Source organism: Oryza glaberrima, chromosome 1 (assembly GCF_000147395.1).
Source record: "Oryza glaberrima chromosome 1, OglaRS2, whole genome shotgun sequence".
Taxonomy (NCBI): Eukaryota; Viridiplantae; Streptophyta; class Magnoliopsida; order Poales; family Poaceae; genus Oryza; species Oryza glaberrima.
The window spans coordinates 23,276,341-23,397,076 of NC_068326.1; the positions used below are offsets into that span (position 1 = coordinate 23,276,341).

The 120,736-nt window shown below is 44.9% G+C and overlaps 10 protein-coding genes and 1 long non-coding RNA gene across 27 annotated transcripts; 5 read left to right on the plus strand and 6 right to left on the minus strand.

Moving 5' to 3' along the window:
- Positions 1-953: 953 nt before the first annotated feature.
- On the minus strand, positions 954-2,822 carry LOC127767274 (uncharacterized). Its single transcript, XM_052292555.1, has one exon. It carries the CDS (start codon positions 2,820-2,822, stop codon positions 954-956), a length of 1,869 nt encoding a protein of 622 aa, XP_052148515.1.
- Positions 2,823-4,061: 1,239 nt separating this feature from the next.
- Positions 4,062-6,558, minus strand: LOC127753901 (uncharacterized). Its single transcript, XM_052279353.1, has 5 exons — positions 6,161-6,558; positions 5,641-6,051; positions 5,401-5,490; positions 4,503-4,570; positions 4,062-4,394 (listed from the first exon to the last, which is right to left on the minus strand). Exons 1-5 carry the CDS (start codon positions 6,461-6,463, stop codon positions 4,253-4,255), a joined length of 1,014 nt encoding a protein of 337 aa, XP_052135313.1. The 5' UTR covers positions 6,464-6,558; the 3' UTR covers positions 4,062-4,252.
- A 9,503-nt stretch (positions 6,559-16,061) lies between these two features.
- Positions 16,062-20,552, plus strand: LOC127760818 (polygalacturonase At1g48100-like). 2 transcript variants are annotated; one of them, XM_052285114.1, is made up of 7 exons: positions 16,062-16,621; positions 17,761-17,892; positions 18,325-18,501; positions 18,590-18,634; positions 18,720-18,927; positions 19,241-19,431; positions 19,634-20,552. In XM_052285114.1, exons 1-7 carry the CDS (start codon positions 16,154-16,156, stop codon positions 20,027-20,029), a joined length of 1,617 nt encoding a protein of 538 aa, XP_052141074.1. In that variant the 5' UTR covers positions 16,062-16,153; the 3' UTR covers positions 20,030-20,552. The 2 variants fall into 2 exon arrangements, with proteins under 2 accessions (XP_052141074.1, XP_052141076.1); XM_052285116.1 differs by having other exon boundaries at positions 18,593-18,634.
- A 1,682-nt stretch (positions 20,553-22,234) lies between these two features.
- On the minus strand, positions 22,235-98,105 carry LOC127770427 (peptide deformylase 1B, chloroplastic). 2 transcript variants are annotated; one of them, XM_052296158.1, is made up of 7 exons: positions 97,853-98,105; positions 97,606-97,744; positions 96,949-97,141; positions 96,044-96,154; positions 95,614-95,676; positions 95,135-95,243; positions 22,235-22,372 (listed from the first exon to the last, which is right to left on the minus strand). In XM_052296158.1, exons 1-6 carry the CDS (start codon positions 98,055-98,057, stop codon positions 95,145-95,147), a joined length of 810 nt encoding a protein of 269 aa, XP_052152118.1. In that variant the 5' UTR covers positions 98,058-98,105; the 3' UTR covers positions 22,235-22,372; positions 95,135-95,144. The 2 variants fall into 2 exon arrangements, with proteins under 2 accessions (XP_052152118.1, XP_052152111.1); XM_052296151.1 differs by lacking the exon at positions 22,235-22,372 and adding an exon at positions 94,630-95,030.
- LOC127781802 (uncharacterized) lies at positions 31,195-32,367 on the minus strand. The gene is made up of 4 exons (XM_052308888.1): positions 32,356-32,367; positions 31,955-32,203; positions 31,792-31,864; positions 31,195-31,700 (listed from the first exon to the last, which is right to left on the minus strand). The coding sequence occupies exons 1-4, from the start codon at positions 32,365-32,367 to the stop codon at positions 31,195-31,197; spliced, it is 840 nt and encodes a 279-aa protein (XP_052164848.1).
- On the minus strand, positions 32,714-34,456 carry LOC127781887 (uncharacterized). Its single transcript, XM_052308987.1, has 3 exons — positions 33,850-34,456; positions 32,964-33,474; positions 32,714-32,890 (listed from the first exon to the last, which is right to left on the minus strand). Exons 2-3 carry the CDS (start codon positions 33,465-33,467, stop codon positions 32,714-32,716), a joined length of 681 nt encoding a protein of 226 aa, XP_052164947.1. The 5' UTR covers positions 33,468-33,474; positions 33,850-34,456.
- Positions 40,542-52,148, plus strand: LOC127781982 (uncharacterized). The gene is made up of 2 exons (XM_052309089.1): positions 40,542-40,781; positions 51,582-52,148. The coding sequence occupies exons 1-2, from the start codon at positions 40,542-40,544 to the stop codon at positions 52,146-52,148; spliced, it is 807 nt and encodes a 268-aa protein (XP_052165049.1).
- On the plus strand, positions 52,242-58,029 carry LOC127770452 (uncharacterized). 15 transcript variants are annotated; one of them, XR_008016981.1, is made up of 10 exons: positions 52,242-52,844; positions 52,914-53,193; positions 53,375-55,505; positions 55,607-55,755; positions 55,933-56,081; positions 56,193-56,247; positions 56,577-56,644; positions 56,735-56,837; positions 56,903-57,231; positions 57,801-58,029. It is a non-coding gene; the product is annotated as an uncharacterized LOC127770452 (long non-coding RNA). The 15 variants fall into 15 exon arrangements; XR_008016982.1 differs by having other exon boundaries at positions 57,142-57,231; XR_008016980.1 differs by having other exon boundaries at positions 56,735-57,231.
- On the minus strand, positions 66,154-71,477 carry LOC127770442 (putative F-box protein At2g02030). The gene is made up of 6 exons (XM_052296169.1): positions 71,212-71,477; positions 69,475-70,720; positions 68,663-68,743; positions 68,410-68,481; positions 67,555-67,679; positions 66,154-67,475 (listed from the first exon to the last, which is right to left on the minus strand). Exons 2-6 carry the CDS (start codon positions 70,705-70,707, stop codon positions 67,412-67,414), a joined length of 1,575 nt encoding a protein of 524 aa, XP_052152129.1. The 5' UTR covers positions 70,708-70,720; positions 71,212-71,477; the 3' UTR covers positions 66,154-67,411.
- A 3,469-nt stretch (positions 98,106-101,574) lies between the features above and the next one.
- On the plus strand, positions 101,575-102,681 carry LOC127753892 (MYB-like transcription factor EOBI). Its single transcript, XM_052279342.1, has 2 exons — positions 101,575-101,786; positions 101,902-102,681. The coding sequence occupies exons 1-2, from the start codon at positions 101,648-101,650 to the stop codon at positions 102,450-102,452; spliced, it is 690 nt and encodes a 229-aa protein (XP_052135302.1). The 5' UTR covers positions 101,575-101,647; the 3' UTR covers positions 102,453-102,681.
- A 4,701-nt stretch (positions 102,682-107,382) lies between these two features.
- On the plus strand, positions 107,383-109,314 carry LOC127769307 (anthocyanin 3'-O-beta-glucosyltransferase-like). The gene has a single exon (XM_052294850.1). It carries the CDS (start codon positions 107,468-107,470, stop codon positions 108,941-108,943), a length of 1,476 nt encoding a protein of 491 aa, XP_052150810.1. The 5' UTR covers positions 107,383-107,467; the 3' UTR covers positions 108,944-109,314.
- The last annotated feature ends 11,422 nt before the right edge of the window (positions 109,315-120,736 follow it).

A 120,736-nucleotide genomic window follows, 5' to 3' on the forward strand; every position in this document is an offset into this window, starting at 1 on the left:
CGACACACAAAGAGTAGGGAGTAAAAATAGACATTATATGCCACGGTCTAAAGAATAGGGACGTAAAATAGACTTATTTTAGCTATATATATGTCAGCCCAAAGAGGGGGAGGGAAAATAGACTAATTTTATTTCATCCCAAAAAGGAGGGAGGGAAAATAGACTTACTTAAAAAAAGGCACGATGGACCACCCGTGCCTTTGGGCCGGCATGGCATGGCCCGACTACTGGTGGGCTATGCCTGGGCCAGAGGTGCAGCCCATGGGCCGGCATGCCCCGGCAGGCCGGCACTTCCCTGCCGGGCCGTGCCGGCCCGATGGCTGGTGGGCCATGTCTAGCCGTGCCTGGGCTGGGCCGTGCCGGGCGGGCTTTATGGCCATCTATATTCACAAGTAGCTCTCCTGCAAAACACACTAAAAGGGGTCCTGCCATATCCCTGCAATTGGGGTCCATTTCCCGACAATAGTATTTCTTGAAACTTTCACTTGTTTATGGCAAACGTAAAACTGAACGTTTATCAATGGCATTTTTTGGAATTACTCTAATATAGTAACAATAGATAGACATGGATTACATCACTGTTAGGTCTTATTCGGTTCGTAGGAGATTAAGGAGGAACAATTCTGCAAAAAAATAGGTATGAAATAAATCCTTTGTAATTCTTTTTTTTTTGGATTAACCGAATTTGTACTCCAGGGTGTAGTTTCGTCACTAGCATGTCTTGTGTATGTATGCAGTGCATATATACAGGTAGCTGCAAGCTTTGCAACTATAAAGACGGTCTTCTGCAGTACAGAATGTGTAGTACTGCTCGCTAACACGTGGATCACATATACCCTCGAGCTCATATGCCTGCACATCCAGTGCAGCGGAGGATCTCAATTGCTGCAACTAGTCACGCAGATTTCAGTGCATAAAATAGCTGGAAAGTTTCCAAGTTATTCAAACGGACATCAAAGAGGAGATTGCAGCCGAGCCCAACGGCTTGCACTCTCCTTGACCATAAGAACGCCAGCAGCGGGCTCCAATCCGGCATATCGTGCCTCGATAACCTTAGGGAGCTTGCCGGCCAGCAGCTTCGCCCTCGCCGCCCCACGTTGCAGCTTCCCCGACGTAGTCTTTGGCACCCCGCCGCTCTCCGCTAGCACGACACGCGCAACTGTTACGCCTACTTCTCTCCACACGGCTTGCCTTATGCCGTGGCAGATGCCAGCCATATCCCCACCGCCTCCCCCGTTTTGCAGCTCCGCCACGACCACCACCGGCGAAGGTGACGCAGGTAGCGTGGTAAACGAGGCGATGCAGCCGCCTCTCAGGCGGCCCGGCGAGCTTTCGAAGGCGGCCGTCTCGATGTAGTGCGCGGGAACGCGGCGCTGGCTGTCGGCTACAACAATGGCATCTGTTGTCCGGCCGAGAACGTAGAGATACCGCTCCGTTCCATGGACTACGCCGAGGTCGCTGGTGCGCACGAAGCACGGCCCGGCTCTCCCCTGCAGCCTCGCGCCGAACACCTCGCGGCTCGCCGGCGAGTCGACGAGGTAGCCCGACCCGTTGCTTGGCGAGGACAGCCATATCTCCCCCTCGACGCCGTCCTCCACCGGCTTCCCCGTCTCTGCATCAACAACAACAATCTCGAGATCCGGCGCCTCGGTCAAAAGTGACGGCTGCGGCAGCCTGGCCGACGGCAGAAGTTTCTTGTACGACGGGAGTGTCACCTCCGTGCCGCGCCACGCAGTTGACACGAATGTGCAGTTCTCTGCCAGCCCATACGATGGCGAGATGGACGACGCCCGTAGGCCGGCAGGGCCGAACTCTTCGAGGAACTCGTCAACGGACGACTTGTAGATTGGCTCGTTTACGAGGATGAGGTTCCGCAAGGTCTGGAGTTGGAGTGGCCGCGTCCCGTGCTCCGAGCGGCCGCGCCTGAGCACCAGAGGCAACGCGAACGACGGGACCGGCGTGCAGGTGGCCTTGAACTCGGAGATGAGCTCGAGCCAGAGGCGGGGCCGCCGGACGAAGGCCGAGGCGGAGGTGAGCACGCACGTGGCGCCGGAGACAACGGTGAGGAGGAGGAACATGAGGCCGCAGTCGTGGTACTGCGGCAGCCACGACACGACGACGCTGCCGGGGCGGAGGTCGTAGGCCTTCCTCGCCGCGCGCGCGTTGTGCGCCGCGGCGCCCGCCGTGATCACGACGGGCTTCGGGTCACCCGTCGCGCCCGACGTGTACTGCACCAAGTACGTCTCCCTCGGCCCACAGCCCTCGTATACCCCATCGCCGGCGGCCGCCACAGTCGAAGCCGCCGCGGGCCATCTCTCCAAGCGATCAACCGACACCCAATTCAGGCTCGCCAACGCCGAGACCGACGACCTCGTCACGGCACCAACATAGCCCGCGTCCGCGACGGCCGCGCGCGGCCTCGCCTGCGACACGGCGCGCAGGAGGTGCCGGTGAGCCGGGCCCTCGGCCGGTGTGCCGATCACTGACGGATCGGGCGGTATGACAGGCACCGCGACTAGCCCTGCTCGCTGGCACGCGAACATCAGCTTGACTAGCCGGATTCCCGGCGAGGCGAGCACCAGGACGGTGTCACCTCTCCTGAGAACCTCGAGTAGGCCGGCGGCCATGCGTTGCACGGCGGAGTCCAGCTCGGAGTACGTCAACGTCTCGCGCGGCGACACGCCGCTGCCGCCGGCGGCCTGGTCGTCGGCCCAGATGAACGCGGGCTTGGAGCCTAGGCCGGGATGCTTGGCCCATACAGGGATGTACTGATCGACCACCGGCCGGTCGGGGTAATACGGGTCGTAGTTCTCAGTGCACATGGCTTGTGTGTGTGTCTTGTACTGCCTACTGGTTTATGCTCGTTTTGGTCGTGATACGAGGATATTACCAAGTCGGTGTTTATATAGCAGTTGTTTGTGGCGGCTGCAGATGAATTTATCGTGTATATTCCATTCTCCTTAGGCTTAGTTATCATGTGGGGTGAAGGGATGAAATTGACATGGGCCAAGATGAGGCAAAAGGCTGTGGTTTCTTCTCCTTGGGACTAACGAATTTAACGGTGGATATTGTGGAGAATATCCAGGCGATACCCTGATACTCATACTCTAGGTTTGCATGATTGAGACTTCAGCAAAATATTGCGTTCGGTGATGCTAACATTTTATTGAACCATAGAAGGTAATGGAGTTGCTAGAAATATGGCGTCATATGCTATAGTTGATTTTTTTTAGCCACTTACACAGTAGTTACACCTCATTTACACCCCACTTATATATGTAATTAGTATGTAAATTTTTAATTTTCATATGTAATTTTAATACTTACATATGTAATTTTGATACTTACATTGTAAATACACTAAAATTACATATGTAATTTAGAGACTTACAATGTAAATACATGCCGACTATTTTTTGATGAAAAATATGGCGCCATAAATATAGCTACACCAAAAAAAACATCTTTTCATGAAAAATCAACCATCAGTCGTTCAGTACAAAGCTGCCTCAAAATTCTGGAAAAGCAGAACTCGAATTCCCCTTTTTATTGCTGGTTTGTGTTGTGTGGGATTTGCCAACTTTCTCCAGCTAGCCTGCTGTAGTGCTAATTTGAGCGAAACCGCAGAAATGACGTGGCATATAGTATTCAGAATATCCTGGAGCAGAATAAACGAACTTGTCGTTCGACAGATTAGTTAATCCTCTATGCTTGAACGGGTAATACTAATGAACTTTTGGTGGTTAGCGTTCGAAAGATACTCCTAGTTAGTTACCGGTGATGTCGAGGAAAGGGGCTAATTGGATGACCAAAAAGCCCAAAAGCACCAGAATATTATTTGAGCAGAGCATCTGCATTTACATGTGCAAGAAGACATTGGACGACTCTGGCAGGTATAACCTCTTATCCTGAGGAAGATTTTCATGCTTACATGCTGTTCTTCAGGTCGTCAGTAGATTGAGTAAAACAAAACAAAAAAAATCTTAGCTTCGAAAGAAAAAGATCAGCTCAAGCACAGTATTAATTCTAGCATTGTAACTCAACTTTCGGAACAAAGCAGTTCAAAACAAATCGATTCATTTATGAGGTACGGTGACTCATTCTCACATTACAGTTTATCTAAACAGCTCAAACCTATTCAGAGTCCCCAAATTCTCAATCCAGGCACAAGCGTTTTACATATTTGTCTTCTCAAACTAAAACAAACCAATACAAAGTTCAGGAGCGTGGAACTCCAATTCTTCAGAGCAAATCAGGCGGTCTCCTTGGGGGATTCAGCGTTGACGTACGCGAGGAACTCCTTGAGGTGCTGGTTGTAGACGCAGGGCCTCTCTATGTGAACCAGGTGCCCTGCCTTGCTGATGCTCTGCAGCATTGCCTTCTCTCCGAGCTGCCTGCATATGCTCGGAAAAAAAATGCAATCAAGTTAGTATCTTCAGTTCATGTGGTTCAATTCGTGCACGGTGGAGCTGAATTCTGAAAAGTTCTTTAGAGTGACGTACTCTTTCATCGTCATGGCGAGCTCAATGTTGAAAATGTTGTCGTTCTCCCCCCATAGCAGGAGTATTTTCTGCCGATGCAAGTGCAAAACTCTTGTCAGAGATAGGGATAAGTTTGATATCATATGAGCATGTGGCTTCAAGCAGTTGTTCAACATATATCGCTGTTCGTGATGCTACTAACTGAAATTTCCATATGAAGTATGTCCATTAATTGTCATGTCGTTTTCAGCAAATCAAGTTGAATACTACCCATAGATTCAGACTTGAATGTGTTGCAGTACTATCATTTAGGAAGCATGAGACTGGTTATGTTCCATTTCGATCTAGGCTAAAAATGAATCAGGAAACCGCTTTTAATTTCACGTTTTAGGCTAAAGAACATCCAAACATAAGCCATGTCCAGGGCCCAGAGGTTGCAGGCACCCGATGACCCGAAGGCAGCATGCTGAGCATTCAACGCGCCATTGTTTTACTGTTTGCAAAGTTCAATTCTACGGTAAGGAAATTATGTCTCCTATCCTGCTTTATTCTTGCCAACCATAATAATGCTGAAATAAGTGTGACATACTTTTACGAAAAGATGTGACACAATATAATATATTATCTGAAGTTTTAAATTTTCTGACTAATAATTTTGCCTGCATGTGCAAGTGCATCAAACAAGCACCCTTGATGAGTACTTCAAATCCAGTTCCATCTCTTTTTAAGTGTCGATCCACATAACAGGATCACGTATTCACGTTGCTTTGCAATCTGTATTTCGATTTGTCATGAATGACCCCATCTTCTGTACTATACTATAGGGTGTTGCATGCTATTGAATTCTCGACAGCATATTAGCGTGCACAGTGCGCAGCAATAAATCAGGTAGGTCAACTGGGGCGGTGGCCAAACGTACCTGCGGCAGAACGGGCACGGTGGCGTCTTTGTTGCTGACCACCAAACCTTCCAGCAGCTCGGCTCTTTCCTTTCGGTTGGTGAACATCACCTGCGTGCACAAATTTCAGATCATGCATTTCAATGAAGTGCCACTACCTCTACCAGTGGTGTTATACTGATATGATTGAGCATACACAAGTACACAACAAACACGAACAGATTAGGCAGGCTAAACAATGGTATAATTAATTAGTGGTACCTCGAGGTAGTCTCTGTGAATGCGGTCAGGGAACCAGAGCTTCCTGTGGGTGGCAATGGAGAGCAGCGCCTTGAGTCCCTTGACGGTCTCCGGCAGCAGCAGCTCGGCCGACGACTTGACGCCGATCCTCTCCAGCGAGGCCTCGCTGATGGAGTCGGTCATGGCGATGACGGAGCCGGACACGACGAGGGAGGTGACCAGGTCCGGGTGCGACTCCGCCATCTTGAACGACACCATCCCGCCGTAGCTGAACCCCACCACCGTGCACCGCTCCACCCCGAGCTTCCGCAGCGCCGCCGCGAGGCACTCCGCCTGGAACCCCGGCGACCGGTCCGTCGACGGCGACGTCGACCCGCCGAAGTAGAGCAGGTCCGGCACGTACACGTCGTAGTGCTTCGCCAGCACACCAGCCTATATATAATGCACGCGCGAAACATACGTGATCAGATAGATCTTCAGATCGTCATCGAGCACCGCATGCCAAGACGTGACGTGACGTGACATGCGCGTGCGTACAAACCTGGAACTGCCACGTGACGACGCCCTCGGCGGCGAAGCCGTGCACGAGCACGACGGCGGGCCTCTCCTTGCCGTTGCCGGCGGGCTTCGCCGCCGCCTTCTGCTGTTTGCCGCTGTCAGCTGCTGCTGCGCCTTCGGGCGCGACGTCCCGCACGGTGCCCCTGTCCTTGGGGACCTTGCCCTCGGGCATCCAGAAGCTGATCACCGTGCCGGCGCCGTCGACGTCGACGGTGTGCTGCCGGAGCCCTGCCCTCCTCAGGAGGAAGTACACCAGCGGCTTCGGCGCTTCCACCAAGTTCACCATGGATCCTGCCTTACTCTGCTCTCCTTGCAATGCACAGAGTACTGGAGGACTAGATGGTGGTAGTAGCAACCTTTGTGTGTGTGTGTGTGTGTGTGTGTGTGTTTTTCTCTGATCTACGCAGTGGTCATCTTATATAGGGAATGGAATGGGATTAGGGACCCGCATAGCTGGTCCATTGCTGCGACGTCAGGGAATGGTGTGTTACACTGTTACTAGGAGGAAGATATCCTTTTCTTTTTGTTCTGTTGAAAAGCATTCAATTGTTTTCTGTTGGTAGTTGTGAGTAGTTAAGTTCTGTAGCTTCCACCATTGCCGGGAGAAGAGAAGCACCAGCTTCTTTTTGTGTGTGCACTGTTCAGTACGCAACGTGACAACAAATGAAATTGTAGGAGTAGTAACTAACACTACTATGCAGAGTATACTGCGTCGATGCAGGGAGCAGGGTATGGGCCATGGCAGTATCTCGATCCTAACCAACGGATACATCAGTAATGTGTGACATTTTCACCTTTCTTACTATATCTGAAGTAGGACTCTTGACCATTTTATTTATTGTACAAAGTGCAAGTGAGCTCTCTTGCATGTGTGCTAATCCTGCATGATACCTAAAACTCCATCGCTTGCACTATGTTCCTTCTTATCCATTGTACTTTGATTGGTACCCTTATACCTTAAACTTCATTGTGCACTTTAATACATAGGGTCTATTTAGATCTCACCCTAAAATTTTACACCCTGTCACATCGAACGTTTGAACGCCTGCATGAAATATTAAATATAGGCTAAAAAATAACTAATCGCATAGATTGCAACTAATATACGAGACGAATCTTTTAAACCTAATTGCTCCATGATTTGATAATGTTGTGCTACAGTAAATATTTGCTAATGACGGATTAATTAGGCTTAATAAATTCGTCTCGCAGTTTACTGATGGATTCTGTAATTAGTTTTTTTATTAGTGCCGGAACACCCCATGCAATACCCTATATAATATCATATGTGACACGCTAAAACTTTACACCCCTAGATCTAGACACCCACATAGTACTCAGATGGTTATTTGATAGCTACAACTCGATCCATCGGCTAGCACTCGGCGTAGATGGTCTTTTGTAAAATAATAAATTACATCTACAGTGCATTAAGTTAGCAGGTGGTTGCAATTTGATGTAAGAACTTGAGAAATAAGCATCCTTGTACAACAACTAAGCAAACATGTGCAATTTAGTGTAAGAATTTTATAAATGAGTGTACGAGTGCAACAACTTGCAAGATATGTGCGATTTTTTACAATAAGCTGACGAGTGATGTGGCAACTTAATTATTCCAAGCATTTTTTATACAGATTCAATTTTTAAATACTTATTTTGCAAATATACTAATGCGGATTTGTGTAAGCATATTTAAATTTTCATTCTAATAATTGAAAGTCAATTAAACTTTATCATGTAGAAAATATTATATTTCGGTTGAGATTTAAGAAGGTGAAAACAAAATCCAAACCAATGGCGCAAATTAGATGTGCAACGCAATTCTTAAAGATTAAATTCAAGATTATAACACTACAAGATAATTGAGCTATTGCCACCAAATTATTACAATAAAAAATAATACGTAGCAATATATTATACTATTGCAATGATAATTTTTCTGTGGCAAATAATTATTTTTTATTGCAACGATCTACAATCGTTGTTTTATTTAGTACTTTTGTTGCAATAGAAAATGAGATATCGCCACAAAAAATCGTACTGTTGCAAAAAACATGTTCTATCGCCACAATTTTAATTTTTGTGGCAATTTATATAGTACATGGTAATTTTCACTATTTTTTTTTGTTGCCACGATCAACAAATTCGTTGCAATAAAAAAATTATCGTCTCATAATTTAACTTAATTTTTTCATATGGACACGGATTGAGACAAATTTTATATGGAAATTATAGCTCTCGACGAGATCTACAATTTTGTAGGTGATAACTTTTTCATTTGAAATCTTTTAGATATTCAAATCTATGATTCAAATCTCAGTTAGCTAGGTTCAAATGGAACGATATGCATTTTCCAACAGAATTGATGCGTAGGTGAGTTGGTAAAGGAGAGCACGCGTGAAGGATAGGTCTTGGGTTCGAATCCTAGCCAAGACACAAAATCAAAAAATTAAGTAGATAAATAGATAGGATGATAGATTAATATTTGAACTTTTAATTTGGTATGTAACACTAATGCCACATATAGAGTGGTGGCAATAATTTTTATTACAACTATGTAAAGTGTTGCAATATGACTTTTTGCCACATCCATTCCGTGGCAACATATAAATTTATTACCACAAAATGAAAATCATTGCAATAACCTATTACCATGCTGTCTATTACCATGGCTAGCAACGATTTTACAATTGTGGCAACATGTATGTATTGCCACAATTTTAGTATTGATGCCACGATTTTTTTCGTGGCAACAAATAATTTTTCTAGTAGTGTAAGGTAATATCCATAGGATTGCTATATGATGGCATATTGATATTGTGAAAAAAAAACTCTCCTAGCACCCGTTAACCAAAACAGGAAATACTTAAATAAGTTGTTGCACCAGAATATTAAATTATTAAGTTCTTCTACTAGAATGCTTACACTCGGGCGTTTAATTCTCAAGTTTTTTACTATATTGCACCCACTTGCCAAATTGTTGTACCGTCAATACAATATGAGATAATCCAAGAAATGCCGTTGACAAACGTCCAAATCCCAGAAATGCCATCGATAAGTGCGAGTTCCAAGAAATGCCATCGTATAAACGACTTTATCCCAAAAATACATCGCTGTTAGGGTTCAGTTTATTCCACGCCGTTAAATACACTGTTCATCCTATAGCACTTAACGGCACGGAATAGACGGAACCTTAACGGCGGAGGTATTTTTTTTTGGACAAAATCGTTTGTACGATGACATTTCTTGAAACTTACACTTATCGATGGCATTTCTTGGATTTGGATGCTTGTCAATGCATTTCTTGGATTATATCATACAATATACACTTTGTGAATTATTCTAAGGCTCTACTAATTCAGAGTTGGGTACCAACATCAACATCTCAGAATGCAAAGCAGTACTATCTAATTAAGCTATTTTCAGAAGGTAAAAAAAAAGGGAAAGGTAGTACTACATGGTACCATGCGAATTAAAATCTTGCACAATGTGCAGAAAGCGAAAGGAAACAGAGAAACAATAAATATCATCCGAGGTCGTAGTCGTGAGATTCACGGCAACATTCCAGGGTAGATCTTCACCGATGGACAGGTGAACCAACCAACCTAGCTATCCCGATCATGCGTGCATGATGAAGTCATTAGCTTCGTCTGATCTGAACGTGCGCGCGAATTCTGTGGGGGCTGCTACCGTTTAAAAAGGATCTTGCTAGTACTATCAACGACACACCTAATTAAAAGGCTAAAATGCATGCTCAAATAGTACTAGCAAACATTGCGACACACGGATCAGTTAGCATAACGGTATTGGGCAGCCTGAATTCTCCATCTGATCGCAACATCTGGGCCGCTATTAATTAATTTTCAGATCGGTACACATGAGTATGGAGTGGTAGTAGTATATAATGGACCTGGCCTTTGGTGCTCGAGTTAGATGAGCTGCTCTTACCTAATACCTACACATGAACAACCACAGGACTTGGCCGCCCAGCAAGTGCTTGATTGCTGTTGCGTGCACTTTGCATGGAGACGCGTATTATTGTTTTTAGCCAGGGACAAATCGATCGAAGATGGCTTTCATTCCTTCCTTCCTGCAGCTTGTCACCGAGACAGGAAGAGAATTCATCTCAGGAAAAGAAAAACGAGAGACAGGAAAGAGTTAATTCAGGCAGCCAGCGTCGTTGCAGAGCATTAGATAACGAAGTGGACCAGTCAAGAGGACTACAAATGGACCTATCATTCATTACAGCTACTGGCAAGATTTGAAGCTACTTCACCTACCATCTTGGCCCGTTCCGGTGCCTTTCAGCTGTCAGCCCATGCTATGAATTCGGCCCATGGTTGGCTCCTGGCTGAACTCTTCGTGACTTCATTTTTGGGCTTCTGGTCCGATCAGCCCAGCCGGCCATGCCTGTCTGTCATGACTCATGAGGTCAGTCTCAGAATCAAGTTGTACATTCTTTTTCGCTTTGATGACACGATGTTTCAGGCATCCGTTCCTACCCATCATTCCTCCGCAGCCAACGCCACGGAGAACCAAACAAAAAAGCTTCGTTTCTTTACGCAGGAGGGAACCTTATATATTCAGGTGCAGGTACTCCAGCAGTCCAGCTATATAGCTGTAGCAAATAGATGAGTTGCACCTAAAATATACGCACAGGACTGCAGCACAGTATAGGTCTGAGATAATCTAATTAGGTAGTACCGGGCAATCGATCAACTGCTACAACTCATCTCAGGCTAAAGGCTAAAGCCATGCATCCCTTGGCATATCTTTTCCTCTCTGTGTTTTTTTTCCCCCTGACACATTGTGTTAGTTCGAGTCCAACACCAAATCCAGAGTACAGATGTGCATGTACGGAAGTGAGAATCATCGTCCTCGATGTGCAGTCAAGAAGGCACAACGAGGACCAAAACCGGAGAGAGAGGCTGGTATGGCGGTATATGTGCAGATTGCGGCCGCCGGAAGAAACCAATGTGCCGGCGGCGGCGAGAGCGAGGATATGTGGGATTCTGGGATTGGAATTGCAGGAGGCGGATTCGAACCAGACGGGCGCGGCAGAGGGCAGAGCAGCAGGGCGAGCAGCAGCTCACGGCGCGGGCAGACGTAGCGCGGCAGCGGCGCGAGGTGGTTCACGAGCTTCCCTAAGCGCGCGCGATATGGCGGAAGAGGACACCGGGCCTGACGCTTGTTTGGGCCCAGCCGGCAGCCGGCCGGCCTCTTTCTTTATCCCTCCTCCATATGCTGATGAACCCTCATAATTTTGTATATATTTCGAAAAGTTTAGAGTGGCGCCTATTTTATCCGCTTGAAGTATTGCTCGAGTCTATGAATAAAAACCTTCGTTTCTTCGTGTTCCCACTACCTTCACTCTCTCATTTCTCGTGTGCACATTTCCTGAACTGTTAAATGGTAATATTTTTATAAAAAAATTATATATGAAAGTTACTTTAAAAAATCATATCAATTCATTTTTAAAAAAATAGGCAATACTTAATTAATCATGTGTTAATCTGCTGCTTTGTTTTCCGTGCATGGGATTAGTTCCTAACTGACACTAAAGAACACAACCTTAACTACCACTTGAGTCTACACCCTCTGCCTAAAAGAAGACTTAATTTTGATTTTAGCTAGAATCAAATATTTTTATATTTCACTAAAGTATGTTCCCAAAATTGATTCCTACCACTTTCAAATCAACAAATATGCATTTCTCAAACATCTAGAAAATTTATGCATTAAATCATGTACCAAAATATTTAAGAGTGGTGGGCATCGACTTGAAGCATATTATAGCATGAGTTGCCTAAATGCAAAATTCTCTCCACTGTGAATGGTCGTCACATTAGCGTATAAGTTACATCATCTGTGCTTTGGACTTCAGGTGATACATTAAACTAACATTAGAGATTCAGTTGTGTATTTTACAACTTTATGAATATAGATGACACACCGGTCCAAGCTTAAGGACTAACCATGTATTTTACTCTATTTTTGGAGTATTTTTCTTTCTTTGTTTGGAAGTACTTCCAAACTTTTACATGTTTTATAAATTTTATATTAAAAATACTAGTCAAATGTGTGGATTGACCATTTCAATATAAAACTAACTTATTTTTAAACCCCATATCCAAATAATTTATACTTTGGATAAGAGGGAGCAATATATGTTGAACTTTGTGTAAAGAATTGAAAATGGAATAGCTAGCTAGGGGTGGGCAGAAAAAGACCGAACTGAAAAGACCGAGACCGAGAAATTTGGTCATCAATTCGGTCCTAGGTAGTGAAAGACCGAATTTTGTTCGGTCAATTCGGTTAGTCTCCTCGGGTAACCGAATAGACCGAAAAGACCGAATTATCAAAAAATGTCTAAATACAATTTACAATCCACTATGTTTAATAGGATTAAACTCTAATTTTCACATCCCTACTTCTTCTAGGCATGCAACCTAATAAGAGTCTTTACTCATAAATGCTTACGAATTTTTTTTTGTGATTTTTTGTTGAAAATTTCCATTATTTCTTTGCATATATGAAAATATTGTTGAGTTTCGGTCAGGACCGAGACCGAGACCGAATTTGTCGGTCTTGACATTTTTTCACTGAAATTTGGTTTTTCACTTTTCAAAGATCGAAAAGACCGAAAGACCGAATACCGAGACCGAAATTTTCGGTTAGACCGAATACCCACCCCTATAGCTAGCCACACCTATCTAGCTAAGCTAAAGCTCTAGATCCAATTATGTTGCATGCCTTGTATCGCTGTCACAAGGAATACGACGGCACACGCGTGTGCAAATGGACAAAGCAGAGAGGTTGTCATCTTATGATCTCTGCATTAGTTCACATGTAACTAAGAGTCACATGCCAAAGCTAGCGTTTCTCTTACTCGAAAAGAAAGATGGTTTTCCATGGCCCCCAAGGCACTCCCTGATCATTCCCCGGAAAAAAAAGGCACTCACTGATCATAATTTACAACCCTAGCTATCTATGGCCCCTCGAGCAGTATATGTCGATCTACCCAACCTAAAAGATCGACAGACAGACAGTACGTACGTTCGCACGTAGGAGCGCCCGTGGCCGCGCGCATGCACCTGCATTTTGCATGCGTACAAATACACTATCTCGCCTAGCTGTACGTATCTCAAGACTGTCAGGCCTCGTGACAAAGTGTACATGTACTTGTTACTTACAAGATGAGTCGTCGCGGTATTCTTCTACGTTTCCTCCTGCAACTTGTGGGATTTATGTCGTTTACTTTAGCTGAAAGCATGCAAACAAGTTGTTGCCTTCGTAAAATAACCAGGTAGCCCTGTCAGTGGGGATCCACCGATATACGTGAGCAAGCAGCAGCAGCAGCAGCTGGTACATTTATATTGCCGAGTCAAGATCTCCAAATTGAACGACCTTGCAGAGGCCGCCGCGACAAATCTGCATCTTGCTTGTGAGTGCTACTGTACTACTGCCGAGTGGCACCGTGTACAATATACCTTCTTACACGCATACATCGCATTGAATAGGTTAGCACGTTATGCCTGTACAGATAGGATCATACGAGCATATATCAGGTAGCACGGCCGATCGACTGCTGTGGCCAGGCCAGGACACCTGCCCATGAAGCATACACATGTCGAACAAATGCGAGTTAATATTTGTAGCAATTTATAGTTATATATACAGCACATGGACCATCTGCAGTTCTGCACCTTGCCAATAATTAATACTCCACCGAGTATAGCACGCACGCACACGCATAAATTCCTGCAATGTATTAATTTACCATGTTCTGTGTAACAAATGCACAGCTACTTAGCTAGGTGTGTCGATCGATGGAGCTATAGTATATAGTATCTCGCATTCTCGCTTAAGCCATGGAAGAGGGAGGACAAATCTCTAGCTAGCCAGAAAATGGAGATGTGGAGCGCATGCAGTGTGAGACTGAGAAGGGCGAATGGCGATGCCTGCATAATTGGACGATCGAGGAGTGGAGTACGGGAGGGAGGAGCGGGGCAGGCGAGGGAGCGAGCAGCTAAGCTAAGCTAGCTACGACGTTAGTAAGCTCGTGGCTGCGTTGCGTTGCCGCTCGCGCGCGGCCGTTGGCCCGCGGGGGGCGCGGGTGCGGACAAGCCAAGGGGCAGGGCGTACGCTTCCGCCCGTGACCGTCGCCATGTGACCAGGGCGAACGCATGTGCGTGCATGCACCGGTTGCTCGGCGTCACGCCACGCACCCGCCCCGCCCGCCCCGCTCGTCTCCTAGCTAGGCGCCGCTGCCGCTCACACACACTCTCACTCTGGGAGACTGGGGCTCTGGGTGTGTGTGTGTGTGACTCTGAACTTCTGAAGAGGCCGGTGGTTGCTCGCGTCGCGCGCTGTACTGGCAAAAAAAACGGCCGCGCGAGAGAGATGTGGGCGTGCACGCTGGCAGGCTGCATGCGCGCGGTCATTCCTGGCCACACGTACATTAAAAATTCCCCGTTTGCTAGCTCCGTCATTTCGGGCCGGCGCAAATCTGGCTCGGTCATTCCCAGCCACAAGTTCACCCTTCTCTACCCGTCACGTGCGTGTCCTCTTAGTCTAATCTAATTTGAAAGACACGCTAATGGCGCCGAACTGCCGATGGTACCAGCTAAGCATGATTAGTGCCACGATTTCGCGTAAATATACTATGTCTTATGCCAGTCAGGTGCATCGGTGTAAGCTTACAAATGTGGCGAGATTTCAAGGGTTGCCATTTGCCACACATCGGTAGACGATGCGCGCGAGCTCAAAACCGTTATTAGTTCGCAACCCTTGCATAGAACAGCACTAGTACTCTTTGACGTGTCGACCACTTGGCTTAACACTAGAGATGCTTCCGGAACGGCGCAGCAAGTCATGCGGGCATGCGGCTAGCTGCATGGACCCCAGACCGGTCGTTCACGTGCGTGCCTTTGGTTTTTGCAACCGAAAGTGAGCTCACGCACACATAACTGCATGTACAGCGACGGGATAGCAGCAGAAATGTTTCCTTGAAATGAAATCAGTAACAAAGAATGCAGGACTTACCTGTGACTGGAGTTAAGGGCACATGCCAAGATAATTAGATGCGCTCATGTAGCATATACCGAAGTGATGATGCCTGTACACAGTTTAGATAGACAGTGTATTAACTACAAGTACTTTTGTTAATACTGCTTCTTCGTGATGTAAAATCCACAGAATGTGCGGTTTCAAATAATGCGCTTTATGCACATGTGCAAGTGGATACAAATGAGTTACATCTGTACATCCGTAAGATGGTATAAAATCCATATCGAGAATCTTTGAATTAGCTGCTAAATTGGGCAAAATTCCGCTTGCATTACAATTGTACGTATACGAGATCTTTTGGACCACTTGAAAGCAATACATATTTTTATTAGATAATTAATGCAAGGGAAATATAGATGATGGTCCATATAAATTGAATTATTTCGTTTTAACTAATAAATCCAAGAGGCAGGAATTCTATTCCCGATGCCTGAAGCAATGCATATATCCCCTTTGAAATACAACAGTTTTTCCAAAACAAAACTCATTCTCATTCCTGATTTACAAGTGCCTAGACACAGGCAAGATTGATGCTACAGTATAAATACGGGTTATGTCAATTACTGAGGAGGGCATTCCAGGTCTATTCCACCGACAAGTTTTTAACATGATCAAGAAAAAACAGAGTACAAATGATCATGGAGATGAACAAATGCAGCAAGAAGACTGAGTGTATCTGTGTATGTTTCCCTTGCATGCATGTGACTTAGGAGGGGCCCTTTTCTCCATCCTTTTCATTTCATTTTCACCTAAATCCCTCAAGGAGCAAACATGGCCAGCTCTGATGCTTGTTATTTAAACCCCCTATCTTTCCCTCCTCACAAGCCACACACTCTATGCTCTCTATCTGCTTCCTAAGCACATACAAGCACTACTCTCCATACAGCAAGCAGATACAAACAGAAGGATGAAGCTCAGAGTAAAAGGCCTCGGCCTCCTTCTTCTCCTTGTCTTGCTTGCTCTTTGCTCCACCATCGACGTCTGCGATGCAAGAAGAGGCAAGCATTGGCGACCTAGGAGCTCACCGAGCTCTTCTCTGCTAAGGAAAAAGGGCAAAGGAAAGAAGGGCAGCTCCAACCGGCAGCATGGAAGCAACCGGCCGAGCCCAAAGCCGCCGCTCAGCCCGCCACCGAGTCCTGGTAATGGCAAAGGATACCAGAGCCCATACCAGCCAAGCCCAAGTCCAAGCCCGAATGCACCTGTAAGCCCAAGCCCTGTCAATGGGAGTGGACATGCAAGTCCTAAGTCTCCAACTCCAAACTGTGGAAAAGGTAATCAGCCATCATCGCGGCCAACACCAACATCACCACAGGGCGCAGTGTTTAACGTGGTTGATTTTGGAGCCAAAGGCGATGGCGTCTCCGATGATACTAAGGTCAGCATTCCCCTCTAAAATGCTCTGTTTCAACTTGCAAACTATCCATGCTATCTAAAATTGTCAAGCATCATGCATTTTTCTCCAAGCCAGGAGTTTCTCGATGGCAATTCTTTGTTTGAATTGTTTATCATTTCTTCAATACGTTAGCAAGGGCTCCATGCTGATCATTCCCATAAAACTCGTCGTAAAGACTTTCTGAGATTAGAATTCAGCATTCATGTGGTATTTGGGGGAAAAGGGATGCCGGTTCAGAGTAGTTTTATCTTCAAAATTTTGGACAAAAGCATGCGCGCATAGATGGAATGATCTACCAGAACCATCACAGCATGTGGCGATGTACATATCACATGATTTCCAGGGCAGAGCCCAGGGAAATTGTCACTAGTGCCGTACTTTCTCTTAAGTCAGTTTATGCATGACCGCATCTCTGGCAATTGATTTGTTCGCTATTTTGGATTATTCTCTGCATGTGTTGCCAGCAACTTGTTTTGTTAGCAAATTTGGATTGTTCATTTTTTCTGATATGATCAATTGCATCTCATGCAAGTTTAGCTGGTCACTGTTGCTGTTCTTTTATTTTTATTTGAGGAGTCATAGAAGACAATAAAGAAGGCACCAAATAAGTCAAGGGTTCTAAAGGAAAACCATTTATAAGGATTTTTGTTTGTGTCGACTGCCGAGAAAAGCACATCAAGCAAACTACTGTAATCTTGACATTCTTGTCCTTTTCTGTAGAAGAGCAAAGTGCTTCTCCCATGAACCAGGAAACCCTTTCTTATGAAGGTTTTGGAAAACTAATTCCTCTGTTTCTTTGGAAAAAGGCAATAGAATTGGTTTTTTTATGCAGAAACAATACTTAAAATTTGCATCATAATAATCCTCAAACAATGTGCATCGGTTTATTTTCAGCAAAAGACTTCAGCTCTCTCTTATCCTTTCCATTTTTTGCTTGGCTGCATGCTACTTCTCATGCCAGCATGGCAACAAAGACCATAGAATTTTCGTTAGGGATCTGAGGTATATATGGGTGTGTTTTGTTTCTGGGTTCATATTTAGCATACTACAGTCTAGAGGACACAGGACAGTGGCTTCTAATATCAAAGTTTGAGCAAAATGTGTCTTGCACCCACATGCAGGCCTTTGAAGCAGCATGGGCTGCAGCGTGCAAGCAGGGAGCATCTACAGTTGTCGTACCATCAGAACTTGAGTTTCTTGTTGGGCCAATCTCATTCTCTGGGCCTTACTGCAAACCAAATATTCTGTTCCAGGTAACTATACTCTAGCCGAAAATTTCATTCTACCCAAATATGTTTTCCCCTGATTATTATATAGCTTCTTTTTAGTAAAAATGAAAACCCTAAATCAGCATTAACACCACATAACTCTTGCTTCAAAAAGGATAATACTAGATTTATACAGACTCTGAATGCCCACTTCATTATACATATGCCCTCCTGAGTACTTGTATTTGGGAATAAACTAGACATTCATGATAGGAATAAAAAACTCCACTAATTATACTTTGCAGATAAGCCTGAGAATCTTGTTTTGATGAGCATTTGTCATTTTGTTTATAAAAGAAACGAAGGAAATTTCCAACTAATTTTATCAGTGGACAAGTTCAACAATCCACAAACTTGACAGAGTTAATTAGTGGAACACAAAACATAATGATGTTAAGTGACGTGTTTATTTTGTAGCTGGATGGAACAATTGTAGCCCCAACCAGTGCTAAAGCTTGGGGTTCTGGTTTGCTTCAATGGATTGAGTTTACCAAACTAAATGGAGTATCAATTCAAGGCAATGGCATCATAAATGGTAGAGGACAACAATGGTGGACCTATTCAGACACAGATGACGACAAAGATGATGACACAGTAAGATCTCACCATCCATCTAGCATATCATCATATACAAACAATTCAAAAGATGGTTCATTTAGTCACTTACCTTGGATACTTCCAGCAGTACGATGTGGAGTTTGAAAGGATGCCACAAGTTAAACCTACAGTAAGAAGATCACTATATCAAATCACATTTGTAATTGTCTGGTTGCACACGAAAACCAAGTCATAAGAACTTTACTCTGATGCAGGCATTGAGATTCTATGGTAGTTTCAACGTTGTAGTAGCTGGTATCACTATTGTCAACAGCTCGCAGTGCCATCTCAAGTTTGACAGCTGTCAAGGAGTGATGGTCCATGACGTAACAATATCCTCCCCAGAAAACAGCCTCAACACTGATGGAATACACCTGCAGAACTCTAAAGATGTCAGCATTCATCATACCAACCTGGCTTGTGGTACTACCTCCATAACTAAACTGAAGAAGAACTTAGAGCCTATATGAATCTAAAGTACATCAAAATGCTTAGCGATTTTCTTTTATTAAAATCCTCCATACATGAAACAAGGGCAAGAGACATGCGTATGCTCAATAAGGCCTAGAAACAACTGAAATCCTGTCTCCCTGTCCTGTAAATTCTGCAGTGTATAGGACAGGAGGGTACCAGGAAAAATTTCAAGAGTACTGAACTATGAAGCTATCTTTTGCAGTTACTCAACAAAAGCAGAAAAACATAGTTAACATGTATTTTTTGGTCATATATGATGCAGGTGATGACTGCGTCTCCATTCAAACAGGATGCAGCAATATAAATATACACAATGTGAATTGTGGACCTGGCCATGGAATCAGCATTGGAGGCCTAGGCCGGGACAACACAAAAGCATGTGTCTCCAATGTTACTGTAAGAGATGTCAACATGTTCAGAACCATGACTGGTGTCAGAATCAAGACCTGGCAGGTAAGCACATCCCTTTATAGGTACAAACAAATCCTACTTAATAGGAAAGTCATTACATTGTCACAAAAGAAAAGGATAAATATATCAGCTTCATAAACTTGGACAATCAGATGTGCTAAGAAATATATATGAGAAAAAAAATGATGATCCTAAGTGAAGACCTAATACTTACTGAGCTAAACAAATTAAACTCTCCTTGCAGGGTGGCTTAGGCTTGGTTCAAGATGTACGGTTCTCGAACATCCAAGTCTCAGAAGTCCAAACACCAATCATCATAGACCAGTTTTACTGTGACAAAAGAACATGCTCAAATCAAACATCAGCAGTGGCAATATCAGGCGTTCAGTATGAGAACATCAGAGGAACATTTACTATCAAGCCTGTTCATTTTGCATGCAGTGACAGCTCACCTTGTTCAGGGATAACTCTTACTGGAGTACAACTCAGGCCTGTCCAAATACCCCACTACCGCCTAAACGACCCTTTCTGCTGGCAAGCTTTTGGGGAGCTCTACACTCCAACAGTCCCTCCAATTGCTTGCTTGCACCTTGGAAAACCTGCTGGGAACAACTTACAGTCATACCACGACTTATGTTGATACACAAAAGTACCTTCATCCATTGTTTGGTGCTTATCCATGAGTGGTCGTGAAACTTCCGACCCCTTTGCACCATTGCTTGGCGGTGTGCATATATACAGTTATTCTGATGCCATTGTTACTATAGCACGTGTCACCCTTCAATTAAAGAAAAGATAGATACTTCCATATGAAAAATGGTCATGGAGCACAAATATGTATTTGAGTTGAAAAGTATTGAACATATTCTAATTTTTCGCAATACCTCAATTCAGTGTTAGAAGCAGTATGGCACAGAAGTTTGTACACCGACACACCATATGAAGTTAACATAATGGTCACGGATCACTTGATCTAGCAAATGTAAATGAACTAGCCAAATGATTGAAAAGGATAATGTTCAAAATATAATCATAAATGATTGAACTGATGCTCAGACATATATTGGTAGCATATTGAAGAGGTTTAGATTACATACATACTATTGATCGGTAATAATTCAAAATATGATCACAAATAACGAGCTGATGTTCTGACACAGACTGGTAACAGATAGAAAAGGTTTAGATTACATGTAGGCTATTGATCAATAATAGCTAGTTAAAATAGTACTGATATGTACTATAGCAACAGAACTGTTGTTCAATTAACTGGAAAACAGCTAAAGAAAATGAGAATTTCTAACACTTTAAAAAGGTTTGAAACTGCAAACAGCTACACTGTTCAATGCAAGGGGAAAATTATGGACTAGAAGAACAAATAATGCTGTTTAAGGAAACTTGAAAAATAATAAGAAAATTGAATGGGCATAATACAGATGGCATATTCTACAAAGCCATAGAGAGCCCATCGAAACAAAAGGAAAGAAGTCTTCTGTGTTATGCATCACTAAAATATTTATTCATCATATTTTGATAGGTATGTGTTCTAGTGGCACTGATGACCTTAAGTTAGCTAAAAAAATTGATAAGGGGCATTTGGGAAATGTATATCAGAAAATGAAAAGAAACAAAAGGAAGTATTTGCAAACTAAAATTAACTCACTAAAACATCTATTTTGGCCATGTTTGTCTGAGGTAATAGTTACATTGTTCACAATTACAGTCACCTGTTGATCAGAAAATGGGAGAGAGAGATAGAGAGAGAGAGAGAGAGAGAGAGAAGTATTTGCAAACTAAAATTAACTCACTGAAACATCTATTTTAGCCTGCTTGTCTGTACGGTTGTTCACAATTACAGTCACTTGTTAACCATATCTTTTTAACTTTAATCTTTGCTGTTTAGAATATGTAAAATGGTCATATGAAGCCATTTTATTATGCAATTTACATCATACACTGAAAGCTAATAGAAGGCAGTACACTGTGAATTGTTTGATCAACATGAGAATGGACCACACCCATCAATCCTTGTTTTGAAATGCTAGCAATCCTAGATTTCAAGGAACATTGTCATTGCAAGCAACTGACTATCAAACAGAAAATATTCCCTCCTGATGTTGATTAAACAGATCAGAGAGAAGTTTGCACTTATTTGCACACAAGAACTTCATTGTAATTTGTCAAATACTCTCTCCGTCCCCAAATATAATGGATTCTAGATTGTATTGGAGAAACTAAGGATGGACGAGAAAGAGGAGAAAGAGTATGATGCTCCTCGTTAATTGAGGGGTATATGTAGGGAGTGAAAAAGGGTAGTTGGGGGTAAGATGGGGAAAATTTTGAATGAGAGGTGGTTGGAGGGAAAAGTAGTACTCTAGGATACCTTATATCCGAGGACAAATTTTGAATGCTTGGATCCCTTGTATCTGGGGATGGGAGGAAGTAAATATCATGATGCATCAATAGAAGTGAATGGAAAAAATATAGTCAAGTGTCTCATGTCCTACCAAAGATATACTAGCATATGATGCGTATATAATATTAATAAATGTTCTGGTCAATGAGAAAAATGCATATGCGAGTTTTTGTTACCAACCATCCACCTATCTCATTGTAAAATACATATCTGTGTCACTGCCATAGTGTTATTTGCTTTGCTCAATTAGGATTTTTTTCCCTAAATATAGTTTGAGAGAAGAGGCCATTACATGAACAATTTTATGAAAAATGATAAAGTACAGTATCTTCTAAAAAATCATATATATGCAAACACTAATATTGTTCACATATTCCTTCTTAGGAAATACAGCTCATTTATCACTAGCATAATTTCTTGTTGTAATATCACTGGTGTTGCACAAAACTAGATACAGCAAGACTGGCAAAAAGTAGAATGACAGAAGAATATGTGATACTGGCAACTGTTCTAATACACAATCTTCAATGTGAAGCTCAGCAGGATGTTTTGAAAAACTGCCAGAACCTGTTCAAGAAGTACCAGAGATAGAATTTTCAGCATTGCCTATTACAAGATGGGAAGTCAATCAAATTGAAAGGTATTAAGATGAAACAGAGTAACAAACCTACCGAAAGCTACTCATCTTGAGAAACTAATGAGATCCTTTCTTCCTTTGTAGTTCTCAATACTTTCAGGGCTTACTAGTCCTGTACTTTCCTCATATTTCTTCTCTAGGTCCTATTGTAAAAGTGGAGTTTTGACTTCACGTGAGCAAAACAAGTTTGTCGTAAAATGTGTTGTAAAAAATATATATACAGGCACGCCAGCCTACATAAATACTTATGCACATTTATTAGTTGAAGCCACATGAGAGGTGCCTTACCTGGGAGGATGTTGAAATATAAAATTTTGAGTTAAAAGGCAAAAGATATAGCAAACTCTTGATGCACTAAAAACTCAATATTTGTAACTCTGGTAGAAAAAGTGAAGAATACATTCAAAACAAAGGAATAATATGTTATTAAACAGTTCTAGCATTAACAACTGCTATCAGATAGAATTTCGATGCAATCTCATTATTTTGCACTATAATGATGTTTTTACAAACCTTCAGTCCCTCACGCACGCTCTCAAGAACATCAAGAGACATCCTGTCAAAGAAAAGAATCCCCTGCACATCCACAATTAAATGGTTAGAATAATATGTTGAACCGTTGTTAGGTTGCTTGAGGGAAAAACAGCAAGGGTATATATGCTTCAATATGTCTTAAATAATTGGAGAAATTGATCTCTAGATTATGGTGTTGAATAGTATATGCTTTATATGCACCCATCCCACATTGAAAATTGAGTTATCCCTAATTTGGATTCTTTATCAAAAGTAACCTGGACAGGTAAGTATAAGCATGAACATGATTTGGTGGACCCTTGCATATGTTCGCTACAGAAGGAAACTGAAGCGAAAGAGTAGCTGCTGGCAAACCTTTACAGACAGTCTTGACAATTTATTTAACTTTTACCATGGTTAAGCACGTACCTGTAAATGATCAAATTCATGTTGGAAAACTCTTGCAGACAGACCTGACAATTTAACTTTAATCTTTGCCCCTGTAACATCCTGAGCATCAATTTTGACATTGTCTGGTCTCTGCATGAATAAAGTGATCATAATTCATAAGTCATTCACCCAAAGGACACACGGCTGCAGTATGATGGAAATTTTGTTCGTCTATTTCACATCTATATGTTGCTAAACTTTTGGGTATTTCAATCTCAAAATTATATAGTGCTTTTGTGTTAAATCTAGTTAATATGTGCATATTAGTAGTAGGCTTAAAACCAGTAACCAACTCTTGAATTCTCATATTGTTACAAGGTCAGAATTTGAAGGTTGGTTCATTTGTTATAACCATGTTAATATGTTATCACTGCTTTAACCATGTTAATATGTTACCGAGTCCTTTTACCAAATATGAAGACTGTGGAGGGCTGAAAAATAAAGTCAGGTGCATCGACTAGATGCACCTAATAAGTGTAGCCCCCGACTATGTGGTTAGCTGAACAAACTAAGCATATAGTCAAGGAATAAATAATCCAACCAACCGAGTGGTTTTGATAATTGTAATCAACCAAGTGACTTGATATCAATACATAGCATATGCGGTGTGAATCCCCGAATAACATGATCTAAGTGATATACCGACTGCTTTGTAAAAATTGATGCGAGCAACCTAAAGTTGACTACATCATTGAAAATACACATAGCAAAACAGCTATAAAAAAGCTTGAATGCTGTGAATAAAGAAATTTACAAAGTATTGGGCATACACCATACGCACACTGCTTTAACAGATGTGCTTAAGTCCCTAAATGATACATGGTTTCACCACACCCGGAAATATACGGCATATGTGGTGTAAAATCTGAGTAAATAAACTCATAAAGGATTTACCAACCGCCTGGAAAATGACCAAGATATATAATCAGCCTAAGCCATAATATTGGTCAACAAAAATGCACACTTACATGGCAAAAAGCAACGATGTTGTATCCAATCATTTGCTTTATAAACCCAAACATCGCCTTGACTATATAAAAAAAGTCAGCGGGGCAGCTACGAAAAACTTCACTGTCGGGCACCTTTTAAAATGCATTGTACCAACTCCTAAAAAGTTGAGTAACTGCGGTATAAAAGGATTTTAAGGTATTGGGCACTTGATCACGCGTACTTTGGCCTAAGCAAAAAGTGCCTAAGTCCCTAAAAGAACGTAACAGGCCACACCTGAAAATATGGGCTGCAGACATATTAGGCCTAGGCCAAAAAATATGCCTTCGACACCCTTTAAAGGATGACGCATGTAACATGCTCCCGAGTAATAAATCTTCCGGGTAATATAGATCAAGTGTAGCTCATATGAATAGCTTCTGATCTGAGTGATTATCCCTTATGGGATACTCCAAAATAGATATACAAATTGAATCCCGACTGGCGCAAGTATTCGGTTGATAGCCCTTACGGGGAATAATGATTGGTCCAGTCTTCGAGCATAGAAAATAATCTCAGGACTACGAGTGCATGTTGCCTGCATCTAGAACAAAATCCAACTTGAAGGTATGATCCTTGTGCTTGAGCTTGTAAGCCCCTGAGCATATAGCTTATCCTTTTGGAGTAGTTGAAATTGTCCATCGGTGATAGCTGATGCAATCGGCATGGAAGCGAAGAAACCAGTCGGCAGCAGTCAGATCAACTAGCAGTGAAGATGAAGGCACCCAGCAATAGCGACAGAGTTTTGTAGCCTTGGTGATGAAATAATCAGTCGGAGACAGACAAGACAGCTGTTGAAGAAGATGAAAACGCCTATTAGCGGCGACATAATAAGCCAGCCGTGAAGGTGAGAATATCAGTCGGTAGCGATGAAAATAAGCCAACGATGAAGACGTAGACGTGCATCAACGATGATGGCGAAATCCTCCAATCATGAAAATGCAGGAAATAGTCGACGTCGACAAATGCAACCGATGGTAATGACGATTGGCAGCAATAGAGATGATCAAATACGATGTCGGTAATCCAGTCAATAGCGGTGTAGCAGCCGATGATAATGACGAAGACGTTCATCAGCGTTTGCATAGTAGGTCAACCGTGAAGACGAAATAACAAGTCGGCGATGAAAGTCGGTGATGACAAAAGCAACTGAAGGCGAAGACGTAGTCACCCCTTAGCAACGGCGGAGACGTCAGGGCCGATGAAGTAGAGGTGTTGGTGATGATGTCAGTGACAATAATCCTTCAAATTGTTGAGAAGATGGCGAAGCTCGAATAGTTTTCTTGACGTGAGCGTGTGTATGACAAAGATTGATGCAACGCCCCTTGATTTATGAAGATGGTAGTAGAACTTGGTGCTATAGCTGTTGCAGATGCTTCACTTAGAGGAAAGTATATGCTGTTGTTCAACTTATTGAATCTGATCTGAGTTGATTGGTTGATGACTCCAAACTCCCAGACATGTAAATTAAATCCCAAACTTGAGAAATTTGGAGTAGATTGTGGCGGCATGAAGAAGCCAAAATTGCCAGTGTAATAATTGGAGTCGCTGAAATTAAATGTCGGCTCTGAAGCGAAGACGAAGATAATAACTCCCCGAGTTGACTCATTGATTGGTTGATTGCTTCATCTTGACATAAAGCTTGTCGAATTTTGAGAGTCTTGTATTTGTGTAGCCCCCGACTCTTTGGTTATTTGAGAAACAACTGAACATAGAGTCAAGAACTGTAGCTTGTAGTCGAGTAGCCATCTCTTGAGTGAATATATGCGTTGAGGATGTCTGAGTAAAAATCTTGAAAATTGGAGAACCACTTGTTGTAGTAGAATAGCATGGCGTCGATTCTGGAATTGAATGCCGAGATGTCGAGGCTCATGTAGACGTCGTGGTTGGTGAAGTAGCAAAACTTGCAAAGTAGCGGCAATTGAGTTTGCCGGTGCAGAAGACAATGTAGATGAAGTCGCTCCACCATGGCTACAAAGTTGCATAGTCGTGATGAAGTGAATACAAGTCAGTGGCAACAGAAGCAAACCGGTAGCGAAGACGTGTAGTTGTGAAGATAAAAACACCAGTCGGCGGCGGCATAACCAGTCAGCGACAGAAGAAGTAAAATGATGACGAAAACGATGACATCCTTGAGCGGCGACATAGTGGGTCAGCCGTGAAAGTGAAGACACCACGGGCGTCGGAGAAGGCAAACCAGCAATGACGATGACGCTAGTCAATAATGATGAAGACGCGCAGCCGTGGAGGCAAACAAACCCATTGGCGTCAGACAAGGCGTCCAGCAATGAAAACGATGACGTACATCAGTAGTGGTAGCGGCATCAACCAATCGTAGATGCGAGGGCACTAGTCAGCAGCAGACGAGACGACTAGCGATGAAGACGATAAGGCCAATCAACAGTGGCAGAATCATGCAGCCATGGATGTGAAGAAACCAGTCGGCGGCAGACGTAGACAGCTTGCGTTGAAGATGATGATGCCTATTAGCGGTGGCGGCGATATGGCCAGCCGTGAAGACGATAGCACTAGTTGGCGTCATGCGAGGCGGCCGGTCGGTGAAGACATAGACGCCCAACAACGGCGGCATAATAGGCCAGCCGTGCAGGCGGAGGCACCAGTCGGCGGCGGCAAAGGCAAGCTAGTCGGTGGAGACGTAGACGCCCATCAACTGCGGCATAATAGGCCAGCCGTGCAGGCGAAGACACCAGTCGGCGGCGGACGAGGCGGCCGGTCGGTGATGACGTAGATGCCCAACAACGGCAGCATAATAGGCCAGCCGGCGGTGAAGACGTAGACGCCCAACAGCGGCGGCATAATAGGCCAGCCGTGCAGGCGAAGACACCAGGCGGCAGCAGCGAAGGCAAGCCGGTCGGTGAAGACAAAGACGCCCTACAACGGCGGTATAATAGGCCGGCCGTGCAGGCGGAGACACCAGTCGGCAGCGACGAAGGCAAGCCGGTCGGTGAAGACGAAGATGCCCAACAACAGCGGCAGAATAGGCCAGCTGTGCAGGCGGAAACACCAGTCGACGGCGTTGAAGGCAAGCCGGTCGGTGAAGACGTAGACGCCCATCAATGGCAGCATCATAGGCTAGCCGTGCAGGCGGAGACACCAGTCGGCGGTGACGGAGGCAAGCCGGTGGTGATGTTCTAACTGATCCATTCCTAAAGCGTGTAGGAGATAAGCTATGAATCCCTATTATGCATATCTGGATCTGAATCCTGCAGAACAAACATATAGGATGAGTAGTATCTGATGTAAATATAATACTCGAGAAAAATTCAAGTATTTTAAAATGTTTATAAATATGTATTTCTCCTCTTGTCAATCTTGATTTCCCCAAGTAGATGACTCCTTACGTTTAAACACTCTGCCTGACTAGTCATAGCCCCCAAGCACCGGGAGTCGGCCTAGGCACTTCCCAGACATGCATATGAGTGACATGAGTTCGTCATTAATGGAACAAAGTTTCACGGATCAGAATTTACTACTCAGGTACTTTTGCAATTGTTAAGAGCAAAAAATAAATTTATCTTATGTCAATGCTTTTGATTTCTTCCGAGTAATACTTAGCACCTTGCATTACTCGGTCCATCCAACGAGCCCCCGGGTGCTAGGAATCGGCCCAAAGGCAAATATCCATTGACAAACCAAACGGAAAGCATAGGAAGATAGAACTCCATAACTCGATAGGCACTTTTGTACTCAGATTATATCGCAAGCAATCAAGATAAATATTATAAAATTTGTTGAAAAAATGTGATATAACATCTGTAGCCCCGACTCGCTACTCAATAGAGAACCAATTGATGTAGTGAGGCAGAGGAAAAGGAAAATATCATATAAAGAAAATTAATGATGACTTAGCTTTTCCATATTCCCTCGATGACAACAGAAGTAGCCGATGTGGGAACGAAGTAGTCCATCAACGGTGATGAAAACACCAACCGTGTAAGCAGCTGAGGCGATCAACGGTATAGGTAAATAAATGTCCATCAACGGTGGTGTGACCACCAACCGTGGAGACGAAAACACCGGTCAGCGGTGGCGAAGGTGAACCGGCGGTGAAAATGTGAACGCCATAAACGGTGGTGTGACCAACCAACCGTATAGGCGAGGACACCAGTCGGCGGCGACAGAGGCAGGCCGGCGGTGAAGTCGTGGACGCCCAACAATGGCGGCATAGTAGGCCAGCCGTGCAGGCGGAAATACGAGTCCGCGGCAGCGAAGGCCAGCCGATCGGTGAAGATGTGAACGCCCATGAACGGTGGTGTGACTAACCAACCGTATAGGCGAGGACACCAGTCGGCGGCGATGGAGGCAGACCGGCGGTGAAGTCATAGACGCCCAACAACGGCGGCATAATAGGCTAGCCGTGTAGGCGAAGACACTAGTCGACGGCGACAGAGGCAGGCCAGCGGCAAGGAGTAATCGATGCATGTTGTCTGCTATTTCATCGATTTGCAAAAGAAGTCGGCGTCGGCCAGCTTGCTAGGGGTGATTAATTAAAAAAATTTAACCATCACCAAATATGTGTATCTGGCCCTTTAGCCGATGGCTAGCTTGATGGTCCTTCAGCACGACGCCGTCATCGGAGGTAGCCGGCGGATCTCATCAATAGAAGATCACGCGGACACGACATGAAGGTGAGCCGGCGACGACGGTTGATGTCACGTCCTGATAAATTCATCCCAAAATAAAAATCATTCTCTAAAAGAAATAATAGAATTAATTAAAATGCGAAAAGAAATTGGCAAACACTAAAATACGTACAAGAAAAATTCGAATGTGGCCCGGAGAATTTTTGTTAAATTCTCCTTGGTCTAAAGGAGCCCTCAAATTTTACATGAATTTTTAGAGCACCGAAAATATTTATTAAGCAACAACAACAATTAACAAAGTTTACTTAAAAAGAAAAACTAAAAATAATCCCTCCTTCCTCCTTTGGGCCGAGCCTAGCCCAAAGTCTCCCTCTCCTCCCTCTCTTTCCCTCCTCTCCCGGGCCTCTCCTCCTCCTCCCGGACCACCTCTTCCCTTCCCTCCCGCCTAGGCCGCCTCTCGGCCGAAGCCTCCCCGCCCCCTCCCACCTGGGCCGCCTCCTGGCCCAATGCCGAGCTGCGCTGCCCAGCCGCTTCCCTCCCGCGTGCGCACGTGCGTTACACGCACGCTGACTGCGCACCCGCGTGGGGCCCACGCGCCGGTCATCGTCTCCTTCCTTCAGCCGCCCAGCTCCTCTCTCTCTCCCGAAAAACCCTAGTGCCGTTCCTCCCTCAAATTCGCCCCATTCAAGCCGGCTCTTTCCAAATTAATTAGGGCTCCTTTGGATGCAGGGGGAGAGAACCCCAGGGAAAAATTCCCGTACAGGGATTTTCCATGCACCAACTGAATCCCTCCCAATCTCCAGGGAAGCGCTTCCTGGTAGGGGAGATTTCCCTGCCACCATTTGGAAGCAGTTCTCGGGAGTAGGGGATGGTTAGGGTTTTGTAGTTTTGAACGTGCTTTACCAAAGAATGGCTAGTAGAAGCGAACGCAACAAGATGAAAATGTCTATAACAATTGAATAAACATCACTGAGCATCAATAATAGGATAATTCAGAACAAAATGCAAAAAAAAAAATTCTAAAAAATCATACAAACTCCACAGGGGAACAATAAATTCTAGGTAAAATAGAGTACGATATAGCTACATGTATCAGCTTAATTCATGAGATGATCAAACTGAGGTAGCATCTATAGCATCTAGCCATGTATTTTTATGAGCATCCAACAAATATCACTCTCAGCAAATACAAGTTGTAATTCATGCAATTATCATTTGCAGGTATCTTGGAAGTGTTTTCTTCCTGCATTCATGAGCATCAACTATCTCCATGGCAGCTCTGATTTGAGAACAAAGCTGAATATCAAGGGTGAGGTCTGTTATCTACAACCAAGAAGAAAAAACATAAGTAAAGGCACAATCTGTAGTGTTGGTAGAAAAAAAGTATTCAAATCTATAACTCTGTGTGGGACAACCCTTGCTTTTGTTGGTCCAGAGATTCAAATTTTAAAGCTACTCCCATTGTCTTGCAATTCTATCAAGATCTGTAACACCCATATATCAATTTCAATTCACATCCATAATTCTAAGTTTAATCACATGTTCTTTGTCAGTGGCAACTAGATCGTTACCCTTTCACTACATTACAGCAACAACACATATTGTCAAGAAAGTTTGTCATGCTATGGTGCATACAAGTCAAGAAAAATGTACTATAATGATGGGTAGGTCAATCCATATGCTTGAACCCAACATAATCATAGCTAGTCAGTTTTGCATAATCAAACAGCATAATTTGTATGGGCTATGGCAGAGGAAAACTGAAAAACTCTTCCTTAATTTTCATGGAATGCATTTTGCTCTGCTTTCTCCTTGGCTCTCTTGCTTCTGTTGTACAAATGCAAAGTAAATCCATGAGACAACTAGTCTGTATAAATGTGTGGCAGCAAGAACACAATAAAAAACAAAACTATAGATTTGCAATTGCTGTCTACATTAGCCAATTGCTATATTGTAATTTCATCATCAGTTGCATTTTATTAGTCAATAATAAGAAAAAAAAATAGTAGTAACATCAGCTGGTCTAATGGACGAACGATACAGTGTTCAGCTTTGAAGGGTTGATGTCAGTCTAATAATGAATTTCATGAAGAATATCAGAATGTTTAGCAACGGGGATTTACATTGCAACGGGCCAAAGCAATCAAGTATACATGAAGCACAGCTTTCAAATTAAATTGCAGAGCCATCAGACATACCTATGCAGCAATTTGGCTCCTTAGCCATATCAGGCGAACAATAGGACTGGTTGTATTCATGAAGATTTCCCTATTCAGTGGGCACCAAAAGAGTCCTAAAGCCTTTGCTTTTTCTTCATCTGTCAACTCCTGAATCATTTCCACAGCAGCGATACACTTGGGAATAGAACAATCATTCTCCTCCTTTGATGCTTGCACTAGTTTCTCCACCACAACTATTTGTGTCTGATCCTTTTTGAATTCCAAATAGTTCTCGAGAACCAATGCTACTTGATTTTTCTTACGCTTCTTCCCAGGAGCACCTTCTTCTCCTGATTTGTTAGGAGTTGAGCTCTCTTGTGCCTTTTCCATACTTGTGCTTGAAGCCTCTGGCCCATCTAGAGTTGAAAATGGGTTTGGCTGCCCATCCAGACTTGAAGCCTCTTGTGCTTTCTCCATGTTTTGATTGCTTGAAGGTGCCGCCTCTTCAGTGGACGTGAAACACAAATCTCCAGTTGCTATGCTTCCTATCCAAATAAAAAGTCAGGGAAGTTATAACAGCATAGATATAAATAAAATAAATGATTAACAAGAAATGAAATTGTAAAGTTCAATCACCTTCGTACAGAGATGCCAAAGAATTGAAAAGTGGGAACGGTTTGGTGCGAAACTTCCTAACCTTTGGGTGAGCCTATTGAATACAAAACAAAAACATAGTTAGTATGAAAAATGTAATTTTATTCTACAATATTAGTTGAAGTGAGTGGGAAAAAAATCTTACAAGAAGTAACCTATCCCAAACTAGTTTTTCAGCAACAATCATCCCGAGAGAATCATTCCAACCCAAACCACTCTCTTTTTGTGCATTTTTTATAATTTTGTAATTCCCTTTCAGCTCCTTTTCTTTCTCCTGGATTTGTCGTTTGCTGAAATAAGCATACGGGAACATTTCATTGAACTTGTTGACGATACTTCTCCATCCGTCAGGTATCCGTCCAGCACACGCACATTGTTTTATATGTGTGATTGACTAACTACTATGGGCAGCCCACATCTGCATGGCTATTTGATCCCTAAGATTGTTTCCATCAATTGACTCATTATCATTGGGATATATCTCTTCATCCGGAAGATCAACATAAAGCTCTTCTGGAATATTATTTGGTTGTCGATCCAGCCAACCCTCCTGACCATTTAGCCCTCTAATAATGTTATGAAATATAACTGCAGCAGCTGGAATCTTAACTTGATTTTCTATAGTATGATGTGTGCCGACTTTTAGAATTGGAAATCTCTTCTTAAGAACCCCAATTGCCCTTTCAATATGGTTGCGAAGGATTGCATGGCGATGGTTGAATAATTCCTTGTAATTTGCGTAGACAATTCTTCGAGATGAGCGTCGCCTCCTAAATTCACTGAGGTGGTATCGAACTCCTCGATATGGGGCAATACAAGACCGAGTATTGGCATATCCACCATCCACAAGATAGAACTTGCCCTTAGGAACATGAAAGCCCTTAGCAAGAGCGGACTGAAACACTCATGCATCAGATGCAGATCCTTCCCATCCGCATGAGATATACGTAAAGTTCAGGTCAAAGTCACAGGTCAACATCACATTTTGTGATAAGGTGCCCTTCCTATTTCTGTAAGGGGGGGCTAGATCCTCTGCTATAGTGATAGGGACATGCGTACCATCGATTGCGCCAATGCAATTCTGCACATAAACAAGGGAAATTTAAGATAGGGAAAGATGGGACAAATCTAAGTTTCTAATGTGTAAGGCTGACCTGAAAATAGGGCCAGAATCTAGGATCTGACGCAATCTTCATGGGAGTCTCCATTGAATTCAGAAGCTTGACAAATCGGTTAGTTAGGGCATGGACTATATCGAAAACTTCATTTACTTTCCTACTTATTGTTTCACCACTATGTTGAAATTCATTCTGTAGATCTTCATTGCTAGCATTGTGAGAAATCATGTACATGAATATTCCTAGCTGTTCCTCAACGTTAACACCCCTCGTATCACATAGAAGTCGCTCTCTACTAAGATAATTTGCTGTAGCTCTAAATATTTCTGGTTCCATACGAAACTCAACCCGAGACCAATGCTCATGTCCTTCTAGAATTTCCCTAACTTTTGCAGCACCAGAAAGGGATGAGGTGTGTAGTGGTCTTTTTTCAGCCTGGAGGGCTGCAAGTATAGCAGGGACCAATACAAAAAATAGTTCATCATCCTCTTCTTCTTCCTCTAGTAAAAACTTCCTTATTTGCTCGTTTGCAGAGCCCATCACTTTTCTGTTAGAAAATCAGACTAAAATTACAAAAAAAAAATAAAATTCACTTGTACAAAACTAGAGCAAATCATTTTAATCCTAGCAAGCAAATAGATGCACGGCTAAATCATATAGAAACATAAATTTATCTGACCACAAATATTCCGGATCTGACCACATTTCCATTTAAAAACAAAGTAGTGAAAGTCTTCAAAATTATCCCACCGATTAAGTTCTGTTGAGTTGTCACCATTCCATGAATGGAATAGCCATGCAGGTAGGTGAGTCACTAGTCAAAATCTCCCCTAAATAAATCTAACCATGTCAAGCCATTGCTCCCAGAAACAAAGCATAGGAGGGCACAAAGTCAATCAGTAATAAAGCCCAACAGACTCACCTTGTTTATCCTAGCAAGAGTTGCAGGAGGTGGGCAGCTTACTGTTCCGGCAGGAAATGGTGCCTTGTCGTTGGTTCTCCTCTTCTGGGTGGTGTTGCGCCTTGTATGCATGATGGAGATGACCGATCTATCCAAGCTACGCTCCTCAGCAGCTGCAATGGTGAGGGTTAGGATACAATAGGATACAATACTACAATGTATTAGAAAGACAGCAGAACATATTACACTCCTCGCAAACCAAATCAAGAAACTGAAGTAAAACGAACCCCCAAGAATCAAACAGCAACTACAAGAAATGATGTGGTGGGCATGCACAAAACCTGATAAATGAATTTGTTTGATTTTTTAAGCAACTCTATATCGAATTTTTTTATGCAAAACTGTGGCAAATAAAACCGTGGCCCTTATCACAACCAACACCGCAAGTGGTCGATCCAAGAGAGGCTCGCACTAATAATCAAAATGCAGGAGCCGCAAAGACGTGCTCATGTGCCATTGGCTAGCTGCAGTGAGTAGCCGACCGGACAGCATTCCCTGGCCAAGAGAATGTCAAGAACAGCCAAGAGGAGGATGAGCATTCCCCGGCCATTCCTGCACTGGACAGTGATTTGTGTTGTATAGTGGAGAGTACATAAAATTAATCAGGACGATGAATCAGGCTTCGTTTTGGCGCCAAAAAGTGATGCTAGCTCCAGAATTCTTTCGCTCTACTGTACTACTATCTAACTGCATGCATCAATGCCTATCCCAGATTCCCAATCTAGTCTTGTTGATGCAAAAGTTGACCTAGCTAGCAATATTCTCTGATTCTCTCATCAAAGGGAAAACAATGAATAATGACTACCGAAGCAAGAATTCATCGCGTGCGAACAGATCGGACTTGACATGGACAGAAAATTAAGAAACAAACCAAATCAAGAAACAAACCGCCGGTGCGTCGCGCCGCCTTGTGCGCCTCAACGCCTCCTCGCCGGTGCGTCGCGCCGCCTCTCCCCCCTGTCCCCCGTATGCTCGGAGTTGTGCACCCACGTTGCCAGCGCGCTGCCACGTCACCGCCCACGCTTCGGTGCCTGCGATGCGAGTGCTGAGACTGGAGAGGAGGTGAAAACCCTAGAGGAGGAGAACGGGAACCCTAGGAGGAGGAGAGGAGGGAAAGAGGAGAATGGCTTACCCTTCTCGCCGGAGGAGGAGTCCCGGCGGTGGCGCATCTCGCCGGAGGAGGAGGGCCCAGCGGTGGCGCGTCTCGCCAAAGGAGGAGGCACGGCGGAGCCCCGCTCTTGCGCGAGAGAGAAACAGCGGAGCGGCGGATTGGGAGAGGAAAAAATCCTGACCTCGAGAGGTCGGGTCCTTTCCCTAGGGTTTCCCCGTGGATTGGGCCGGGAAATCCCTGCCTCGTGGGCTTTCAAATGGACCGCAAATAAAACTCGTGGTAATTTCCCTCGCAGGGCTTTCTCCCAGGGAATGGGCCGGGGATCCCGGTGGTATCCCAGGCTGCCAAAGGAGGCCTTAGGGGGAATTAATCCCCTTTCTCTCCTCTCTCTTTCCCCCTAATTTCCCCCTTGATTCATGCCCTCAGTCGCCCGGAACGCCCGCGTCAATCCCGGCCGCTTTCCATGGCCGCCGGCCGACTTTTCCGCCGCCATTCCCACCTCTCCCGTGCCCGGCTCCCTCCCCCATCCTATAAAATGGAACCCCCCCCTCGCTCCGTTCTATCGTTTTAGCCCCCTCCCGCGCTCTCCCGTGGCCTCACCACCTCTTCCCGCCTCTCCCCGCCGTCCACCTCTCTCTCCCGTGCCACCGGCCACCTCCAGCCGCCTCTGCCGCCTCGCCCGTGTGCTGGCCGGCCGTGCCGTCGCCACCCGCAGCGTCCCAGCTGCCTCGTCTCCCCCGGGCTGTCCTCCGTTTAGCGCGGAAAGCACCAAAGGCGCGTTCCCGCCGGTGTCCAGTGGCGTTGCCGCCACCGCACCATCTCCAGCCGGCTGCTGTTCATCGCCGGTACGCCGATCGACGTCACTGTCTCCTTCGTCGACGTCGCAGTGTCGCCCTCCGCCCCGGCCTACCCTCGAGCCGGAACGCCGTCGTCCACGCCGCCCCTCCTCCGGTCACGTCGGCACCCACTCCGGCAGCCCCTTCCGCTGTGCCAGTGCGCCAGCCGACGTTGCCGTCTCCACCTTCGGCATTGCAGCGGCAAGGTCGTCCTCGGCCTCGCCTCCCCTCCATCCGAACTCCGCCGGTCTTCATCGTCGTCCTCCCGTCGTTCCCGGTAATCATGGTGTTCGTCCCTCCATCAAGCCGTGTTGTTCGTCGGCCGCCTTTCGTCAAGGTTGCTGCAGCCCCGTCGTCGTCTTCGTCCTCGGCTCCGCATCATCAAGCGTTGCACCGGCCGCGTCTCGCCTTCGTCCAAGGATCGCCGCCGAAGTCGTTCCCTCGCCGTTCGCCTCCGTCGTCCCCAAGCCGTCTCCGCCGCTCCCGTTCGTCGTCGTTGTTCCCACGCCTCGTTGCGTGGTGGTAAGGGTCTCTCTTCTTGCTACCCCGTCCTCGTCCTTTCGGTGTCGCCCCGTGCCCGTTCTGCGGTTGTCGACCCCGGTACCCGTGTACCGGTGTCGGTAGTCGATCGTGTGTGTGTGTGGTGACATGTTAGTGTGCCCGCTCGGTAGCCGCGTGGTTTCCACGTGTGCAGCCCGCGTGGTGTCTAGTGGAGTCCGTTTGTCGGCCACTTGCCTCGGTTGACACACAGGGTCCGCTTCCGTCGACCCGTGGACCGTCTCTATGTACTCGGTCTACCGTGGTCCCTTAGGTTGACATGTGGGGTCCGCATGTCAACAGCGCAGCCTTGCTGTCTTTTTCAGGCTTGCGCTTACACATGTTTTATAGTTGCAAAACCTAATTATAATAATCCGCAAATCTCCATGTAACAACATTAAACTTCGGATGATCATATCTTGATCATATAAACCCCGAATCAACCCGTTCAAGTCTCCGAATGTTTGTTATAACCTAAAGAACCATGTGCTTTCTTTTATGTATTGTTATTGCTTCTTTATAGGCTTGTAGCTTTGCTTGTATGCTTCGCATAGCTTCTGTCGTTCCAGAGGTCCCCGAAGCATGGTTCGCGGTCGTCGTCGAAGGTTCGGAAGGCCGTTCTCTCTGAGCAAGGCAAGTCACATCATCCTTGAGCATATTGCATCCCAGTTTATAAAATTATTTTGATTAAAATTAATGCATTATCGCTTTATTTAAATTCCCGTGTTATCACTGTTTTATTTAGCCATGCCTATTTACCTTTTGTTATGACCTTATTATTATTGCTATTGTTATTACTACCTTGTTCACCCTAGGAAAATAAAACCCCAACTAGTGGATACTCTATTCATGGTTCCACTAGTATGAATTTAGGTAGATGCTTCGCTGATTAATTAGGCAACACTAGGTGGTTTTATAACTTTAAACTTTGGGAGTTCTCATATCATTTGGACACTGTGGAATGGTTGGCTTGTGATGGAATTGAACACACACCTCCCCCCCTCTATTTAAAACTCCCAAAATGGTTTTAGGCTGGGCTCGAGGTGCATGGTTCTGCTAGTAGCACCTCGGCCACTGTAAGGACCGGTCTTCGGGCCTCTGTTGCAAAGCACTACCATACTAACCACATGTCTAATAGGCAAGGCTTAACTCGGTGCTCAGTCTAGTCCTGGCAAGAGTACACGGATGGAGATGGACGAAGTCGGAGCTTGATGGACATCTCTAGGGCAAATGAAGGCTACACGAGCTACGGCTCGGTAGTCGAGATGTCATGGCACAGGGCCGGTGTCCTGCTGCTAGGGGCTCAATCTTACCTACCTGTCTTGGGATTCCGGCCGTAGGCGAGGTTGGGTCGGTGCTTTTGTCACGGCTAGGATGGGTAAAGGGGTTATGTCACATCCTTTACGACGGGTTCCACGGCCGTGGAATGCAGAGTAAAGATGTGTCTTGTGGGTAAAGATGTACACCTCTGATCAGAGTAAATCTATTCGAATAGCCGCGCCCTCGGATATGGACAAGCCTAGCAATGTACCCAAGTTAGTGGTTTAATTCTTAAAATTTGCTTAACAACTAAAATATGGAATGGTTGGCCTGGGTTGGTTTGGGACGAGCTGGGACCCAGGTTGGGTTGCCAGTTCGGTCTGAATCATCGTAGGCCTTGGGTTAAGGCAGGTTCGTGAGGGTTCACAGCCTTGATTAATAACACTGTGTAGCTCTAGGATCGTCTTTATAAAATGGCTTTGGGCAACTAAGTGACTTTTAAATGCTGTTTACTGCAAAACTTAACCCCTATTATTACCCCTTGTACCCCCTAGCATTAATCATGCATCTCCCGGTGTGACTTGCTGAGTACTGTGGTTGTACTCATTCTTGCTCAACCTTTCCTCAGTAAGAGAAGCTTTGGAGAAGAAGTCCTAGGTGGAGCCCTGGCTTATACCCCAGTTTAGCGCCTGTGAAGATTGAGCCATAGGCCCGCTAGTCCGGTGCTGTTTATTTCTGTTTGTCAGGCCTTAAGTGCCTTTGTAATAATGTAAATATTATCGATATAATAAAGATGTGCCTTTTGTATCATGTTTGTTTGGTGTACCCCGGCTTTTCCTGGGACGGGGATTAATACACTAGCGTTCTGGAAAAGGTATTTTTCCGGGCGCGACAAGCTGGTATCAGAGCCATCTCGACTGTAGGATAAGCCAAGTGGATAGAACCTAAGGACATATTTTATAAATGGAACTATTTGTGAAATTGTTTTTTCCTCCTCTCCATTATGCTTTTTGCAAAATGTTTATTCTCTTCTTCCTTCTTTAAATTTCAACTAGTACTAGATGGTCAGTTTTGCGAAGAACAAGAGGTCATCAATTGTCTGCCGAAGCTCCGGAAGACTACAGGATCCGCTAGCGAAGTGGAGGAAGTAGTGAAGCTAGCTGTTAAGCAGCAGTGAAGATCTTGGAGAACCCGTCGCAGAACCTAAGCCGCCCTCTAGGGTAGTGTTGTTGGTCGTGTGTTTCCTTGCTTGTGTGTGTAGCGCGTGGTTTGCATCAGTGGGGTGTGATGTAACCATGTTAGGTTGTTTTCTTAATCAACTTGCAGAATAAGTGAAACAAACAACACATCGACAAGAAGAGTTAGTTCCTTTAAGGTCATGTCCCTAGTTCTGGTCTATTCTTTCCTTGTATGCTTCCTCTCTCAACCTCTACCTTGTGACAGATGGATAACACTGGTAACAAAGGCTATGGGAATGATGGATCCGATGACTCAAGAACCCAAGCCAATGGAAATGAGAAAAGCATCAACGAAACCTCACTAGAGCTAATCCAAATTGTAGTTAACCAAACCAACATGTTGGCAACAACATTTCAACTATTACAGAATCAGAACAACCCAGCATGGGCAGCCAACGTTCAAGTACCTACAGTCCAGCAATAGTGCAAGTTATCAGAATTTCTCAAAACTGAGCCTCCAACCTTTGCCATTGCCGTCGATCCTATGGAAGCCAGTGATTGGTTGCGCACAGTCGAGAAGAAGCTGGGGTTGATTCAGTACACAGACCAGGAGCGGGTTGTCTTCGCAACTCATCAGTTGGTTGGACCAGCTTCAGAATGGTGGGATAGCTATGAAGCATCATGGCCAGAAGGACATACCATCAGCTGGGACGAGTTTTCAGCTGTATTCAAGAGATCACATGTTCCCGCAGGAATGATCACACTAAGAAAACGAGAGTTTCGCTACCTGAAGCAAGAAGATTTGACCGTCACAGAGTACCTGCACGAGTTCCATCGTTTGGCTCACTATGCACTAGAAGATGTGGAAACCGATGAAGACAAACAAGAAAAGTTTCTTCAGGGGTTAAAAGATGAGATTGCAGTGCAACTACTCCTAGAGGATTATGAAGATTTTGAGAAACTTATGGACAAAGCCATACAACTCGAAAGTGAGCATAATCGGATGAAGAACTGCAAGAGAAGGAGACCTATTAGGGGCGCTTTTGCTTTCAATAATCGGCACTCAGTTAACACCGTTATCTTGCCTGCACAGAATAGGATTAGTCTTTATATTCAATTTTAAAAAGATGAGGTCAAATGAGCAAGTTTAAAAAAGTAAGATCAAATTAATAGACTACTCTGATTAGCTACAGATACATTCAACATTAAAAATTCAACAGAAGAACCAAATGAACTCACCGCCGAGATCTCCCTCGTAGCCGTCGTCACCCTCGGAGGATAGGATCGGCTCTATGGATATGGATACGATCGGCTCAGAACGTCTGCTTGACTTTTTGTTTGCTATTTTTTTTTTATTTCGGCTCACAAGAAGCTTGGCTCGGACGGTTGTTTCTGTACCAGTTACATGGATAAATGGCTCTGATGATATTATATCAGTATCAGACCATATTAAAAACCGGTATTAATGTACTCTAAATACATCATTGCTGGTTTTTTTAAACGGAATTGCTAAACTTCAGTCGACAGAAAACCTACCTCCAAATCTTGCAAATTTTGGTTCACTGGATGTGCTTTGCGATTTGTGCTTAAGCTGCTTCTTCTCCAACTCCGACGAACTCCTCTTCTTCTCCGGCGCCGGCGACAACCCAAACCCGGCGAAGGGCCGACGAATTAGGGTCCCGGGGTGGGAGGGGGAGGGGGAAGAAGGGGGAGTTTGCCGGGCTTAGAGGGATGGCCGAGGAAGGCGGTAGCCTGGCGGTGGGCGGCGGATCGGACGGGTGGCGAGGTGTCGGCAGTGGCGCCGGAGCCGCGGGGCTGGAGGACGGCGGTGGGCCGGCGTTGGGCCAGCGTTGGTGGCGGGGGCATCTTGCCGCCGACGGCTCGAGGAGGAAGAAGGGGGGAGGGGGAGGGGAGGAGGCTGGCCGGGGGAGCGTCGCCGGCACCGTTGACGCCCTTCGGCCAGCCGGCAAGGCGAGCGGCAGCGCAATGGGGCGGTGGCGGCGGGGGATCGGGCGGTGGCGAGATGGAACGCGCGATGGTAGCGGCGGCAGCGGAATGCGCGAATAGGTGGGGAATGGGAGGAAAAAAATTAGGGTTAAAGCTGTGCACGAATCCTAAAGCGTATCCAACGGTCCAAAATTTCAACGATGGGAGGTGGGATTTTCTGTCAACGGATATATAGACAGTCCCTTTTTTAAACAACCGACACTAATGTCCTTACATTAGCGCCAGGTTTTTTTTCTCTCATGATTGTCGAAACATGAATTCGGCAATAATAAAAAGGGGTAGCGCACGAGACCTAAAAGTGGATGGATGCGGAGACAAAGATTTAGACAGGTTCAGGCCCTTTCGATGAGAGGTAATACCCTACTCTTGTTTGGGGATTTGAATACGCCGAGTGTAGTATTGATCTGACGATCAGGTGTGTCATGCCCCTAGAGGGCCTCCTGCCCACCTTATATAGGATGAGGGGTAGGATTACAAGATAGAAACCTTAACCAATACGGTATCGGTTTCCTAAATCTACTTTACAATCTTATCAAACCAGGACTTTAGGCCGTTCCATAATATACAGGGAAACGTAATACCCAAGTCATGATCCGTTACATATTTCATAGATATAAATTATCCCCTATAATCAGTCGGATAACCACGCTGTGTGGGTATGGGGTACCCATAATCTCCACCGGTAGCCCCTGAGACCTTCGCAGTCGAAAAGATAATCTTCTCTCAAACCAGATTACTCCAAAGCCGAGTGCTTCAATCATCTTCGCCATTGTCTCCCGAGTACTTTTACCAAATCTGAAGACTGTGGAGGGCTGAAAAATAATTAAATGTAAACTTAGGTGCATCGACTAGATGCACCTAATAGGTGTAGCCCCCGACTATGGGGTTAATTGAATAAACCAAGCATATAGTCAGGGAACAAATAATCCGACCAACTGAGTAGTTTTTGATAATTATAGTCAACCAAGTGACTTGATACCAATATATAGCATATGCGGTGTGAATCCCCAAATAATATGATCCAGGTGACTGCTTTGCAAAATATGATGCGTACAACCTAAAGTTGACAACATCTTTGAAAATTCACATAGCAAAACAGCTATAAAGAAGAGCTTGATGTTGTGAATAAAGAAATTTCCAAAGTATTGGGCATACACCATGCGCACACTGCTTTAACAAATGTGCTTAAGTCCCTAAAGACACATGGTTTCACCACACCTAGAAATATATGGCATATGTGGTGTAACATCCGAGTAAATAAACTCATAAGGATTTACCAACCGTCTGGAAAATGACCAAAATATATAATCAGCCTAAGCCATAATATTGGTCAATAAAAATGCACACTTACGTGACAAAAGGCAATGATATTGTATCCAATTAATTGCTTGATAAACCCAAACAGCGGCATGACTATATAAAAAAGTCAGCAGGGCAGCTATATAAAGCTTTACTATTTGACACCTTTTAAGATGCATTGTACCAACTCCTAAAAAGTTGAGTAACTGCAGTATAAAAGGATTTTAAGATATTAGGCACTTGATCACGCGCACTTTGGCCTAAGCAAAAAGTGCCTAAGTCCCTAAAAGAACGTGACAGGCCACACCTGAAAATATGGCCTGTAGACATATTAGGCCTAGGCCAAAAAATATGCCTTCGACACCTTTTAAAGGATGACGCATCTAACATGCTCCCGAGTAATAAATCTTCCGGGTGATATAGACTAAGTGTAGCTCATATGAATAGCTTCTGATCTGAGTGATTATCCCTTATGGGATACTCCCAAATAGAATCCTGACTGGCGCAAGTATTCGGTTGATAGCCCTTACGGGGAATAATGAATAGTCCAGTCATTGAGCATAAGAAATCGACTCATGACCATAAATTCAAGTTGAATGTATCCGGAACAAGTCCAAATTGAAGATATAAACCTCGCGCTTGAGTTGATGAGCCCCTATGCATGTAGCTTATCCTTCTGTCGTAGTCACAATTGTCCATTGATGGTAGCTGACGCAGTCGGCATGGAGATGAAATGACCAACATGAAGATGATATTGCTCATCAGAGGTGACGGAAGATGTCAGTGGTAGTAAAAACAGTGACACCAATAAAAGGTGATGAAGTCGCATAGCCGTGGAGACGAAGAAACTAGTCGACAGCAGTCAGGTCAGCTAGCAGTAAAGATGAAGGCGCCCAACAACAACGACAGAGCAGTCGGTTGCGACGAAAGCAAGCCGACGACGAAGACGTAGACGCGCATCAATGGTGATGGTGAAATCCACCAATCATGAAGATGAAGAAAATAGTCGGCGACGGCAAACGCATCCGACGGTAATGATGATTAGCGGCAACAGAGATAGCCAGCTATGATGACGAAATTGCCCATCAATGGCAACAGTGTAGGCTATGTTGAAGAGGCTTGACAGGATGTTGATGAAGATGACGATGTCAGCGATCCAGTCAATAGCGGTGTAGCAGCCGATGATAACGATGAAGACGCTCATCAGTGTTTGCGTAGTAGGTCAACCGTGAATGTGAAATAATAAGTCGGTGAAGACATAATTATCCATTAGCAACAACGGAGATGTCAGGGCCGATGAAGTAGAGGTGCTGGTGATGATGTTAGTGACAATAATCCATCAAACTGTTGAGAAGATATCAAAGCTTGAGTAGTTTCCTTGATGCGAGCGTGTGCATAAAGAAGACTGATGCAACGCTTCTTGATTTACGAAGATGACTGCAGAACTTAGTGTTATAGCTGTTGTAGATGCTTCACTTGGAGGAAAGTAGATGTTGTTGTCCAACTCGTTGAATCTGAGTTAATTGGTTGATAACTCCAAACTCCCGAACATGTAGATTAAATCTCAAACTTGATATTTTGGAGTAGATTGTGACGGCACGGAGAAGCCAAAATTGCCGGTGTAATAATTGGAGTCGCTGAAATTAAATGTTGGTTCTGAAGCGAAGACGAAGATAATAACTCCTAGAGTTGACTCATTGATTGATTGATTGCTTCATCTTGACATAAAGCCTGTCGAATTTTGAGAGTCTTGTATTTGTGTAGCCCCCGACTCTTTGGTTAGTTGAGAAACTACTGAAGATAGAGTCGAGAACTGTAGCTTCTTGTTGTCGAGTACTCATTGCTTGAGTAAAGATAAATATTGAAGATGTCCGAATAGAAATTTTGAAAATTATAGAACCACTTGCTGTAGTATAATAACACGCATCATATTTGGTAACGCATGCCGAGATGTCGAAGCTCCTGTAGACGTCGTGATTGGTGAAGTAGCAAATCTTGCGAAGTAGAGGCAATAGAGTTTGCCAATGCTGAAGATAATGACGGTGAAGTCGCTCCACCATGGTGACAAAGTTGCATAGTCGTGATGATGTGAACATGAGTCAGCAGCAACAGAAGAAAACCAGTGGCGAAGCCGCGTAGTTGTGAAGATAAAAACACTAGTCGGCGGTGGCTTAACCAGTCAGCGACGGAAGAAGTAGAATGATGACGAAAACGAAGACGTCCTTGAATGACGGCAAAATAGGCTAGCCGTGAAAATGAATCCACCATGAGCGGCAGCGAAGGCAAACCGGCGATGACGGTGATGCCGGTCAATGATGACGAAGACGCGCAGCCGTGGAGGCAAACAAACCGGTCGGCGTCAGACAAGGCGACCAGCAATGAAGGCGATGACATCCATAAGTAGTGGTAGCAGCATAAACCAGCCGTAGAGGCGAGGACACCAGTCAACAGCAGGCGAGACGACCGGTGGTGAAGACGATAAGGCCAATCAGCACTAGAAGAATCATGCAGCCATGGAAGTGAAGAAACCAGTCGGCAGCAGACGTAGACAGCTTGCGTTGAAGATGATGATGCCTATTAGCGGTGGCGGCGACGTGGCCAGTCGTGAAAACGATATCACCAGTTGGCGTCATACAAGGCGGCCGGTCGGTGTAGACGCCCAACAACGGCGGCATAATAGGCCAGCCGTGCAGGCGGAAACACAAGTCAGCAACGGACGAGGAGGCCGGTCAGTGAAGACGTAGACGCCCAACATCGGCGGCATAATAGGCCAGCCGTGCAGGCAGAAACACTAGTCGGCGGCAGACAAGGCGACCGGTCGGTGAAGACGTAGACACCCAACATCGACGGCATAATAGGCCAGCCGTGCAGGCGAAAACACAAGTCGGCGGTGGCGAAGACAAGCCGGTGGTGAAGATGTAAACACCCAACATCGACGGCATAATAGGCCAGCCGTGCAGGCGGAAACACCAGTCGGCGGCGGCGAAGGCAAGCCGGTGGTGAAGACGTAAACGCTCAACAACGGTGGTGTGACCAACCAACTGTGTAGGTGAAAACACCAGTCGGCGGCGACGGAGGCGAGCTGGCGGTAAAGACATAGACGCCCATCAACGGCGGCATAATAGGCCAGCCGTGCAGGCGGAAATACCAGTCGGCGGCGTTGAAGGCAAGCCGGTCGGTGAAGACGTAGACGCCCATCAACGACAGCATCATAGGCCAGCCGTGCAGGCGAAAACACCAGTCGACGGCGACGGAGGCAAGCCGGTGGTGATGTTCTGACTGATCCATTCCTGAAGCGTGTAGGAGATAAGCTATGAATCCCTATTATGCATATCTGGATCTGGATCCTGCAGAACAAACATATAGGATGAGTAGTATCTGATGTAAATATAATACTCGAGGAAAATTCAAGTATTTTAAAATGTTTATAAATATGTATTTCTCCTCTTGTCAATTTTGATTTCCCCGGGTAGATGACTCCGTACGTTTAAACACTCTGTCCGACTAGTCATAGCCCCCAAGCATCGGGAGTCGGCCTAAGCACTTCCCAAACATGCATGTGAGTGGCATGAGTTCGTCATTAATGGAACAAAGTTTCACGAATCAGAATTTACTACTCGGGTACTTTTGCAATTGTAAAGAGCAGAAAATAAATTTATCTTATCTCTATGCTTTTGATTTATAACGAATAATACTTAGCACCTTGCGTTACTCAGTCCATCCAATGAGCCCTCGGGTGCTAGGAATCGGCCCAAAGGCAACTATCCATTGACAAACCAAACGGAAAGTATAGGAAGATAGAACTCCATAACTCGATAGGCACTTTTGTACTCAGATTATGTCGCAAGCAATCAAGATAAAATTATAAAAAATGTTTAAAAAATATGATATAACATCTGCAGCCCCCGACTCACTAGTCAACGGCGAACCAGTTGATGTAGTGAGGCAGAGGAAAAGAAAAATATCATAGAAAATTAATGATGATTTAGCTTTGCAATATTCCCCTTGATGACGGCAGAGGTGGCCGATGTGGAAACGAGGTCGTCCATCAATGGCGACAAAAACACCTGCCATCGAGGCAACTGAGGCGCCTGGCGGTGAAGATGAGGACGCCCATCAACGGTGGGGTGACCAACCAACCGTATAGGCGAGGACACCAGTCGGCGACGACGGAGGCAGGCCAGCGGTGAAGTCGTAGATGCCCAACAACGATGGTGTGACCAACCAACCGTACAGGTGAGGACATCAGTCGGCGGCGACGGAGGCAGGCTGGCGGTGAAGTCGTAGACGCCCAACAACGATGGTGTGACCAACCAACCGTATAGGCGAGGACACCAGTCAGCGACGACGGAGGCAGGCCGGTCAGTGAAGATGTAGATACCCATCAACGGCGGTAGAGTCCACCAACCGCATAAGCGAAAACACTGGTCTGTGACGGTGAAGGCGGTCGGCTCAGGAAAACACTGATCCGTGAATATTCAGTGAACAGAACCGCAACAATGCAAGGCTTGATTCCCTGGGACGTAGGACATGTGCAAGCAGCATAGATCTGCAATCCTCTTGATAGGAAGGTTGTGTATGTGCGCGTAGCAATTTCCACGTGAAGAAAAATCACATGAACAGGAGCCCTTTGATGACTTCTGCCTGACTGCCCTACTTTTGCTCCTGGGAACGCGTGCGCGATTAGATGGCCTCCTGTTGCTTTTTCTGCAACGTGCGCTGCTGCTGGATGGTTGGGACTGCTAGCTGCCGCTCCTTCTCCTCGGTGCTTGGTTGCACACGCGTGGACGGCGTCGAGTCGGAGTCGATATGCCTAAGCGACCTCGCGTTGTACTGCGGCAAGTTAATCTCGGCAAATTGATATCTTCGACTAGACAACCGTGACGAACACGCCGGCGACCGGGATTAGTAGATCGGATCTCTCGAAGTGAGAGGTTTGTTGGGAGGTGAATATGAATCCGGCCACGTTCGAGATTGGTTACATCGCACTCGTCGACGGGAAACTCGGCGCCACTCCTACCTGGTGCGTCAACTGTTAAAACATGAATTCGGCAATAATAAAAGGGGTAGTGCACGAGACCTAAAAGTAGATGGATGCGGAGACAAAGATTTAGACAGGTTCAGTCCCTCTCGATAAGAGGTAATACCCTACTCCTGTTTGGGGATTTCAATCCGCCGAGTGTAGTATTGATCTGACGATCAGATGTGTCATGCCCCTAAAGGGCCTCCTGTCCACCTTATATAAGATAAGGGGCAGGATTGCAAAATAGAAACCTTAACCAATACGGTATCGGTTTCCTAAATCTACTTTACAATCTTATCAAACCAGGACTTTAGGCCGTCCCATAATATACAGCGAAACGTAATACCCAAGTCATGATCAGTTACATATTTCATAGATATAAGTTATCCCCTATAACCAGTCGGATAACCACGCCGTGTGGATACGGGGTACCCATAATCTCCACAATGATTCACACGGGTTGAGGGGATGGGAAAACCCTATCAGTGCCCGGTTTTCGCTAACAGGTACAGATGAGGCGGCACAAATAGGTTGTTCTATACTAGTGTTTGAAAAATAAAAGGTTGGCTCGCATGTAAAAACTAAAACTAGTTATTCATATATTTCAAGATAAATGCACTAAATGCATAGGTAAAAGATAGAGAGAGAAGAAATATAGAAACAATCTTATAGCTCATCTATTATACATGTTATTTTTAATATGAGCTCGGCTATTAAACTTACTCTAAGTAGAGCTCTACTGAAAGGAGAGGAGTGTCTGGTTTTCGGTTTACCTTGGTTTCGTTGACGTTTCTCATAGGCTAGCTCGGTATCTCATGTAGCTAGCTATACATGCTAGCTTGAATCTAGTACTTCCTCCGTATTTTAATATATGACGTCGTTAACTTTTTAATCAACATTTGATCACTTGTCTTATTCAAAATTTTTATGCAAATATAAAAATACTTATATCATACTTAAAGAACATTTGATGATAAATCAAGTCACAATAAAATAAATTATAATTACATAAATTTTTTAAATAAGACGAAAGGTCAAACGTTTGTTAAAAAGTCAACGGCGTCATACATTAAAATACGGAGGGAGTAGTTCCCTTTGGTGTGTTTAGTTCATACCAAAATTGAAACGATGTGACGGAAAAGTTAGAAGTTTATGTGTGTAAGAAAGTTTTGATGTGATAGAAAAATGGAAAGTTTGAAGAAAAAGTTTAGAAGTAAACAAAGGCTAACTTCGGCTAACTTCAGAAAAAGACAATTGGAACTCTATACAGTATGGCTACAAACCAAATGAAGATGTCGCAATCGGGATTTAATCAGCACATTTTATTACAACTCTTTTATACTTAAACTCCGAAGCCTCAATGCTCTATTATGATATCTATATCTTAACTCTTAATCTCTATCTCTTCTCTACTGCTTATAAAAAATAAAAATAAGAGATATTTCCTTCGTCCGTCGAAGCAAACAAAAAATAGCGAATTTTTTTTTAAAAAAAAGTCCGACTCCTAGATACGGTTCCCTCTCAGAAACGAAAAAAAATCAGACTCTAGATTCGATTTCCCTTAAAAACGAAAAATAAAATACACCACTCCTCTCGGTTTGAGTTCGAGATCTCAGGCACCACTCCTCTCGGTTTCAATCTATACCGTGATATCCTATACATCTTGGTGAAAAAAATTGATGTGCCAGATTGAAGATCTATTTGCAAAAACGAAAGCTATCGGTCGAGAGCATTCCATTTTTATATGATTTTAATTTTTGGGTTTGTACTTTTGCATTTGAGTCCCTGTAATTTTTATATTTACATTTGAGCCCCTATAATCTTGCAATAAGATACTTGAAGTCATTTTTGTTAAAAAAAATAATAAGAGGCAGAGAACAAGGGTAGAAAGGTGCATAAAAAGAAAAAGAAAAACCGCAAAAAAAAGAAGAAAAACAACAACAATAAAAGTCTGTTTCCCCTAAGTGGCGAAAAAAACCGTAGATCCGATTCCCATAAAAGGCAAAAAAAAAAGTGGTGAAAAAAAACGCTAGATCCGATTCCTTTAAAAACGGAAAAAAAAAAGTCTGATTCCTATGAAGGCGAAAAAAATCCGAAAAAAACATCTAAAATGGTTCATCCGATTCCCTAAGAAAGTGGGGAAAAAATGGTTCGTAAAAAATAAAAAGTTGGTTCGTATAAAATAAAAAATACGCACGAGAAAAAAAGGAAAGGGAAAATCAAATTCTGATTTCTAATCAGTATGTATCCCTTCTCTATCTCTAATCTAATCTAACTATTTTAAAAGAGAAAATGCACGAGAAAAATAAAAATGGTTTAAAAAATGTGTTAGAAAAAAGTCAGAAAAAAAGGCAAAAAACACGCTAAAAAGGTTTTCCATCTTCCATAAAAAAAATAAAAAAACGCGCGAGAAAAATAATTTCCATCCTTTATAAATTTTTTTAAAAAAAATACATGTGAGGAAAAAACTGTAAGAAAAAACGAGCCATTTCTAAAAAAAAATAATTTGAAAAAACCGTGCAAGAAAAAAACACCGTCTATTAAAAAACAAATCGCTCTGAAAAAAATTGTCAGAAAAAACGCTAAATTGATGGACGCTTAAGTCGGATAGGATCCATCGATTTTTTGCCATCTACTATACCGTTTTTATTTTGTCATATATTCTCCTGTATTGAAAAAAAGCAAAAAAAAAAAGAACATTCGAAAAAAACAAGCAAAAAACCGCGTGAGAAAATGATTGTTAGAAAAAACAGGCAAAAAAACACACGAGAAAAGAAAAGCAAAAAAGGGAGAAAGATATGGTTTTTGCCATCAGTAAAAAAGAAAAAAAAAGACATGATAGGAAAAAAAGTTAGAAAGAAATGCGCCATTTCTGATAAATGGTTTGAGAAAATCGCACAAGAAAAAAAAACACCGTTTATAAAAAAAATAAGCCACTCATTAGAATACAAACATTGTCATTGACATGATTATATATGAAAAGCATATATTATCATTAGAATTTATTCATCCATTGCAATGCACGGGCATTTTTCTAGTAACTAACTAATTAAAAGATTCCTAATTTTCCGTACGTCACAAGAGGAGGGTGCGCCTTCGTAGCCTCGTCCGTTGCCCTCCATCGCTCCCTTGTATCCTCAGAATCGGAACAGGAAACACTTCCCACAGTCGGCACAAACAAATCGGATGCACACACCACAAGGAAAAAAATCCCACAGCTGTTCCAAAATTTCATTCCCAATTTAAAAATAAAATTATACCTGAAAGGAGAACTTGTGAATTTAAATCAGACTCTAATTCACCTAAATAGAATCAGAAAAGAGATACATGGAGAACTCTAATCTAACGCGGATTCGATTTGCACTCAATAACAGTTGAAACCAACCCCATAAATACTTCCACGGGATTGTAAAAAATCAATCGGGTCAACCTGATTTCACAGGGCGGCTTTGACTTGCGGCTGCGAGCTCCAAGCGGCAGGGCACACTTCGGCGAGCGGCGGCAGTGCACGGCTTCGACAAGGAGGAGCACTTCAATCCTCAAAAAACTACAATGCTCTGGGCTCCTGGTGGTTGCGGCCCTCGCAACGCTGGATCCACCGCCCATCAACCACATCGCAGCCCTTGATCCTACCCACCACCACCCACCAGCTCGTCGTCGCCCTCAAGCCTCCTCACCGCCGGATCGGCCACCCACCAACCTCGCCGCCGCCCACGCGCCTTGGCTGTCGCAGCTGCCGTGGGGCCGTCACCGCCATGGCCACCTTAGCCATCATCGCCGCGGCCGCCGTCTCTGTGGCCGTCTTGGCCATCGCTGCCACAGCCACCGCCCACCGTTGCCATGGCCGAGAAGGTGTAGGGAGCGAAGAGAGGAAATGAAGGACGGAAAAGGAGCGATCTGTGCCAGCCACCGTGATGGGGAAGGATTGGGGCCGGCCCACCGCGTAAAGGAGAAGGAGAGGCATCAGCGCAGCGCTAGGGGGAGAGGAGCGCAGTAGAGACCTTCGCCTCAGGGGAGGGAGAGCAGCAAGCGTGCCGGGAGTCCGGGAGGAGTTCAATCGCCTGCTGCTGCTGCCGCCGCCGAGGCGTGGAGGTCGCTCAAATTCAAAACCATTAAAAGCGGCGGGCTGGGCGGCCGCTCGGCGTGTCCACATCAGCAATTTGCTACAGTACTACAATGCTCGGGTATATTTTTGCTAAAAAGCCCTCCGATTTTCTGTAATTATTTAAATGCCTATCACGATAAGTTGTTAGAGAGGAGAATCCGCGAATAAGAACCTATATGTAAAAGTGGAACACGTAGGGCCCTTTTTCGCAAAATGGCGCCCACTCCCTACCGAGAAAATTACATATCTACCATCTCATAAGAATAGCTTTGCTAGAATATCATTATGAAAACGGGCTTCGCTGGAATACCTTCCTCAACCAGAGTGTCTTTGCCAGAATGCCTTCCCGGACAGAAATGCCCCTGGTTCTTCTTCTTCCTCCATCCCGCGCGTGAAGAGCTCGCCGGCGACCATGGCCAGCTCCACCGCCGTGCCACCGATGCCGCCTTGCCGACGGTGGAGTGGTGCGCCCGTGCAGCTGAGGTCATCGCGGAAGGACTCCGGCGGCGATGGCGCGGATCCGGCCAACGCGCATGCGCGGGGAGCCGATGGCGCCGCTCCTGGCCGCCGCCGCCTCCTTGTCGCCACCGCGCAGCCCTTCGTCGGAGCTCGCGCCCGCCGCCACCGACCAGCCCTCCACCGGAGCCCGCGCTCGTCGCCGTCGACCGCACCTGCCGCTACCGCGCAGCCCTCCGCCGGAGCCCGTGCCCACGCCCATCGTCGGCACTGGCGGGGATGGCAGGGAGGGCAGCGCCCCAATCGCAGTCGGCAAGGCGGCATCGGTGGCGCGGCGGTGGAGCTGGCCATGGCCGCCGGCGAGTTCTTCACGCACGGGATGGAGGAAGAAGAAGAGCCAGGGGCATTTCTGTCCGGGATGGTATTTTGGCAAAGACACTCTGGTTGAGGATGGTATTCTAGCGAAGCCCGTTTTCATAATGGTATTCTAGCGAAGTCATTCTTATAGGATGGTAGATATGCAATTTTCTCCTACCTATCCGTTGCCGCCCGCCCCCTCTCCCTCCCTCTCCAGCGCCGCCACCGAGCGGCTCGCGCCGCCGCCTCCGCCACCCCTCGCGCCGCCATCTCCGCCATCGTCGTCGCCGTCGCCTCGCCTCGTCTCGGCCGCCTCCGCCACCCCTCGCGCCGCCACCTCCACCATCGTCGTCGTCGTCATCGTCGTCGCCACCCCTCTCCCACTGCCGTCTCCGCCATCGTTGTCGCCGTCGCTTCGCGCCGCCACGGCCGCCGCCGCCTCCGACTTCCCCGTCGCCTCGCGTCGTCGTCGCCGCCGCCCGCCCCCGCCACCATCTCCGGCCCCCCAAACCCTAGCCGCCGCCGCCCGCTCGTTCCGACGGGGATTCGGAGGGGGTCGAGGGGAGGCAGATTTGAGGAGGGAGAGGCGGCAGCAGCAATAAAGAGGGGAGAAGCGCTGCCGCAGCCCGCATCCCCTCCTCTCGCCCCTCCCTCTCCCACCGGGCGATTCGCAAGCCGCCGCTGCCACCGCTCTCGACCGCTGCCACCGCCGTTGCATAGGATCCACGAACCGCCGGCGGGGGCGACCTCGACCTCGACCTCAGCCTTGGCTGCTTCAATGGTTGCAGTGAGCTTTCTTCTCATCCCCTCATGTGTGCTTCTGTTTTTGCAATGTCTCTCATTCATGATCCAACAGTGGGGATAGGTGGAGGCGTGGCGCTCCGTCCTGGAAGGGTGGAGGCGGGAGATGCTCTGACCATCGGCGGCTGGCATCAGCATCAGATCCAGGCTGCGTGGCGCAGATCGAACGTAGAGGCGTGATCTAATGACGGTGGTGGAGTTGCAACCAAGGTCGATGGGGACGGCGAGGGCATCGTGGATGAAGAGGCAGAGGTCGGAGCGGCGGACCATGGTGCGGCATAGTGGTAGCGATGACAGCTAGGCTGCAGTGACCCGCCAAGGAGGTGGAGAGCGCGGTGAGAAGCGGACGATGCGGTGCCGCTCATCCTATTTTGTCCTTCGATTTTTGTGTGGGGATCGATTTCGTTGGTTTTGTTGGGCGTATAAGTTTTTCATCGTTCTTGGGCCCATTGCCTTTTGCCTTTCGTCCTGTTTGTTTCGTTTACTCTTTACTTTTCATTCTTCTTAATTGTGCAGGTTAGGTGTGCATAACTCGGTGAAAATGCTCAAAGGAGGATGGCCACTTAGCTCCTGCGAGCCATAGCCTTCATGGCCAATGCTGGGAACGTCAACGAGGTGCAGCAGCAAAGAGCATCAAGCACCAGGCAGTGGTGGACGCAAGGCAAGAGCGGTGTCTGTTGCCGCGTTCCACATCGCCATGCTCAGGTCAATGTACGGGCTGCTCCTAGATGAGATGGTTGGATATTGTGCTGAGGCATGCTACTGGGAGCATCAGTTGGAGGATTACATCAAGCTCATTGTCTCCAGTAAGCTCGAGGGGAAGAATATCTTCAACGCTGTGAAGATTAATCGTAAGTACTCACCCTTCGTTCCTCCCTGGTGGGTGCTAAGTTAGTTACCCATGCCACTTCAAAGTAAAATGATCTGTCTGTAAGTTAGCTCAGGTCGATTTAGGGCCAATGGTCCCGTCGAATAAATATAAGAAGTTTAGTATGCCCAATGTTGGCAAGGCTCATAGTATCTTCAATTTGAAGTAGTACAGGTAGGAAATTCTGACTGAAATATCAATTTTAAGAAAACAGAAATATTGCTGCATCAATTAAAATAATGCTCTACGTATATTCTCATCGGCAAAAATGCATTTTTTTTCTCCAGCATTCATTTTAATTACAGATCGTAGAACTTACTCTGCCATCAAGCACCTACAGTGATTACTATCAATGTTTCTGCTGAAGCCCCTCTATACTGTTGGAGCTGACAAGCATAAACAGGCAACTAAGAAGGAAAACGAATGAGGTGCATTGCTGTTTTAGGCTACTCCCTGCCTTTTTGTAACTTTGATTGCCAAACTACTCAATTCAATTGCTGTTTTAAAACTAAAGTAATATATAATGCAAATACACTACAATTTGTTGGCTGTTGCCAACTTGCAGGCGATGACAGCCAAACTGGAGATTACATATGATCTACTATGCAACTCTGTGGTCCATACTAATTCCATTTCGCATTGCTATATATGTTCTTTAGAAAAAAAAATGATATATATACTTACTGAAGGTTAATTGGGTTTGTTGCCAGTTGGGTCAGAACACTCCCTCTGCCTTTTTTTTTTATATGAACTAACAAATGTCATATATAAAGAAATAGGGGGTATATCAGAACAGAGGGAGAGTGCATTGACAATTGGTTATTTCATGAGGAGGTTAAGTGTAGCAGCATTAGTTAGTATTGTATCCGTTGAAGTGGAGGAAATAAGAGTATAATCTGCTTTGTGCCAAATTGCAGAGTAAATGTTCTTCAAGATGTGGATTTCTTTAGGTGTTGTTTAGATGTTCTCCTTGATCTAATGATTTATGGGCTGACACTTTATATTTTCATTCATGTAGTTTGGCAGATGGTGCTGCCACCCAAATTCATTAGCTTTTACCTATTGATTTATGTCTAATGGCAACCTGCTGGAAGGAGGATTAATAGGCATAAAGGATGTGCGATATGTAGTATATGTAGAACTGTTTCGCAAAAAGTTTCTGATCATTTTCAGATTAATGTTGAATATGGTTATAATCAGTTATGGTAATACTGATCAATGTGCCATTTGTGTTGCTTTGTTTTGGGGCACTGGAAATGCAAAACAAATGTTCATGATAATTCTATATGTTGATTAATCCTAATTCTTAAATAGGAAGAATCTGGTCTGACATAAGAATCACGTAAATTTTGCTTCGACATAAGAATTCTTCCATGTATATACAAGATGCCCAAAAATAAGATTTGTTATCGACCGTTAACCATCTTATGAGGATGCTTGATTTTTTAGAAATTTGTAACGTACTATTCTGTTTACAGTTTGTACGGTGAAATAACTACAGAAGTCATGAATGCCACTGCAGTACGTCGCTTTTATGTTTATAATAGTTAACATTCAGTTTTGCCTCTGTGTTGGTTTTTATTTTTGATTGTCGGAATAATATATTCAGAGCTGCCTTATACTGTTGCAGCAGAGTCAAGGTAATATCATAGTTAAAATTACATGATCATTTCAGATGATAATGAAGGCACAACACTCCATAGATAAAATGTTGGACTCAAACAATGTATAGTCCATATAAGTTTTCCATAGATCAAGCTCCCCACCTACAACTACAAGGTCCTCATCCCTTCCCTACGTTTCTCTTGTTTTGGGATTGTAGTAGGTTCTTCTGATAACAAATTCTATATTGTGATTGTTGTTGGTGTGAACAAATGCAGATGTACCATGGAGGGAAAATCTGCTTCACCGTGCACTTGAAACCTCTGTGTGTGAAGAACTACCCAAGGTTCAAGTCACGCAAATGCTGTGCCACAGGCTTGTATTGTGGCTAGCGACGGAGGTGCTGATTCTGCTATATTAGGGCATGGTAAATTGCTTTTTTTGGTTTGCTAATTTCAAATGGGAATTCTCTTAGTAGAGTTTCAGTTTAGCCAATCAAATTTGGAGATTGATTTCATCAAATTTCTTGCTTGGCATATTTCTTATTCTCGAAAAATAATTTTGATGTGTCATTTAACCATGTTTATTTATTTGGGTTTGCAAGAAGTAACGGAGGTGAATGTTAGTGCACCTACTGGTGGTGGTCTTCAGCTTGAACTGGTGCATAGTAGCTGGTTTCCAAACTCTAACCCAATCTCAAGGTGCCCTACAACTCGCCAACTTCGCAAGCTTATCATCAAGTAGCACTAGCAGGTTTGTCCTTCCATGATACGCAAATGGTTACCCATGGACCTTTTGCTTCCCAAGTTTGGTTGCACATGGATGGAATAATCAAAATAGATGTTTTTAATGTTGTATGTGCAGATGGTCTAGCAACAAATCTGTCCCCAGTAGTTCACATATTTCATCTCCATTCTGGGTAATAATTGCTTTCAATCTGCTTTATTCCTCCTGTGAAGTATTTACTGTCAGCAGCACACCATATTTTTTTTTGTTGTCAACTAATAATAATCTTGTGTCACAAGCAACATAACCTGTTATAAAGTTTCTGGTTAAAAATATCCTATGACCAGTATAAACCAAATGCTATTATTCCTAATATATGCTACTCTAAAGATTTTTCTCCATGAATATTCCGGTCTCTCACATGCACATTGTAGCGCTGAATTGCTTAACAACTTTGCAAATGAAATATTCCTGGTTGGTTCATTAAGTTATAAATAAACTTTTCGAATACTCAAATAACAGGTACTCAACGGTTTTGAGATGGACAATGCTTCATCCAGATATAATAATCTGGAAATTTGGAAATTTGGGTTGGGATTTCATTAAGGAGACTTTTTTTAAAGTGGTTTTCACATGTATAATATGCCCTGACCTCTTCTCTTTTTTTTTTTTTACCTCAGGTTTGTCAGTTGGATTGCCTCTGAAACTTTTGAATGGTCATGAACTGGAAATAATCATTGATAATAATGCTTATTTGAAAATAGTTGATGCGTTTGTGATCAGGTGATAATGATAAGCTCTTTATTTTTATGTCCATTGCATCTTCATTTAAAGTGTACCAAAAACAGGAAACACATCCGAAGGGGACAGTAATTATGTCTATTGGAAAATCAGCCTTCTGATGTTTGGAGCTTGTTTCTTACGACTTTCTCTTTCAGCAAGCCTCTTTTTTATTAGATTCCCTAGACTATCTTTATAAGAAATGGTAAGGAGGCGCTGCTATTGATTTGTAATATTTTGTGTCAGTTGTGCAATGTCTGACCAGATCATTATCATACACATTAATTTTTATGGTCATTAACTGCAGAATCTGAAGAAAGCAGAAACCAACATTTTTGTTCTCCATGGTTTGATCTATGATCACAAGGAGACAAGATATTATTTTCAAGAGGATTGGGTAAGTGTCGTAATTGTTAGTTCAGCAATCTTGAAAGTGATTCTCTTGCAGCCAAGCTTGATTCTTATAAACAGAAATCAAGGCCCACCTTGGCACTAATGGATGTCCATCCTTTGTTTCTGTGTAGTATTGTATTTCTGATTTCCTAAAGCGGTCTTGGTGAAGGTTGATGATTTGTATACTAAGATATGACTCAAATTTAATAGTTGAAATAAGCTTAGGCTTTTAGACCTTTCTTCCGTTATGTGTACTGAATGCATTATTAATGTATTAAATTGATTTTAAGATAATATCCATGTTTAGTGACACTTAAAAAAGAATCACGAAGAAATTTAACCCTAGCAGATTTCCTCCTATGTATCATGACAAAATAAAAAAAAATATCCCGTGCCACAAATATATCTTTTGAAAAATAATATAGTAAGGATAAGGATAAAATCCGTCATGTAATATTAATAACCTTCTTCAGAGTACGTTCTTTTATGTGCTTGTTTCCAGGTTTATTTTACTTTCATGTCCTATTAGAGATGAAATGGCTATGGTACTGATTGTTTGCTCTTCCTATGTAGGCCCCACGGTACTGACTACATTATATTATACCCACGGATTGTGCTGAAATTTAGTGGAGCTTTTGGTGTAGAAAAGGCGGTGGAGGACGAGAGGCAGGGAGTGATTCCATTGAATGCTTGAAACATTTGTATTAGTTTTCTGTTTTCAGATTTCCTGGAAGCAAATTTAACCATAGCATGACAAATGCCTAGCCCTTCAATGAAAATATAGATGCTTTAACAGTTTAAAGTGCAGCTATACCTTTTCATCGTATTTGATATGCAAAGTAGGTCAACAAGTGCAAAACCCTTTGGTCATCCAGAAAACCAACGGTGGTGTGGCTTTGAATGAATGTGAATTATCTGCAGTGCTGCAGTGCTCTTTCATATGGGTTAATTGTCATTAGGAACTTTTGTTGTAATTATGTCCAAAAAAAATGATTGTGCTGTAACTATAACTACTAGCAACTGTGGTAGTTTAGGTGTCTGATAACTTTTGCTACAAATACTATCAATGAACAATGATTTTCACTAATCATGTGCAGTTATTTGTGTGCCCTTAAAATTTAAGCTAGCTGTGCACAGGCGGGGCGCCATTGGCGCGCCCCAGCCTCTAGTACGGAGAAAACGAGAATAGGAGAGAGAGAACGGGAAAATTCTCACGGTGGTATCCAAGGCTGGTCTGAGTCTGACCGTCTATGGATAATCCATTGAAATGCTGAAAAAATATTTCCTAGCCACTTTATTAATGTGCCATTAATTCATCAATTGCAGCTACATGCTTGGCAATATTATTATTTAGAGAAGAAAATATCTGCAATAATAAAGCCGTGTTTGACATAGCTTAATATCTAACATTTTATGAAGTTTTATATTTCTAGCTCCACGAATTTATGAATCTGAATATGTGATTCCGTCCATAACAATTAGATGGATTATTTAACATGCAAATTATAAATTTAGTGTGGATCTGAGATCTGGAGTAGCCAAACGGTTCATGCATTTACAACTCTGAGCTGCCATGCCTAACGTTGAAGTATGTCTACCAAATTAACAATTAAACAGATTCGTTCCCTTGCTAAATGCTAACACTATCAAGATTAACCGCCTAGAGCAAATAAGTTAGAGGGATGTACTACCTTCCTATTATTTTCTTCTTCAATTTCAATATTTTCCGAGGTAATATTTGCGAGAAAAAATTGTTACTCCCTCCATTTTTTTTATTTTACACTGGTTTTCATAAAATAAAACAAAATGCAAAATAATTAACGGCTTAACATACAAACAGGGATAATATAATACCCTGTTCTTTTTAGATTCCAGCTTATATCTATTTGTCACATAAATTTTCGTTTGCCGTCCCCCTGCACAATCATCAAGCCCACACATCAATAGCATCATCACACAAACATATCTTTATGGTCAAACTTATCCACAATTACATTAACTGGTGCAATACACAGGCGATGTGTTTTTTAAATACATGGAAACCGAATATGCCACAATTAAAACTCCAAACCATATCTAAGTCGATAATAATAATTATTATTACTATTATAGATTTTGAAATTTTTAATTTTAGAAAATATAGTGTAACTCTATAAATATTAGAACTGCTTAGGAGTATATATTGCCTGTATGGTACCTCTAATTACTAATTCTGCTTTTTGGATCTATAAATAATATCATGACTGAATAAAAAATAATTTGTTTATCATCATAACTTAGGTCTTGTTTGGATCCCAAAAATTTTTGGCCAAAAACGTCATATCAAATGTTTGGACATATGCATGGGGCATTAAATGTGGGAAAAAAACCAATTGCACAATTTGTATGTAAATTGCGAGATAAATCTTTTGAGCCTAATTACGCCGTGACTTGACAATGTGATCCTACAGTAAATATTTACTAATGACGGATTAATTAGTCTTAATAAATTCATCTCACAGTTTACAGGTGGAATCTGTAATTTGTTTTTGTTATTAGTCTACGTTTTTTTTACGGGGAGTTATTAGTCTACGTTTAATACTTTAAATGTGTGTCCGTATACTTAAAAAAAACTTTACAACCAAGTAACTAAACACACCCTTAAAAATATTTACAGTAACATCATATTTAAGATGTATCATGAATTTAATTATGGATTTCAGAACCTCCTGAATCTCTAGGCAATCGGAATTTTCTTAGGGCAGTACTAACCCTCCATCTAGGATGGTGTCTATAGCATTAACTACATTGCCATGTAGGACTTTTAGCTTATGTGGCACTATATTAATTAAGAGAGAAAAAGTGAAGAGAGAAAGAAACTGGGTCTCATGCAAGACACAGCTTCAACACGAGAACCTATGCACTAGACACTATCAAGTTTTGCATTGGGAGAGAATAGTATCTTCATAATAGATGAAGAATAAATATGATTGGTAGAGAAAAGAGATGATATATTTGTTAATGGCCCACTTTAAGAAACCATGGGTTGTAGAGTGTAGTTTCTATTGTGATGTCTTATTGACATGGCACCATAGACACTGCTTATGGACACTATGGGTTGGGACTGCCCTTAGCATGCGTCCAATACGCCAACCCAACACATGACCAAAAAGGGAGGTGATCCCAAAGCTCGAGGTGTCTCTTTGCCTCCTCTTCGGCTGGAAGCAGGCAAACTGGCGAAGGTTTCTGTTTCCTCCAACTCCTAGGAAAACTCACGGTCCCTGAGGCCTTTCACAGTTCACCAGCCGACGAGTTACTTCATACCTCCACGCAGGATGCGTGATGATGTGGAGGAGAGAGGGTGTGGGCCCTCGTATGTTGAAAATATGGTCATAAATCGGTATATTTTAATCCAAAATATTAAGACAATAAACATGACATTTACAATGTGAAGCGATCTGGTGATAAAACTAAACATAATCATGAGTATGCTTAAGGTAAAATAAGCATCAACATTGAGACAACGCAATAATATTGCAACTGGCAGTTTTAACAAAAGGAACGGTAACAGAAGGATGTTATACCCTGTGAAAGTTCCTTCGCTAGATTGTGAGGCAGAATTGCCTCCGTTGGTGTTGTCGATCGGTGCGCCACCTCCTAATCCGGGCGTGCCACCTCCTGCCGCACCGGGTGCGCCACCTCCAGTAGACATCACGCGATGCAAACGGAACCGAATGACGACGAAGAAGCGAACAGTCGTGCGGAAGCACTCCCAAAAAACTTGATCACCCGCCTACCTGTGTAAATCTCAGACGAGGGTGTGGTTCCGGAGGTCCTGCTAGTTCCAATCACTTGTGCGCGCAAGCGATCAAAACCGGGGAAGAACAGAACCTGATCACCCGCCTACCCGTGCAAATCTCAGGGGAGGGTGTGGTTCCGGAGGCCCTGCTCGTCCCAATCACTTGTGCACGCAAGCGATCAGAACAGGGGAGGGTGTGGTTCCGGAGGCCCTGCTCGTCCCAATCACTTGTGCACGCAAGCGATCAGAACCGGGGAAGAACAGAAGCAGCGCAGGCACATGCACATGCACAGAGGAGAAACCAGCAATGGAGCGAATTCGTGGAGAGACTGATCGTCGGTCTCTGTCTCGTCCTAATAGCACAGGAGGAGGATTCGCTTCTGTTACCGCAGTAACGACGCGATCAATCAATATTGAATCGCTCGCCCGTTACAGAGGTAATCTCACGGAGTTGAATTCTGAACCGTTTCAAAAGGCCCGTTAGAGAGGTAATCTCGCGGAGTTGAATTCTGAACCGTTGCAAAAGGATCGAGAGAGAGAGAGATAGACGAACCGCACCGCACGCCCTCGCCGGCTCAGCTCGGCATGCGCGCGCGCGTGTGGCTATCCGACCCTCACCTCAACCGGTCAACAGGGAGCCTCCAATAACTCCCTCTTTAAGTTGAGATACTCCACTTTTAATCCCCAAGGTGGTATTATTATCTTTAACATTTATTATGGGCCCTTGAGATTTTAATAGAAATAAATTGGGCCTAGCCCATTTATTCTAACAGTATCTTTGCAGAGTTTCTCGTCCCTCAACTAGGAAGTGAGTTCCTCGCCTGCAAAGAAGCCATCGGCGCATGAAAGAAGCCATCGGTCAAAGCAGCTCGGCCCGCGCCCTCACCAAGCTTGGTCCCTCACTGTGCGTAGCCGCTTCGCCATCGGAGTAGCCGTTGACGACGACGCTGCTCCAGCACATTCGCTACCAAGGCCGCCGGATCTCCCCTCGCGGCCGTGGAGGGGAGAGGACGTCCCACGCCCAGCTACTGCTTCGCTCCGTGCAGCGTCGATTCATGCGGCCGCCGCGTAGCTCGTGGCAGTAGGAGGGGAGAGGTGAGAAGGAGACGCGAGAGGACGTCGTCCCCGTGACGAGGGAGCTAGCGGTGGTGGCTGACGTGGGGAAGAGGCCAGTCGCCAACGCAGCCGCTCGGAACAAGAGCTTTCCAGACTGACGCTGACGAGGAAGCTCGAGACCATCGGTGAGGAACCCCTCGTCCCCTCACCATGTCCCTCGTCCTTGCTCTCCCCTTCGCCGCCCCACTGGAGATGAGCCCGAGGACACCGTTGCCATTACGCGTCGAGATGGCCCAGCCGCTGCTCCACTCGACGCTCGTCCGCCAGGAGAGCTCCTCGGCCGCTGCCCTTCTTGGTAGCGAATGTGCTGGAGCGGCATCGTCGTCAACGGCAACTCCGACGACAGAGCGGCTGCGCACGGTGAGGGACCAGGCATGATGGGGGCGCGGGGCGAGCTGCTTTGACCGATGGCTTCTTTGTAGGCGAGGAACTCACTTCCTAGTTGAGGGACGAGAAATTCTGCAAAAATACGAGGACCCACACCCTCTCTCCTCCACATCATCATGCATCCTACGTGGAGGCATGAAGTAACTTGCCAGCTGGTGCACTGTGAAAGGCCTCATGATAGATAGGAAAAGTTACCTGATACTGACTCCTCTTTGTCCAATTGCTTCGCCATGCAGGCTCTGTTCAGTTTCCTTTTCTAGTTAACCTTGAGTCCCCATTTGATTTAAAGGAAATTCATAAGAATTTTAGGATTTCTTTTCTATAGGAATTTTTTTCCTATATAGCCATTTGAATCAAAGGACTAAATCCTATAGAATCCCATAAAATTCCTATGGAATGCCTAATGCCATACAAGTTTTAGAGAAAATCTAATATGAAGTTCTACCTCATGGAAGTTTTCCTTCGAGTCTTTATCTCTCCTCTAATTCCTATGTTTTTCCTACGGTCCAATCAAACGGTCATTCTTGAGTTTTTCCTGTGTTTTGCAATCCTCTATTTTACACTTACATTCATATTAAAATCCTGCGTTTTACCTATTCCTACGTTTTCTCAATCCAGCGATTCAAAGGGGACCTTGAATGACGAGTTTAAGTTCTTGGTGGTTGTGGCAGGCGTTGAAACCAGGAAGTTCTGACTACTAATGCTAAATTTTCTTCATCAGCAATAGAAGATAAACCCATCTAGATGCCCAACCAAACTAGATGGGTTTCATATCATAAAATGATCAGAGATGATAAGAACATGTTTAGTTCATTACCCTACCAAAAATTGGTAGGTTGTTAGGCTTTATTAGATAAGGTTGTTAGGATGTTTGTTAGGAGCTGGCTCTATACAAGGAGAGGCACCACAGTCATGTGGAATTAATCAAGAAAGAAGTTAAACATATCTCTAGTCTCCCTCTTCTCTGTTCGGCCTCACCTAGGCTCCGGTGCTTCGAGGCTACAGTAGCCTCGCCCTCCTGTCGAGCACCCAATCCATCTACGCGCATAACATATGGTATCAGACGACCATGATCCTGTCATCCGTCCCACCACGCCATTCACCATGCCTGCCATCCATGACCTCTACACGCTGCGTCAATCCTCTAGGGCCATGCAGACCTCCATCACGGAGATCACAGCTAGGCTTGCCAGGGTGACAGAATTGGTGTTGGCACTCCGTGCAGGTTTTGAGGCCAAGGGGGCGACGTTGGAAACTACGACGACGACGCCCTCTCCGCCGCCCACACTGTCGACAGCGGAGGTGCTGTAGCCACTCGCGACGATGCCACCTTCTCTGCCATAGCCCCTGTTCGCGGTTACGGTGGAGGAACCGGTGATGACGATGCCCTCTTCACCGCCATCGGTCCAATCGGTGGAGGTGCTACAGCCCTTAGCTGTAGCGCCATTTTCTCGCCATTTTCTCAATTGTCATTCGCATCCGAGGCGGCGGCAGTGATGTCATACCTCACAGTAGTCCGGTCTCGCTGGGCACCATCAACTCAACCGTCGCCATGGAAGACTATCATGTCGCGTCGTCACCGTTCCCTTCTACGACCACAGCAGCAACGAGGGATCTTACAACAGCATCCTTTAGCGGCGTCTGCGATTACGCTGAGCGTTGCTCGACGACGAGGAGCATCGCGTGCGGCTCCAACGGTGTGGGATCCAGGCAGGCCATGCGTGCTGGAAAAGAGGGCACAGCCGCTGCAGCGCAGCGTGAGCAACACGCGCGTCAATCTCCTGGGGCGCCGCCGCCTACACGAGCAGCAGGTGTGCCATGAGAGTCGGCGCATGAGGCAGCTGGTTCCTCAAGACCCCACAGCGTCAACCCTTCTCACGTGCGGCTGGTGTGCATAGCCGGTACGGCGCGTCCTTATGCGGTGATCGCAACATGCGCGGCGTGAGAGATGCGACTTCTGGTGGCAGCGCGAGAGATGGGAACGGTTCCTCGTTCGTCCCTGCTGTTCAGTGGGTCAACTGGACCAATCAGGTGTCATTTTGGCTAGTCACGTGATCCTCTGTTGAGAAGACAAGATCCGTACAACATGCCTTGGGTCAGGGGCTATTGGAGTGGGCTGCAGTTGACTAGGCACTGGACAACTTTGGTCTTCTTTGGCAAACATGACAACAAGCAGGACAGGGATATATAATGAGCGTTCATCATCCTTATCCGTCCGCATCCTTTTCCACCTTACTCAATCCCCAATCTCCCTGTCGCTCTTCTAGTTGCCCATACGCCTCTCATCCGCCACCGCTCTTCTCCTTCCTCTCCTCTTCTTCCGGCACCACCCTTCTCCTTCCTCCCCTCTTCTTCCTTACCTGGCTGGAAGCCTGAAAATGGGTTGTGCTCCTTTCTCTTGCTCACCTACCCTCCTGCTCTGTCCCTCCCTCACCATCAATGAGTCAAGGAGGGCGCTGCCAGTACCAGATCTGGAGATACCTAGGGCCTTTCCATTATTGGATCCGCTTGAGCCATGTTAGCGATGAGGCGATGGATCGCACCAGCCCCGGTGGCCTCCACCTCGGTGTCATGCCGTTGGGGAGGATGTTGATCGATGTGAATCCTCCCACGCTACTGTTAGTGGTGATGAAGGGGAAACAAATGAAGGTGCTAGATCTGAAGTTTCGATTGACAATCAACATGGTGCTGCAAACATTGGCTGCTCGTCGACATTGTGTGTAGGTATGTCGTGCGTGCGGCATATCACCATGGCTCAGCTGGTACCTACAAGTATCAGGCATGGTACCTGTGGTATCATGGTTGATACCTACACAGGGCTGGTACCTGCGGTATCATGGTTGATACCTACAGGTTTCAGACCTGGTACCTGTGGTATCATGGTTGATGTCTCGGGTACCAGCTGATACCTATAGGTACTAACCGATAACCCATAGGTACCAAGTACGAGGTATCAAGGTATCGGGAGAGAACGTACGTTGTTGCCTCTTGGCTGGGAGGCGAGCCATCTACCAGCAGCGTTTTGTCTCGTCTTCTCCCTTCCATTCCTTTCCCTATTACCATCCTTTTTCTTCTCAATGTGGTGTTGATACAAGGGTCATCATGCTATTGCAGGGACCAACTTTGCCACCAAAGCCACTACTCGTGTCGTGTCCTTCTCCTAGCGCCTCACGCGTGCTCTTCCACCGGCTGTGGCGTGAGCGTGTTGGGCGGCGCTAAGTCGTAGACTCATGAGTGGATAAAGCTGAGGCGGAGGTGACATCATCAATATAAAGTATCCCGTTTGGACGGGATACCGTACCCTAGCAGCCCTCTATTAGATAAGGTTGTTAGGCTTTATTAGATAAGTTTGTTAAGGTTGTTAGGCTTTATTAGATAAGTTTGTTAGGATGTTTGTTAGGAGCCGGCTCTATATAAGTAGAGGCATCACAATCACGTGGAATTAATCAAGAAAGAAGTTAAACCTATCTCTAGTCTCCCCTCTTCTATGTTTGGCCTCACCTAGGCTCCGGGGCGGCGAGGCTGCAGCAGCCTCCCCCTCCTGTCGAACACCCAATCCATCTACGTGCATAACAGAGCACATGAAACGTTTACCAGCTACAGGCATTGAAGGTTACATACAGCACAAGAAAGTGAAAATGGGGCAGGAAATGTACGATGTTCTCTCTTGTCAACATACAACGTAATTTGACAGTTTTGGGTTGCCTGTTGCTTCCATGAACCAGAGTAATCTAATCACAGAGGAGCTGCAGCTACAAGCCTACAAGAACACATAAAGGAAAAAAAAATTGCTGGCTAGCAGCTGCTGATACAACTTGGAAAGCTAACAAGCTAAGGCCTAAGTTCAACGAAGAGTATAACAGATCACTCCCTAAAAGATGTATGATCAGGAGAGCTTCGTCGAAGCAAAAAAAAAAAAAAAATGACAACCTTTGCATTGGAGATCAAATCAAAACCATAAATATGGAAACTCCTGAGATGCTTTACAGATTGGACAGAACCCCGCCGTAGCGATGATAATTTGTGTACACGAACTTGACTGTTATGCTGATGCAGAATCTAGTGGTATCTACTTCTGTGTTTGTTAAAACTACACTACAGATCAACATCTGGAGATGGCATCTTCCAGTAATTCCAGGAATTGTAGTCTTCCTGCATGGCGTCATCATTGATGATCAGCAGTTCAGCACAAAAAGAAATTTACATGTTATGGAGTCCGACCATCCATGAGTACAACACAATCACACTAGCTTCCCTTTGCTCCCAGCAGTAACCTGTATGGCTCAGGCAGCATAGAACTGGAGTTGACTATGCACTAAGGATAAAAATAGTTTGTCCAGGATAGTATGAAAGAACCAAAGAAAAAGAAAACATGAATGTGCATGTTTTTCGGTCTAGCTAATCTCATGAAAAGTTTGCACACATAACATATATATTCTCTGTGGCCTTTTATCCATGTGCAGAAAACACGGTTACTTAACTTGGTAACCTTTCTGTAACTATGCAGTATGCATCCACATCAGATCAACTGACATCAATTTTGCAAGAAAAAATATTGGTGCCTGGGAATCTGGACAGCAAGTTCAGACACATAGCTAGTAAATACTTCATCCCAAAATAAGTGCCCCTTTTAGATTGTTTGGTAGAGATTAAGGTTTAAGAACAAAACAATATAGTGCCCATTATTAAATGATGTGCGTTTGGCAGTGGGAGGGTGATTAGAGGTAAGATGGGAAGAAATTTTGAATTCGAAAGGGGCACTTATTTTGGGATGACGTTGATCGTCGGTCATAGTAATTGCTACGGCAGAGAAGACCTTTCATGCATTACTTAAAAGTACGTACTGCAAGAAGGGAAGAATGACAAGCTAACCTGCACAACAAGAGTGTTTGGAGGGAACATATCATGGATAAGGGTATGTAAGGAGGTATAGGAGTTCAACGGAACTGTTTATGGCTACTCCCCCCCTGCACGCACACAGGATGACTATAAAAAGGCAATACAAGCATGGGATCACTAACTTTTTAACTGGTGGAATAGACATACCTTCGGGTTGATGATAAAGATTTTCCCTTTTGGAATTCCCATCTTTTTGTAACTAAGCTTATCTGTATCTCTGTTGACAAATCCAGCATAAAATGGATTGTAATCAGAAGGGAGGAGTGCATGCCCTGCCGAAGAACAAAAATTAAAGAATTTCAAGAACCTGCTGTGATACCAACATGGAGTTTCAGGTCTCTCGAAGAATCTAAATAATGTGTGTTTCTAAGATTGTCATGTACCCGTTAGAAAGGAATTTTGAGACAATAACAACTTTTCTTAATTCTTGCAAGTCTTATAGTGATTTCTGAAGGATATGAGTTATGATGCCATACAAGAATTAAAAATGGAGAAGCTAATAAGCAAACTTCTTAACCATAGGAGGGATGGTATGCGGATGAGGGATAATTTATTAGGGACTTGTTCGGTTTAAGTTCACTAAGGAATTGAAACCAAAAGGCACATACAAACAAGACCTCATAGTTCTTATTCTAACAAATAAAATTAGCTTGTTTTACTGGCACATAATATTTCATAGTATCATAGCACATTGAGTATTAAACCCGATCCTCATAAGACAACTGCCTAAAGAGAATGACCTCCATACATGCAATCTTAAACTCATGTGGTGCTCTTCGTATAACTGAGAAGAACAAAGGAAACATTAGAACATGCTAAACAACAATTTTATTACAGTACACAAAAGTAACAGTATTGTTGATCACTGTTAGCTACTTTTCTTTGTCGAAGCTGAGCCTGAATTATACAGACCATCCTAGTAGTTCAGTGAAACCAGATTGCTAATCATTATTCAGCAAGTCATAATAGAAGAATATGCAAATATTGGAGAGATGATGCTACCTTCCTGGTACAATGAAGGAAATAAACATCAGGTGAAATCACAACAGGTCCATTAGGCAATACCTTCCCATCCTGCAAAGTTGCCAAGGGATAACCAAGTTTATGTACATACCAACATAGAATTAAAATTACTATTATAGTTCTGGTGAAGATATGATTAGATCACTAATGGTAGGAAAAAAATCAAATGGACAAATGCTATATTTTACCAACATAGGATTTGACCATCAAATGGACAAATGCTACATTTTACCTGTTTTAGGTTGAATAGAAAGTTTTTAGTCAGGTATGCCTGAATTATAGCACTGAGGAATAATAGTTGATATCCGTTTTCCTAGTTTTGGATAATTATACAGTGTTCATTGTCCAATAAGCACAAGGTTCCACGTAACTCTGACAGCCATAAGTGGACCTTCCAGTTCTGAACTGTCAAAACAGTTTACCCTACTCGAAAAGTCATTGTAAAGCAATACGAATGAACAGAAAACAAATTTACGAGGGAACCAACTAAGGACCCCTTTGAAACGCAAGATAGAAAAAAAGACGTAGGGATTGAATTAGCATATTTCTCTTGTCCTACGGGAATGGAAAACGTACAAAAGATGAAGAGAAACCCTTTGATAGCATCATAGGAAACTAACAAAGCAAAGGAAAGTTTCCAAGAGGTTAGACCCTCTTGCTTATTTTCCTACAAAATTTAACTATAACAATACAACCCTACGAAAAATGTCCTATCTTTCCTATGAATCAACAGACTCCATAGGAAATTTTCCTTTAAAAAATTACATCCTCAAAATTTCTATGACAATCCTCCATATCAAAGGGGTACTAAGTAAATTAAAAAGAACTTACAAGAAATGATATTGTACCACCATGAAAAATTTTAAAAGTAAACTCAACTTTGTTCATGAGATAACAAATAAAAAACAAACAAATAAATATGATGATTTCATATATCTCAAACAAAATTGAGCAGATCCAAATATATTATTACATGATTATGTTATATCAGCTCCTCTACATGTTACACGTAACTCGGACAAGGCTCTCCATGTAGGGAATCACCATGTAGACGTAGGGTTCTCCCGGGGGACTCTGGTAGTTGAGTTGATCCATGCGTGCCACTTCTTTTATGTCTTCACTTGACTGATGGTTGTGGTGGTACAGATGTGGACCCCTTTGAAGAAGTAATTGATCATGAGGAAGAATATCTAATGGAATGTACAAGTCATTTGGCCCGGGTACGTTAATGCTGAAGCGCTGATCCCACTGATTGCCATTGTACATCCATAACTGTTGTTGACCTGATATGAATAAACCTACGCATAACTCCCCGTCTAGCTCTGATACGAGTGATGTTCCATGGTTCAATGGCAAATATGGGCAGGGATGGGGGATAAGACTAAATGTTTCATCTTCTAAGCTGAAGCAAAGGAAACCACGTGATTGTCCTTTGAGGAACCTCTCATCGATATTCCAAAAAAGATATCCCTTGGAGTGAATGGGACTTTCCATAGAGCGAACTGGGTATGGTGGAACCTCTGATGTCTCCCTCCAGAAGGCATCCTGACCAATTGAGAACACTTCCATAGCTGCATCATAAGTCCCAATAGTATGGTCTACAGAACGGTAGAAGTATCGAGCAACCTTGTACATGTTGGTGCGAGGGTCAAGACCCAGCCCAGTTGCCTGCCTCAGCGTATCAGACTCTTGGTTGTCAGGCAACCTAAGAACATCACTTGTGGTCAGGTTGATCACATACAACTTGGTGTCAGTTGGGAATAACACCAGGCCATCACAGTGAGACATTTTATTGATTATCTGATACTCACCATGGAAATCCATTGCATGCACAAGGCATGCATTGCCCTGGCCATCCTTCCACCGGAAGACGGGGACATTATTCGAGAAAGTAATTTCAACCACATTGTACAGCGCATGCAAAATGACAAAAAAGGAGGGCTCCTGTTTATGCTTGAAGGCAGAGTGGCGGAGATGACTGCGGATGAAGAATGGTTCAGAGATGATGGTGTGCCATGCCTTGCAGACAGACTTGAAACGAGCAAGAGTTTTCGCCGGCAGCCTGATAAAAATCTCCATGAGGACCTCGTCTAACAACTGAGGGATGGAAGCCCTGTTCACTCTTCTCCTCTTGTATGTTTTGAGCATTTCTTGGCCTGCTGGATTGATGTTTCTGCTTATGCTCAGCATGGTGTTCTTACGTGTCGTGAATGTCTTCTTTCTTGGGCTGATGTTGCTGTCGTCCAGCATCATACTCTTTGCGGTATTCAAGTCCATGGCGTAATAAGCACTAGCAACAGCAAATATACCTCGTTAACAGAAATATGGGTGGAATACTGTATACTCAGGGCAGGGGGTGCTGTCTATGCTAGCAATGACTGGATTAGATGCCTTGTAGCATGCATGGAGTCTTATAACTAGTTATAAACAAACCCAGCATAAGAACATCCGGTTATGTATACCGAAACGGATTCTACTCCGTGTTCGGCCCGGATCAGGCGACGAGCGATTAAACGTGACGGGTTATGAGGCATGAATAAAATAGGCCAAGATTTTTTTTTAAGAGAACAAAAGCTTTGCCTCGTATATTAATAGGGATGGAGAAAAAAAAACAACTAGTATATTAATAGAGATGGAGAAAAAAAAAAAAAGATCACAGGGGAAGCCTCGAAAGCTAAACCCATGGGAACGGTCAAAGAGGTTAAGTGATATATCTCCTAAATAAGAGGTTAAGTGATATCTCCCAAAATAGGCCAAGTAAAGCGAAAGAAAGTTTGTCACCTTGGGAGCACTCGAAGTTACCCCGGTGCGACGTGGCGGCGGCCCTGCGCCGAAGTTAAGGAAGAAGAAGGACGGCGGCAGGGGAGTTAGGGGGTGGAGTAGAGTTGGCGGTGGGTAAGCCCTGCAGGCCTCGGTGAAGCAGGGGCAACGGTGATGGATCGGTGGAGGGAGCGGCGCGTCTCCTGCGACAACTGGAGTTGGGGGAGCGAGAGCCGGATCTGGGAGAAGAGGGGATTTCTGAACGAATATACTACTAGACGGACGGAACAGCCCTCAAAACGACGCGACGACCGGACGGATAGATCTCGATCCAAGCATCCGCCGACCGTTGCCCAACGTCTGCCACGGGCCCACTCACCCGCACTCGCACTCACGCTCGCGCGGCCCACTCTGCCGCACCGGCCCGTGGGCCGCAGCATGCACGCGCCCGCTCCTCCACCGACAGCGGGGCCCACATGCCGCTACCGTCTGTTACATCCTTCGGCCCTTCCTTCTCTTCCCCACGCCCGGCAGCCGGTCGACAAAATGTCCACATGCCGCTTTGCTGCCGTGCTTGACCGCAACATCTCCACTGCACAGTCTGCACCGGCACCTCCCGACACCACGCCGCCACTCGCAGCCCCTCTGCCACCCCTGGAATAGCGCTTTCACACGCCGAGCCACGAGTTCGCGACGTCCATCTTGCTGGTCTCCGCCGCCGTGCGCGTACACAGGTCCGCCCCTGCGCCAGCACCGCTCGCTGCTGCGCCGCTGTCGGCCGACACGCGCTCTGCCCTGTCCCATCGTGCCGCTCCGTTTCGTCTCCGCACTCGGCACCGGCGAAAAATAACTCCCCGAGCCACCGCCCGTCCTCTAGCGCTACCCATCACCTACCGCGCCTCACTCTACCACTCTAGCGCCTGCTCGGGCTCGACCTTCGCGAGCGACACTCACCGTCGCCGCACTCGCTCTCCGCTTCACGCCGCCAAGCCACCACCAACACCTTCCATTCTCCACCATGCCGCCGCCATCAAGTTCCCCTAAACCCAGTGACCCCAATTAGGCCCTCGCCGGAGCCCGATCGCAATCAGAGCAAATATACCCAAATCGGGGTCACCATCGCCGCCGCCATCGCAGGTCGATCCTCGTCGCCGGTTAGCCGTCCTTCACTCCCGTCCTTTATCTAATACGAACGCGAGCAACAGCTTCCAATCCCACCTCCCGAGCCGCCATTCCATCCAGTGGCGTAAGCAAATTTAAAATATAGATGGAACGAAGAACAGAGATGTTAAGAAGGTACAATAACATGCTATAAGCCAGCTATAAATATATTTTATAAAGATAAAAGAGAAGAAAAATAGCAACAAACTACAGATTTGTAGCCAGCTGTAGCATAGACTCCAAGACACAGTGCATATGACAGATGAGACCAGGTATTAACAATGTAGTATGTAACTATTATATGAATTGACTATTAAGTTGACTATAGGTGATTTCGAGTTAGTAGTTGGCTATACTATTAAATTTGCTATAATAGTTTATTCGTATAATTGTCTCAATTGTTGGGTGTTTATACCTTGTTATACCAAATTTTGATGGCCCATGACTATTATAAGGGGATAAGGGGTCTTGAGGGTGTGGGGCGACACGAGTTGTAGCTGAGCCGGTCGACACACCCTAACTAATGGGTAGATCCGCCCCTGATTCCATGAGTGGTGGACGCAGCTTTAAAATATAGATGGGACGGAGAATGGAGATGTTCACTCAATAAGAGCAATCGAATACAACACATATCGTATTAATAGTTCATCCGTAGAATTGTGTCAATCTGTTGGATGTTTATATCTTGTTATACCAAATTTTGATGGCCCACGACTACTATAAGGGGGTCATGAGCATGTAGGGTGACACGAGTTGTAGCTGAGTTAGTCGACCCACCCTGCCTAATGGGTAGATCCGCCCCTATTTCCATCCAGTGGCGAACGCATCTTTAAAATATAGATAAGGCGGAGAACGGAGATGTTCACTCGATAAGAGCAATCGAATACGACACATATTGTATTAATAGTTCATCCGTATAATTGTCTCAATCTGTTGGGTGTTTATACCTTGTTATAACTGTTGGTATTTCTTAACAATATTACTAGAAATATAATTCCCATCAATAGTGCAGAAATACTCCTAGTATATTATGGTTACATATTTTATCCGCAAGCGCGCACGGATATACCATTGTAGCATTTCACCCGAGAGTATTCCAAGGGTATCGTATTTGTTTAATCCCATGGAAAGATTATAGTAGAGAGAACCGTACTAATAATTTATATATTACTTGTAATAACCATAGTCTAAACAGGGGATAATATAAGCAAAGGGTAGAGTGACACACAAGCATAAGGCTACTCATTCTCATATTAAATTATCTAAGCTAGGTGAAAAGAAAATAGAAAAGAATATATTCCTATACTTCTAGTATACATATAATATATACATCCTAGCTATAAGATTAACTAGCTAATACCATCTTTCCAATGCCCTCTTGGTACTTCGAGAAGCCACCCTTGACTGACGAATTCCTTACGACAGCCCGTCATGACTATACAACCGGGGCTAAATACGGAGAAGTATCCTCTCCAGGAAATTAACTTAGACTATATACACATGCAGAGGAATACCTGTGCTAAGCTGTCACCATCAGCGGCCCACCTCTCTTCCGCAGCATATAGCCTCAAATAATGATACCCAGTAAGACACCACACCTAAACTACCAGATACTACTCTAATATCATCGTCATGACATAGAGTGATTGCATAAGCAAACACTATACCCGTACCATTGTCTCCCAAATAAACTAGCAGTATAATCAATATAACTCGGATATAAAGTAAAGTTGGTATTCATATACTCGGAGAGTATTATAATACCAGAATTGTATAAAGAAGAATATTGTAAATAAAGTATAGACCTTACAAAAGAAGAAAAGAAAGCTGCTAGAGCCATATCCAAACTCTTCCGAAGACTTTCGGACTTAGATTTTTACTAGAAGGATAAGCGCGGCGACAGATGCTTGAACTTGTTAAGTACAAAATAATACATTACCAAAGACATTATATATTATTTATTCATAAATAATATAGTACAACAGAACAGGGACAACTAAAGTACTTAACGGATTAAGGAACTACGTCGAGGGTAATACGATGCGACAGAATACATTGAGATGCAGAATACATGTAGTGGTTAAATATAAGCTAATATACTGGCAAAGACAAAAATTACATTCCATTATTAAACAAAAGCACAATAAAATAGAGGGAGCTAATAAGCACGAAAGAATGAAGTATCTAGGACGGCTTTGAGATCCCAGGGTTCGCGTCCATGCCCCATTGCCCCAACGGCAGGTGCTGCAGTGGAACGTGGACATGCAACGCAACACTCAGGCAGACACGTGTGCATCGGAACACGTACATACACATGTAGACAAACATCAGGCATACATGCAATGCAACCAACCGCATCCTCAGAAGTAAAGAAGGCATCCAATAGATAGCAAACCCAACAAAACGCTCGGTACCTACAAAATCACATATAACATAGATTATTCTCAATGGCACCTTGGTATTGCTTGGAAACATAAGTATGTACCCAATACTAAACGGTCAGCATAACCAAAGTAGACCATTGCGAACAGAAATAATTCAAAAAATAACTATTGCAAAATGGACGACTCAATCAAACCAACTCACCTTATATGAGTTGAATTTTGCATGCCATTGTTGTCAGTCTCAGACTCCGCTGATGTATAGTATCTTGTTGTTACTCATCATCACTAACACAATCTCAAAATGTCCATCAATTAAACCAGGCCTAGGACTGAAGCAAGGACAGACGGTGGCCACAGGTGTAAATGAGTGAGGGAGTGCGCAGCGTGCCAGACAAAGGCATTGTGACGTTGCGCTGCCATGCTAGCCTAGAGCCCAGTGTGCAGCATCGTTTCACCCACGGCAAGGCCCACCCTCTCCGCCCCAAACGCCAAAGCATGCGTTGCCACCATCCGACCAACACTCCCGCCGGCACGCATGCACTTTCAGAACGAAGATTCGCCATGCTGTTTCCTTCTTCCTCCGGACAGGTACAACCCTAAGTATAGAACCAACAAACAGATTAAAAACGAACTTAAATATGCGGACACAACCCAAAATTTGGCATATTCTAACGAATTAATCCAGCTTGCTAACCAACACCTGCAAGGTGAGATCAAATAGCAGAATCCCCAATAGAAGCACGTAAATTCCACGCATTTTTTGGTTCCTGCACAAAAAAAGAGGTTCTATAATGTGTTGTCTAATCACATGATTAATCATCGCATCACACATCAAAACCACAAACTTGATCAGCATCTCACCATTCCCCCCCCCCCCCCCCCCCCCCCAAACAAAACCATTTTTTGCTTTAGGACTGGCCAGGTGCCCATGTGCGAAGAAACGTCCATGGGCCCCTGTCTGCTTCCATCATACATAAATAGTACATAAAACCTTCAGTTAGATCGATTACGCGCATATAGAAATTGTTTCCAAATTATCGAAAACAAAATTTAAAATTAAGGTCAATTTTTTTCAGACAGCAAAACCGCGGGCAGTTGCACAAGAATGTATATAGTGTTATTAATTACCTCCAGGTGCTAATAAAGGCTATGATGCTCATGTATATGGCCAACACAATCCAGATCCTGACGAACCCGTTGTGCGACGAGGAAAGAATCAGGAAAGGGATCGTTACCGCCACTACGCCTACCTACATTCAAACGATCGATGCATCACCACACTGTCAGTCACATGGTGCTAGGTAGAAGATCTGATTTGAAAAGTTTAAGGTAAGGTTAATGTATTATGTTAGCTTATTGCTGATATATAAACCATATTATTGGTAATTCAAGGATAGGAGATGAAGAAGAAACCGAAATGGAATTCGAGATGAAAATCATTCCGGAAACAGAGTAAGGATCGGTTGAAGTCCGAATCGGCTACGATTAGGGTCGGCAGAGATCGAGTCAGACAGGGTTAGCCGATTGAGCCGAATCTGACAATGTGACACGACATACATTGTCGGGTTAGGTTGACGTGCTTCAAGATGATTGCCACGCATGGATAGAGTCCTGAGAAGGCAATTGTATCTATTAATTAGGATATTTTATGTAATTTTCTTAGAGATATGTTTGGGCAAAAGTCTGCCACAAAGACTTATGGTATCTTAGAGTTTGTTAGAGATAAGAGTCGTGTCCGATATGGACACGTTTTATAATTCTCGGGTATAAATAGACCCCGAACCCCATGTAATCAAACGAACACACGTTCAATACAATCTCGGCGCATCGCCACCCTTTTTGCTTTCGTTTTATTTCGACGAGTTCTTACTTTCGGGTTGAGCTGCATCGGATTCGATCTTCAACAAGAGGTAAAACTTTTTATGGCGGCTTGCGTTCTCGAGATTAGTGCTTCCATCTTTATGATACTCTAATCTTGTTATGTAATTCGTCGAGTTATTATATATCTTATATAATCTCTGGCAATATTGCTATCTAATCTACAATCGGCTAACATCTGTCGGTAGAAGGCAGCCGATTAGGTTAGATAGCGACGTTGGCTTAGATTATATATGATATCCACAACTCTATGAAACTTCCAATAGCTTGATTGTCTAGATATTGTCCTTCTTTTCATACTTATAGCTGCATCAGTTGAGTTTGATCTTATGAGTCGTAATTAAAATCTCAACCTTTAGCCTGCTTCTTGGTTGCCGATTAGGGTAGCATCGGGGTTTCAGCCGATCTTACCTGATTTAACCATATTTATCTTATATGCTTTGCTGACATGTTAATTCTACCCTTTATATTAAGATTTTGTTGCATTTAAGTATATTAGGCTTTTGTTTGGTATATTTTACCTGCTTTAATATCTTAATACAGAGTGATATCGGAGTATTAGCCGATACATGCTAGATCTATCTGATCGGCTATGCTTTGAGCATATATAATCTTGTTGTTAGTATATATTTCGATCTAAGTGATTTATACTGTCTCGGCATGGCGACCGATCTATCCCAATCACTTGATTTAAGTATATATCGACAGAGATTATATATCATTAATATCTACAGCCGATCAAGTAAATTTATCTCTTTCTTACTTATTAATGATTGCCGATCGATGTATATATGACATCGGCTCAAAGATAAATGATACGTCATCGGCACCTGGCCGATCGGCTATCATTTATGGATTTAACCACGGATTCTTTGTATTTGTTTCTTGTTGATTGCAGGATCAAATCAACTGGCACACTAGCATACCCGAAGGCGAGTTTTGGACCTGCACTGGAGTTAAGCAGATCTCCCAAGCCTCGTGTTTTCATATCAACACGCTTTTGGCACGCCCGGTGGGACTGATTACAAGTCAGAATCACAACGACGTTTCTCATGGATGAGAAACCACCAGCATCGCCGGCTTCAGCTGGTAAAGATGGCTCTGTTAAATCTAAGATCCAGAAGCTTGGTTTATCTGAGGTTGATGAAGGCGACATCGTGACCATCACTCCGGACAAGTTGACACCTGAGCAGCAGAAGGATCTTGAAGCAATGATGCAACAAGCATGTAACCAATTCTTGAACTCGTTCATGCAGACCCGCAAGGGAACAATTGTTCAGAAGTATAAAGTAAAAGTAATTGCTGATGTTCCCGGAACAGGTTCTTCCAAGGATAGAGAGGTACAACAAGCTCCAGATGGTGTAGCTCAACCAAGTGATAAAGGTGCTACAGTTGGTTCTCAAGGAGTTCAAGGTGATGGCTCTCAAGGGGTTCAAGGTGTTGGTTCTCAAGGAATTTAAGGTGATGGTTCTCAGGGATTTCAAGGTGAAAATCTTAATCAAGATGGCAACACGGTACAGCTACAGTTTAACAACTTCCAGGATCAGGTTGACTATGCCGTGCAACATGCTTTGATCAATCAATCTAGGATATTAGTTAACACTTTGTCAAACATGGTGAAGTCGATGGTTGATGGCTCGATAGCTGAATATAAAGCTACAGGACCAGTTTATTTGCCAGGAGGTGTCTTCCCGAATTATCGGCCCTTAATCACTGATAATCAGCCAGCTGTTCAGTCAATTCCTCCTCATGCACCATCGGTTCAGCCGACGGTACCAGTATCGGCTCCCGCACCTGCTGCACCATTATCGGCACCAGGTCAATTAGTTAATCCTCGGTTGTTGGTGAGAGAGCAACTACAGCATAGTGGACAGAATGTGAATCGACTAACACAAGATCAGGTTACAGCTATGTTCTTACCACCTCAACCTACTGTTGACCCAATCCAGCAGCAGCCGATTCAGCAAACACCACCAAGGCAGCAGGTTGTGCAGCCGATTCAACAGACGCCACCAAGGCGGCAGGTTGTGGTTTGATGAATGCGTCGGTTGGGTTTGGAGCACCTAACAATCAGCAAAGGCAGCACGCTGCGAATCAAGTCGTCCCAGAACATTTGGTTCATCATGTGCAACCAGATCAAACGGTGGTACCTCAAGTTGTTCCCGAACATTTGGTGCGCAATATTCAGCCAAACTTTCAAAATTACCAGGGGGGCAATTTGAATTATCAGTATCAGCCTCCATCGCCACAAGTTCAATATCAGCAGGGAGGATCGGCTCAGCCCCAGTTTGTTCCTCAATATAATCAGTTCGAGCCTGTGCCACAACAAGCACAAGGAGCACCTCAGCAACGACCATGGGCCGATATGATCGCAGATGTAATGAGAGAATAGTTCGGGCTTAAGCCCAAAGATGCTGGAAATTTGTATCGGCATCCTTACCCCGAGTGGTTTGAGAGGGTTCCTTTGCCTGACCGATTCAAGGTTCCAGACTTTTCAAAGTTCTCAGGGCAAGATAGCATTTCAACCTATGAACACGTTAGCCGATTCTTAGCTCAGTGTGGTGAAGCATCGGCTGTGGATGCCTTGAGGGTTAGGTTGTTCCCATTGTCTTTGTCTAGATCGGCTTTCACTTCATTTTCTTCTTTGCCATGTGGATCAATCAACAGTTGGGCCGATTTGGAGAAGCATTTTCATAGCTATTTCTACAGTGGGATTCATGAGATGAAATTATCTGATTTAACAGCGTTTAAGCAAAGGCATGATGAGCCTGTGCATGAGTACATTCAGAGGTTCAGAGAGATGAGAAATAAATGTTACAGCTTGAGTTTGACTGATGCCCAGTTGGCCGATTTGGCTTTTCAGGGTATGATAGCTCCGATCAGGGAGAAGTTCTCGTCTCAAGACTTTGATAGTTTATCACATCTTGCACAGAAGGTAACCTTGCATGAACAGAGATTCGCAGAAGCCAGGAAGAACTTTAAAAAGGTTAATCATGTCTGTCCTTACATATATGGATCGGATGACGATGATGATAATGATTCTGAGATAGCAGCAGCCGATTGGGTTAGAAGCAAAAAGGTTATACCATGCCAATGGGTGAGGAGTTCTGGAAAAGAGGAGGTATGACTTTGATATTACCAAGGCTGATAAGATTTTCGATTTGCTACTTCGAGAGAAACAGATTCAACTTCCTGCTGGTCATACAATCCCATCGGCTAAAGAATTGAGCAAGAGAAGGTATTGCAAGTGGCATAATTCTGGGTCTCATTCTACCAATGATTGCAAGGTCTTCAGGCAGCAGGTCCAGGCAGCTATTGAAGGAGGCAAAATCAAATTTGATGATTCTAAGAGGCCGATGAAGGTTGATGGTAATCCTTTTCTTGTCAATATGGTGCATACAGCTGGTCGAACAGCCGATGGAGGTAGTGCAAGAGGTTTTCAAGTGAATTCGGCTAAAATTATCAATAAGTATCAGAAGAAGTATGACAAATAGCAGGAAAGGCATTATGAAGAAGACGATGGCGGTTTGATCCTCATTGGGGCTGTGAGTTCTTTAGATTTTGCTGGAATGAAGGTATGAGGCTACCATCTATTGAAGACTGTCCTGGGTGCAGTAATGTTGCAGAAGGTTCAAGCCGATCGTATAATAGAGGCAATCAGCTAAGGCAAGCAAGAGTTCCTGTTCATCAAAGGTTGGGCCCGGTGAACCAAGATTGTAACCAAGAGGACAATGAAGGCAGGAAGACTCAATGGTGTCCTAGTATTTTTACAAAGAATCAGAAGAGAAGGGTTCAAAGGTTGAGGAACAGGGAGCACTTTCAGGAGGTTGAGTAAGAAATCAATCATCGGCTAAAGAAGACGAAGCCGAAGCAGGAGTGGCGTATTAAGAATCAAGCTCCTGTAGCCGATGAAGCAAATAGATTGGCTAAAGGAAAAAGTGTTGTGATTACATCGGTTAACATGGTTTTCACGTTGCCTGCTGAATTTGGGGTCAAGCAAGCCGATGTCGATAAAGTTGAAGGGGAATCGGCTAAGTTGATTTTGTCACCAGAACAAGCAGTCTTCGAGAAGCCGGAAAGGACAGAGAATCGGCATCTTAAACCATTGTATATAAATGACTACGTCAATGGGAAGCCAATGTCTAAGATGATGGTCGATGGTGGGGCAGCAGTGAATTTGATGCCTTATGCTACATTTAGGAAGCTGGGCAGAAATGTTGAGGATCTCATCAAGACAAACATGGTGCTCAAAGATTTTGGTGGCAATCCATCAGAAACCAAAGGGGTTTTGAATGTAGAACTGACAGTCGGTAGCAAAACTATCCCTACAACATTCTTTGTCATCGATGGGAAGGGTTCTTACAACTTGTTGCTTGGAAGGGATTGGATTCATGCTAATTGTTGTATTCCTTCAACCATGCATCAATGCTTGATTCAGAGGCAAGGCGACAAGATTAAAATTGTGCCAGCCAACAGGTCAGTCAATGTTGTCAGTGCCGATTTAGCTCTTTGGGAGATGGATGGTCTTGATTGCTTATCTGGTAAAGTTTGGGATGGAGATTTTCTAAAAGTGTCTGATTCTGATATACAACCAATTGAAGATGGAGAGCCCAAGCTATTATTTTGAGGGCGTCGTGGAGGGTTCAAACTTTTGAGGGCGTCGTGGAGGGTTCAAACGTCTACACCAAGGACACAGTAGATGATCTCGATGACAAGGATAGGGTTTCATGTCGGCTGATGATTTGGAAGAAATTCACATAGGTCCAGGTGATAGACCAAGGCCGACATTTATTAGTAAGAATTTATTTTCAGAATTTAGAACCAAGTTGATAGAGCTGTTAAAGGAATTCAGAGATTGCTTTGCTTGGGAGTATTACGAAATGCTAGGACTCGGCCTATCGATTGTTGAACATCGGCTACCTATCAAACCAGGGGTTAGACCACATCAACAACCTCCGAGAAGATGCAAAGCCGATATGCTTGAACCTGTCAAGGCTGAGATTAAACATTTATATGATGCTGGTTTTATTCGTCCTTGCCGGTATGCTGAGTGGGTTTCTAGTATAGTTCTTGTTATCAAGAAAAACGGCAAGGTGAGGGTGCGCATTGACTTTAGGGATTTAAATAAAGCTACCCCAAAGGATGAGTATCCAATGCCAGTAGCCGATCAGCTGGTTGATGCTGCTTCAGGGCACAAGATATTGAGCTTTATGGATGGAAATGCGAGATACAATCAGATTTTTATGGCCGAAGATATCCATAAGACTGCTTTTAGGTGTCCTGGTGCAATCGGCTTATTTGAGTGGGTTGTAATGACTTTTGGATTGAAATGTGCTGGAGCTACATATTAGAGAGCCATGAATTATATATACCATGATCTAATCGGCTGGTTGGTTGAAGTCTACATTGATGATGTGGTTGTTAAGTCTAAAGAAATAGAAGACCACATAGCCGATTTGAGGAAGATTTTTGAGTGAACCAGGAAATATGGCCTGAAGATGAATCCGACAAAGTGTGCTTTTGGTGTATCGGCTGGCCAATTTTTAGGATTTCTTGTTCATGAGAGGGGGATTGAGGTAACTCAAACGAGTGTTAATGCGATCAAGAAGATTCAGCCTCTAGAGAACAAGACAGAGTTACAGGAGATGATCGGCAAGATAAATTTTGTTAGAAGGTTTATTTCTAATTTGTTTGTAAGATTAGAACCTTTCACACCATTGCTGAAATTGAAGGCCGATCAAAAGTTTACTTGGGGGCAGAGCAACAGAAAGCTTTGGATAGTATTAAGGAATATCTTATCTCTCCTCCAGTTTTGATTCCTCCACAGAAAGGGGTACCTTTTAGATTATATTTGTCAGCCGGTGAGAAGTCGATCGGCTCGGTCTTAATTCAGGAGCTGGAAGGAAAGGAAAGGGTTGTGTTCTATCTAAGTCGTCGGCTCTTGGATGCGGAAACAAGATATTCCCCTGTGGAGAAGTTGTGCTTGTGCTTATATTTTTCGTGTACAAGGTTAAGGCATTATCTATTCTCCAACGAATGCACTATCATATGCAAAGCCGATGTTGTCAAGTACATGTTGTCGGCTCCAATTTTGAAAGGAAGGGTTGGAAAGTGCATATTTTCCTTAACGGAGTTTGATCTTCGGTATGAGTCACCGAAGGCAGTCAAAGGACAAGCTATAGCCGATTTTATTGTTGAACATCCTGATGATTCAATCGGCTCGATTGAAGTCGTGCCATGGACTTTGTTCTTTGATGGATCAATATGCACTCATGGTTGTGGCATCGGCTTGGTTATAATTTCCCCTCGGGGGCAAGTTTTGAGTTTGCTTACACTATTAAACCTTATGCAACTAATAATCAGGCTGAGTATGAAGCGGTTCTCAAAGGGTTGCAGTTACTCAAGGAAGTTGAAGCCAATGCTATTGAAATGATGGGGGATTCTTTGCTAGTGATCAGTCAATTGGCAGGAGAATATGAGTGCAAAAATGATACATTAATGGTTTATAATGAGAAGTGCCAAGAGCTAATGAAGGAATTTCGGCTGGTTACTTTGAGGCATGTCTCTCGAGAGCAAAATATTGAAGCTAATGATTTGGCCCAAGGGGCATCGGGGTATAAGCCGATGATCAAAGATGTTAGGGTTGAAGTTGCTGCATTATCAACTGATGATTGGAGATATGATGTACATCAATATTTACAGAATCCATCTCAATCGGCTTCTCGGAAATTGCGTTACAAAGCGTTGAAGTATACTTTGTTGGATGATGAGCTCTATTATCGGACGATTGATGGGGTGTTGCTTAAGTGTTTGAGTGCCGATCAAGCTAAGGTTGCAATAGGTGAGGTTCACAAAGGAATTTGTGGTATTCATCAATCGGCTTATAAGATGAAGTGGTTGCTTCGACGTGCGGGGTATTTTTGGCCAACAATGCTGGAAGATTGTTTCAAGTATTACAAGGGATGTCAAGATTGTCAGAAATTTGGAGCGATACAGAGAGCACCGGCATCGGCTATGAATCCTATCATTAAACCTTGGTCATTTAGAGGTTGGGGAATTGATATAATCGGTATGGTTAATCCACCATCGAGTAAAGGGCATAAGTTTATATTGGTGGCAACCGATTACTTTACCAAGTGGGTAGAGGCGAATCCTTTAAAGAAAGTTGATTCTGGGGATGCTATACATTTTGTTCAAGAGCATATAATCTATCGATATGGTATTCCTCAAACCATTACGACCGATCAAGGTTCAATCTTCGTGTCCGATGAGTTTGTTTAGTTTGTCGATAGCATGGGTATCAAATTGTTGAATTCTTCACCATATTATGCACAAGCTAATGGGCAGGCTGAGGCATCTAACAAGAGTTTGATCAAATTGATTAAGAGGAAGATTTCTGATTATCCTCGGCAGTGGCATACTCGATTGGCCGAAGCATTGTGGTCTTATCGGATGGCTTGTCATGTATCGATCCAAGTCCCTCCTTATAAGCTTGTTTATGGACATAATGCTGTTTTGCCATGGGAAGTTATAATCGGCTCAAGGAGAACGGAGTTGCAAAATGATTTGACAGCCGATGAGTATTATAATCTCATGGCCGATGAGGGGGAAAACTTGGTTCAATCTAGATTAAGAGCCCTTGCAAAGGTTACCAAGGATAAGGAACGAGTTGCTCGACATTACAACAAGAAAGTGGTGCCCAAGACTTTTTCGGAAGGTGAATTTGTATGGAAGTTGATTTTACCGATTGGGACTCGGGATAACAAATTCGGCAAGTGGTCACCAAATTGGGAAGGACCGTTCCAAATCTATAAGGTTGTGTCTAAGGGAGCTTACATGTTGCAAGGACTCGATGGAGAAGTTTATGGACGAGCACTAAATGGCAAGTACTTGAAGAAATCCCCCGCCACGTGTGGCCTCAGCTCCGTCTACCAAAGCATCCCGTCCGCCGCCGCCGCCCCTGGCGGCCAGTGCCCGAACTCCGATCCAACCACAAGAACACCACCTTTGATTCTTTATTGTCCTACCGGCATCCAATCATGTGGGTTGTGTTGGAGTCACCTCCCGCATCGAGTTCTTCCGCGGCACCGAAGATGAGGCCTTCGCCGTCTCTGGCGATGGCGAGCACAAGAAGAGGGAGAGAAACAACAGGGAGGGGAGGTAGAATCAAGGGAGGGGACACAGGCACCGATGCAACATCGTCGTCGGCCACGACACCACCGTGAGGGGAGAGGAGGAAGGGAACGCTGGCGCCGGTTCCGAAGCCGCCACCGACCCAGACGTAGCCACAGGTGGGAGAAGGGGGAGGGGGACACCTACGCTAGTCACGTAGCCGCTGCACTTCTACGCCGCCGGAGCCAGCTTGGCCGCAGGCCCCTTTGCCGCCATAGGGGAGAGAAGAAGGGGGAAGAACACGGCTCCGATGAGCGGCGGTCATGCAGTTGGCTCCGCCCCTGCCACTGCCGCAACAAGGAAAGGGAGGGGGGCACGTCGGAGGCTCGGCCGGAACTGAATGTCGGATCTGTCCTTCCCCACTACCACCGTCTGCTGCTTCTGAGGTCAGGGGCGGTGGATCGGTACGCGCCGCTGCTCCAGAGGTCAGAGGCGGCGGATCCGCCCGCTGTTGCCGCCGCCACCGCTCCCGAGGTCAGCAGCGGTGGATCCGTGCGAGGCCGGGAGGGGGCAGTGGATCCGCGCACTCGCCATCCGCTTCCAACGCCGTTGCCCGCCGTCGCCCGCCGCTTGCTGGCCCAAGCACATCGCCCTCTACGGAGACGTGCACGCTACTGTGAGAGGAGAAAATTGTGGTTTTGCTATCGCAAAACGATGGTTTCGGTGAAATGCTATCCCTTCAAAGTGACTCATTAAAATGCTATCCTAAACTAAGGGGTGTTCACTGAAATGCTATTTTAGGTCTTTTTGGTTGCTAGAAATGATTTTGCTCTATTTTAATTTTTGTTCTGACCAAAATACAGTTCTCTTTATCTGTTTTACCAGATCGATCTTATCCAGCGTCTTCCTGTCAGCACTGACTAAGGAGCCTGGGAGCGGCATCGGCAACGGCGATTGGCTTTGGCGCAGGCGCAGGCACCGGCCCCCGCCACTCCCCCACCTGCTCCTCCCCTCCCTCCTCCCCCAGTCCACTCGCACCGCTGCCTCCATTCGCGTCCGCCGCCGCCCTCAGTCAGCACCGCCCCGCCCCGCCATACTCCCGCGCCGCCGTACTCCGTCTTGCCCCGCCCCGCCGTACTCCATCCTCCCGCCCTCCACTGTCTACTCCGTCCCGCGCGGTGGCCATGGCGTGCGACATCTCACAGCGGCTCGCGGCGGTGGCCGCGCCCCGCCACACGCCGCCTAACCCGGTGACGCGGTTGACTGCGTCGGCACGGGCCGCCGACGTCGAGTGCTACGTCGACGACCGCCCAGGTGCGGAACCCATCCGCCGCAAGGCGATGCCGCCCTCCCCGCCAGATGCGGTTGACTGCGTCGGCACGGGCACGGACGTCGAGTGCTTCGTCGAAGGCCTCGCGCGGGTCTCCGAGAAGGAGGAGGAGGATGGCGTCTCGGCCTCGGCGGCGCTCGTAGGGAGGGAGTGGTGGGAGTGGGCGTCGCTGGTGTCGCCCTTCTTCTTCTGGGGCACGGCCATGGTGGCCATGAAGGGGGTCATAGCCAAGACGGGCCCCTTCTTCGTCACCGAGCTTCGCCTCTTCCCCGCCGGCACACTGCTCGTCGCCTTCGCCGCCTCACGCGGCAAGAGGCAGCCTTCCGGCTGGGCCGCCTAGGTCGCCGTCGCCGCCTTCGGCATCGTCGACGCCGCCTGCTTCCAGGTGCCCCCCTGCGCGCGTGGATAGCCATACCTGCAAGGTGTTCGCTACTTAGCTCTAGCGTGTGGCTGTGCTGCTGATAGAGAGGCAGGGGTAATTTGGTCACAAGACACAACAATATAGAGCAAAAACATTAGTATTAACCCAAAAGACCTAAAATAGCATTTCAGTGAACACCCCTTAGTTTAGGATAGCATTTTAATGAATCACTTTGAAGGGATAGCATTTCAACGAAACCATCCTTTTGCGATAGCAAAATCACAATTTTCTCCTGTGAGAGAGAGAGAGAGAGGAGAGAAGTGAGATAAGGATGGGGAGGTGAGAGACAGAGAGGTTAAGGATGAATGGTGGCAGGCATGCATGGCCATAGCTGTCTTAAAAAAAGCAAGACAACAACCGGAACCGGCTTGCTGCATGAAGCGCACAGGCGAATGGGGAGTAGTAGCTGACCTTCGAACCACGTGCTACCAGTTCTGATGGGCCAATCGAGAAGCACTGTTGCACAAAGGACAGCGTGTCACTAGTACCGAGGAACCAAAAAAAATTCAAAAAAATGAGAAAATCGGTAGCACTAGGGGTTTTATTAATTGATGATTCTATTCTTACTCCAGTAGCTTGAGCATACTAAACTATACTTGAGACAGTATGAGAGAGCTTTGCTTGAAGTGTGTGTTGAAATGGAGAGAGTGATGGCCTTAAATAGGCAGGTAATGACGGTTATGGCGGTTGGAAAGGTCGGTAATACCCTCCAACCGCCATAGGGAGTGAATCTCCACCGTTCCCTCAAAGCCCTGGATCCAACGGAGTTGGCACTGGTTCGGCCGAACCCTGGGCTGGCCCAACCAACCCACAACTTGGCAGGTGGCCTCCTGGACTTCTCTCTTTGGACTTGTGAACTTTGGCCCAATTGGTCGTGTCATTTTTGAGTTCTTGGTCCGTTCATTGATAAGTCTGATTCTCGACATCATCCGATTGATTGATCGTCTATTTCGATGTCGATTCTCTTCTATTTTATGATCATTCTCTGCAAGAGGTTAGTAATCCTAGAACTAGTGGAATATTTATTAGTCTAACACAAATATGCATTGCAAGCATAACTTGTTCTTCTTTATTTTGATAGTATTGGCGGTCGAAACTGTTTGCTAACGACCGTCAACAAAACCCCCCAAGCTTGAACCTTTACTCATCCCGAGTAAAAGACGAAAGGAAACAAAAACTTGGTTGTTGATCAAGAGTTCCTACTATGCTATATATCTCAAGTGTACAGGTGCAAGGTATATGTATTCTCTCTCAAATTGAATAATCTTTGGCACGGTGGCTTACCCTTACCCCTGATTCCCACGAGACACTGCCTCTCCTTGCCTTGAGCTGTTGAAAGACAGAACAGCAATAGAGGCAGGTTTAAAAAGGGAAAAACAAAATAATAGCCAGGTTGAAATTTTAAGTATTTCACAATATTTATGTAGGGTTTATTTTGGTCTTACAGATAAAATTATTCTCTTGGTGTGACTGTCACATCTAACATCCTTCCAATTGCAAGGATCCACATCTTGTTCACGCCAGTTGAGGAATATCCCATCAGAAGTTGTAACTGCCTTCTTGAAAGCAAGAAGTGCTTCATCTGTAGAAAACCGTCAAAAGAATCATAGCAAATGATCACAGATTGTCAAATGTACCACACAAATACCAACCATAACTATGGACTGTCACATACCATCTGAACTTAGTGCTCTTACTTCACGAGCACCAAGGTGCAGAATTAACAAAATTAAGAGGAAACTGGGCTATTTTCTCAGAAAAGAGCCCATTGGTCACCAGTTGGTGAAGCATATAAAGATCACCATAGCTTATTACAGAGTTCATGTGTGAGGTATACTATGTGCATCCTCTTTTATGGGAGATGAACTCCACATGTAGATGTGGCCCTGATGAGGGAGGCAAATTGCTGGCACTGTAAGTAAAAACAGGAACATATCAGCAATCATGCAAAGTTATCAAATAAACAGAGCAGCAATCAGAAATGCAGATCAAATGCAGTACATTGTGACACACTTATAGCTCCACCTTAGCAAAATGGATGACCATAAGGACCAGGAATGACAATTTATTAATAAAAGAATTTCGATGTGCTTCCACAAAATTGTTTTAGGGTAATTGAATTACCTAGAACATGCAATTTGAAATTTCCCCAAAAATTCTAACAAAAACAATTTAGACAGCGTTTAATTTCGAAAAACAATTTAGTCACCCCCATTACTGTAAATCAACATCTTTCAGTTACCTCTGAAAAAGAAAAAAAGGGACCAACTTAGTTAGCCGAAGAAACAACAAAGCAGTTACTGCCGGCGCCGACACCACCAAGCAAAAATAGGGTACAGCCACAACCCAACCCACAAGCCTCAGGGACGCTACCGACACTAAACCAAGCACACCAGATGAGCCGCCCAAAATTGCAAGCTCGATCGCGCACAACACAACTCATTGCATCCACCACCAGCAGTAATCGGCAATGCAGCAAAGCAGAAACGGCTTAAGGCAAGGAGCGAGTTATAACCTTGACGTAGAGGACACCGTCGATCTGGATGGAGATGTTGTCCTTGGTGATGGCGGACTGGTCGGGGATGGGGATGGCCTCCTCCTTGAGTGAGTGGACGTAGGCGATGTGGTCGACGAGGGGGGCGAGCACGTGGATCCCGGATCCGAGCGTCTTGACGTACTTGTCGAACCGCTCCACCAAGAACATCTTCTTCTCCAGCACGATGCTCACCCCCCAGTTCACCAGCGTGCTCAGCATCATGTACCTACACAGGGCACACCACCACCACCACCCACACATCAACCTCCTTTCCACACCACCCAAACCAAAATGAGGAGTAGTTGGACGCTGACCTCGAGACGTCGTCGCGAGAGTAGTAGCGGAAGAAGGAGCATCGCGGAAGGAGGTGGGATGAGAGGGAGCGGGCGGCAGCGGCTAGGGTTTGGGGGGCCGACGATGGTGGCGGGGGCGGTCGACGGCGACGCGAGGCGACGGCGACGACGGCGCGAGGCGGAGGTGGCGGCGCGAGGCAGAGGCGGTGGGAGAGGGAGAGGGAGAGAGTGGGGGACGAGGGGGAGCAGGTGCGGTGGCGGCTAAGGTTTAAGGGGCCGGTGATGGTGGCGGGGACGATCGACAGCGACGACGACACGAAGCGACCGGGAAGCCGGAGGCGGCGGCGGCGGGAGAGGGAGAGGAAGAGAGTAGGGGATGAGGGAGAACGTGCGGCGGCGGCTAGGGTTCTGGGTGGTAGGGTTAGTAGCGTCTTCTTTCCAAAAAGCCCCTCGGCTTCAACTTTTTAGAGCGTGGTCTTAATTCGCAATTTTTCTCTCCTTCACATGAAATATCCGGATTTTATAATGTCCTCCGCATGAAAAACGTCTCATAGGTACTATTTGCTTGGGACCTATATCGAATTACAGAAAAATCAATGGACTTTTGCGCAAAATCGCCAACCCACGTGCATTGCTATCCAACGTGGCATCGCCCAGCACCCGCTTCTTCTACGGCTGTTTATAATTCTCCGATAGCATGCTGTGCCACTGCCATCCACTTCTTTTTTGTGCCATGACAAATTTTAGATATCCATACTGATTTTAATATAAAGTCATGATTCACATTGGTTGCAATTGTAAAACACACGGGAAAGTGCTTGTTCAAGAAAACCAATTTCATACTCCCTGTGGAACTTCTAGGAGCCTATGAGATCTACCCATTTCTTCCTACTGCAGATGGGAGAGCAAAGAGATGAAGCAGACAAAGCTATCTTTGATTTGTTATTGTCTATTGAGCCGCTATGTAAAGTAGCCCTTGTGAGTTGTGATCTAATTGTGCTTATGCGCTTCGCAAAGCTTCATGACAAGGAAAACATCAGTTTCATGAAATTTGACACATGTGCGTGGATGTAGCAAAAACCGATGATTTACATGACAAATAAAGATGTATTATGGTAAACCTTTTTGTGAAGTTTGTTTTCCTAGAGTTGAATAAATAGGAATTGTTTCTAAGATTGATGATTTTTTTGAAAATTAACTTAGAAATGTAATTCAAGTTTTATTCCCTTTGTACTAAGAACTTAGCCATCTTATCTTTTACCTCCTGAATTCTTGGATGTAATTATTTTCTAATACATATCTCTTCTTTCTATAAAGTTAAGACCCAAAGCTGCCACCTCAATTCGCCACATCATCAACATTATATTAGTTGTTGGATCAATATGTACATCAGATATACGCAGATATACGCCATTGGATCCCTCATCCTCTTGCCCAACATGCATGGTAATCACTTGCTCCTTCCCATTCCCCTCCCTTAATCACATGCATTAATTTTCAGTAGAAACCGCCAAATCAATTGGGATATGAGGTGCGATGGTTAATACGATTTATGTGCCTCTTGCGATTCTCTTCCAAACCTTTTAATAAGCCACTTTGCAATCCCTACTATAACTAAGTCTCTTTTCTCTTCCCCCTTTGCATGAATCTTTTCATCGTACGTTGGATTCTACTCCTTCTGTCCCAAAAAAACCCAATCCTAGATTTGAAGTATTTGGTAAGCCTAAATTTAACATTTATTTTGGCCGGATTCTCTTTGAGTATATATAATGATTTGAACTAAGCAGGAGCACTATGAAAGCTTTGTTGATTAGTTTCTCTAAAATTGAAGAAAGAATCCCTATCCTATGCATTTACTGTTGTTTTAGTTTCTTAAGAAAAGATTCGTCATACTTACAATCAATACTTATATGTCTTATCACTTTAATTTATTTGAGCAGTTGGGAAGGATACAGAGGATTGCAATATAGCTGTCCTAACATAGCGAGAAGCAGCTTAACCTACTCGGAATGTATTTTGTTTTCAGGTTCAATCAATACAATCTAATTGTTTATACTAATATGCATATTTACATGTTCTCAAATGTGCCCGCAGCAAAGCGTGGGGTTTCATCTAGGTATAAATAATGTGCATTGCACTTGTATGGTTACTGTAAATTTTTTATTGTTTATTTCATTCTATGTTTACAAAACATATATTCTTTCGGTTGTTTGATTTTTACTTCTAAACATTGCCGTAGTGTTAGCACGGGCGAATTACTAGTTTGCTTGGTTAAAATACTTTAGCTTTCAATATAATTTCTAAAAATGCATTATTTGATTATTTTTATTCCTGAAGGAAAATCGGGGCATGACAAACTCTCAGCGTTTGGATTGTAATCGGACGGCCAGCCACTCACGATGGGTGCCTTGGGTCAATTTGGGTCGCGTCCCTTCACCTTCAGCCTATCAAAATCCTCATTTGTTTGGGCTAGAATATACGCACGCAAAAATATATTCTGGCCCATTCAGCCATTTTGCTCCCTTTCTCGAGAAGGAGTTCGGCACTTGCATTTCCATTGCTTCTTTTATGATTCCAACGGTACCGTGCCTAATTTTTACATCAAGTTTAATCGACATCTCTAAATCATAATACTAGAAATTTTCACATCTCATTTTATCAAAACCGTCCAAGACAGATCCTAGGGCAGTATCGATAGCTAGTTTCGCTAACGCGGCATCCTAATCAGCAAAAGAAAATAAAAAACACATGGGCCCATATGTAAAGTGAGAAGAAAAAAGTTGCATATTTAATGCCTGGGCTATGGTGAACAGAGAGTGGCGCCGATTGGTTCATTCGAGAGCGGGTGTTATGAATCCATCAACGTTGCTAGGACTTAGATCTGGTGGAGAGCGCAAAAACTCTCCACCGAAGAGTCTTACTATCGAGAGAGAAGAAAATGGTGAGAAAATCTAGGCTGAGAGGGACTCAATCCAAACCAGTGACTTGCTCCTGGTAGCTCCCTACCAGCTGAGCTATCCACTATTCTCTCCACCAATTACTTTTAGGCTCTTTAGTTACACCCTGATCGACCAATCGATCGGGCAACATCCATGGAATTTGATTTGATCTCAGCGGCGGCCATCGATCACCTCATCGGCGGCGGCGTGATTCCGAGAATGGAGCAGAGGCCTAGCTAGTTGTTCATGTAATTTAGCAATTGCTTTCGTCACTCGTCCACTTGGAGCACGAGGACGACGATCTCGGCCGCCACAGTTGATGGGCAGAGACCTTGCTGGGAACATCTCTTGGGGCTGAGGAGGGTGACGGAAGCGTGGTGCTTTTGTTCCTTCTCTTCTTGGAACTCGTCGCTGACGATGGCGTGGTACCGGCACTCCATGCTATAGAAGGCCCTCTTAGGGTCGGTCCTAAGTTTTTAGGGCCCCAGTGCGAAACTAAATGTAGGGCCCTTAACATACTACTACATGACAATAATCAACAATTTCTAGATGAGAAATTATCGATGACATGGCTTGATAATGAAAAAAATTAACACTATTATGATTGTTTATCTCATATAAATTACACTACAAAATTACAAATCTAAATTTAAAATTTTACCAATTGGTTGATCGCAAGCGTCTAGATGTGATGCGTAATGCATGAGGACGATTCCATCGAGTGAAAAGAAACAAACAATTAAACGCTAATGCCCGCGACGCTGTGTGTTGGGATGGCCTACATATGTTTATGTTTTGATATAGAGAGATTGGACAACAGTAATTAAATTAATAATTGGGCTACGCAGATGGTGTATTGGTGTGCTGATTGCTAACCTTGCCGAGGGAAAGGCAGGCGATGGAGGCTAGGAGATGCCGAGCAGCAGCGACGCAGTAGATTGCGTTGTCGCTGAGCAGCTGGCAGCAGCGACCAGGGAGATTGCGTCGGTGCCGAGCAGCTGGTGATGGTCATGGAGTGAATTACGTCGGCGCCGGCCGCTGGCGACACGCGATGAAATTTCGATTTTTGGCTTTTCGCCAATTTGCCATCGCCCGTCGCCGATCGCTGAGCGCGTGCGCGTGAAGAGGAGAGGAGGAGACGTGGGCGGCGGCGATCATGCGCCTTTCTGTTTTCTTTTCGCCGCGGAGCGCTTCGCTTTCCGGCTTCCGCGCATGCATGCGCTCGATCTGTGGGCCGGGGACGCGGGAGGGAGGGGGTGGGTGGGGCCCCGCGATCTGGGGGCCCAGATCAGCGGCACCGCTCGCCCCCCCTAGGGCCGGCCCTGGGCCCTCTCTCCTCTATACATGAAGATGTCCTTGCTGTGATGTTGTCGAGCTACTGCCGGCAAAGGTCACGGCAATGCCAGAAACTCCACCACCCAGAACGCCGTCGTGCCGACGCCGAAGCAACACAGGATGGTGGTGCACCGCAGCTGCACCCAAGCTCCGAAACATCCAGTGGTACGGACTCAACATATAAGTACGGAAGAGATACAAAGAAGCGACTGAGGCTTAGCCAAGTGGTTGTGGACGCGGGTTCGAATCCTTCACTACATGTTTTTCCAATTAGTTCCAAACGTGCTCTTTTAATTTTCTTTTGAAAATTCAAGTGTATTTTAAATTCGTTTTATTTTTAAATTAATACCGAAAATATGCAAATTTATTATTATCAAACTTATTATTATTATTATTATTATTATTATTATTATTATTATTATTATTATTATTATTAAAAATTGAGGCAAATGTTATATAATCGAAATAGTCAAATTTGGTCCTTCCATTATATAACATTTTAAATTTAAATGTTGATATTTTAAAATTTTAAATTGAGGCAAATATTTTAAAATAGTCACATGTTTTGTTATTTTACTTTAAATTGAGGCAAATGTTGATTAAACAGTTCAGAGAGAAGTTTGCACTCATTTGCACACAAGAACTTCATTGTAATTTGTCAAATACTCTCTCCATCCCCAAATATAATGGATTCTAGATTGTATTGGAGAAACTAAGGATGGACGAGAGAGAGTATGATGCTCCTCATTAATTGAGGGGTATATGTAGGGAGTGAAAAAGGGTAGTTGGGGGTAAGATGGGAAAATTTTGAATGAGAGGTGGTTGGAGGGAAAAGTAGTACTCTAGGATACCTTATATCCGAGGACAAATTTTGAATGCTTGGATCCCTTGTATCTGGGGATGGGAGGAAGTAAATATCATGATGCATCAATAGAAGTGAATGGAAAAAATATAGTCATGTGTCAAATGTCCTACCAAAGATATACTAGCATATGATACGTATATAATATTAATAAATGTTCTGGTCAATGAGAAAAATGCATATGCGAGTTTTTGTTACCAACCATCCACCTATCTCATTGTAAAATACATATCTGTGTCACTGCCATAGTGTTATTTGTTTTGCTCAATTAGGATTTTTTTCCCTAAATATAGTTTGAGAGAAGAGGCCATTACATGAACAATTTTGTGAAAAATGATAAAGTACAGTATCTTCTAAAAAATCATATATATGCAAACACTAATATTGTTCACATATTCCTTCTTAGGAAATACAGCTCATTCATCACTAGCATAATTTCTGGTTGTAATATCACTGGTGTTGCACAAAACTAGATACAGCAAGACTGGCAAAAAGTAGAATGACAGAAGAATATGTGATACTGGCAACTGTTCTAATACACAATCTTCAATGTGAAGCTCAGCAGGATGTTTTGAAAAACTGCCAGAACCTGTTCAAGAAGTACCAGAGATAGAATTTTCAGCATTGCCTATTACAAGATGGGAAGTCAATCAAATTGAAAGGTATTAGGATGAAACAGAGTAACAAACCTACCGAAAGCTATTCATCTTGAGAAACTAATGAGATCCTTTCTTCCTTTGTAGTTCTCAATATTTTCAGGGCTTACTAGCCCTGTACTTTCCTCATATTTCTTCTCTAGGTCCTATTGTAAAAGTGGAGTTTTGACTTCATGTGAGCAAAACAAGTTTGTCGTAAAATGTGTTGTAAAAAATATATATACAGGCATGCCAGCCTACAGAAATACTTATGCACAGTTATTAGTTGAAGCCACATGAGAGGTGCCTTAGCTGGGAGGATGTTGAAATATAAAATTTTGAGTTAAAAGGCAAAAGATATAGCAAACTCTTGATACACTAAAAACTCAATATTTGTAACTCTGGTAGAAAAAGTGAAGAATACATTCAAAACAAAGGAATAATATGTTATTAAACAGTTCTAGCATTAACAACTGCTATCAGATAGAATTTCGATGCAATCTCATTATTTTGCACTATAATGACGTTTTTACAAACCTTCAGTCCCTCACGCACGCTCTCAAGAACATCAAGAGACATCCTGTCAAAGAAAAGAATCCCCTGCACATCCACAATTAAATGGTTAGAAATAATATGTTGAACCGTTATTAGGTTGCTTGAGGGAAAAACAGCAAGGGTATATATGCTCCAATATGTCTTAAATAATTGGAGAAATTGATCTCTAGATTATGGTGTTGAATGGTATATGCTTTATACGCACCCATCCCACATTGAAAATTGAGTTATCCCTAATTTGGGTTCTTTATCAAAAGTAGCCTGGACAGGTAAGTATAAGCATGAGCTTGATTTGGTGGACCCTTGCATATGTTCGCTACAGAAGGAAACTGAAGCGAAAGAGTAGCTGCTGGCAAACCTTTACAGACAGTCTTGACAATTTATTTAACTTTTACCATGGTTAAGCACGTACCTGTAAATGATCAAATTCATGTTGGAAAACTCTTGCAGACAGACCTGACAATTTAACTTTAATCTTTGCCCCTGTAACATCCTGAGCATCAATTTTGACATTGTCTGGTCTCTGCATGAATAAAGTGATCATAATTCATAAGTCATTCACCCAAAGGACACACAGCTGCAGTATGATGGAAATTTTGTTTGCCTATTTCACATCTATATGTTGCTAAACTTTTGGGTATTTCAGTCTCTAAATTATATAGTGCTTTTGTGTTAAATCTAGTTAATATGTGCATATTAGTAGTAGGCTTAAAACGAGTAACCAACTCTTGAATTCTCATATTGTTACAAGGTCAGAATTTGAAGGATGGTTCATTTGTTATAACCATGTTAATACGTTATCACTGCTTTAACTCAAATGCATAGTTAAAAATATAGTTCAGTAAAACGTGCAGGGTTAATCTCAGCAGGCAACTTCACTGATTGTTCACTGAATGCATATAACAGTCCGCAGAATGAAGAATTCAGCAGCACAGTGCAAACACACAAGCTTAATCAATTATTTTCCAATGTACTACCTTTGTTTTTTTAAACACAAGCTTAATCAATTATTTTCCAATGTAATACCTCCATTTTTTAATAGATGATGTCGTTGACTTTTTATCACACGTTTGACCATTCTTCTTATTAAAAAAAATTATGTATTTATAATTTATTTTGTTGTGAGCTGTTTTATCACTCATAGTACTTTAAGCATGATTTATATCTTATACATTTGCATAAAATTTTTGAATAAGACAAATGGTCAAACAGATGTTCAAAAGCCAACAGCGTCATCTATTAAAAAAGGAGGGAATATCATGTAGACTTTCAACAGTCATCAGATAACAATATGGCTTGTACACAAAGTATCCTCACCACCACATTGGCATATATCCCAGGGAATGATAAGCAGCCTTCCTCATACACTAACAATCTCTTCGACATTTTGTATACAACCGGGTTGACAAGGACAATCTCCTCTCCTTCTCCCTTCACACCAGCTGGATTAAATACCATAAGCTGTACATTCACCCCAACTTGTGGTGCAGAGAGACCAATTCCATCAGTCCTGTAGCAAGAAACCAATGGTTCAATTGGAGGAATATCTTCTCGAGCAATAGTAGATAGCAAGCCTTTCTAAAAATGATAGCAAGGTATATGATTGGATATTTCCCCCACTTAACAAGGCATTTCACATAATGTCAGAAATAACTAGTATGCCACACAATTTCGACCACTTCAAATCACGCCGTAGTAGTCTTGGAGATCTGTTAAACACTAGACCTCTCTAAAGCCCAGGGAGCCTCGTAAGCACAAATGGTACCTTAATTTGGTTATTTAACAAAGTAACATATATTGAATCTGAAGCGCTAGAAAAAAAATCACCATGGCAGGATCAACTTAACATTTTCATGCATATTTCGTCAAAAGAGTGGCACGGTACCCTCACGCGCATTTCATCAAACAGATCGGCGCACGCAAACAGAAAACCCCAGCAACGAAAGGCACATATGACTCAAACGCCAGACTCACTTGTACATAACGTCGAACATCTCATCAGTGAGGCTGCGGAGGTTGTCATCGAAGGTGTTGATGCGCTTGTTGCGAGCCCGTAGGATTGGGTCGGGGTACTTCACGACCTTGAGCGGCGGCTCGAACTGGAGGTCAGCAGCTGCATCGTGCACACACGCCACCAGAAGCAGAAGAAGAACAAACCGCGTGAGAAGCACCACAGAGGAACCCCTGAGCAGATGAACGCGCCGTGAAGGCGGCGGCTAACCTGTGGCGAAGTCCTCGTCCTCGGCCGGCGGCGCGGTGGCGACGGCGGAACCGAAGCCGCGGCGGGCGCGTGCCGCCGCGAGAGGCGCCACCGAGCCCATGCGGGAGAGGGGCAGTGCTCTGGGGTGCGCGGCGAGGAGGGGGGCGAAGGAGGACGCGAACCCGCGGAGGCGGGGGCCGAGGCGGAGGTGAAGGCGCGCGGCCATGGTGGTGGGGGACTCGACGATTTTTTCCCCCGCACGCGGCAGCGATTGGGCGGTGCCCGCTACAGATGCCTCGGGTTTTTTTTTTTTTTTTTTTTTTTTTTTTTTTTTTTTTGCGTGCGGGAGCAGTTTGGCCGTTGGCGGTGCGGAGCGGTTGCACGAGGAGCAACTCTCAGCGTTTGGATTGTAATCGGACGGCAAAGCCACTCGCGATGGGTGCCTTGGGTCGATTTGGGTCGCGTCCCTTCACCTGGCTCCTGGCACTATGCAGCCTACCAAAATCCTCACTTTTTAAACTCTAAAAAAATATCCTCACTTGTTTGGAGATAAAAAAAAAATCCTCACTTGTTTGGGCATTCGGCCATTTTTCTTGGGAAGGATTTCGGCACTTTCATTTCCATTGCTTCTGGTACGATTCCAACGGTACCCTATCTAATATCTGAACCGTAATACGAGAAATCTTCACCTCTTATCACAACCATTCAAGACATATTCCAGGATAGTATCGACGACGGGTTTAACTGACGTGGCGCTCTAGTGAGCAAAAAAAATACATAGACCCATGTGTAAGTGAGAAGAAAAAACTTGTATCTTTAATGCCTGAGCCGTGGTGAACAGAGAGTGGTGCCGATCGGTCCATGCAAGAGCGGGTGTTGTGAATCCATCAATGTGGTTTGGACTTGGTCTGGTGGAGACCGCAAAAACTCTTCACCAATTACTTTTATGCTATCGACTAATCAATTGAGCAGCATCTACAGAATTTGATCTGATTGGCGGTGGTGTGATCCCGAGGAGGAAGCGGATGTCTAGCTAGTTGTTCATGTAATTTAACCATTGCTCTCAACGCTCGTCCGCTTGGAGCACGACAACCCGATGATCTTCGCCGCCATAATTGATGGGCGGCGAAGACCTTGCTGGGGACATCTCTTGGGGCTGAGGGGGCGGTTGTAGCGTGACGCTTCTACTCCTTTTCTTTTTGGAACTCGCCCCCTGACGATTGCGTGGTACCAACACTCCATGCTACAAAAGGCCCTCTCCTTTCCCATCTGTACATGAAGATGTCCTTACCATCGAGCGGCTGCCGACAAAGATCACAGTACGCCTGAAACTCCACCACCTAGAACACAGTCGTGCCGGCACTGAAACAACACAGGTTAGTGGCGCATCGCCGCTCCCCCTGAGCTCTAAGACCTCCAGTGGCGCGGCACGGGACCATGTAGTGGTGGAGGACGACGATGACACAGCAAATGGCAACGGCAAAGACCGCCAGCCTTTCATTGATGCTGCTGCTCCTCCTCCGGCACCTCAAGTATGACCAGAATACCAAGCCCGACCCAAACCTCACCTGCATCGCGGTGGCGCCACCCACCGCGTGGCGATGGCGCCGCATGAAGTGTCGCATGGTCCATGGGGCTAATCGGCGACGGGATGCCATATCTGCCATCCAGATACCAGTAACGCCTAATGGAAACGTTGAGCTTACATGCCATGACGCTGGCCTTCACCACGCACACGAGATACTGGGAAGTCTGGAAAGTTTTAAAGATGCATTTTTTTCCCTCTCACTTACACGTGAGTCGTATAATTTCTATTTTGTTTTTGCTAACTAGGATGTCACGTCTATCAACTGTCAATGATGCCTTAAGGTCCATCTTAAATAATTTTGATAAGAAATGAAGATTTATGTTATTATGCAATTATAAACTCGACTTTAAGGTGAGAGACAACAAGCGGGTAGAGTCCGATTCCAACAGACGAACAAATATCTACGATTCTCCACTCTCTATTGACGCGAATATTTTTCTCCCACCGGGAAATTAAACGTGGCCTACCTCGTCGCGTTTAGCTCACCGTGAGCCGTCGAGAGCTCACCAATCCGGCAGATCGCCAAACCAGTTCCGAGCGCGAGCCAAGGCGGAGCCACTTCCATTTCGGGCGCGAGAACAGCGACACGCTGGCAGAGTGGCAGCAGACACGTGAGGCGAGACGCGCGAGTGATCAGCTAACGTGCACGTGGCTTTGTTCACTGTCAAGTGGAGCTGGCAAAAGAAGAGAAGAAAGGTAAAGGTGCTGTTCTTTTATCGAACAAGAGTCGGATAAAAATTAAAATTTTTATGGCACGCTTTTTAAACTGCTAAACGGTATGTTTCGTGTGAAAATTTTCTATATGAAAGTTGCTCTAAAATATTATAATAATTTATTTTTCAAGCTTGTAATAATTAAAACTCAATCATTCATACATTAATATCACCTCGTTTTACGTAAAAACTTCATCTCCATCTTCAAGAGAAAATAACACCACCAAAATATGATGCGGCTTAGAGCAGGTACAATAGTAGGCTATAAGTCAGCTATAAACATATTTTAAAGAGATAAAGGAAAGGAGAGAAGAACAACGGGCTACATATCTATAGCCAGCTGCAGCACGGACTCCAAGACGTAATGTGTGTATGACAGATGGGACCAGGTATTAATAGTATATAAGCAACTATTGTATGAATTGGCTATTACATTAACTATAAATGATTTGGAGTTAGTAGTGGGCTATACTATTAAACTTGCTCTTAGCCGGCTATTTCTGGGCAGCATGGGCTTGATGAGAATATAATCTGCTATAGCTAGCTAATTACTCAAACAGCATGCAAAGATTAAGACTGCACTGTGTTTTAATTTTGTTTGGCAAGCTAGGCAAGGACTTTGTGACGAGTTAACTAGAGTGACATAGATTTTTGAGGTGGCCGGCGAGTGTATGGTTGAGCTTGCAGGATGCATGTGCGCTTGCTATACATATGTAACTTTTAACATATAAGGGCCCTGTTTAGATCCCGACAAAATTTTATATCCTATCACATCGAATATTTGGACACATGCATCGAGTATTAAATATAAACGAAAAAATAACTAATTACACAAATTGCGTGTAAAATGCGAGACGAATCTTTTAAGCCTAATTGTGCTATGATATGACAATATGGTGCTACAGTAAACATTTGGTAGTGACAAATTAATTATGTTTAATAAATTCGTCCCGCGGTTTATAGGCGGATTCTGTAATTTGTTTTGTTATTAGACTGTTTAATACTTTAAATATGTATCCGTATATTTGATGTGACACGCTAAAACTTTACACCTCTAAATCTAAACACAGCCTATGTGAAAGACCAATGGATAACTCCAGTTTTTGTTTTTTTGAAAAAAAAAGACTAGTTTTTCGATTCAATCATTCTGTGGACTTTATCCACATTGTGGATGAGCCCGTTCCCTCAAAAGATGATCCGTCAATACGGACAGGTTTGGACTTGTACCCGCCGTCCCGAAATGGAAGCGCCTCAAAAGAAAGCATCCCTTTTCTTTTGCCAAACTCGGCAAGTTTGCAGCATTTCGCAAGCTAGCCACGACGCCGGAGAGCATGTGGCTCCACACACAAACATGTGCGCAATGCGTAGAGCCTCGTGACCTCGTCGCGTCTATATAAACACCGACGGCGCCGGGTGTCCGATCAATCAGGATCCAAGTGTGCGGCAGCAAATCCATCGCCCCTGACCCGTCTCTGCTCTGCTCTGCTCTCTGTTCCTCGGCACGCTAGCTATACGATGGCCACCAGGATGTGCGGCCGCGCCGGCGAGCCGGCGGTGCGCAAGGGCCCGTGGACGCTGGAGGAGGACCTCATCCTCGTGAGCTACATCTCGCAAAACGGCGAAGGATCCTGGGACAACCTCGCGCGCTCTGCCGGTAAGCTAGCTACACGCTCGTCGCTCGATGTTCCTTCTTTGTTGCTGGAAATTGTTGTTCGGATTTGATCGATCGAAGCTTAATTATCTCGCGACGATGTGATGTCCCAATTCAGGGCTGAACCGGAACGGGAAGAGCTGCAGGCTGCGGTGGCTCAACTACCTGAGGCCCGGGGTGCGGCGGGGCAGCATCACGCCGGAGGAGGACATGGTCATCCGGGAGCTCCACTCCCGGTGGGGGAACAGGTGGTCCAAGATCGCCAAGCACCTCCCCGGCCGGACCGACAACGAGATCAAGAACTACTGGAGGACCAAGATACACAGGAAGCCGCGCGGCAGGAGCCAGCTGCTGCAGGAGCCGTGCGAGGACGCCATGGGCATGGGCATGTCCACCACCACCAGCGAGGCGGCTTCGACGTCGGCGTCGAGCGGCCAGAGCCAGGCCAGCCCCGGCGTCTGGGATGAGTACATGCAGGCGAGCAGCTTCCCTCACCCGGAGCTTGTCTCCTTCGCCGCCGACCACCACCTCGAAATGGCCGGCACGGACGAGGTCGCCGCCGCCGCCGCCGCCGCGCAGTTCGTCCCGACTGAGTTCGGTTTCAATGACGGCTTCTGGAACTTCGTGGACAACTTCTGGGAGACGATGCCGGTTTCAGACGTGGTGTGACGCGCGCCACGCAAACCAATTAACCGCGCGCGCTGCAGCAACTAGCTAGCGAATATAATAGCACTATAGCCTATAGAGAGAAGATACAAGATACAGAAATCATCAACGATGTCTCTATACTTGCTTGTAGAGGCGGATGTTTCAGATACTTGATCTCGCTTTTTGTTCGTGAGAGAACTTTTTTGGCGAGGTTAAAAAGATGCTCTTCTGCACTCTGTGAGGTTCTGAATTCTGATACTTCAGAAAGCTACGACAATAGTACAAGCTAAGATTTAATAGTAGCACATGCAAATGAGTGAATCTGTAATTCCGAATCTTTTTGACAACACACGTTGTTGTATCTGCGTCACTGCATGTGCAGTGGCCCCGGTACTAATACTACTGAGATTTGGTTCTATTTATACGTTCCTGGATGTTGTTCTCTGCTAAGTGAACGTACGGCTCTAGTCTCAACGTGGCTAGCGAATGCATGTGCACTTTAAATTGCTGACAAGCTCGACCGCCGGTTCGTTACGTCCTAAAAATGAGACCGGCAAATTGGCGACCTTCTCGCCATGCCCTTGTGTCTAATTTCTCAGGTCATGCTAACTGTCAATCGGCAGCACATGACCACATGCACATGATGACTTCGTATTTGGATAAAAAGCAGAGGCAAAAGAGCTATGTAAGGCCACCAATCCAGTCTTAAAAATCAGCTGGCACGCCCTCAAGACTAGCCTTAGATCTATACTGGAGTTAAGCAAATGTCTCAGGTCACCATATTTTCACATCATCAGTCTCATGTGAAAAATTATGCACTCAGTCAACGAAATCAAGATTATTTCTTTGCTCACTGATGACCATGTGACCCCAGTAGTGCACTAGACCTAGTTGTCAACTGGTTTTATATTTGTTTGTTGGTTATTTACATTGCATTCCTCCATAATTATTCCTATGTTTCTTGCAACCATCCAAGCACCCATCCTATAAAATTCATGTATTTTCAAATCGTCTGTTTTACCTACGTGTTCCTATCAAATCCCTTAGCCTTTTCTATTCCTCTAATTTTACTATTTCTATATTTTGAACAAGCCCTAAAAGTTCCTCCAAACCAAATAAGCCCTCAGCCTTTGTTACGTATGTACAATACACAAGGCAAATCGGTTTTGTGGTGGCACTACCGCAGCTAGGAGATAGCATGAGAGCGGTGACCAGATGATGAGACGGTATTGTGACCATTGACCAAGGCTAAAGTGATAATTAGAGGTGGGGTACAATGGTTGATCTTGTGGCGCGGGATGTACTGCCATTGAGTAGTACTACTCTCTAATCTCTATTTATGGTCACATTTGTAGTGGTGACTATTACCATGTGTCATAAAAAGAACCACAAAATGTAGAAAAAAAAGAAGAGCTCTCTCACCCTACACTTGCAAGAGAAGAAAGTACACAAAGAGGCACTACTTTACTTGTTAGGCAAGCGTGGCTCACTGTTCCTTGCTTTTCTATCCAAACTTTTGCCTTTGCTAAATGCATCACCTCAAACATAGAAGGGTGCATCAAAGATTTTGAGAGTAATGCTTAAAATGGGAAATTGGACACGAGGTTATAAGGACGACTCATCAGGAATTGTGGGTTGTCTGTCTGTCTCGTTGAATAGAAACCACTTACATAATGCATTTGTTTTCAAAAGAATGCAACAAAAGAATGGCTAGTTTTCAGTCAAAAAAGAAAAGGAATGGCTAGTTACCATGCATGTTGATTGAACCCAGACCATGACAATAAGACATGCCATTTTGTCTCAAGTAAACTAGCATAGTGGTCCGCGCTGATTTCGCGGCTAGCATTATTATATTTTCTCTTATATAATAGCATATATACATTCTTATTTTAATATTAAAATAACAACATAATTTTAAAATTTGTACTAAATTTACAAAACTACTAATGTGTAAATATTATACCGGTATGGACTCTAGTCTTATCTTTCTATATTCCTTATTGTTAGTTCCAAATTTAAGCTATTTTAAAATTGTATTCCTGTATGGGCTCTATTTTTTCCCATATTAATATGAGAATTTCTAGGCCATGAGAGCCAACATGGAGGCTTTTTTTTTTTTCTGTTCCTTTAATAAGTTGATAGATTTTACGAGCTCTATGTCATCACCACAACTTTTGTTAGATGCACACAAAAATCAGTAAGCGGTTGTAGCATGATTTTTTTTAGGTTTTTCATTGATCAATAAGACATATTTAAAATTCCAACACATAGCAAAAATATATAGCAGGCCAAAACCTTTTTCTTTATGGTAGTATAGATGGTCCTATTCTATACACTTCCCTTCTACCTGGTATTATTTCCACCAATTCAAACATTTACAATTATACAAAGGTATACTCATACACCGGAACGGGATCCTCCTGGTGCAACATGCATGCAAGTATGCAATGGCAGATGGCTATATAAAGGTGCAGGGATGTTTGTGCACAATAGCATAGTAACCATAGCATATGACCTGATACACCGTATTTTGATTGAACGGCTATGAGATGGTCCTAATTTAGAAGACACAATTATCCTCTATATTAGCACCCATGTTGTATATGTTTAAGTGACGAATCTCTCTATTAAAAGAACATTTTATAGATCGACTGGAGTTGAGATTACTCGACTCTTCTCAATTTCATCGTTTGAAAATCAATCTCTGACTAACGGAAGGACCCGAGAGCCTAGCGCCCTTCTGAATCCTAATTCTTTGTGCTCTATCCTCTTGTTCTACCATCTTATCTCATGAAAAAAAGCGCTATTACATCCATCTTAAAAATATAACTATCTTTAAACTTAATTTTTATCTCAAATAAGTCTACCTAAGACAAGTATAAGGTGACTTCCCCCCCTCCAAAAAAAAAACACCCCATGCTACCCCTAGTGGCCTTATCACCCCACTAGCCCTCAAGACCCAAGCCCCACCCATATCATCCTTAATCTCATCAACCCCCTTGTGTATTACTGGGTAACATTTTAGACATTTCGTCGCAATAACACAATCCTTAATTTCTCCAAAACATTCTTAGACAGATATATTTTGGGGTAAGGGGAGTACATGATAGCTCCATATAAGTCTAAGAGACGACTCATTATCGTCTCTCTAAGTGCCCTTCTCACTCAACTATGGACCTATGGATATGGTGCTCTGTTGTATACAGGCAACCAGAACCATGTGGATGGAGTATTATTTATTGTTTCAGATATCAACACAATCTCATTGTATATTTTTTATCACTACTTTTAATAACTATACTTAATTACATAATGCTACCTTCATATTAAAATATAAGGAGTTAGGTATTATTCTGCAGTTCCGTTGTGTGAAGACTGATGGTCACATTGTTTCGCTTATTCATACGCTTATCCAAATTGCTTTTCAGCAAACAAAAAATTATTTGGGAGTAAAATTTTTATATATGTGTCCTTAGCAACTCCAAAGCAAATATTGTAAAATAAACTATGATGAAAAAAAATAAAATTAAGTTCTAAAATTTGAAGTTTATCTTATTTTTTAATGGAATCAGCACGAGAGTGTGCTTTTTCATTGAATATAGTAGGAGAAAAATGCAACCCCTAGAGCAAAGAAAAGGCAAGAACCAAAAAACTGTACACTATACAAGATGCAGGATAAGCTCGCGCAGTCTCTTGGCACCCGCTCACGCCCACATGACAGCCTCCTCTTTTATTTTTGCAATGAGGTACTTTGTTGTGGCCTCCTTATGCTCAAAGATTCTCCGATTGTGTTCCTTTCATATTTCCCAAACAACGAGGAGGATCAGGGTGCCTGCTTGGGGATGCCTGCTGAAGCAGCAAGCGTTTCCCACCAATCCTTGATCGTCTGAGTCGTCTCCCAAAGCCGAGGGTCGAGGTGAAGATATCCCACCCAGTTCGCTACCATGCTCCAAATCCTTTTGGAATATCGACATTCCGCAACAAGGTGCAAAGCCGTTTCATCCTCTCTCCTACAGAGGGGGCACTGCCCGTTGTTCTGCCATCCCCTGTTTGTGAGACGGTCAGAGGTCCATACTCTGTTCTGGATGATGAGCCAGGCGTGAAGCTTACATTCCCACGCGCCCAAGCTCTCCAAATTAACGGGTCATAGGTTGTGCCTGGCGCGCCAATGCACTGAGCTTTGTAGGCTGACGAAGCCGAGTACTGCCCATGAGTTGTGAACTTCCAAGTGATTTGGTCCGGTTCTTCTTCATCCAGCTGCATGCCACGGACTGCAATCTATAGTGCCACGAGTTGTTCCACAAGGGTCACTGAGATTTGCGGGTTTGTCTCCAAGGCCAAATCTCCGACCCAGGCATCATACGCCAAACAATGGCTCTTAAAGAAGTGAAGAGGGCCTTCTATTTTTGGTTTTCTGTCATCAGTCATCACCATTCTCTTTTTTGTTTTGTGTGATGCTAATCGCGTCACTGCGTCGTTCACCACGAGCGTTCCATGTGAAGTTTACGTAAGCGGTGACGAAGCAAGTGCCCATGTTCCGGGGCGGCTCTTCTCCACCAGTATCAGAAGAACTCAGGAGGCTGTTCAGTCGTCTCGTCAGCACGTACGCCCATCTTTGTCAGTTTTCTCTTGGCACCAACGCGCGGTTATTTATGTTGAATTATTCATAAGCTGAATATTCTTATTCATACATTCGGATCAACGCAAAGTGAGAAAAACTCTACCTCTTACAAATTTCTGCCAAAAGTATTCACTACCTGCGCAATTATTCAGAGCCCGTGCTAAACTTGGACGGCACCCCAAGCAATTGGGGAGATGATCACCAAGTCAGATACGACTTATTACTCTAGTTTTCCTCGATGGTTCCGCTCGATAATGAGAACTGAAGTCATTTCGATTAGACCCTATAAAATGGGTGGTTCCGGTCTTCCGTAGAGCACAAAGTTTTCAGGCATCTGAAGTTTTGGACTTGCAACACACTCTGCTTTCAAGTTCTGAACTAGCATTCTACTCTGTTCTAGCTGACTAGGTCACACATGGCTATCAAGGATGAGCAGCAGCCACTGCACATCCTCTTCTTCCCATTCCTCGCGCCCGGTCATCTCATCCCGATCGCCGACATGGCCGCTCTGTTCGCCGCTCGTGGCGTCAGGTGCACCATCCTCACCACCCCTGTCAACGCCGCCGTGATCCGCTCGGCCGTGGACCGTGCCAACGACTCGTTCCGTCGCAACAACGGCGGCCTGGCGATCGAACTCACCGTCGTGCCATTTCCGGACGTTGGGCTCCCGCCGGGCTTCGAGAGTGGCACGGCGCTTACGACACAGGACGACCGTGACAAGTTCTTCCTTGGCATTAGGCTGCTCCATGAGCCCTTCGACCGGTACCTGTCGGAGCACCACGTCGACGCCGCCGTGGTGGACAGCTTCTTCAGGTGGGCCGCGGACGCCACCGCCGAGCACGGCGTCCCGCGGCTGGGGTTCCTCGGCACCAGCGTGTTCGCGAGGGCCTGCACCAACAGCATGCTGCGCAACAACCCGCTGGAGACCGCCCCCGACGACCCCGACGCCGTCGTGCCCCTGCCGGGCTTGCCTCACTGCGTCGAGCTGAGGCGGAGCCAAATGATGGACCCGAAGAAGCGGCCGGACCACTGGGAGATGTTCCAGAGCATAGACGCCGCCGACCAGAGGAGCTTCGGCGAGGTGTTCAACAGCTTCCACGAGCTGGAGCCGGACTACGTCGAGCACTACCGCACGACGCTCGGCCGCCGCGTGTGGCTCGTCGGGCCGGTCGCTCTTGCGAACAAGGACGTGGCGGTGCGAGGTACCAGCGAGCTCTCGCCGGACGCCGACGGCTACCTGCGGTGGCTCGACGCGAAGCCACGCGGCTCGGTGGTGTACGTCTCCTTCGGCACGCTATCCAGCTTCTCGCCGGCGGAGATGCGGGAGCTCGCCCGAGGACTCGACCTCTCCGGCAAGAACTTCGTGTGGGTTATCAACGGCGCGGACGCCGACGCGTCGGAGTGGATGCCCGAGGGCTTCGCCGAGCTGATCGCGCCGCGCGGCGAACGCGGCCTCACCATCCGGGGCTGGGCGCCGCAGATGCTCATCCTGAACCACCCGGCCGTCGGCGGGTTCGTGACGCACTGCGGGTGGAACTCGACGCTGGAGGCCGTGACCGCCGGCGTGCCGATGGTGACGTGGCCACGGTACGCCGACCAGTTCTACAACGAGAAGCTCATCACGGAGGTGCTCGAGGTGGGTGTCGGCGTCGGCTCCATGGACTTCGCGTCGAAGCTGGAGAACCGCCGGGTGATCATCGGCGGCGAGGTGGTCGCGGGAGCCATAGGGAGAGTGATGGGCGACGGCGAGGAGGGCGAGGCGATACGGAAAAAGGCGACGGAGCTGGGCGTGAAGGCGAGGGGCGCGCTGGAGAAGGGTGGGTCGTCGTACGATGATGTTGGAATTCTGATGGACGAGTTGATGGCTCGCCGGGGCTCCGTCAATGTGTGACAGCACTCCCTAACAAGGTGATTGACGGCTTGACGCATCAAGAAGATGGTGATCGGACATTCGGACATCTCCAGAGTCCAGACTATTGTCTTTTTCCTCAGAGTTTTTTTTTTCTTTTTGACTATTCTCTCAGATTGTAAGGGTTGTATGAACCGTCAACTGTCCAATTTTAGTACAGGCCTCCATTGATAAGTTTGTTCTGGCAATCTGGCATAACCTTTGTGCAATTATCCTAGATTGATCGGCCCAGATATTGGTATCAGCCGTATTGGTCAGCCCAGTCCGAAATGTTTAAAATTTAGGAAAAAGTACACTCAAGGTCCCTCAACTTGTCATCGAGATACAAAATCGTCCCCAATAGCAAAACTAGATACCAGGTGTCCTTCAATTAACAAAATTGTTTGCTTTTGGTCCTTCGATAGTTTTGACCCTGGTTTTGTCCGTTGTGGTGGCTGAGTCAGCGTGAGACCCACGTGGGCCCCATATGTCATACTAATCCATGACATCACCCTCTTTCTCTTCCCACTTCTCTCCCTTCCTCCTCTCTATCACTCTTCTTCTCCTCTCCGGGACTTGGGCAGGCTTGTCGACGGGTCACGCCACGCACGACGGCGTCGAGCCCAGGGGCGGACCAGCACGAGGCGACAAGCTTGACCTCGGTGACGGCCACGAGGTCGACCATGGCCAGGAAGGACCCCGGCATGGCATCACTGAGTGATGCGCTTCAAGCTCCACTCTGCACGCGACAACGCGGGAGCAGAGCAGGCCCAGCTCCACCCTCAACTCCTGTGGTTCCGTCGCCAGCCACGGCCGTAGCACTGCCTCCGCGAGCACCATTTGCGGTGGGGCTAGGGGGCTCGTGCTCCTCTCTTTAGTGTCCCATGGACTCGAAGCGGCGGCGGAGGAGAAGCCGGAGGCGAGGCGGTGAGGAGTTCTGGCGACGCCACCAGCGCCATCGAGCACACACGAAGAGGGAGGAGGTGGGGAGGCTAACCGACTCCGGCGGTTGGGTGCCCTCCTCCAGCCTCTGCTCTGGATCGATGCCGTCCTCCTCACCACGCTCCACCGGTCGCCATACTCCTCACCAGCAGCTGCAGCGCTTCATGGAGGTGAGGTAGTCGCGGGGCAGGTCGAGGTCCCAGCGGAGGAGGTCGACGATGTGGAGGCGGTGAGGTGGGACACGAGGTCGGACTCGGATTCGATGACACAGTCCACCTCCGCCGCCGGAGGTCGAACGCCGCGTCCATGAGGGACACGCCACTGCCGGAGCACTGCGAAGAGCGTGTGGTACCTGCGCGCCGCTCCTCCCCACGCCACCCGCAGCTCCTCCCCCCGCCGCTCGCGCGCTGCTCCTCTACCACCCGCGCGCAGCTCCTTCCCCCCACCCGCAGCTCCTCCCCCTGCTGCCGCCGCCTCGTGGGCACTGTCTGTCTCGCTTTCGACACCAGCGTCACCGCCATCACCACTGTCGCGTCGCCACCTTGCACTGCCGACCTTGCTGAGAAGAGAGAGAGAGATGAGGAAGGGAGAGAAGAAGGGAAAAGAGAGAGGAAGCTGGCGTGGCCACGCTAACATGTGGGGCCCATGTGGGTCCCATGCTGACTTAGCCGCCACGTCGGACAAAACCGGGGTAAAAACCACCGAAGGATCTAAAGTGAACGGTTTTGTTAGTTGAGGGATGCCCGGTATCTGGTTTTTTGCGATTGGGGGACAATTTTGTAACTCGATGACAAGTTGAGGGACCTTCGGTGTACTTTTTCCTAAAATTTACCCCATACGTTCCAAAATACTACTGTAAATATATTTAGGTTATTTAGCAAAAATAATATTAATATTAATATATGAATTTTATATTGCTTAGGACCTTTCCCAGCTTTTGATTGGTTGAAAATGTTTTGCTTTCCATGGTTGGAATGTGCCCCGGAAATATTTATATTATGTTTAAATTCAAATACTATAAATACTTGTATTTTGGAGGATGGGGTACTGCTCCAACTTGGATAAATTCAGTGATGAGCACAAAACCAAATACAAACTCTTATTCTAAACATTCTCTCTTGTACATACACGAAACCGAGAATATTACTAAGGATTAATAACACAGAAATTAGGCGTCCATGAAAAAGAAAAGGAACAACTGAACTCAGATGTTCCAAATCTTAACAAGGGCGTCCTTCAAAAACGAAAAGTTCAAGCACGGACCAAAATATAGGCCCGTGTCATGGCCTTTTTCTCAATGGATCCAGGGCCGGACGCAGCAAAACCCAATATGGATCGATGAAGTTGGGGAGCGGTGTCATCACTCAGGCATGTTTGGCCACAGCTCTAGCTCCAGCTCCACCTCTTCTGGAGTTGGAGCCTAACAGTTTCAGCTCTACTAAAACTGGGAGTGGAGCTGGGTGGAGCTCTCTTACAAAATAAACTAGAGTTGTGGATCTGGGTTTAAGCAGCTCCACAACTCCACTCCAGACCTAACTCCTGGAGCTAAATTTAGGAGTTGGAGATGTACCAAACACACCCTCACTGTCAGCTTCTTTCTTTATCGCATGCGTAGGCTAGGGCCATTCATAGTGTTTGTGGCATTCAATATCAACATGTCATGTAAAAGATTCTTCTCCACGTATATAAGTGCCGAGTCCTTGGCGAGCCCCTTTATCCCCCATAAGGCCCTTTACAGTGCAGTGAGTTGGAGCGTTACCTAGTTCTCCAGCTAGGCCAAAATCTGATGTGGAGGAGAAAAAGCAGTGTGCCCCGTGTCTTTGCAAGGTTTTGCACATCCTAGCTAGGATCCGGTTTTCTTACGCCCAAAAGAGAAACTGTGCACCTCTGCGCTCTGCGGTCCCCTCCCCAATCCTCCCCATTCTTCCCCAAACCGATTTCCGTTGGTCGTCACCATCCACGCGATTCACGCGGGCTTGTAGCTCACTGGCCGCGCTACCGAGTCTGGCCTCCGGTGAGGAAGGGGAGAAGCCAGAGGATGGGCGGAAGAGAAGTGCGACGGCGGTGGCGGGGAGATGTCGTCGGTCGCGGTCTCGGAAGCGAGGACGACCACGCCGGGCATGGGAGGAGAGGAGAGCCGGGGTCGCCGCCGTGCCGCCGCCGCCGTCGAGTCGTCGTTGTCGACGCCCTCCAGATCCCACTGCCGTGCTACCGTCGTCGAGTCGTCGTCGTCGACGCCCTCCAGATCCGTGTCGCTGCCGCCTCCGCCGCTGCTCCGGATCCAGTATGTCACGTCGGCCTCCTCAACCGTTGTCGCTCCGGATCCACACCGCCGCCTCGGCCTCCTCGACCGCCGGCACTCCGGATCCACGCCACCGCGTCGGTCTCCTCGCTCTCCGGGCGGCGTCGGTGTTCATCGTCGAGGTGGGGGGAGAGGGGAGAGGCCGCCACCGGCGGAGTTCGTCGGCGAGGTGGGGAGAGTCTGGAGGCGGCGGTGTCATCGGTGAAGCTCCGGATGGGTTGGGTGGGTGGGGAAAGTGGAGGGGTTGTGAGGGTGCTTGGGTAGGGTTGAGATTTTGCATTATTTTCTCCACTGTAATGTGTTCAATATAAAATTTATACTTATTTGTAAATTAACCAAAATATGAGGGCTGAAATCAAAAATGATAGGGGCTTAAACGAAAAATCAAATTCACCCATGAGGCCATTTGCACTGCGGGGAATCACTTGGACACGATGCTTTTTAGCCTACGTGGCATTTTAGGTTCCGCAAGTGAGTAGCTTGCACTGCTACTGGCCTAAGAACTAATAGCCTTGTCAGAATGTAGAGGAAAAAACATAAGAGAGAAGCAAAAAGCATAAGTGAGAGGGAAGCACCGAGGGCAACCTTGGGGAAGTATATATCACCGCTGCCGAGCTCTATGTTCACCGCCATTTCCCCACATCTAGCTGCATATGGAGAGCTCAAGACCAAACCGTCGAATGGAGGAGAGGACGACAGAGGCAACTTGCCTCAATATGCACCGGTAGTAGCACCATTAACCACCTTCGCACCGTGATACGCCGTGCCAGATCGAGGAGAGACGAGGTTGAGGTCGCACGGCCCCTGTTGGCGGTGACCTCCACGAGGAAGACGATGTCACTCGGCTACCATCGGATTGCTCGATCTGCCTGACTACACCACTGCCGCTAGAGGAGGATCTCTGCCTTCTTTCTTGTCCAACCCATGCTGCCTCTAAGCTCAGGGGGGAAGGCGGCAGCGAGGACTGGGGAAGGGAGAGACCAGCACAACGAGGGGATAAGGCCATAAGGGGATAATGGGTGGCCTCAGTTGAATATTCGCTATATTTTCAAATAAGGGAAAAGATCAAAGTGCTCTTTATTAACAAGAAAATATCATTAGGGATTTAGGGTAGATTTGTAAAGGCAGTGAAAGAACAAAATTTCTCAATTTACGAATCGAGTATACGTAAGTGGATACAAATTTCAAAATTGATTTATTTGAAAATAGAGCGAATATTCTTGTAGTAACCTGCTTTATAGACACTGGACTGCTTGCCAGCATCAAAATAAGTGCGGTTTCGTCTACCAAAAGTCCAAAATGCTGACGGATGGAATTCGATATCTTCTCGATCTGTTTGGTGGCCTGTTGTTTTCTTGCCCTATCCTATTTTTTTGAGAAAAATTGTCTTGCCCTATATGCTGAGATGGCCTACGGTTTGGGCGACGTACGTCTTCGTTTAAAAAATAAAAATAAATGAGCAACAATATTATCCTGATACCAACATGCATGTATTATTTATATATGTGTGTGTTTTTAATAGGAACTTATAATACCTTAGATTTGCTGTTGTTTTCGTCGCTACAGGAAAAACATTTGCACGTGCGTCTGTGTATAGTGTGCATAATTAGTGGTGGATGCACTGCCCTCTCCCCAGATTTCTTGCTCCTATGCTCACTTCACCAAAACAAGTAGGAAGCGTGGTGGATCCGTGTTTTTTTTTAATACTTCTTTCATTGCTTCCTATTCGTCCTGTTCATTCTTCAAAAAGAAAAATTCTGGAAGGTTCCTCGCATCCGACGGTTGTATTTCATCGTGCCAGTTTTTGTCTTCATGTGGATCCAACGGTCAATTTTTTTAGCTTACGTGGCTCATTATCGTTCCATCATGAGATTAATTTTTCACTTAGAGAGATGTGCGGTCCAATCCAACCTGGATCCCCCAGAGTCGCAGATAACATAAGCTGCCGGCAGATTCTCCACCGGAACTCACTACTACACAAACGATTTTTCTGGACATGGACTTATTTAGATTGCAGACGGACCATAACTGGTCACGTCTGTGAAAATATGCTCATTTTCGCGTGCGATCCTTTTAAGAGAGCCACACGCAAAAATACCCACCCTCTCTTTCACTCCTACCCACTTTAAATTTTCCCCACTTTCTCTCCTCTCCTCTATCCTCTCTCCTCTCCTCCCCGTTCTATCCTCTCCTCTCCTCTCCGTTCTATCTCCTCTCCTCTCCTCTCCTCTACGGCGGCGGTGGGCGTAGGCGGCGATGGCGACAGCGCGCGGCGGCATCGGTGGCGCAGCGACGGCCAACCCCCGCACGGATCCGGCGGCGGCGGCCGGACGCCCTCTTTCCTGCGGGATCCCGCTCCCCTCCCTTCCCAACCCAGATCCGGCGGAGGGGAGGGGCGTCGGCGGCAGTGCGGCCAAAGGGGAGCGCGGATCCAGCGGCCGGCCGCCCTCCCCCGCGGGATCCGGCTCCCCTCCCCTCCCCTTCCTTCCCTCTCCTAATCCGGCAGAGGGGAGGGGCGTCGGCGGCGGTGCGGCCGAAGGGGAGCACAGATGCCGATGGCGGGTGACGTGGAGGCCAGCGGCGCGGAGGCCGCCGTCACCGACGACGGGGCGGGAGCAGCGTCCTCGGTCGCCGCCGCCGACGACGACGAGGAGGACGATGACGAGGAGGACGATGACGAGGAGGAGGTGGCAGCCAGGAGCGGTGGCGTTTTTTTTTGGATTTTTATTTTTCCGTACAGGCGACGTAAGCACCCAGAATTTATTTATTTTTTGTCATGGAGAAACTGAAATGCTACTGATCCCAGAACAAATATATAAAGTTTTCCAAAGCCAAAATATTCAAGTATTTGTAGTACTAGCAAAAGTGCCCGTGCGTTGCACCGGGTGATTACGGAGTGTGTATATTTACCATAATTGTTGTTTGGTTTAGCAAAGTGCCCGTGCGTTGCACCGGGAAGCGCACAGATCAGAAAAAAATGCAATTAATTAAAATACAAATTCGCTGAAATATTTGGTATTTTTAAGTAGGTATGTGTATAATTAAATAAATTTACAAGTAAAGCAAGTGTGAGAAATAAAATGACATTGTTAAATTTAATTTTACTAAATTCTCCATGATTAGTTATGCTCTTTGGAATTTTATTGGAATTTTCAGAGCTTAATTGCTAATTTTAATAATACAAACATCATTTAATAATTATTTAATTGGAAAAAGAAAGAAAATCCTTCCTTTTAGGTTTGCTTAGAAATAAACACATTCAATAACAATTGTAAATGCTTCTAAAAAAAATGAAGCACTAAAAATTAACTTCTCTTTTTTTTCGGCCCGAGGGACCTAATATAGACTTATTTCCGGCCCGAGGGACCTAAAATAGACTTATTTTCGTCCCATGCCGGTTGGCCCACGGCCTTATCAAAACCCTAACCCTAACCCTAACCTTCCCCACCCCTCCCCCCGCCCCCCCAAGCCACTCGCCGCCTCCCCCTCTCCTGACGCCGCCTCCCGCTCTCCCCACCGGCGCCGCTTCCCCTCCCCTCCCTTCGGCAGCGCCGCTCCCTCTCCCCATATCCCGCCTCTCCCTCTCTCCCCAGCCGGCCGCCTCTCCCACCACCGCCGCTTCCCTTCCCTTCTCCCTCCTTTCTCGCCGGCAGGCTGCGGCGGCGGCGACGGAGGGCTGCGGCGGCGGCGGCGGCTTCCCCCACGCTAGCGGCGGTGGCGGCGGCGGCTCTCCTTCCCGTCTCGCCAGCACGGCGCAGCGACGGCGGGGTGCGGCAGAGACGGCCGTCCCTCCCCCTCTCCCTCTCCCTCTCCCTCTCCCCGTCGGTGTCGACGGTGACGGCGTCGGCTTCGTCCGAGGGTGGATCCTCCGGCGGCGGTGGTTTTTTTATTTTTGCAATTTTTTCTATCGCTATTGCCTATTGGTAACCGAATAGGATTGTGTATGGACGAAAAACGGACGAAAATTAGATGTGACGACCGGAAAAATACGAATATTTATATTAGTTATAGATATATAATGTAGGAATTCAATCAATTATGGAGTTGATTACTAGAGAGTAATGATCAATGCATCTTTGATACTAATTCCGGTGGATAATCTATTTCATGAGATGAATTAATTAGCTTATGGAAGCACAGCAAAATCGAAATTAAACAACAATTAGTTTGATACTAACAAAAAAGCGATTACACAAAACCAAATGCCATGCATTGTTCCTCCTTTCGTAACTAGAATGCCGACATCACCGTAGCTAACTCACACCTCAAATCATAAGCTACTTCACTACACCACTACTAAATATGTTACTAAAATAACAAATAATCTAGTTCCCCTATATCGCCTTTTGTAATTCGAATATCACCCACTTGTGCTTGGCTGCGATTCCACTCGATTCATATGATGAAACCCTGTTAATTTGACCAGCCTAATTAAAAACATTATGATCAGGAGAGAGAAAAAAAGCAGTGGCAAGAACGCAACATTCCTTCGCGATATGAGAATCTTTTGCAGGGCTTAAGTTGAACATTTTTGTGTGTGTGTGTGTGCAGCAGCGGCCAGTGGGATCACCTAGATACAATTATCAAATCACAAGCGAGCTAGTTGCACATATATAAGTTGCACACAGTGATGATAGATAAAATTTAGAATAGAAAATAAAATGAATTCTGATAATTGGAAAAATAAAAATAAAAGTTCAAGTAGGAATATAATGTATAAATAAAAAATGAGAATGAAAAATATTGAATGTTGAAAGAACCATCAGTATAAAACACAATGGTAGTAAATGAAAATAAAGTGGAGAGAAGCAGCGAGCTCATAAAGGAGCAGGGGAGTAGGGTGGCAGTGGTTGATGGGATATCTAAAATTATAAATAAAACCTCAAAAAGATTATATTTGATTTTTAGAATACCTATGATGAATAAGAGGACGATAACAAACATGTCGTTGAGAACCTCAGTCACGGTGGTTGGCGGGACTTTTAGAAGTAAAAAATATAACCAATGATAATCATTTCGATTTTTAAAATACCACTAACATTAAAGAGCGGAGGCAACGGGTGGGCATTAAAGGAGTATATTTGAGACATTTGATAGGACTTCTAAAAATTATAAAAACGAAACCCGACGAGATAATGAACTCTATAAACTAAAAGGTCCAATTTTTAAATGTTATAAGGAGAAGGAATATAAATCATGGTAGGTTAGGGAAACAAATAAATAAAGGAGTAAGGGTAGTCACTGTGACTTTAAAAAAACTATAAAATTAGAGGCTCTAGGATGACAAGATCTCATAAAGTCATAAGACAACACAATGGCTATTTGTCACATCCTGATTTTCGTTTTAAGATTTATAAATTATTTAATAAATTATTATTAGAATTTATATTAAATGTTTATTAATTTACAAGTGAAGTTAAATGTGGGAAATAAAATTTCCTAAATATAAAGCATGGATGGATTTAATTTTTATTAAATTCTCCATGGTTAATTATACTCTCTGGAATTTTCTTGGATTTTTCGGAGCTCAATTCCTAATTTTAATCATACAAAGAACATTTCAGTACTTACCCACATATTAAATTAATCATTAAATGGTCTAATTATAATTTTTTAAGTACTTTGAGTGTCCAAGTATTTTCAAGATTTTTCTTGAAATTATTTGAGCATTGGAAGTATTTTTAACAATTCAAAGATCATTTAAGTGATTATTTTAATTGGAAAAGTAATAAAGTTCTCCTCCCTTGTCTTAGGATGAATCGGCCCATTCCTTTCCTACCTCTTTCTTCCGCCGGCCCAACCCGAGCCTGCATCCTCTCTTTTTCTCTCAGCCAAAGTCCGGTTTTGCTCCCTCTTCTAATCAGGCTGAGAAAAGAAAAGCCCGGCAAGAAGTCTACTTTATCTCCCTCTCGCTATAGTGCGTCTTCAAGCTCCAGCCGCCAGCCGAGCCGAGTCGGCTGCCATGCCGAGCCGCCTTGCCGTGCCGAATCCGCCCCAATCTCTCCCCTTTTCTTCCATTTTTATGAGGGGTTTTTATCCTCTTATCTTCCTCTATCTTTACCCCCAAAAATCGGAGCTAATCGTTGAGTACCTTATCCGAATCGAAGTCGTTTTTGAGTTTATCTCCAAAACCGAGTTTTTGATTTCCCGGATCGATTTCTTGCGGGAGGAGTCCGATCTCTTCAATCCAAGGCTATAAATAGGACCCTCTAGTCCTCCTCTTTCGTTTGCCCCCTCTCCCGTGATCTCCCGTGCCTCGTAGCGCCGCCGCCACGTGCTCCACCTCGCCATCGTCGCCGGCCGAGCTCCATCCGTGTCGCGCCGCCGCCTCCGCCGTTGCCGCCGGTCGCCGTCACCGCCGTAAGGTGCGCCGAGGTGTGAGCAAGCTCGGCCGCTCCCTCCCCGCTGTCGCCGGTCACCGGAGCCTCGTCGCCGCCGTCGACCGAAGCCGCGCCGCCGCTAGACCCCGTCACCGGCCGTCGTCGTTCGTCGTTTGGTTCGAGGGTGAGTGCCGTTGGGTTCGTCTCGTCGTCCTCGACGTGTACATGTCCTCCACAGTCGCAACCAACCATCCAATCTCCGGCGAGGTCGCCATCTGGGTCCGGCCATTGATGAGGTCATCATGACGTCATCATCGTATTTCTTTTTCCTGTTTTTCTAATAGATTAAATCTTCGGAAATTCATAACTAAATCATCGTAACTCGGATTCGACTGGTTCAAGTTGCTAAATTCATCTAAAATCGAGATCTACATGTTAAAAATATCCACATGTACTGTTTATGCTTGTTTTTGTACTGTTCACTTGGTTTTTATTAGTCTTTTTCTTCGTTTTGCGTGTTAGCTTGTCGTTTCCGTCATTGCAAAGGTTCGTGCGTGCGTCGGAAGTGTTCAAGAAGATTAATTGAAGACCTATTATTGCAAGGCAAGTCACACAGATCCCAAACACAGTTCCTTTGAGCATGTTGATCCTATATTTAAATTCTCTATTTATTTCAACTGTGCATTTATTTTCGAATGTCACCGGGTGGTGTGAACCTGTTCCTTTGCATTAATTACTCTATTCCTTGATACCTTGGGTAATAAATTGATTAGATTGAACCTTATGTATTGGTTTGGTTCAGCTAAATGTTATATATATAATTGCTTAGCCATGCTTAGAAACATTAGCTCACTAATGGGATGAATCATATATACTACATTATTATTTATGGTTATATTTAATGGTAGCTCACGATGGTTAATCGTGTTATGATAATTAATTGGTAATTAAAATATGATTAATGGTGGGTTGTGAGCACATGGTTTTGAAGGTCGTGCTCATGGCAATTAAGGACCGGTTCACGAGCTACTGTTGTGAAACATTTACCGTGCCAACCACAAGCCAGCGTGGGCAACGGTTTTACCTTTTGTATAGCATGGTTCATTACGGGGTGCCAGACTGAGAAGCGGCGAGAAGTCCGTGGGGGTCACTGGGGAGTCCATGCCTCTGGTTATATTTATAGAGGGGTGATTATGATCCAGGAATGGTGCACTGTGGTGAGTTGTGTTGTGCAGAGGGTATTGTCACAGCCTCTATTCGGGTACTTTCCAGTATCGCGACGCATGGTAGACATGATGTTGAGGCTGTGTCTTGTGGGTACAGTGGTACACCCCTGGCCAGAGTAAAACTATTCGAATAGCCGTGCCCGTGGTCATGGGCGGGTTGAGCAATGTTTTTCGTGATTAGTCTCACACCTCTCACAATAATTATTGATGCTATAACTGGTAATAATTTGCTTAGTTCCTGGTTTGGAGTTAGATCTGTACATCCGGGTATGGTTGTTCAGGATGGTTGGGCCTGTGCAGCATGGGTGTGCTGTTCAGTGTTGATTAAAATTTCTGATTAATTACTCCACTGTTTTACTTCTCTTAAATGTTTTGCTAAATGCTGCTTTTGCAAATGAGCCTATATTATGCCATCCTTTGGTATCCTTTTGCACTTGCATATTTGCCGTGTGGCTTGTTGAGTATGTCATGTGCTCACCTTGCAATATCAACCTCAGTTGAAGAAAAAGGATGCAGAAGGAGAAGACGTTTGGCTTATACCCCAGTTGAGTTTCCTGTGGGAGTGGAGCTGAAGCCATCGCTAGACCGTTATTCCGCTGCTGTTGTTTTTCTTTTCTTTTGTAAGTATGTAACGTTATTATTATGATGGATTTGTATATTAAATTGTCAGTTTGTGTACCTCGGCTGATTCCTGGACGAGGATTTTATGCACAAATTAGTTCGGAAATTATTAGTGAATTTCCGGGCGTGACAAGTTGGTATCAGAGCCATCTCGACTGTAGGATAAGCCAAATGATCAAACCTTAAGGACAAATTTTTCGAAAACATGATTTGTGAAAAATTTTCCTTTCTTCCTTCTCTAGAATTCTTTGCAAATTGTTTTGTCGTTCTCTCCTCTTTTCCCTCTTTCAACTTGAGTAGTTGTTAAACTTGATGGAGAAACTCGAAGACGTCGATGTTGTCAACTTCTGCAAGTCAAGTGGATCGAGGAATAAGAAGATGATAG

Excerpts from the sequence above, each read along its gene's own strand:
- LOC127770442 (XM_052296169.1), bottom strand. The coding sequence starts at position 70,707 with ATGGACTTGAATACCGCAAAGAGTATGATGCTGGACGACAGCAACATC. Across the intron at positions 67,680-68,409 it reads TCCTTCATTGTACCAGGAAG|GGCATGCACTCCTCCCTTCT; the intron begins GTAGCATCATCT and ends GTTCTTCGGCAG. Across the intron at positions 67,476-67,554 it reads TCTTTATCATCAACCCGAAG|GGGGGGAGTAGCCATAAACA; the intron begins GTATGTCTATTC and ends GTGTGCGTGCAG.
- LOC127770427 (XM_052296158.1), bottom strand. The coding sequence starts at position 98,057 with ATGGCCGCGCGCCTTCACCTCCGCCTCGGCCCCCGCCTCCGCGGGTTC. Across the intron at positions 97,745-97,852 it reads GGACGAGGACTTCGCCACAG|CTGCTGACCTCCAGTTCGAG; the intron begins GTTAGCCGCCGC and ends TGCACGATGCAG. Across the intron at positions 95,677-96,043 it reads ATGAATTTGATCATTTACAG|GGGATTCTTTTCTTTGACAG; the intron begins GTACGTGCTTAA and ends GTGGATGTGCAG.
- LOC127753892 (XM_052279342.1), top strand. The coding sequence starts at position 101,648 with ATGGCCACCAGGATGTGCGGCCGCGCCGGCGAGCCGGCGGTGCGCAAG. Across the intron at positions 101,787-101,901 it reads CAACCTCGCGCGCTCTGCCG|GGCTGAACCGGAACGGGAAG; the intron begins GTAAGCTAGCTA and ends GTCCCAATTCAG.
- LOC127781982 (XM_052309089.1), top strand. The coding sequence starts at position 40,542 with ATGGCCGAGGAAGGCGGTAGCCTGGCGGTGGGCGGCGGATCGGACGGG. Across the intron at positions 40,782-51,581 it reads CCCTTCGGCCAGCCGGCAAG|AATGCCTTCCCGGACAGAAA; the intron begins GCGAGCGGCAGC and ends TGTCTTTGCCAG.
- LOC127767274 (XM_052292555.1), bottom strand. The coding sequence starts at position 2,822 with ATGTGCACTGAGAACTACGACCCGTATTACCCCGACCGGCCGGTGGTC.
- LOC127760818 (XM_052285114.1), top strand. The coding sequence starts at position 16,154 with ATGAAGCTCAGAGTAAAAGGCCTCGGCCTCCTTCTTCTCCTTGTCTTG. Across the intron at positions 17,893-18,324 it reads AACCAAATATTCTGTTCCAG|CTGGATGGAACAATTGTAGC; the intron begins GTAACTATACTC and ends TTTATTTTGTAG. Across the intron at positions 18,928-19,240 it reads TCATACCAACCTGGCTTGTG|GTGATGACTGCGTCTCCATT; the intron begins GTACTACCTCCA and ends TATATGATGCAG.
- LOC127769307 (XM_052294850.1), top strand. The coding sequence starts at position 107,468 with ATGGCTATCAAGGATGAGCAGCAGCCACTGCACATCCTCTTCTTCCCA.
- LOC127781887 (XM_052308987.1), bottom strand. The coding sequence starts at position 33,467 with ATGGGCTCTGCAAACGAGCAAATAAGGAAGTTTTTACTAGAGGAAGAA. Across the intron at positions 32,891-32,963 it reads GATTCTGGCCCTATTTTCAG|AATTGCATTGGCGCAATCGA; the intron begins GTCAGCCTTACA and ends GTTTATGTGCAG.
- LOC127781802 (XM_052308888.1), bottom strand. Across the intron at positions 31,865-31,954 it reads TTTGGGATAGGTTACTTCTT|GCTCACCCAAAGGTTAGGAA; the intron begins GTAAGATTTTTT and ends TGTATTCAATAG. Across the intron at positions 31,701-31,791 it reads TTTGGCATCTCTGTACGAAG|GAAGCATAGCAACTGGAGAT; the intron begins GTGATTGAACTT and ends TTATTTGGATAG.
- LOC127753901 (XM_052279353.1), bottom strand. The coding sequence starts at position 6,463 with ATGGTGAACTTGGTGGAAGCGCCGAAGCCGCTGGTGTACTTCCTCCTG. Across the intron at positions 5,491-5,640 it reads TTCACAGAGACTACCTCGAG|GTGATGTTCACCAACCGAAA; the intron begins GTACCACTAATT and ends TTGTGCACGCAG. Across the intron at positions 4,571-5,400 it reads CCGTGCCCGTTCTGCCGCAG|AAAATACTCCTGCTATGGGG; the intron begins GTACGTTTGGCC and ends TTGCATCGGCAG.